Below are 144,179 nucleotides of genomic sequence, written 5' to 3'. Positions count from 1 at the left end.
AAAGTTTTTCTTTTAAAATTAATTTTGCGATTTCAATGTATCCGATATTTTACTTAAAATCTTTAAAACTTTTATCTGGGCACTTTGTGTAACTAGATTATCTAGATAGATAAAAGAAAGATTTTGTCTGTACATTGGTCAGAACTCACTCTTTTAATAATATCTCTGTCTGTCTGTTTGTCTGACCGAATTGAACAAAACTTTGCCAGTCCTTAAATATTTGCCCAAAGTTGAACCTGTGCCATAAATGTAATCAAAATGTTACACAGAGCATGTGGAAGACACCGAAATGACCACAATGCACCAATGGCTTGTCCTAAACCACAATCCTGTGAATTTTAACACACTGGAGTCATTTTTAAGACAAAACGTCTCCTTAAAATCTTCCCTGCTTTTTTGATTTCTCATCTGTTATTTACTTTCCAGACAGAGAGTGTATATGGCTGACAACAGAAGGACTACAACTTGGAGTGAACAAGGCGCAAGATACTCAACCTTAGAATCTTTTTTTCTTTGTATTAATAAGTAAAATATATCACACAATATTTCTTATATCATAAATAATATCACTGATTACATTAACACTGATCAGCTTACAGTATTTTCCACTATAACCTTTAGACTCTTTCTCAAAACCATTTTTCCTGATATTTTTTCCTGACACAGGTACTTATGCTAGTCCTTCACTTTGTCACCTCTGACCTTGCCCTTATTCCCAGAATTAGTTAAGATTTAAGCAAAAAATATAAAAACTGCTTGGTGGTGCATGAAAACTGCTTGAGTGTGATTGTGCTACATTTCCAGTAAATATCTTCATATTCAAGTTACTAAAGATTCACCGAGATGCATTTGGTGTATAAGAATAAGGTAAGCACAAATCAGCATTCCACAGTGACTCTCCAGAGCAGCGATGTAATTAATGTACAGGTACATTTTGTTCCCCAAAGTACAAACAATATAAATGAACCCTCAAAATGATCCTTAAGGTCCAATTATTTACTTAAATATTTTAAAAAACTATGTCCAAAAGATGCACCCTTGGTATTTCTACGCCATTAACAAGCATTTGTACTCTGATGTTAGCTAAGACACCAGACCTAGCAAACTCCTAACATAACTGTCGTATCATTCATACTTTTACTGTTATTGTTAGCAGTATAAATGCCACTTCCCCCAAGCTTCCACGTTTCAAGCCTTATGCTTACATCTCTCCCTGTTTCCCTCCTACAAATATTTTATCACATTATTTTCCCCAGTAATTTCATAAACATCTTCTAGCCTGTGTATTTCTGATTCCTGAACAGATTTTGATGTACTTAAAAAAAAAGGTTTCAAATACAGTGGAACTTGGATTGCTAGTAACTTGGTCTGCGAGAGTTTTGCAAGATAAGCAAAATTTTAAAATAAACTCGTTAAACATGCAATGTAGCCTATTGATATATACGAGTACTGTAGTACATATACGCTTTGCTGCCGAGTGACCACAACTAAGCCAATGATTCTTCTCTCTCTTGCTGTGGGATTGTGGGTAATCATCTCCCATGCTCAGTCTCAGTGCGCGTGCCTCACTCCTATAGTCACCATCCGTGCATTTTTTTTTATTGTGTGTCCAATTGTAGTGACTGTTTTTTAGTAAATAATGGTTGAAACGGCTGTAGCAGTATGGGAGATAAATCTGTTTAGCGGAGTAATTCCATTTGTGTGTGTGTGTGTGTAAGAGAGAGAGAGGGAAAGTCATCCTACACGGTAGCCCCCCTGCTCCTGCTTCTTCCCTCATCTAACACCAGTTCTATTTTAAAGCTAAAGTGCAGGTTAATTTCTTTTATTTTTACTTTATATTTCGTATTTATTATTTTATATGAATATTTTTGGGCTGTGGAACAAATCATCAGGGTTTCCATTATTTCTTTTGGGGAAATTAACTTTTAAATACGAGTGTTTTGATATACAAGCATGCTTTCGGAACTAATTATGCTTACAATCCAAGATTTAACTGCATACCAAAAATTTACAATTTATATTACTATGCCTAAATACACTTGAAGAGAAGTGCATTAGTTTACGAGTTATACCAGAAATAGTTCCAGTGCATTGAACATTTTGCAGTGACACTTGACAATAAATCAATAAATAAATAGATCGACCGACACAAATAAAAATCGCACAAGAATACTTTTTCACTCAACCATCAGCTATACCACTTTATCTTGTATACAGGGTTGCCAGGGGCCTGGAGCCTATCACAGGAAACTTAGGGCACACCCTGTGTGCTAACCACTAAGCCAAATTTTGTTCACGACAATAGCAATAAAATTTATTCATTTTTACACCACAGTCCTGCCTAGTAAAATTTATACTAAGGAGAAAAAGACAATAAAAATACAAAGTACAGAAATAAAATATAATAAGGATTTACAAAAGAAAATATAAAATCCAGAACAGGAAAATGTAAAAGGGTGGTTGCAGTATGATTGTCTTGATGTAAAGTGCAGATATGCTTATGTTTTGCTGTCTGTGTAAACAGATTAAAAGCTGTGCAAACAGAAAAAGAAGCATGCCAAATCCGGCTGATGTAGCTGTGGGTAAATTGTCAACTAAAGTAACGAATGAAAATGAATACAAGAGGCATTCAACATTAAATTTCTTGTGTAAACCATCATTTACAGAAGACTTGACTGTAAGTCTTCACAGTACAGTTAGCCTCTTAGCCGCAGTTTAACATCTAAATGGTGCAAACGTTTTTACAGAAGGCCAGATGTCTCTCAATGACATCCCTGTCTGGGTGGCTCGAAGCCCACAGCAGTCCTCAAACCTCAAATATTGACGGATAACTTGCAGAACATATCTGTTTGTGGGAACTGTACACACAACCATTCACAAATACCACTTTCATATTACAGGAACTCAGTTGGGCGTTATTGCAACATCCCCCATACAATCCTGACTTCTCCAAGCCATTTCCACATGTATGGGCCATTAAAGGAGTTCCTGGGAGGCCAGCATTTTAGACGTGAAGCAGGCAGTCTGATTATAGCAATCAAAATTATAGCAATTAAAGTGCATTAGCGTAGCAGTGGATTATATATATAAAGAAATAAAGTTTTGCCTCTCATAACTGTACTGTTATTTTGCACAATTAAAAAATTCTAGCTGGACTTGAATGGCCCCTGTAAATATTTGAATTTTTTTTCAAGAATGTCGGAGCAGTCGCGACGGCGGCCGACCTCACCGGCGCCATCTTGTTTTTTGTACATCATATTTCTATTTTTATTTTTAGTTCTATTTTTCCTAGCATATTTCTATTTTCAGTTCTATTTTTCCTAGTTTAGTTAAATTTTTCTATTTAATTTTTCTATCGTATTTCTTTTATTCATATTTATTTCTTATTTGCAAACTTTAATTCTCTTTTAGGGTCAATGGCAGTCGTATAAGCATTTCACTACATTTCGTACTGTGTATGACTGTGTATGTGACAAATAAAATTTGAATTTGATTTGCATGTAAGAGGTACTGTATTGTGTAAATATAGTAATAGTAATAAAGTGCATTATTATTACTATTATGTTGAAGAAGAGAAGTGCACTAGTTTACTGTTTATGCATTATGCTAGCATCTCTGTAGAGTATGAACTCTGTGACATGGGTACACAGTACCAAAAACGTTCCAGTAACTTGTAAATATAGCAAACCCCTAATTATGTCAGAAAATCAAATATTATTCGACACACACAACCATACACATCACAATGCGCAATGTCATACAATAAATAAATGAATCCACAAATAGAAATTGCACAAAAATACAATTAACATCAAAGTAGGATTTACAGAAGGAAATTTAAATTCTAGAACCATAGTACAGGAAAATATAAAAGGATGATTGTGTGTAAACAGATTAAAAGCTGTGCAAATAGAAAAAGAAGTATGCTAAATCCAGCTGAAGTAGCTGTGGTTAAATTGTCAACATAAGTAATGAATGAATATTTATCCAGGGGCATTCAAGTGTAACATGGACTTGTAATCAAATTTCCTGTTAATGAAGGGAAGGCTTGATGTCCATAAATGACGGCTGGGGTGGCTCGGAGCCAGAGGTGGGTAGTAATAAGTTACATTTTACTCCGTTACATTTACTTAAGTAACTTTTATAAAAAACGTTATTTCTACGAATAGTTTTACTGCACCATACTTTTTGTTCCTTTTGCTTTAGTAGATTTGCGAAACAGAAACGCTATCCTTACTCTGCTACATTCAGCTACAGTCAACTCATTACTTTTTTAACCATTTATTCTACACATTAAATATTCTTCATTTTTGCCAGAGAAATGCAGCCGGTGAATCTACAGTACCACATGACTGTGTTTCACCAATCAGACATAGCAACAATAAACACATGACTCCATTTGACCAATCAGCCACAATAACAATAATCACATGTAGTCACATGACCACATACAAACTGGATGCATAGTGGGAAAAGAAATCTTCATCAGTAGACAGCGAATGAAAGCATAAAAATGGCAGAGGCATCGATTGAGGAGGAACTCCCCTGACTTCATGTACAGTACAAAGCATGTTTTGCTTACACAAAGTGAACAAGAACTGCTTTATAATGTGGTGTCTTCTCTGTCTGCCAAAACAGACAGACATTTCAGCATATAAAAACTCGACGTCTAACCTGAGGAAACACGTCGTGGCTAATTTAGCTGTTTTATTAATGTTGCAGTGTTAGCATATAATTTCTAAAAAAAAAAGCTAGAGGCTAAAATATACGTTTCTTACATTTGTTCTGCTGGACACAGTTTATGGTAAAGTAAGACCTTTTGTACATGTTCTAATATTATTTTCTATCTACTGAGCCATTTGGAGGGCAACTGAATATACAGTATATGTTACACTGGAAATAGTTTACACTGTTCAAATATAACAGTAGGTATTTGTTTCAAAAGTATTATGTTGTAAAGAAGTGAGATTAGGAAATTAGTTTCTTGTTCCTAAATTTGCTATTTTGTAAGGATATTTATTTTTATTAATTATTTATTTATTTAATTTATTTTATTATTTGGAGATGTCAGAAATTGTACATTATTTTATCATTTTGTCTGGCTGCTTACATAATTGAAAATAATAATAAATCGGACATTATGATGAAAAGGTTACTCAGTACTTGTAGCCTTCTCACCAAATACTTTTTTACTCTTACTTAAGTAATATTTTGGATGACTACTTTTTACTTCTACTTGAGTAATATTATTTTGAAGGATAGCTATTCTTACTTGAGTACAAATTTTGAGTACTCTACCCACCTCTGCTGGGAGCCCACTGCAGTCATTCTCATGAACATTTAGTGAATGGAACGCCTGAACTTTGAAAATCGACAGGTTACTTATGGGCAACTTGTGGAAGAGACGCATCTGTCTGTGGCAACTGTACACACAATCATTCACAAACACCACTTGCACATTCAGGAACTCAGCTGTACAGGAAGTCAGATCATCTCACTGGTGTACTAAGAAAATTTTCTTCCTTGATGAGAACCAAGCACTCGTGAAACGCTGGGAGAAGTGCATTAGTGTAGCAGGGGATTATATAGAGAAATAAATGTAGTTTCCACTCTCTTAATTATATGTTATCCTTTACAAACAAATGTCCATGTTTGACTTTAATGCTTCTTTTTAATATGGGGACTGTAGGAGGTATTGTGTGAATAATAATAATAATAATAATAATAAAGAAGATAATGGAGAATATAAGCATAAAAAATTTAAAAAAAAAAAAAAAAAAAGTATTAACTACTTGATTATAATTATCATAATTCTAGATAGATATCTAGGATACTAATACTTTCATCTTTACATATTAAATGTTATAAACCATCCTCTAAGCATTAACCTCTGTGTACACTTATATATATATATATATATATATATATATATATATATATATATATATATATATATATATATATATATATATATATATAATATAATAAATGTAAAAAAGTGTGTATTTTAAAGTTTCAGGTAAAGTGCGGCACAACCAAAACATATCAAAATCCATCCCAACCAGATCAAGGTTCAAGGTGGAGCTGCCTTTTATTTTATTAATTTTCTTTATTTCAACAGTGTAACTTTTTTTAGTTTTTTTTTTGTTTGTTTTAATTTGTACATGTTCAAGCTCACCATTACGATTTCCTTCTCCATATGACTGCTAATTAGGAATATGTTTTAAACCTAAAGTACACTGATACAATTGAGGTTCAAGTGCTTTTTCAGGAAAAACCCAAAGAGCTTTTGCATCACTCTCTACTTTCAACACTGCACTTATTTCTCCATCTATCCCCGTTCCTCACACCAGTGTGACAGGAACACATCTGTTTAGTTAATGCAGGCTAACAGTAAGCTGAGTGAAAAAAGTCCCAAATCATTTCATCACCCTGAACTGCTCATTGTAGATGTCACGATTACCTGTGTAGGATGTGATGCCGCCGTCATTACAGAAGCTTTTTTGACGGCGAGTTGGAAAAGCTGACTTTCCTATCATTTCGCTTTGATCTACAAACAGTTTGATCTCAGAAAGTTGTGTACTCTTAAGCTCTGCACACGCATGCACAAAGAGTCATTTGATGTGACAGGACGTAGAAAGGCTGTTACATCATGATAAGGAAAGGTGTGCGCACCCACACACATGCACACACACACATATGGCATGCCATCATAACGGCACTGATGTGGCATTGTGTTACCTGCATGGCTTCTCTTTGATGTGAGATTGCTTTCACAGGCTAGAGAGCAGGCAACAAAAACAGGGCACTAGACACCTTTACTACCACATGCGCTCCGACTGTAAGCAGCTTTGTCCATTGTGAGCGGCACACAATCGAACACTTTGTGATGGAACGATTGATACAGAGAAATTTAATCACTTTCTCTGGCTGGAGCTTTTAACTGTATCTGTGGCAGCATTGAGTGCAGTGGGACAGTCGACAATGGAAAGCTCTGTGGGTGAGGGTTTGCGGCTCTAAGGCCCAGACACCAGATACCCGCCTTTTGCAATATAGTTCGCTCCAGGACACGATTTCCTCCTGACAAGACATCAATTTAGCAGAACGGAGGGTAAGTGGTGCAGTCAGGTTGAAATAAAGGCGATATTATTTCATAAACTTTCAATCTGATTGTTCTACATGAGTTATGAAGACACCAGAGACATGGCTACTGCTGCATTCAAACATATCTGATAACTTTTACTATTGTCATTTTTTTCATGCTACTAAATCAAATAAATTTTCTCCTTCTTTCTCGTCCAAAGGTCTAAACCCCAATTTCTGCATTTCAAAGGCCTGTACAGCGTCGCCCAGTACAGCTTGGCTCAACTCCCGTAGCGGACCCCCATTGACTCTGCACCCCTGTTAATGGTAATAAAATCTTTTACATTTCCTTGCATGGCTGTTAAAGTTTACTGCTGCACCCTGCTCTTTCAAAGTCACTGCAGGTCCATTACTGTTGTAAAAAAAGAAAGAGGGAAAAAAACAACAACAACAGCAAAAAAAAAAAAAAAAAAAAAGGCAGGTCTTTCACTCCTGCCTCGCCCCGCTTCTACAGTTACCCCTAATCCCTTACCAAAAGAAAAAAAAATAACACTATTATCATATGGAGCTTAAAGAGTCAACTGGGTTTCACCTTTTCATATTGTGATATCTGATATTCAAGCTTTTAAGAGAAAGAAAAGCAAAGAGTTTATTTATGCTGAATTGCCTTTAGGCTGCATGGTCAGAAGCTCCTTTGACATTTGAGAGCGGTGCCAAGCATTAAACTTTTAGCGCTTCTTTAGGTGTTGTTAGGTGCTCTCCGCTGTTGTCAGAGGGTCCCAGCTTGCCCATTTCCTTCTCTGCATGCTGTTTTCTTTTTCTTTTTTTTTTGCCCGTACTGACATGTCAGGATATGTCTACAGAACCTAGAATAATAAAAAATAATAATAATAATAAAGCCTAATCCAAATGCATAAATTTTAGACAAATCAAAACCAGTCTAGAACCTTCTACTAAAATCTACCCAGCAGCAATTACTTTATTTAAAATGTTTAATGCTTTTTTTTTTTTTTTTTGTAATTTGTACATTTTCTTGTCAGTGAAAATTCTCAGTCATCCAGGTGAGGTTATACAGAAAATGAGTTATGTCAACTGGACGTCTTTCTAGTTCAATAGAAACGTTTCACTATTCATCCGATAGTGAAATGTTTTTACTGAACTAGGAAGATGTCCAGTTGACATACCTCAACTTTCAGGAAATTCCTTTTTAGTTTTAAACTTTTTTTATGTTTTTTTTTTTTTTTTTTAGCCATAATGGCATTTGACTACTTGCTGACAGTGAACACCTGTGGGAATGATGCAGCAACTTTTAAGTTAATACTAACATCAGCATCATTATGCTCATCATTTCATACATTGCTATCCATCTTTTTACAGATTAATTAATCTGCACAACTGTCTTATATGCCATAACTGCACTGCATTCTTAAACTTTAAGTACAACACTTCTTATTAATCTGCTAGTACATGTTTCTGGAAAATGGTGATGAAGACCGAAGCTTATAGTGCCAATAGTGAAATTTGACTATTATTCCATCATGTATTTAGAGATTTCCGACTATTTAAACAATACTTGAGGAAGCATTTATATACAGTACTGTGCATAAGTCTTGAGCCCCCTCATTTCTTCATATTAAAATTAAGTTCAATTAAATTTTATTATGTAGATTAAAGAAATTGGATCAAATGTTTTACTACAACGTGTCTAACGAGACAAATTTTATAACTGTTTATGTAACAACCTCAGCAGCAACCTCATTACCCCTTTTGTCTGTTAAAACCACTAAAAATCACCAGTATACTAATCACTGGCCTGATCATGTGTCATCATCTGCACCTGTTTCTCATTGGTTCATGCCTTCAGTTAGATGTTTTATACGCTAAATGATTCATAGGTGACTGTGTGGCTTAACACACAAGAAACATTCCTCTGAAACTAGGTAGTAGCTACTAACTATAGGTACAGGGACTGGACCGAAGATAAAAGCCAAAAACTTGCCAAAAATGAGAGCCAAAAAAGTCCATCAGGAAGCCTGGAGAATTATTCCTCAAGAAAGTCTAGATCTTTGGAAGCAAAATATGAAGAAATTAGGTGGCTCAAGATTTTAAGTAATATACAGTGCTGTATGTGCATCTATATTTTGGATGTTAACTGTATATTGTGTTCTACTGAAGCTTGGAAAACCAAGTTGAAAACCAAGAAAATACTCCCTTAGTTCAGAATTTCTACTCATGAAGTCAGGAAAGTTCTCAATCCTTAAGCATGTGGCATCATCTCAACATGGCTACTCACAAGTCTCTCACTCACTCACTCGTCGTGAATATCGCTTTATTCACACACACACACACACACACACACACACACACACATTCACACACTACAGGCAATTTGGAAACACCAATTAGCCTAATCAGCATGTCAGTGGATTGTGGAAGGAAACCGGAGTACCCAGAGAGCACCCACCAAGCACGGGGAGAACGTGCAAACTCCATACACACAGATTCAAGGTAGGAACCGAACCCGGACACTGGAGGTGCAAGGTGATGCTAATTCAGCGACTGTGCTGCGTGCTACAACATCAGCAGTAAGTAAAATATCACTTTTCTTAAAAAAGAGTTTATTCTAGTATTCTAATTTATTCCCTTTTTTTTCAGAAAGAGTTTATTCTAGTATTTAGCATAGATTAGTCAATCAGCATGTATACATTAGCTGGTGAGCATACAGTTCACTGATTTGGGAAAGTAAATACATCATAAGTGTATGATCACTGATGCTAGCTAGCAAGCTTGTGGCTAGCAAAACACATTTCTGAAAACGAAATGTCTTATTTTTCTGACTTCCCAGTCTGAGTTAAGTTAAACACAACATTAGTGCACATGTAAGGCATTTGTTAATATTTTTGTGTATCTTGATAATTTCTTGACTTGTTATTTGTAAAAGAAATAAATAAGAATTAAGACCTAAGGACCCAAAGAAAAGTGTTATAGAGATCAGGGAACAGCTGTAGAAGTAGCATCCCAGCTGCATGCTGCAGGTTTGGATCTGAACATTGTGGCGCCTCAGTCTGGTTAGCGCTCCCAGTCAAGGCGCTAATCAGCTTTATTAGACCTACTAAAACCCAATTTGGGGATCAGACATGCCAGCTGCCAGGACTTTATGATGCACAATGCAAGTGTTTATTCCACAGAAATGAAAAGGGTATTAAAATTGAACATTAAAAGTAAATGAATCATTAACCAATGAGGATTCTGTAAATGTGCAAAGAGTTTTATTTAAACTGTTCAGCTACATTCTTTCATGTGAAGCAAAGTATTTATTATGTATGAAAATAGACCATAATAATTAATTAATAAGAAAAAAAATAGTTTAATTTAACTATAAATAAAATGGAGTGTACCATTAAAAGAGGGCTTGCCTAATTAAAAGTGGCATGGTGGTGCCGGGTGGTGCAAACTGGGTTAAGACCATGTGATATTGCAGTGATTAGAGATTAGGTTGGTCGACTTGACCATTTGTAAACACTTTACTTAACATTAGTTCTTCGTACATTATTCTTAGACTTTGCATAAATCTGATCTGATGAATTTATGGATAGTATAGTGCATAGGGATGCTGCTACACTGCTAGAATCCCTAATTACTTCAAGGTGTGTTGTTGCCTGTGATGGACTGGCATCCCATCTGATGTGCATTCTTGCACCTATAATTTTTTGGGATAGACTCCGGATTCACTGACCAGGATAAACTGGATAGAAAATAAATGAATAATTGAATAGGGAGTTTATGTAAGATCTACAGTATTTTAGAAGCACGTATAATGTGACCCTTATTACAAACTAAGATATTAGGTTTCACAGGTTAGTTTTCCGCTATGGCCAACAGAGTGCAGTAAGAGGAATGTTTTTAATTTTACATTTTTAATTTCGGCAAAAATTGTTTGATAAATACAGAATTGAGAGATTTAATCATAAACGTTATATTAAAGCTATAAAACCACTCTGTTGGTGCAGTTATTTTTGGGGGTAGCAGATAAATCCCAGTGTTTATAATGAGACAGAGGTTTCCTCTTTTTTTACTGCATCACAGAATCCTCAATTAATTTCTTTGAAAATAAGATTTGGATTTTTTTCCTGATACACTTTTCATAAACAAACTCACACTCTCCACATGTCAAGAACCAATAAACTTGGTATCACATATAAAGCTTAATAAACAATAAATCTAAACCATTTGCATAACACAAATAACAGCAATGCTGCCATGTTGTCATATGTGTACTTAGCACTCCATGCAAAGTTTTTAGCCATGAGCTGGAAATAGCTACACCTCTCGAAGTTTATGTTGCTTTATCCTGCATGGGCCTGGAGCCATATCCCTGATGGCATGTGGCAAGGTACACTGTGGATGGAGTGCCAATTCATTGCCAGGCACACACATACTGTACACATGCTTATTTACACACTACAGGCAATTCAGGGAACACTAATTAGTTTAACCTGCATGTCTTTGGAAACTGGAGTACCCAGAGGTAAGCCACCAAACATGAGGAGAACACACAAACAGACTCGAGGCAAGAATTGAACCAGGACCAGGGAGGTGCAAGGGCGGCAGTGCTAACCCCTCAACCTCCAAATCCTAAAGTATAAAAACTGCGTGGTATATTAAAATGCAAGTGTGTGACATGCTGTTCGCACATGCCTAAAAATATTCAGAAACACGGCCAGTGTAAATTGACCTAAATAAAGCTATGGAGAGATAACATTGCCTCAGAATGAGACTGTGTGCAAATATTTAAAGCACTGAAATCATAAAATACCAAATATCAAAAGCACATGAAAGCAAGAAACAATCAGCTACACTGACTGAAAATCATGCATATGTTATATTATGCATATAAATATTTCTCAATATATGTTTATTATCTTGTGATTTACTGTATAGTTTGTATTTTAATGTAATTATGCACTATTATACACATGGAATAAAAATAGTTTAGTCCAACTTTGAATGTTCAATGTCTCCGGCAGAGGTTCAAAAGTAATTAACACGTGCACTAACATGACCCAAAGAGGCGTGAAGGCACATATTCCAACTTCAAGCACTGTCTTTACATAAAAGAAAGAAAGAAAGAAAGAAAGAAAGAAAGAAAGAAAGAAAGAAAGAAAGAAAAGTAGAGCCCTCACATGTCATCATGGGTCAACTGTAGGCTTTAGCTTTGTTTTTACTAACAGCCCACGTATGAATCCATTCATCTGTCATCTTATGTCATGAAGGTCCAAAGCAGTTTGATCATAATACCATATAGCACTTAACACATCAGAGATTTGATTGCCTTCTGATCTTTATAACGCAAGTCATCTTTCATGTCATATCAAGATATGAACATACAACCTGATCCCAGAACAGATGCACACAGTGTTCTGTAGTTAAATTTTAATAAAAGGTGTGTTGCTGAAAAGGTTTTTGAAATAAGGCTTAAAAATCACAAAGCTTAACCTAAACGCAGATGAAATTGGATGGAGGTGTCGATGCATATGGTAATGTTTCCACATGTGATACTGTGGTGACTGAATCATATGTGCTTTAAAGTGAAGGTCATTGGTCAAAGTAAGGTTCTAAATTTCAAACTTGGCACTGCTAGATATTTGATTACAGTGCCATGCATCGCACTGCTCATGGAAATTCTTTTCATAATCAAAGTGTTGATGAAAAGAAAAAATCCTCTGGTAAATCTCAAAGCAGCTTTTGTTGATTTAACATGCACACTTTGCACATGCACAGACAACGTGAGAGCAATGTTATACGCCATCAACCATGTCCAATTTGTTGGCCAGGGCAGCGCCGGACTGCAGCTGGGCCTAACGCCGCTCAAACTGCACACGCAGGGAGTCGTGCATCTGGACATGGCCGTTTTAACTGCATCTTTTCTGGGGTGTTACTTTTACACCATCAATCCTAGAAGGACCTATTGCTGCCAGCATGACTTTTTAAAAAACCATTAAGGCCTTCATATAGCGTGACTATAGGTATGTCTCGTTTTAAGTTTGGGTATAAGTTTTTCCCAAATTTTTAATTGCTTTACCAAAATGTTGCTTAGGGGAATAGAAAAAAATAAGTTACAAAATGAACAGAGTGTCAGCTAAAACTCAGTCATGGAGAACAAATATGTTTCTATAAAGCATTGACACCATTAGAACTACGACTTTTCTACTGCTTAGTGGAAAAATATGACGGAATCTATTACGATATATATGTTTTTTATTTTTATGATCTGGAGATTTGTGGCAAAGCTTGGTGGCACCCAGGAAAAAAAGAATGTTTAATTCCTGTGCCAATTTTCACACTTAATCTTCACCAATTTCGAAGTGTGAGGGCTAACACTTGGCAGCAAACTGTCTAATTATTTTAATGACATGTTATTGCATAAAATATTATAGCACACTCATGCTTGGTTTTAATTGCTATACTTAATTGACTATACAGTAACTACTATAACTTATAACATGGTTTTAATTAGCACATCATTATTTATAATTAACAATATTAACTATATATATATACTGCTGTTTTTGAAAAAGAATTAACAATTAAGTACTGGGTATAAGCTTGTTATAAGCCTGTTGAGCTACTGATACCACAGTGAAGTGTTTAGTTTCAAACATAATACTGCAGCCAAATTAACAATTTTTAGTTATAACAGAACTACATACTTTATTTTGTTATAAGCAGGCATAAGGGTGTGGCTAGATCACTGGGTCAGAGCATCACTGAAATAATACAATAGGTCTTCTGTTGGGTTCTCAGTGTGCAGTGGTTATTAATGACCAAATGTGGTCCAAGGAAGGACAACCAGTGAACCAGCAAGATGGACATGGTCACCCATGCTGGACTGTGTCCACCACCAAAAGCACCTACATTGGATGTGTGAGCATCACAACTGGACCATGGGACAATAGAAGAAGGCAGCCTGGTCTAATGAATCATGTCCTCTTTTATATTGGATGGCCAGATGCTGGTGTGTCACTTACTGTACCTGTGGACGAGGTGGAACCACAGTGTGTTCTCCTGCGCCACCTTGGGTTCTGATATTCAAGCGTATGTTACTTAGATGTACAATCTACTGAAATCAAGTATGGCAAATGGTATTAACCTGAGGCCGTAGTCTCCTTTAGCAGTGGAATGCATTCTGCCTCACTGCGAAATGTAATTTACTGGAGATATACTGGACAAACAAATCCAAACCATGAAGTCTCCACCTCGCATGTTAAAGGATCTCCAGACACCACAGCACACCATCAGATAGTTTATGCCTTGATGGGTCAGAGCTGTTTTGGTGGGAAAAAAGGGTGGCTCAATATTAGGAGCTTTTAAAGTTATGTCTGACTGATGTACCGGAAAACAGATTGAAACCTCAAGCCTTTACATCTGAGATCATCCAGCAGTCTTGATCGACTTTCAGGAGCAAAAAGGTACACAATTGCCTGACTCATGCAAACAACATCTTCAGTTGTTTATGTTTCTGATGTGCCACAACCTGTCCTGTCATTCTGTATCACACATGTCAGCCCTGTGAAGGCAGATGAACATAGCATGATTCACCTGGCTATTTCATGACCTTACAAAATGTCATGCCCCAACACAAAACCATTGGTTCAGGTTGTTTAGCAAAGTACAGATTAGATGCTACAGTATGATGTGAAGGAGGTTTGGCTTAAAGTTCAAGGATATGGAAATGATGCAAAATAGAAAAGCATGAACCCTGCAGGCTAAAAGATGTTAAAACTATACAGAGAAACAGCTGGAAAGAAGTTTGAATTTGAAAGAGATGCACTTATGGCTGTTGGGTTTGATTCCCACTCCCCCACCTCCCCCACCCAACCCGGGTCTTTGTGAGTGTGAGTTTACAGTATTTTGCATGTTCTCCCTGTCCTGTGTGGGTTTCCTCTGGGTACTCTGGTTTCCTTCTACAGTCCAAAAACATGAAGGTTAGGCTGATTGGCATTCCTAAATTGCCCATAGTGTGTGTGTGTGTGTGTGTGTGTGTGTGTGTGTGTGTGTGTGTGTGTGTGTGTGTGTGTGTGTGTGTGTGTGCCCCCACCTTGTGCCCTAAGTCTCAGGCCCACCGTGACCCTGTATTGAATTTGAAATTAAACGCTCAAAATATAAGTGAAGTCAAAACTTTCAGCTTTAATTCAAGAGGTTGGACAAAAGTGTGGGATTAAACAAACAAACCAACAGTTTGGAATATTCTTATAAAGAAGGAATTAACTGATAAGCTCAGCAAACAGTAAGAGCCTGGAAGATCTCAGAAGACAACTAAAGTGAATGACTGCAGAATTCTGTCCATGGTGAAAACTGCAGAATTCTGTCCATAGTGGAGGACACTTTTGAGATTGTAGACGTATCATCGTCTGCGGTCATACAGACGCTTCACAACAAGGTGCAAAACATTGGTAACTCTCAAGGACAGAAAAGCCAGATTAGACTTTTCCAGAAAATGTATGAAACCAAAATTACCAGCAGGAGGGGAAGAAAAAAGGAAGGAGGAAGGAAGGAAAAACTTATGATCCAAAGCATACCACATCATCTGTCAAACATGGTGGAGGTAGAGTTATGGCATACCCAATGAAACTTGGTTACTGATGTTATTAATGACCTGACAGCTGATAAAGAAAGCATGATGAATTCTGAAGTGTATGTGGCTGTACTTTAAGCTCAGATTTAGCCAAATGCTGCATAACTGCTAGGACACCACTTCATAAGGCAGATGGATAATGACCAAAAACATACAGTAAAAGAAATGGGATATTCTTCACTTGCCAAGTCTTTCAACTCAATAGAACATAATTTTCACTTACTGAAGACATGAGGCAGAAAGATCCACAAACTAGTGAAGACCTGGCAAAGCACCCCAAGGAAGGAAAATTGTGTCATGTCCATGGGTTCCAGACTTAATTTCAAGGGATTTTCAAAGTATTAAGGCAATCTTCATGTTTGTAATTATGTTAGTCTGTTCCATTATTTATGGGCGCCACAAGGGGGAGGGGGGATGAAAATGGATGTAATTCCTAAATGTTTAATGCCACACTTTTTATCAAACCCCTTGAATTAAAGTAGTAAGTCATAACTTCCCTCATATCTTAATTGTTTCATTTCAAATATAATGTGTTGGTGTACAGAGGCCAAATGCCAAAACACTTATCTTTGTTCCAAAATTTATCAGCTTGGCTGTATGTACTTATTAGGACAACCAAACCATGAAATGATTAAAGTTTATTCCTATACTAGACATGCTTTTTATCTTAACTGTAGGTTAACCACTAATGATTATGATCTATTGCAGTAGATAGGGCTATAAATCTATGCTTAATCTGTACTGTCGAATAAGAAAATAACGGTATGTTCCCTAGAGATAGTGAAGAAGTGTGAGAAAGTTAGCTAAAAAGGCAAAAGAGGAAAGAAGAAAAAAGAAACAGGAGTCTAGAATAAAAGTTCTACAAAAAAAAAGGTTCTGGAAAACAAAAGTAAGGAAATGCCATTACAGGAAAACAATCAGGGTGATGTGATGGATGAAAGCAGAGTTGCTTAAAATGCCCGGCAGGGTAAGATTTACTGCACTGATTTATTTATTTACATTGTTCACAGCGTAGCCTAAAAAAGCACCGAAGCTGGAAATGTAATTTGTAGCCTGCGTATGCCTTTGTTTGCTGTTGTTTAGCAGCATTTAACTTCCCTAATAAAACAGAGTTTTAGAATCAGGTTTTATATTCAATTATTACTTATTTACTATTTATTTTTACTTACTGGCTGAAAATTTTTAATGAACAATTCTACCCCTTATATCAAAATGATTGGTGTCTCTCCCAACCACTTTTAGACTGTCATCAGTCCAGATTTTCAAGCAGCTTCTAGGTAAAAAAAAAAAAAAAGAAACGCTTTTGCGTTATTTGAGAGGAGACTCAAGGCTCCCCGATAACTTGCTGACACGAAAGCGGTGATTTATTGTAACTTCAGAAAATTGAAGGGATTCCTGCCATTGCATCTGAGATGCAATTGTCCAAGACCTGCAATTCTCCACCACCGATGATTCTTCCTCTTAAACCATTCTACACACTGTATATAAAGGTTTCTTTGTTGTTGCCCACATGGCGGTAATAGGTATTCTCAGGAATGTAGTTATTTTCGACAGACCCTGCTTGATTTATTGAGGTCTGCAACTTTTTACTCTTATTCAATGTATGTGCTTGCTGCCTTTCCTCATGTTGATTAATCAGCTTGACTTTACACTGACTTGACAGTTGCCTCAATAATAAATGTGATCTCTAGTATGTGTGTATTTAAATAGTACCTAGAACATGCTACTCCATTCCAGAAAAGTCACACAAACATGAATAAGTGAGGAGGGTGAACGGGTGTTCCGTTTCACAAATTTGTCAAGTGTTTTTAGTTTTCACTACAGTGGCACTTAAACAGAGTCCAGTTGATCTACTGCCTTCTATTAAAGGATACAATAAACATTTGTATTCATTTGCAGCTTTAATTATTATTTTGTTAGCAAATAATTTTAAGTCTTTAAAAATGCAAAAAGAAATTTAGATTTTTTTTTAACATATATTATAAGATACATATAAGACAAATAAAATTATATAATGCAATATAAATTTTGTGATTTTGTCACAATATTATTTTAATTTCATATAGAAAATTCTAGGTTACATGATGTTGTAATAATCATTTTTCAGATGTAGAGAATCTGGATTTATTTTGGTTTGTGATTTTCTGACTGATTAATTGAGTTTCAGTTGAATGATATGTAGTTATTTACAGGATGTCACATTTTTACTAGGGCGTGTGTGGGATTTTGTCTGTAAGGGTTTTGATGGATATTACAGTCCAGTAAAAAGAGTTGGATGATCTTCTGAAAATCAATCAAATCCTACCTGATTTAATTTCATTCCTAAAATGATTTTCCGGAATAATTTAAGACGTTAGAATTACGAAAGGCTTTGTCTTTAGTCCTGCCAAAATGAGTTAATGTTAGAAACATATGAGGGATTTTCAAGTCAAACAGGATGGAATTTCTTGTGAATGAAGGCGATTGACATTTACAGAAGACTTCAAGCACAGTACGGTGATGAGACTCTTAGCCGTAGTAAAACCTTTGAATGGTTTTTAAAGAAGGCCATACTCCCGTGAACGAAAACCCTGGCCGAGGTGGCTTGGACCCCACTACAGTCATTCACGTAAAAAACATCAGTGAATGATACACTTGAACCTTCGAAAATACACACAAGTATTCACGAACACCACTTTCACATTACAGAAACATACCTGTCCTGACCTCGATCCAAGCCATTTCCACATGTTTGGGCCATTAAAGGATTTCCTGGGAGGACTGCATTTTAAACACGAAGCAGGCAGTCTGATCACGGCTGAGAAAACTTTATACCTTCATGTTATTCAAGCGCTAGTGAAACACTGGAATAAGTGCATTCGTGTAGCAGGGGATTATATAGAGAAATATAGGTAGTTCATAAGGGACTCATAGCTGTGTTCTGTTATTGTGCACAAAAGTCCCGGTTTGATTTGAACACCCCTCATATTATTTAAATGCGACCAAATGTACTGTAAAATGTTTTGCGCTGACTGATTTCTTAAACTATGTGACAAATACTTGGGATGTAAGGAGTGCTCAGTAAAACCTTCCTGTTAAACATTGCAATGTGAGTAAGAAAAACATTAGCATCTCTCAAATTGTATCCCACTTGTATGTTGGGAAAAGTGTTTACTTCTATATTTATTTTCTCTTTCCGAACAAGCATACCGTAACTGAAGGGTAAATTCTCCATCATTTTAAGCATAAGCTGAAACTGATCTTTACCGATAATTAGTGTCTGGAGGGTACTGGGCCTGTTCCTAACCGCTGGAGTGTTGAACACATGCTTATCCAAACCAAGCACTTATTCCCAGAACACCCAGAACTTCCATAAACACAGGTTACATAAGAGGGGTAAAGGATTGTCACCTTGGGTTTGTACTGCAGTAAAACTCATCACATCCATCTATCCAGTGAGGCAGGACCCTTAACATCAACACACTGTGAGCTCTCAGTAAAACAGTTCTATTAAAATGAATTACATACCCACCCACATACACTGACACATGCTCACACACTCACGCACACACACGGCCTGTTTATAGTCCCTACACTTAAATGCTGCAGTGTGGTTTCCAGTATCATTAAACATGATCTACTGACTCTGTGCGTGTGTGTGTGTGTGTGTGTGTGTGATTGTGTATGAACTGTAAAACTGTCTTAAGTCAAAGTTGAGGCTCTGCCTGACCAATGGCTGTCCGGTTTAAGAGCTACAAGACAACAGGCAATTAGAGGACTGCTAGCAGCTGTTAAAAGGAAGAGAGGATAAGATGAGCGATGAGAAAACAAGATATCAGAAAGACATGATTTCTTTTTGCCCTGGAATCCAACAGCCCAGCTGGCAATTGAAAAAAACTCTCGGCTCAGAGGAGAGGAAATATAAAGAGAAGCCACTTTGTATTCCATCATGTTTATAAAGCAGATGTTCAGAAATCTCTATCCTTAACATTCTTATCTCTCGCAGCATTCATATCCCACACAAAGCGTCGAGAGGATGAGAGCACCGTTTCTAGCTATCAGCACACTTCCCTTACTCCCTTTAAAGGTTATATGGTGGAAACAATCAGTTACCCTACTGTCAACAATGCGACAGATCCTAACGGCATGCATCCCGATTATGACTTTGCCTTCATGACTTTTTTTAGTGACGCGAACCAGGATGACTGGACTTAAGAAATGAAAAGAGACCACAAACATGCAAACAAACATCTAATGAGAATCGTGTGGCTTCCAAGCAGCACTGCCACCTCCCTTTCCTCTTTACGGGCAGATCGCTCTCAGAGAATGCAAACAACATAGCCAGGAAGAGGTGAGCCAAGGTCAAGAGCGGGTCAGCAGGACTGTGTCAGGCCATGTGTCAGGAATTTATTAAGGCTGTGGAACTTCAGACACAGACGGACACCCCGAAAATACATCAGCAATGGCATCCATCTTTTTAAAAAAAAAAAAAAGAAAAGAAAAACTGGGACCTGGATATCGTCACATCTTTTGGGGAGCGTACACACGAAAGCAGGCATCCATTAGAAGAGCCGAACTTGTTGTGGAACCATGTGCGTTAAGGTGAGAGGTCAAGCGGTGCTGGAGTGGTCAAGAGAAGCGCCAGAGATGTCCTGATAACCTCCAGTGGTATGTGTGCATAGTCTGTGCAAGTGTGTTTGCGTGAGAGAGAGGCCACTGTTTTAGGCCTCGATTCCCCTCAGATACGGCTGCGTGCCCAAGGTCATCATTCTCCGGTTACACACGGTGCACTATCAACCCCCTTAAACCAACACAAACTCCCACACTCCCTCTCAGCCCCATTGTATACTTGGACATGGACTTGAGAATGGCCTTGCCATGGATTGTGACACTGGATGGAAAGAAGACGAAAAAAAAATAATAATAATAAATAGAAGAAAGAAAGCAGTTTGTCTTCTAGCAGCGTAAAACTATCAGCATTTATTTGCTTTTGCGCTTTTGAAAATGTGTGTGACTCAAATCTGAAATATGTTGATCATTCTCTTAATCAAAACCACCCAACTCTCCCAGTGCAACAGAAATGATATGATGCAATATTCCATATTTTAGGGATGAGATATTTCCTTTTTTGAAATCATGAAATGCAACATTAAAAAACCAGGGATGAAAAATACTTGAATAACTGCATGCTGTTACTATGTGTGCAATTTTGAGAGATTTTACTTTTTTGGTTTTACTCAAGAAAATGTCCAAGAGAGAAATATGTTTTTACTTCTAACATTTTCATTTTGAACTTCAAAGTGCTTGTTACAAAACTTAAATGCCATATGATATTTCTTCTTTTTTTATTGTAAGATGTACAGTGGGTTCATATAGGATGAGATGTCTTAGGATGTCAAAGGATGAGAAAACCTTTTTTAATGCTGTACATTGAAAAAATACTTAACAATATCACAGGTAAAGTGACAATAGTTATTAGTCATGGACATTATTTGATGATGTCATCCTTGATTGTATCAATGTTCAGGTTATATTTGAACTAATGATCCTGGTATTGAGATGCTGCCTCTTAAATAGATAAGTGCAAATCTATGCTTTCTAAAAAAGGTACTGTGCAGGTTTGGTAAAATTCCATTGAACGCTCTAGTTTTGACCCTCCAACTTAAAAAAAGAGAAAAAGCTATTCATGTATTACAGGTTCACGGAAGGACTGAAGCATATCCCAGTGAGCTTAGGGCATGAGGCAGGGTACGTCCAGGACAGGGTGCCAATCCAATATGTATACACACACATACACATTCACAAACTTGTTTATTCACACACTATGGGCAATTTGAGGACACCAGTTAGGCTAATCTGCATGTCTTCGGACTGTGGGATAAGCACTGGAGAAAACCCACCAAGCACAGGGCAACCATGCAGACTCCATGTTCAGTACATGGACAGGAATCAAACCCAGACCCAGAAGGTGTAGGGTGACAATGCTAAAATCTATTTCATTAGAAAATAAAATAGTTAGTGCACATCTATGCTTTCTAATAAAGGTCACGTAAAATTTCCATATAAATGGTCTAAGAAGCTTTGCAGAAGGACGAAAAGTGTGATGACAAATGATAATGAACGTCACCGCCTCAAGACCAGGATAGTGATCCCTGTGTAGACAGGCAACACAATGAAACAGAATTCTTCACAGTTTTGGTCAGAGGTCATTTATCGGCTTAGGCATTGGATAAGTGATCAGTAGGGCACAGGTTCAAACCCAAGCACCACTAAGTTGCCCTGTTGGACCCTTAAGTGCTCAGACATATAAAGGGATAAAATGTAAATCCTTCTGGATAAGGACGTATGCCAAACGCCATCAATGTAAATGTTATTTACCATCAAATCTGCAAAGCTATTAGCAAGTTAGGTATTAGAATTTAGCAGGCTAGATGTTTTGTAAATGAGCTTGCTAAATGCGCTAGCTAGTTATGTTGTGTTTTGTTGCTAATGCCTTAGCATACATTTCAACCTGTTTTTTTTTAAAGTAAAAAATTCAGTAACCAGTGAGCTAATTCTTCTTTTTTTTTAACTATCCAAATTTTATTTGTGATTCATTTGCTAAAAAAAACCAGCTAATCAAGCCGAGTCACTTATTATCTAATTTATAAACAAATAAGACATTTTACTTCTGAACCCTTGTACGAGAACATTTCAATGTACATAATCTTTGACTCAGCTAGGTAGAATTGTGCCACTTTAAAAATGAAGTTATATTTTGACAAAATATCTATTCCTTTCCTTAAGTAAAGTTTTTTGGTACTATCACTAGCTTCTTTTGCAATCTTAATGCCAAGACAAATGATTGGCCCCTTCAGTGTCAAACTATGGCCCTAGCTATTATACTTAAATTTGACCCTTAAAGGTGCCTGCCAGCCTGAGGAATGAGGAATGTCAGTGGGCTCTCTAACAAGGTCTTAATACAAACAAAGCTGACAGTTTCTACCGCAAGCCCATTAGTATAACACAGCACAAAGAAATTGTATTGTGCTCAGCTTCAGTGTCATAGCCATGGAAGGGGGAGGGGAAACTGTGTGACATTTTATGCCATTTCATGTGAAAATGGAGCAGTGCCTCTTGTCATCAGGCACATCTGTCTGAGTGAAGGAGAGAGAGAGAGAGAAAGAGAGATGAGTGCAGCATCTGCGGTGTGACTTCAAAGCAGCATGAGGGAGGGAGAAGAGGGTCTGGTTCAACACTCAAGTTCCAAGTTGAGAGATTGCGGGGGAGGACAAAAGGGAACCTGCTGACCTCGGACACAAGTTTCATTCATACACACTCGCGCACACTCTCATATTCGCACGCAGGATGAGCACCAGTCCTTCAACAGCATCCGTCTGGCTTTTGCTACGTTTTATTACTTTTGATTTGCACCAAGCACATTTGTTGTAAATTATTATTTTTCTCTTATTTGCTGTAAACACACCCTTATTTTTAAGGGTAAATGCTTTTCACTAAGCTGGCCCCTCCAGAACCAGCACTCATTCATCTGGTATAATTATTCTTAACAGGCAGAAATCGAGTTTGTCACTGTTGCTGGACATGCATGAACAGAAGGGTTTTTTTTTTTTCCAATAATCTACAATAATGGATCTCAAAGAGGATATCAAAAATATTGGAAAATTTGGTGAAAATGTTTAAAGATTATCTCATGATAAGGATTTTATGGTTCACATTTGTAGTCTCAGTCATCTATTAAATGTCCCAAACTATAGAAAACATATCAAAATGAAAATGTAAAAATTATATTTTTAAATTGAAAAATAATTTATATTGTTTTTTTATGAGTCTTATCTCATTACGCAAATTGTATGTGGCAGTTTTAATTATGGGCCCATTATTAAAATATAAATAATAAATGAATCAATAAACATACATTATTTGCACCATACGGAACATAATAATTCATTCTTTGTTACAACATGACTATATAAGTAACTAAGTAATGTACATAGTTGCACATGATCAATTACATTACTGGCGAACATATTTGTATTAAAATAAAATATTTTTATCCTCTACATAAAAAAAAAAAATTTAATATATCTTTTATAATTTTTGAAATTATGTTTCTGTCACAAGTATGACCAGTGGGATTAAACAGATCCCATTTGAAAATTTGGTTTGCATTCACACAATTAAATATTATAAATCAAACAAGACTACTTATCCAGCTTTTATGATGTAAATATTATGCAAATTTTTCTTTGTCACATTTTCTCTCGCTCTTGTCAACATCCAGACATGAGGCATCTCCACCGTGTCCTATCTGCAAGGAAATGTCAGACATTTTAGCCTCTTGCTGTGCTCCTTTTTCCGAAGCCTACAGGAGTCTCATTTCCTCTGATCGCGCTTTTCCCGTTCTGGCGGTGTCTTCATGGGGGATGAAAAGTAACCAGAGCATCGAGGTTTGGTGCAAAAACAAGCCGCTTTGGCCTTCGTCAGATATCATTTATACTGAACAGGTGGTTGACAGGAAATCGCTTGTTCATCTGGTTCTGTGTGAAGTCTGAATGTCTGGAGAAAACATATAAAGCTGTCCAGACCAAACAAAATATCTCTTTCTCTCTGTTTGACAAACAAAATTCATTGAGAGCAGGATAACACTATAGGAAGAGAGATACTGTGCAGCATACAGTTGAAAATATGTACGTACACATGTACATGGGTCACATTTCCATAAGTCTTTAAGTATGGAAAGGGCAGAATAAAAAAGTGAGTGAATCCCATACAGTCTGGATTTAGTTCACTCATTTTTATAATATCTCCAGATAATTCAGGAGAAGCTGGACTCTTAATGCCGAAGAAGTAAATATTTATCAGTAAAAAGATCTAAGGGAGGTAGATACTGTAGGAATCTTTGTTAGTAGCTGGAGAGTGGCATGGTGCCACAGAGGCATGGATGTAAGGTCATATCATATTCTTTTGACTATGTAAAGCTGCTTTGCGGCAATGAAAATTGCTAAAAGCGCTATACAAATAAAATTGAATTGAATTGAATTGAATATCAATGAGCTGCAAATGATGGTTAAGAACCCCAAGCTCAAACCAGACATGCTGGTCTGCTTACATTATGTTGTGATGGTCAGCTACATCATACAACATTGGGTTGTAATACAGAAGATTGCCCATATTTCCCTGCCTTGCAAAGAACCTTGGTACATGGTGCCATCTATAACTAGCCTTAATAAAAGCATTTGAGTCTGTACAATAATGAAGTGGACACCCTTAGATGATTCATAAATTCAAGAAAGTGGTAACTACTCCCAGAGCTGGTAGCTGAGATCTGGAAGAGGTTTGAACCTCTTTGCCAGTGTGAAATCAATACAGTCAATAGCACCCTAGGACAGGATGAAATGACTCATGACTGATCTTACTATCTATAATGTATATCGTCTTATTTTAAAGCATGTTCTTCCTCCATAGTCACTATGGCACTGTTGGTCTCCCCATACACATCATGACAGCTTCCAAAGGCAGATTGCTGTCAGATCACCTGTGTCTGTGAGTCTGGTCTCTCTAGCTGAACTCCAGGACTGAATGACAATAGTAGCTACGGTTCAGAAGGTCTCAGGTTTAAATCCCACAACCCCCAGTTGTCCCTGTTGGGCTCTTGAGCAAGGCCCTTAACCCTCAACTACTCAGATGTATAATAAGATAAAAATGTAAGTGGCTCTGGTTGAGGGTGTTTACCAAATGCCTAAATGTAAAAGTATTCATCGCACTGGCTGTCTCCAGTACACTGCCCAATTTCTAAGATCTTGACTGCTAGCCAAGTCCATATCCACTATTTCTAAGGAAATATGTTGCACTGTGTACTCTGCAGTGCACCATAAATAAAATCCATCTTAGGCATATTAATGCCTTTCTAAAAGGAGCAACTTGCTGCCATAAAAATACAATACCCATCAGCCCAGTGGGGCTTTTGTTATGGAGTCCTTTAAGGATCCCTCTCATGCACTAATACAGACTACTGGTTGGAAATGGTTTCCATTTCCAATGTTTATAGTGGATGGATTTGGATTTGCATACATCTGTGGCTGGATAAACTTTGGAACTTGTGAATAAGTAATGAAGCTTTCAGTAAATGTGAGCCTATGGAGCCTTCCTTGCTGTGCCTGGTATGTGGTATGCTATTGTATTATTTCGACACAATAGAAGTCTATACAGAGGCTAAAGACTGAAAGATGAACATTATGACCATAGTCTTTAGATTATACTGGTCCATACTGTCATGTACTACTTTGTGAGGAGGATTTCCTCCTCATGCGCGTGGTTTAGAGGTAGAAGTTTGTGCTGCTGCTGCCAACTGGGCATCACCTCATGTCTAAGGACCAATCAAAGTAATTCTGCTCTATTGTTAGTATGAACATTGTAATTTATTCAGTTGTTTTCCATTGCCCTCACAGATTTGGCTGGTTGAAATAGAATAGAAGAGGTAGATTTATAAGAATTCCAGTTAATCACTAATGTATCATCATTCAGACCTGGTAGACGCAGGGAGGTTCTAAGTTTGATTTGTTTAGACTTTGTGGAAAGTCTTGGCATGTATGCACACAAGGTATCAGAGTATTTCTAACCACCCCTGGTAGATATCCAAGGTTCTCACAACAATATGGTTGCATCCAAAAAACATTTTTTAAAATTAATTTTATTAAAATTAATTAGGTTTTAACGTTATTTATTCTAAATATTATTTTTTGCTCATTATCATGAAAGCTGCCAATCAGTGTCAATTTGTTTGTATCCTCATGAGACTGGTTGATCCAAGGTGAGACCACCTATTTCTGTAGCACTTGGGATACAATGACGATGTGATACGCTGCAGGTGTGAAGGACACTGGGGACTAGAGTCTAGAGTTTGAAGGTCCTCCATCCCCTAGACAGTCCACTACAGGTAGGGCAAATGGTGTAGTCCCGCCGCGTAGCCCAGTTATAATGGAAGAGGTGTGAAACACAGTTTGTGGAAGAGAGGTGAGGCAGAGGTTACTAAGATGAGTGTTGATTAGAAGAGGCGGTATTTTTTCAAGTGCCGGTCTCGAAGGTCTGCTCGTCCAGAGCGTGGGATGAGGTAGGACAAAAGGGGGAGTGGCGTAACGGGATGTCCCCGCGCTCTCACCTTTCTCTCTCCTCACCTCCCTCGCTTCTCACGTTCCTCTGCCAGCAGTTTCACAGCTCGCACAAAAGAGACCCACTGCCATTGATCTTAGCCAGTCACAAATGGTGCCAAGTCAACAAAGAGCAACTGAAATATCAGCAGCTGAGAGGAGATGGAGCTGTGAGTGCCTACATGTGGGACGTTTCTTGATAACTTGACAGATACACAGTGGAGGCACATCATGTCTCACCACACCCATATGTCAGATGTCCTTTCAGATGATAAAAAGGAAGGAAGATCTCTTGGCAATCTATTGAGGGTTAGGAGGAACAGAAATATGAGAGCATTAGATAGAAAAAAAGAAGTAAAAAGAAAGATGAACAAGCAACAACAAAGAGATGTATGTAAGCTTCATGGAAGAATGATATATCTGTGTGGAAACTGGAAAAGGTATTGAATAGACAAACAGTTAAAATGTCTATTCCAAAGCTGTGGGTGAAATTAATTTTGTAGGCGTCATCAAGTGTTCTGGTTAACTTTGCTTTAATATTATAGATTAATAGTTAACATTGAATATGCACCAGGTTTACTGATAAGTTCAATCATTATCATTGTCAGAGTTACTGGTGTGCTGAGAATGGACCACAACCCGAAACATGCATTTTGTTAAGGTTCCTTTGCTTTACTTTGGATAAACAGCTTTCTAAAGAATATTTTTGGTATATTTTATGAAAGGGGCATCCTACTGTATATGTTCTATAAACTATCGAAGAAAGTCAAACCTAAATTGCTAGATACATGAATATGTCTGATAACTTCAACCATGGGTTAGACACAATAAAATAAAAAAAGGGTTTAAAAAAACCTCTCAACTTGACATTATACATTTACGCATTTGGCAGACGCTCTTATCCAGAGCGACTTACATTTTTATCTCATTATACATCTGAGCAGTTGAGGGTTAAGGGCCTTGCTCAGGGGCCCAACAGTGGCAACTTGGTGGTTGTGGGATTTGAACCTGGGATCTTCTGAACCATAATCCAATGCCTTAACCACTGAGCTACCCCTGGTCTACATTATATGTAGTCATAATCATGTTGATAATGGTGAATTGAACAATTTTAACAAAGCACACACACACACACAGACAGATCTTTGCTATGCGAAACTATAAGGACTATGAGAAGAATGGGTTAACATAAAAATTATTGGAGAAGAAAGATAAATGTAAAAAGTAGTCATCTCGTTGGTTTATAAGTTTTTTTATTGTCTCTATGCGGGAACCTCACTCACTCACTCACTCACTCACAGATCGTCTATACAACTTTATCCTCTATATAGGGGGGCCTGAAGCCTATCCCAGGAGACTAAGGGCACGAGGCGGAGTACATCCATCACAGGGCACACACACTCACACACTATGGGCACTTTGGGAATGCCAATCAGCCTAATCTGCATGTCTTTGGACTGTGGAAGGTAATAGGAGTACCTGGAGGAAACCCACCAAGCACGGGGAGAACATTCAAACTCCATGCATACTGACCTGAGATGGGAATTGAACCCGGACTCTGGAGGTGCAAGGCAAAAGTGCTGACCACTAGGTCACCATGCCAGTAGGGGGAATCTATTCACACAAAAACATACGTATATATACACTGATTAGTCACAACATTAACACTCTCAGGTAAATTGAAAAAAATAATTACCAATTGTATACCTGTATACTGGTGACAGGATCATGAGCACCCATGGCTCATTTATGCCTGTTGGGGCCAGATAATCCTGTTATCCTACAGATAAGCCAGTCGTTCAAATTGCTGAAAATTGGTAATGCTCACCACAAGAGAAAGGTATCAAAACACTCATCACATGCATCACAGCCTGAGACAATTGGGGCTTAGCAAAGAGTTTAAAGTTATTGATCCAGCCTACAAATTCCTCAGATCTCAATCCGAACAAGCATCCATGGAATATGTCAGACAAACAATTCGGACAAATACATGGAGGCCTCACCTCACAACCCTCAGCACCCAAAGGATCCGCCGCTAACGTCCTTGTCCCCTGCAGAGACAGTATATTTTATTGTATATTTATTATATAAAAAAATATACAATGACAAGGCTTCTATTGCCTATCTTATAATTTTTATTCTGTATGTTAAGCCAGAGTCTGTGTGCAACAACTACAGTAGATAGATGCTAATTTACCCTAAAGATTAAGCCCATCAGTAATGAAACATGAGGTTATGTTGCTTCCTGCTTTCCTGCCCTCACCACATGGTCCAATTCATAAACGCCATATAAACTCAGCTAGTGGGAAAGTAATACACTCAGTAGTTAAATCCCATCTGTCGTGGCAGACAAGCAACTTTAAGGAGGGTAGTATTTTAAAAGTGAGCCTGTTGATGAGCCGTTAAGAGAACACATGCAACTGTAGCAAAGAAACCACCTTTTTTTTTTTGTCAGCATAAAATCACAGCAAAAGCCTAAATTGTGCGTATATGTGTGTTTGTGTTTAACTGAGGCACAGGTCCTGTCCTTTTTTAGGTGGTAGGCATGTCCTAGAGCTAGGGCTGTCCCCTCTCACTATACCTTTATCGCCACACAATGCATTGGGTCAAAGAGCCAGTGCCGCAGCGAGTGCCGCACAAATAAATCAGACATGTAGCTGGGCGGAGGCCATAACCTAGTGGGCAAGGGTTGGGGGTTGGTTTGGGGGGGCAAACATGATAGTGGATAGGTAGGAGTCAAAGGTCATGGCCCTTCATGTCTCGGAACACTTCACAAAGAGGCCCAGAGTGCTGAATGCGTAATGGTCAGGAAGGCTGTGCAGTAATTTATACACCTGTCATTAGTAAGTACACCAGAGCAGGAGGTCAGGCTCCAATTTGTTTAGTCATAGGGGTCTTAAAAACACCACACTCTCTGGAGGACAACAAGGCTCCCTATTTAGAGACGTGCAGATTAGATTTGGGTTTTTCCATGGACCCATTTGTGCTTTCATTATTTTGGAAGGAGAATAAAGCAATGTTGTGCTGGAAAGACTTTGCTCAGTTTTGTACAGCTATGCTGCCCGTAGTGCTAATAAGGGTGGACAGCACACTGTCCTGCGTATACATGTGCAGAAACTCTACTAAACCTCGAAAAAATTACTCTTATCTTACACTTATTGCTCTGTACTCAGATATTCAGATAATCTTGTAACCAGGATCAGTTAAGTCTACTGTATGTTGCAGAAATGTTTTATCGCAATAGCAAATGTGTAGTACATGGGTTGGAAAATAACATTACAAAGTATGAGTTTAAATTTTTTTTTTTTAAATCAAATTACTTTTACTTTAGTTATCTTAATAATAATAATAATAATAATAATAATAATAATAATAATAATAAAGAAGAAATTTTCAACACTAATAGGGTCGAGTTAAAAGACAACAAAGATTATTCAATTTACACATCTGATAAAAATAAAACAGTTTCTTGCTGAAAATTGAGTAACAGTAATGTCTAGACAGGAGAGCCTCACTGGGCCAGTTTATCAAGGATTCTCAGTTTTTTAGTTCTCCAAAAAAGTGGAGATCTGCATTTTAACATCCAAACGGTAAAAAGTAAGCCAGGTGAAACATTATCTTGCTGAATAATCTTGATTAGTTTGATTACAGTTTTGTATTAAACTTAAGATTACTTTAGAATTCTATAGCAAGCTAATGAAATCTTAAGAGTGGGATAAGCTTCCTATTTATTTAACATCACCTTTCTTTCTGAAGCTAGTGTTTACTTCAGTATACCTCGTTTGGTTAATTATTGTTCAAAATTGATTATAAACATTCAAAAATTCAGTCCTTCGGTGAGGAAAAAATTATTATGAAAATCGATGCGTCAAATGTAGACCCATAAAAAATTTGTCTTTCTGTGGTAATTTTGCCATCTTCTAAATCTTTGCCACTGGTACTACCTTAGTTGTTCAATTCTAATCTATGTTGTGTCATCCTTTTTTTCTTCCATAAAAGTTAAATGATTTAAAATATTAATTATTTATTATTTTTGCATTATGTTGCATTACCATGCCATTTATACAAAATACTTCTTCAGGATCATAATATGCTTTAAGTCTCATTACACAATAACTTAAAACCGAACCAACATTAAATGTTTAGCAGAAATGGAGCTTGGAGGCAAACGTAAGCCACAATTCACAAGCTGTTTTCACTGGCAATGACACAAGTGATAAAAAAATTTAATTTAAAAAATGACGCACTGTTACATTTATATCAAAAGCTTTTGCATTGGCTCACACATTTATGTCATAACTCTGTCAGATGTTAGTTTATACTGTAATAGAGTATGCACATTGCATAGCTCTCAACAAGAAGAAGTTTTCTTGAGAGCTAAACATAACAAGCAATTAATTCTATAAGGTACCATAAAGAGTGCCTTAACTGCTGTAAGGTAAGCAGAGAAACGATCATCTGTTTCCATATTGAATTTGATATGTGTTAAGTAAAAACAAAGACCCTTTTGAAACTACGGAGTTCCAGAGATCCTTGATGTCCTTATGGATAGTTACTGCCATGCAAATAACTAATAAAGTGTCAATTCGAATTGTTTTTAAGGGATTTAGGGATGAAAAACTTCATAGTTTACTTTTTTTTATTTCAGTTATTATGTGTGTATAAATTAGATGATGTAACTCAACTTGGCAAAAATATCCAGTATTCACTAAAAGGAGCATAAGATACTAAATCTCCCTTTATTTCAGTGCCTTAATTTGGCAGTTTGGTCTGTCCTGTTCTCTTCCATTCTTTTTTTTATGACTTTTTTATGACTTTGCCGGTTTCACTAATTAAAACAGCAGTCAGTAATTATTTTCATGGCCTCAAAGGAATGGGTTTGATTTAAATTTGGTTTGTGCTGGATCTCCTTCAACCACAAATTTAACACAATCCAAGGATTTTTATTTGGAGCAAATAGTAATGTGTAATTCCACATACATGGGAAAACAGATTTTGGCTCAAACTAACACATTCTCGTTACTTGGACACTCAAGTTCAAAGTCTTTCCAAACATTACTCTGGAAATGAGCCTAAACAAGGCCCTCTAGTGTCCCCTAGTGGTCATTTCCCCAAGTATTTAAGTACTATAAACACACAAGCATGTAGCCTTTCCTTCAAATTTATTTAGTTTTTTGCAATTTTGTTTCTTTTTTATTTTTATTTAAACATACTTTCACCACCATTCTTCATAAGACAATAAGGACTTACAGTTAAATTCTTTGAAATAAAAACACCACTCCTATAAAAGAGACAAAAAAATACAACAAAGAAATAAATAAGAAAATTACATTAAAAAGTCTTTCTTCAAGTCTTCGACTAAAATATGCATGTTTTCTAACAACATCACGTTTCAAATATTTGTCCCTTATAACCCTGAAGGCCAAGGTCTAGTTTTAAAAGCACCTCCACTCCAAAACACTTGTGCATTTCTCGGTCACACGCTAAAGGTCCAATGGTTGTTTGAGCTCTGACTGACCTTGCAGTGTGAGCACTCTGAAGTTGCCATTAAAATAAACCAGGTTTAACGTCCCATGACAATGACCCTTATTTGTTACTTACCGCTCTAGTAAAATGGACCAGAAGGCTTTTTCTTAAGCCTCTTTTGTGAGACCTTTTTTCCCCAAGTGTGTGTTAACAAATGCTAGGGAGGAAACTGGAGTTTTAATGTGAATGTAAAAAAAGAAAGAAAAGGAAAGGCAAAACAATAGGAATTAAAAAGTAACATTTTTAATGTATTATTATTATTATTATTATTATTTTAAAACAATATAATAAAAAGGCGTTTGTCTCCAAGGAATCAGCAAATATTGAATTTATTACATTTAAGTTTACTCATTTAAACAATTTAACCAAAGCCAATTGAATAGAGCAATTGAGATTGCAAAAACAATGAGCTACAGCTGAACACGAAAGTTGAAGTCAGTGAGAAGTTTTACACATAATATTTAGCTTATATAGAAAAACTATGAAAAATTATTAATGCTTTTTTTAGCTACAGTATAAGCACTGCACAAATCTGTCATAAAAGCATATTTATGACACTAGGAAAGCTGAAGGCATTACCTTTGCTATAAAAGCAATAACTGTATATATAAAGATCTGATTACTGATAACAGAGAGATAGTATATTGGTAATAGTACTTTACGTTTTTTCTGTTTTGTCATTAAAAAATTTTTTTTTTATCTCCTGTATCTGTGTGCATGGAGTTTGCATGTTCTCCCTGTGCTTGGTGGGTTTCCTCCGGGTACTCCAGTTTCCTCCCACAGTCCAAAGATATAAAGTTTGGACTAATTGGCGTTCGCAAATTGCCCGTAGTGTGTGAGTGTGTGTATGTGTGTGTGCCCTGTGATGGATTGGCACCCTGTCCAGGGTGTACCCTGCCTCATGCCCTAAGCCTCCTGGGATAGGCTCCAGGTCCCCGTGACCCTGAATGCAGGATAAAGCGGTATAGAAGATGAGTGAGTGAGTGGATCTATAGTACATATACACATTGCAAGATGTTAATTTAAACACTCTAGCTGTAGCATATTGGTTTTAGGTTAGTTTTAACACCATTTCCTCATCGAGTGTAAACCTTAATATGTTATCCCAGTCCTAGTGTCGTGTATATATAGCTTTTTTTTATTCTCAGCTGAACTTGCCAACTTTAGGAATTGGATAACATTTTTATTTATTTGTTCTTAATGTATGTTAGTGTGATGCCCCCTGGAGGACGAATAATGTATTTCAGTTCATTTGAGCAAAAGAAGGAAAACATCACAGTTCAGAACTGTAAAAGTAATGAGTTGTGAGATGCAGCCTGAAATAAAGCTCACTACAATTAACACCCCAGAGTTGATTACGTTCCTGTAAAAGCAAACCCTGATGTGTTTGATTTCTCTACAGCAATTTGCAAATTAAATTAATCATACACTTTGTAAATTAGTATTACAGAAAATGAACATTTGTAAAACAATTTGATTCTTAAATCATTTACCTCATAGCAACTATAAACAGTCATTCTCTCACATGCATCTCTTTGTCCTGTCTTTCTTGTAGTTAGTAATGCAGAAAAATACACCATATTTTATATTACAGATAAACTGTAAAAGTGCAAATAATCTGTTCTTAAAACTTTCCTGTGAAGGAAAATCTACTAACAAATTGTTACAAAACGTACCTTAAAAGAAAACTTCATTTCAATTATTATGAACTTTTCTTTTATTAAACAACACATCTTTTAATCATCTTTTAATCACCTTCAGGGTTTAGTAAGGATGGCTGTGGGACAATAGCACTCTTTAATGACGTCATGGGGGGTTAAAATTTCTCCTGTTGAGGCTTTAAGTAGCCAACAATAACCAGGGCGGAAGCTCTCCTGCTGCCCTTTACTGCACCACATCCATCCAATGCCACCCAAAGTCTTGGATTCATCTTTCTTACCTTCTCAGCACTTCTCACTCATTTCTACTTAGTTCATTGCTTTCGGAAATTCCACAACTCTAAGTGAGCCTGTAAAAACAAAGTTTCTCATCTTATCCGTACCTTGAAGCAATGCTTCCTTCTCCTATAAAGGATTTTCATCTGACAGGACACATAAACTCATCAGGTGGCTTGACGACGATTTACTTTTTCTCTGGTGACTTCTTAATGCAAAAGTTTGCACTCTCTATGTAGAGGAGACTCAAAAACAAACTGGCAGGTAAAAAAGGGTTTTAGACTTAGTCCAAAGCTTAACCATTACTGAGCTTTATGGGTAATTCCATGATTAGTGGTGTCCAGACATTCCATTAATAAATATGAACATACATTAAACGTGATTAATCTTTTAAACACAAGAAATGCGACCTGTCAATAATAAATCTAACTAACACTACAACACCACTTGACCTTAAAATACAATCATTACAATAAAGTAGCATCTTACTTTTGCTTAACAATTTCATGCATGGAGCATCCTTGCGTTACCACATTTTCAATGATATTGTGGTTTTGACAACAGTGTTATTTGAGATTTGAGGAAATTAATTAAGTTATATACATGTAACAATTCTTGTATTGTCACACTAACTTCAAAATTGCACATTGACCTGTGGTAGTGGCTTTTTTGTAAAGTTTGTCAAATTATTATTATTCTACATATTACATTACACTTAACTAATAGCTCTTAAGGCTTAATAAAGTATGTTTTTCAGAGGAAGTTTTTTTTGTTTTGTTTGTTAAGCCACATAGTGATCTATGAATCATTTAAGCAAAAAAACATCTAACTTTGTAACGCCGCGGGTCTCTTCTGAACAGGCAGAGACGCGGCCATTTATACACGCGGTTGCCAGGCAACGCCGCCGCAAGACAATCAGCCTGGATACGCCGCACCTGGCGGCGTGTCTATTTAAGGGTCCTGATACCGCCGCACTTCGTGTGATCATTAGGTAGCACCGGTAAGGTATCAGGGCCAAGACAAAGACAAGGAAAAGACCCAGGTTCTGTCCTCTTAAGACGACGACGAGAGAGAGAGCGCGCGAGACTGCGCGAGCGAGCGGCACGCTGTCCATTACGCGTGCGCTCTCCGGTTAAATATAAAGTATAAAAAAGACACAAACTATCTTAAGTTTTTTTTAGTTTCCAAAGCCCCATCCGTTCTCGTGTTGACGGCGGAGCTCTGTTTATTTAGTCTTTTTAGTTTTCTTTTATTACCTTTTCTATAAAGTTACTAATTAATAATCCCACGCCATCTCCAAACGGAAACGTCTTCCTGTGCGTCTCATAGGCGCTCAACCTCCTGTTTCACTGACCCCCTCTAAAGCACTGCGTTAGGGCTCTTATAAACATTACATCTCGTGGTGCGGCTCTCCATACCGCACCACATAAACTTAAGACATGAAGCAGTGAGAAACAGGTGCAGATGATCAGGCTGGTGATGCTGAGTGTTTGGAACAGATGAGAGGGGAAATGAGGTTGCTGCTGAGGTTGTTACATAAACAACACATTTTTAAATTGTACCTTTAGGCACTTTGTTGCCTGTCACAGTAAAACATTTGTTCCTATTTCTTTAATTAAATCTGGTAATTTAATGTAATAAGAAATGAGGGGTGGTTAAAGACTTTAACACAATACTATATACCAGAGATACAGGTTAATTTGTCTTAATTTTAAGTTTCATGCACAAAGCATAATAGTTATGAGTTAACCTTTTTATATAGTTCAGGGTTTTAAAATCGCAACAAAATATTAAAACAATAGAATTGGACCACTGAAAAATACTTAGAAGATACTTCTTACAGAATTGTAATTGGAAGTGAATTGGGTATTGTGATATCATATCAAGTGGTCATAGGTGATTCCCTTCGGTACTTGTTGCCTAAATTACAGATTTTTTTTTTCATGTGCATAATGTCCCCATGCATTTAGTATGGATGCTGGTATGTGTATTTGCTAAAGTTCTGCTTAAAAAATTAACCAGTATTTATTTTAAATCAAAATACCAATTTCAGAGCAAAATGTGATAAAACAAAATATGAGGCAATGTTTATAATTGTTCATTTGGTAAAATAATTATATAAAGTTTTATATATATATATAATATTTTATTATATATATTATATTTTATTATATATATATATATATATATACAGTATATATGTTTTATTTTTATTTAGTGAAATAGGCTAAATGCAAATGTGTACTCACCCATATGAGACATAAATAATTATTTTTAGTTCTTAAGTCAAACATCTTGAAAATGTTCGACTGAAATGTTCAACAGAAAATGTGCAGAAAATGTGCTGGGCAGACTGTAGACACATCAATCTAATAGATGTTAATGTAGAGGTCTAAGTCTACTAGAAACATATTCACGTGTTAGGAACACATGGCTTGTGTCTGTAGCTCTCACGTAGTTCATGAATGTTTTGATAATTATTTTTTTTATAAATTAAGTAATTACCAAAACAAAAAGGGGTAACATCCATAAGGAATTATCAGAAAAAAAAGAAAAAAAAACACTGTTCAATGAATGAATTAGGGTGAAATCTGTTCAGGTGCTTGGGGGGGCAAAAACAAAGCCAGGCGGTGAGAAACTTGCACCTCTGACTTGGTGTACCATGAACTTGTACACAGCAGTGGCTCCCAGTTATGGGCGTGAGAGATTTTTTTATCTCCTATACTCACAATCGCATCTTTCCATTCACTTGGTTAATCATTTTTGCTATTCGAGAGCATTGAGATGTTAGATATAATACTCAGTCTTAAGATTTGGAAATCCCAAGTGTTTGAATAGAGATCGTGAGTTCAAATCACAGTAATGCCATGACCAACCATGGCCTGGAGTCCCGGTATATAATTGGTCCTTCCTGTGGGAACAATGGCCCCTGTAGGTCAGAGTGACACTTAGGGCAACAGTTTCTCAGCAGTTTTGGACTAACGATCAGAATGTTTTGAGTTTGTAATCCTGTTCCAATGCACCAAGCTAACAATGATAGTGACAATGACTTAAGCCTCTCGTAACTCCACAAAGATGGAGGATCATGGTTGGTACGGTGCTGTGATTTTACCTCAACTTCCTGTTTGAGGAACACCAGTCAAAAGTTTGGACACAAGTTTTCTACTTTTAAGAACAATATTGATTTGTATAAAATAACACATATGGCATTATTAAGTAACAGTCAGCTGTTATTTTCTTAGGGATAAAAGTCAGCTGTTCAGCCGTTCTTGCAAAAACAGTATTGTCAAGTGCATTTGCAAAACCCATCAAGCACCATGACAAAACTGGCTCTCATGAAAACCTTCCCAGGAAAGCATGACCAAAACTTCCTTTGCTGCATTTAGAGTTACCAGCCTCAGAAATCACCAATTAACAAACAGCACCTCAGACTAGAGCATTAGTAGCAGACACATGTCAATATCAACTGTTCAAAAGAGATTATTGCATATTTTGGATGACTTAAGCATTTATATTTACAATGTAAAAAGCAAGAAAAATTAAGAAAAAACATGAAATTAAAAGGTGTGTCCACATTTTTGCCTGGAAGAGTAGAAATTAGTAAAAACTTCTAGTAAAAACATTGAACAAGTTATATTGTAAAGGTACAAATAAAGAAAAATCACACATATTGAAACTCGTTGGACCGAAACTAAGAACTAAGGAATTACTCAATCAAAAAGAAGTTAACTTAAATGATAAATGCTATCAAATGTTGGAACAACAGTATCCAGCCAAAAATCTATGACTGCTGACCCAGTATAACCTCTGCAGGAACATCTGGATATTAGTGACAGCTGTGTTGGGGTTGAATGGGAACTCTGCTAGAAGATATCCAGGATCAAGGTTTTGCCCCGTTTCTGAATCAGTTTTATCAAGGTTCCTGTACTCCAGAGCTAGCAGGTCACAGTGCTCTTCAGATTCATGTTTTCCTGCTTGAACACAGCTGTTTTAGCCAAAGATTAATAGAGCTTCATAATAAGCATTTGAGTCGAATCAGGTGCACTAGAGTTGGAAAACACTCATTTTTGGGAACATTTGAGAAAGCCTGACCTTGATGGGGAAAAAAGATCCAGATGATGGAACACATTGCTGCTTTTTGATTTTGTTTTTAAAATACATTAAAATACAAGAGATAAAATACAATTTGTAATAAATTAGATTTAAAAAATACTTTAAAAAATATTATTACACAAGTAAGCAAACATAAATAAATGAAATAAAATCTCAATGCAAAATGACAAGCTCTGAGAAAGGAACTGCCCACTGACTTCATCACCTTTATTCTAATCTGGATTTGTCCATCCAACCCTTTCAGACGGACAAACTTCACCTGTTCTGCGAATGTGTGAACACTTCTTGTGGATAGAGTTTTATAGCACGGATCACTGCAACCGCTTCCAAGTTCATATGCTTGGACATTAATCTCTCCCCCATCTCGTGTTTTCTTCATGAAGTCATGCCCTGCAGTGCCGTGCTGACACATTACCTCCCTCTGCTTCTCTCTGAGTGGCGACATAATGTATTAACCACATCACGTTGCTCCATTCACTTGAAAAGCAAAACAGAGGTGACTGCGGTCAAAGGAGGGATGTGGTGTTTATCGTGTCTTGAATTCTATCTGATTGAACGCAGAAGTGGAGCAGAAGGTCGTCCTGAGAATACTGCGGATATTGTGGGTCAGGGGTCACACAGCATGTGTGCAGAGGATAAAGTTACTGTAGAAAGAGAGACAGGCAGAGCTTTCTAACCTGAATCGAGTTGGTATGGGCCTGAGTTCAGCTGATGGCAGAGCAGATATGCTACGTGGATGTCTCATCAGTGTCTTGCAGAGTTTATAGTTACTAATTTAAAACACCTGGCTTGATATTTAGATGCTCGAAAAGATATGTACTAAATGTAATGAAAAAATGTATTAATATATTTTTTTCCTTCTTCACTGATAAAAGTAAAAGAATATTGGAATTTATTTGGTTGGCACAATGGTGCAGCAGAATCCTGTTCAATACCAAACATGATTCCCATGTTCCTTGATATTTTTTTTCCCTCTGGTTTTCTCCCAATCTCCCCAAAACACGCTAATAGGTACACTGGCTTTTTCTAAATTGCCCCAGCTGTGGACGAGTATGAGTTTGTGTGAATGGTGCCGTGCAGCACACAGGACTTCATGTATGCTGTATTCTCAATGTTTTTCTCAGTGTTCCCAGGATACGCTCCAGATTAATCACGATCCTGATCAGCAAGAACGTGCATAGACTTTTTAAGGAGTTGTTGATAAAAGTAAAATCACCCAGGTTTAAATCAGGTCTCAGGAGCTAAATAGCAGAAGAAAGAATAGAATCACTCAGTTTTCTTCACATCAGATTTCCCCTGAGGAGAAAATTTCTGTTTGTGCCATGAATTGGTCTTTATAAATGTCTGATGAATGAGTTTTCCGAAATATTATTAAAAAGCAATGAAATAATTAAGGTTTTAGGCGACCTTGAAAACGGAAGCAATACCAAGCTAGCTAACACCAGGCTTAATAATGTTATATACTGTATAGTGTGTGTGTGTGTGTGTGTATGTATATGTATGTGTATATATATATATATATATATATATATATATATATATATATATATATATATATATATATATAACCATGACTGGGTGTCTTTTCTTTCTACCTTGATTGTTTTCATGCACTGGTGAAATGCTGGGATAGGTGCATTAGTGTGGCAGGGTATTACATAGAGGAATAAAGGCCGTTTTACCCTCATAACTGTGTTCTGTTATTCGGAACAATCCAAAGGGATGCATTGAACAGTTTTGACCTTGATATGCCTAATATATATATATATATATATATATATATATATATATATATATATATATATATATATATATATATATATATATATATATATATATATATATAATTTAAAAAAAAAGCGCCTTAATTTCTTTTAAATAAAAAATGCTACTTTTTTTTTCTATTCTAGAAGCCTACTAGGAAAAAAATCAGAAATGAAACACCCAGTCATGGTTACAATATTTTTCTCCTTCCAATCTACTGTTAAACAGGATGTTTCATACACAGCATTCAATAGCAGCTCTAACGTTCAGTTAAGCCGTTATTCATCACACATACATTACTGCACAGTGAAATTCTCTATTATTTACATATCCTAATTTCTTGTAGGTAGGCCAGGGTCAGCTATTTTTACGGCGCCCCTGAAGCAGACAGGGTTAAGGGCCTTGCTTAAGGGCCCAACAATGGCATTCTTTTTTTCCAGGACATTGCAAGACTTCATACTGCCCACCACACCACTTGCGCATTACAGGAACTTGGCTAGCAGTAATTGCTACATCCCCCATACAATCCTGACCTCTCTCCAAGCCATTCCCACATGTTTGGCCATTAAAAGAGTTTTTTTTTTGGAGGCTTCAGACTTGATGTAGACAGTGCTTGTGCAGTGCTTTATCATGGCTCCAGTGCACTGAGAAAACTTTGCACCCTGATCGTGTCCAAGCAATATTGGATTAGGTTCTCCAAAAAGTGAATTAGTGTAGCAGGGGATTATATCCAGAATAAAGGTAGTGTTTACTTTCATGACTGTGTTCTGTTATTCTGCACAATCAAAACTCTTGGTTTGACACGAACTGCCCTTTTAGTTGTTTGAATTATTCTTAATCTCTCACATGTGGTACCGTGTCGGTCACTACACTGTTGTGGGAATTCTAGATAGAGTAAATTGTGTAAAGGTATTAGATACTCTAGGTCATTTAAACATTTTTTTAACATTAGGTTTATGCAAGCCCAATGAAATATTTCTGTTATTCTGCACAATCAAAAAATCTGGTTTGACACGGAAAACATAATTTCTGGCAAAACAATGACCATTGATCGGTCCATTACATTTTTTCTCACATAACACATATCAGTGGCAATCAGTTCCAAGGTTCCCATTTGAGCAAAATATATTATTTTAATATACCAACCTGTGGCATTTTTTTAAGCCACAAATTAGATATTGTGTTATTAGATACAGTGAACAGTTTCAACATTATTTTAGTATTATTTCACAGGGGCCAAATGAAACGGGGCAGCTGTCTGTATTTGTAACACAGGTATTTAGCACATTTAATTAATGTTCTTGGAAAATTAGGCATTTTGATGTTTTAGAGGTGAGCATTAGTGAAACATAGGGAAGGTTTGGGGGTGAGGGATGTTGAGCCATGCTGCAAAGTGGTAACAAGAAGGCACCGCCACTAAGCATATACCAGGATTTAACCAGAAGTCCCTCTCATGAAAGGTAAGACATTCAGAGCTGAGAAGGGGCAACCTAAGGTTGCACAATACAGATTCATGTATTTTAAAATAGCTAGGGTGTAATGAGGGTGTTGATCCAATGATGGGTAGGACTCCAAGGCCACAATGGAGCAACCCAAGGCTGGATGGTACTGACACTGGGCATGTACTGGTGTGTGACAAGAGTGTTGATCCCATGACAGATAAGACTTTAAGGCCAAAGTAGAGCAACCTAAGACAGAACAATGCCACCACTGGTTATTTATTGTGTGTATTCCATGTCAATTGACAACATAGGTATGACTTCAAAGGGGTAGGGGACCTAAGTCAGAATGGCACCATAACTGTGCATGTACCAGTGTGTAACAATACTGATCAGTTGTGACTGTAATGTTGCATTATAATCACACTGATCATGATTTTATGCATCATTAAAATAGTATAAAACCATAAAACCAGGCAGTGATACAGCTGCTCAGGATGCTTTTAATTGTTCCTCTGTAAGATGCGGTGAGAATTGGAGCTGAATAACAGCTATCTTCTTCTTTATTCAGCTGCCATTGATTACTTAGTAACTACAAATGAAAGGTGGTGTACATTCTGAATGTGAGGAATATAAATGTGGGTGCAGAATATATTCTCCAGAAGGAGGTGTGTAAACTCATTGGCATGTCTTCTTCTTCTCCACTAGATGGGGCCATCACAATGCATCTAGAACATCTAGAAGTGTGAATGAACTGCAGCAAAGAACATCATTGCTCTGTGTATGCAGTATTGCAACATATTGTAACACATTGTGAGATGTTATAAATAAGAATTCTCTGAAATGAATAAAAAAAATTAAAAAGCAGAAATTAATGCAGTAATAAATGCATGTGTAACATTTATAGGAAACATAATTGAAAATATGGGGACAAATCCCACACTTAAATGTTAAATGTATGAAGCCAGTCAAGTAACATGATGTTTTTAATGTGATTACAAAAATGTGAAAATGATGAGGCTGTAGTGAGTTTATATTAAAAGAGCACACAATTTTTTTTTTGCAATTTAGCTTTTACACAGTCTCTAAAAAGAAAGTTTACTTTTTGTCTTAATATTTCTTAAATTTGCTTTTATGTTTTTTTAAAAAAATATCCTCTTTTGAAATTTAGCCTTTTAATCAGCCTCAAAATAAAGCAACTAAGCATTTTAATTATGTTTTATTGCATACATTTTAATTATTATTTTTTAAATTAAAAAGCATTATAGGAGACTTGTGATCTGTGTTCCCTAATAATAATAAATGATCTAAATATGATAATGTTTTTACATTTTATACAGTGGTTAAAGTTTTTAGTCAGCCACCAGTTGTGCAAGTTCTCCCATTTAAAAAGATGAGAGGCCTATAATTTTTTACTATCGGTATTCCCCATCTATGAGAGACAAAATAAGAAAAAAAAAATCCAGAAGATCACATTGTAGGATTTTTAAAGAATTTATTTGCAAATTATGGTGAAAAATAAGTATTTGGTCAATAACAAAATTTCATCTCAATACTTTGTTATATACCCTTTATTGGCAATGACAGAGGTCAAACATTTTCTGCAAGTCTTCACAAGGTTTTTAAACACTGTTGCTGGTATTTTGGCCCATTCCTCCATGCACATCTCCTCTAGAGCAGTGATGTGTTGGGGCTGATGCTGGGCAACACGGACTTTCAACTTCCTTCAAAGATTTTCTATGGGGTTTAGATCTGGAGACGGGCTAGGCCACTCCAGGACTTTGCGAAGCCACTCCTTCGTTGCCTGGGCGGTGTGTTTGGGATCATTTTCGTGCTGAATGATCCAGTCATGTTTCATCTTCAATGCCCTGCTGATGGAAAGAGGTTTTCACTCAAAATCTCACTATACATGGCCCCATTCATTCTTTCCTTTACACAGATCAGTCGTCCTGGTCCACCCCCATGCTTCACAGTAGGTATGGGTTTTTTTGGGGGATGTAACTCAGCATTCTTTTTCCTCCAAACACGAACTCCAAAGTTCTATTTTGGTTTCATCAATCCCAATCCTCTTCTGGATCATCCAAATGCTCTAGCAAACTTTAGACGGGCCTGGACATGTACTGGCTTAAGCAGGGGACATGTCTGGCACTGCAGGATTTGAGTCCCTGGTGGCGCTGTGCGTTACTGATGGTAGTCTTTGTTAATTTGGTCCCAGCTCTCTGCAGGTCATTCACTAGTTCCCCTAATGTGGTTCTGGGATTTTTGCTCACAGTTCTTGTGATCATTTTGACCCCATGGGTGAGATCTTGAATGGAGTCCAGATCATGGGAGATTATCAGTGGTCTTGAATGTCTTCCATTTTCTAATAATTGCTCCCACAGTTGATTTTTTTTTTTTTTACACCAAGCTGCTTACCTATTGCAGATTCAGTCTTCTGAGGCTGGTGCGGGTCTACAATTTTGTTTTTGGTGTCCTTTGACAGCTCTTTGATCTTGGCCATAGTGAAGTTTGGAGTGTGACTGATTGAGGTTGTGAACAGGTGTCTTTTATACTGATAACAGATGGCATTACACAGGTAAAGAGTGGAGGACAGAGGAGTTACAGGTCTGTGAGAGCCAGAAATCTTGCTTGTTTGTAGATGATCAAATACTTATTTTCCACCATAATTTGCAAATAAATTTTTTAAAGTGATTTTTTTTCTTATTTTGTCCTACATAGTTCACATGAGGTGTGTGTGTGTGTGTGTGTGTGTGTGTGTGTGTGTGTGTGTGTGTGTGTGTGTATGTATGTATATATATATAGATAGATAGATAGATAGATAGATAGATAGATAGATAGATAGATAGATAGATAGATAGATAGATAGATAGATAGATATATGATGAAAATTACAGGCCTCTCTCATCTTTTTAAGTGGGAGAACTTGCACAATTGGTGGCTGACTTTTTTGCCCCACTGTATGTACATAACAGTGGATATCCTGGTAAACAAACATATGAATGTTTGATGTTTGTTTAACAGGATAGAAAAAGTCTGAGATTTACTGTAGGAGGAAAAAAGCTATGTACAGAAGTTAATAGGAGGTCTGCACACTGTGTAAAGTCCTTTTTTCATTTTAACTAAAAGGTAGATTATATTTACATAACTAGATTTTCCCCCACAAGCACCTGGTGGTTGCCATTAAAAAACTATTTTCACCAACACTCCGGCTTGTACAGTTTCTACATGATTTACTTGACTGTATTACAGATGACATTTCAAGAAAAAAGGTGCTCAAAATTACATGATTCCCTCCCACATTTTATAGATCATAACTTAAATATATTAATTTGTGGCCACATCTTATTAGAAAATAACCACCACGACCTTCAGCAGCTGTTTTAAGCAAAATTGCAGCTGCAGTTGCAGTAACCTATTAATCTACCAGGCTAGAGTAATTGGCTTTCATCCTAAAGGATTTAACAGAAGTTTTGTGTTTGATAGTTTATCAAAATAATATAGACATACATTTTCTTTCTTTACTTTTTAAAAAAACATACCGGTTTTCAGCATACTTCAAGAGAAACATGGAAAAAATACATTTGTTTTATGATGACATCCGTCTCTCTCTACTGGTATATTTCCCTGTGATGAAAAATCCAGCAGCGACCAGATGCCAAAACACATACCAAGCCTGTCAAACTAGTAGACCATCAATATTTTTTTTTGCTGGTAAGTTATTTACTTGATTAAAGTCTGAGATTTTCTGGTTGCCTTATTCTTGGTGTCATTTGTCTTAAAAACAACTGTGTACATTGCTTTGTGTAGCAATTCAGAAACTGTTTCCTTTCTACGAGCATTTAGCACCTGGCAACGATTCCGATGGGATCCCAGTTTAACCAGATCCGTGTGTGTTTTGGCAGCTGGTAGCTGGTCAGAAGGCACTTTTCCATGATATAATGTCATATTCTTATACCATCATCCCTAACGACAACATTCTGTTCCAAATCTATAAAAAATAACTGACAATTAATAATTTCCACTATTTCATTACTTTGGTATGTTTGGCTCGTTTCACAAATGTTTAAATATATGAAAGGATAAATATAGATATTTCTGCTATACTCTATTGTGTTAAGCAGAAGTGAATAAATTCCCTCTTCTTTAAAATATGTTTTTTAAATGTTCTTATGCTTTCGCTCTTTTAGTTGCTTTTTGCCCCCCAGGCCCAATATAGCACCAAAGGAATGATAAGATCAATAAAAGTGTTTGTTTGAATACTGAATAAAGGGTACTAAACTGTGTCATTTTGGTATGTTTTGACTTTTTATTTTAAGTATGAACAGTATATAGGGTACACTATATTCTTAAACTAAGTGTACATTTTAAATGCATATGTAAATTAAGAGTAACAACCCTGTTGACAAGAAAAAGTCTTGAATACTGGAGGCTACATCCCTGTTACATATGAGTTAAAGTGAAAGATAAATAAGTACAACATAAAAATAGTACAATAAATTACATTTTAATGAGATTTGTCGATTTGATATTCTTTTAGGTGGTTTTCAAGTTTTCAGTTATTAATGATGATGATGATGATGATGATAAAAGCTTGTTCCACAAGGGAAGAAAGTAAATCATGTGGTGATGATTTGGATTGTCTCACTTCTAACACACTTCAGAAGTTTAGTTAATGAGGCACGACGCTACACATCTCTAAGACTAGAGTCTTGACTCCCTGAATGGAAGGTCATATATTTCGCTGCAGTTTACTATTTTTCCTCTAGATGGCGCTGGGTGCCATATAGCCATCTGATTGTACAGTACACTACTGCTTTTGAAGACATTTTAAGGGTAAATAAACTATTCCACACGGGCTTTATCAGAAGTAAAGGTACTATGTAACATTTATAAGAGTTATTATTATTATTATTATTATTATTATAAAAACTATGAGTATATATATATATATATATATATATATATATATATATATATATATATATATATATATAGGGATTGAGATTTCAAGAAAATTTCCTTAGCATAGAATTAAGTTTTGATTATTATCAGATTCATAAAAATTAACATTTTAATTAAATTTTATATTAATTATAAAGCGCTTTTCACAATGGACATTGAAAGTAGCTTTACAGAACCAATAGGAAACTAGTATGAAATCCGTGAGAAAATGTGTATAAATCAAAATGGCCATTTTGTCCCTGATGAGCAAGCACAGGGCGATGGTAGCAAAAACTCCCTGAGACAGCAATAGGAGGAAACCTTGAGAGGGACCAGACTTAACAGGGAACTCATCCTCATTTGGGTGATAACGGATAGCAGGAATTGTTTTGCAGTCATACTGTGTGTTAGGCAGCCGGAAGTGCAGTATTTCAGGAGAGGTGTAGCTTAAAGCCCAAGCAGCACAGATATGTAACAACTCAGAATAGGTCAAAGAGAATAAAAAAGACTTCTATAGAAGCCTTGCTGGTGTGTGTTAATAGGGAGGCATCAAACTTTAAACTGTGTATTTATATGTGTATATGTCAGGTAGAACAAAAGTTATCATTACTTTTATAAGGGGTCAAGTTTTCCGCAACCAGAATGTGGGAATGACACTTTTGGTCATGTAAATAATCAATAACAACCATAAAAACATGTGATCAAGTGAGTCTGTGCTATTTCATTGCTTATGTGTTTTTTGCTTAGTCATGTTTGGGAAGTTGGTCAAAATGAACTAATATTCACTTCATCATAATGCCTATTTTGTGCTAAAAAAAGATGTTCCACTCTATCCTGCACAATCCCGAGGCCTGTATATGTTTATTTAAACCAAAACAGTGAAACAAATAATTAATAATTAAATAATAAAGCTAAATGCTCTGAGTTTTAAGGGCTACATTTCCATTTTCATAGCTATTTTAAGGGCTGCACTTTTTTTTTATTTGATGCTCATGTACAAAACTGATTTGTAGTAATTTTAGTCCTGAACTATAAACCTGAATAGAAGCCATTTAACAAATAGACACACAGTTTTTTTTGTTTTTTTTTTACTTTTGTATTACACACAGGTTTTTCTGATTTTGGTATAAATGGTCGAACTACTCAGAATGGAACATGTGCATGATTTATATTTTGGCTTTAATATTAATGATTATAAAGGATAGTGTTTTTGCTTTGTTAATATTTGAGCAGTTTTGTTTGTATTTTCCATTCTGGTCATTACTTTTCTTGTGATTAAATACTGTACAAAACACAGATCAGCCATTAACACTTTAGCACAACTGACAGATGAAGTGATTAGCAGTTATTATCTTTTTTACAATAGCACAAACCCGGACAAAATGGAAGGATTAGGTCAGCAAGGGCATCTGGAGTAAAACTTGAAGTTGCTGCCCATGCTCACCACAAAAAGCACCCACAATGAGCACATGAGCATCAGACCTAACACAGTGGAAGAAGGTGGCCTTTTATGAAGAATTGGGTTTTCTTTTATATCATGTGGAGGACTGAGTTTGTGTGCATCGGGTACTTGAGGAAGAAATGGCACCAGGATGCACTATGGGAAAAAGGCAAGCTGGCAGACGCAGTGTGATGCTCTGGACAGTGTTCTTCTGGGAAATCTTGGGTCTTGGAATTTATGTGGGTGTTACTTCTGCATGTACTACCTACCTAAAATTATTGCAAACCAAGTACAACCCTTCATGGAAATGGTATTGCAGTGGCCTTTTTCATCTGGATAATGTTCTCTTCCACACTGAAAAAAAGTCAATACAGTGCTAGTGTATACAGTAAATGAATTCACAGAGTGTTTATTCGTGTCAAGCTGTTCTCAAACAAACACTGTAAGGGTTAATTCTAATGTTCATATAGAAGCAGTATAATGATTCTCTGAACCACTCAATAAATACTGTATGAGATTAGTTCAGTTGTTCTTATATAAAGACTAAGTTAAACACAATACACAGTAAGGGGTAAAACAACTGTTCTTACAGTATATAGAAATTCTGTCAAGGATTATCCAGCTCTTCCTACATAAACAGTTTATCCAGCTATTCTTATGTAAACACTGTAAAGGTTAATCCAGCTGTTCTTATGTAAACACTGTAATAATTAATCATGCTGTTCTTATATAAACAGAGTATAGCTTAATCCATGTGTTGAATCGAAACACTTTAGAGTCAGTAAATTGGTTGTTATATAAATCTGTTTGGATTAACCCAGCTGTTCATCATAAATAAACATATCGATGGTTCATTTGATCGAGCTGTTTTTATAGAACCATTATATAGGATAATATTATAATTATTTTAAAGGTGATTGTAGTTGCTCCCATAGAAACAGGTGTAAAGTTTATCACAACTCTTTTTATATAGGTACAGCACATCGAGATGATATTCTTCTTTTCCTATATAAACTCTTTAGGGTTAATCTAGTGCAGGTTATTTTTCTCTTCTCTTACAAATACGTACCAAAAGGGTTAAGCCAGCTGTTCTGTAAAAACACTGTGAAGTTTTATTTAGCTGTTCTTTTACACGTAAACTCTTTAAGGTTTAATCCAGCTGTTCTATAGAGACACTATTAGGTCGAGTTCTTATCTAAAACCGAAAGTGTACTTCAGCTCTTCTTGTACAAATTTTGTACAATATTTTAATCTAAACATTGGCGCATTCCTGTGTTACTCTTTATTTACAGGTCATTGAACTGCTTCATGAAGACACTCTGCAGGGATCTGTCCATGTATAAACACTAAAGGGTTAACCAGACATATTAATGAAAGGGTTCATTCCTCCTGAGTGTGTATTTTGATAGTGATGTAAGTGATGAATGTCTGCGCTTTAACACCCTGCTAAATATTGCAAAAGTTAATTTAAGATAATTGGACAATGTAAGTGATAATCTTTATTTTTTTAATAATCACCTTTTGCAAAATTTAAGACTTTAAGCAAATGCTTATTTTAATTTTATTTTTTTGTTTTGGATTTTTTATGCAAACTAAGGTAAATAATCTACATAAACTATGGATTGTATAAATCTGTCTGGCAGGCAATAAATAAATATTTTTATAAACTATATTCAGAAGTACTGAGTTGTACTCTTATGCACTTTTATGCAACCCAGTCCCTGGTGATGCATTAAGGCTGTTTCCGTCTGGATATAAATGAAGAGTGCACGTGGGATTTTTTGCTGTGTTTATACTTTTCTACGCAACGCACAACTCCCAAACTCTCTCTCTCTTTCTGTGTGTGTGTGTGTGTGTGTGTATTCGCGCGCGCTACACTAGCCCGGCCCATCTGGAACAGCAAATGGTTAAACTCACCGAAAAAGAGAGGGAGAGGGAGCTGAACAGAGATCAGCCCAGAGAGATCAACACACGCACTCTCTCTCTCTCTCTCAGACACACACACACACATACACACGCGCGCGCGCGCACACACACGCTCCGTCCCAAATCTCCGTGCGTTTCATCTCCTTTCTGCTCCGTGAGAGCGATGGTTGGTTTGCTGGCGAAAACGCTGCGCTGCGCGAAAACTAAAGTTCTCGTAGTGATCTGACGTGACGCGGAGACGCGCGAACTCACACTTGCGTGAAGCGCGCTGAATGATCGCGCCGAGTTCGGGCTAAAGTTTTGGCGAAGTTTGCGCTGCGCTGCGCTCGGATGGCGTTTCAGGTCTCGGCGCGAAGGACAAGTTTCTGTTACTTTCTGTAGCAAAAAAAAAGTTTGGCGTGAAGAAGAGAGAAGACTCAGCTTTGGACACGTGAACCAGGAAAACGTTTCCACGTACACAAAAGGTAAGATCGGATATTATTAACGGTATATAGGCCTAAGTACATGGGGGTGAAAAAGTTGCATTCGCTCACTTACTCATGCGCTCACGCAGAACTCCACATCAAACTTTAAAACTGTACAGATATACATAAAGCAAATCAAATAAAATAGCAGTGCATGTATAAATAGTGACAATATGCATTTATGTTTCTATGCAAGTTTTTATTGCTTTGATCACACATTAAAACCCTGATATGTTTGCACGCGTGTTTACATTGTTGCAATCTATCTTGATAGAAAAAAACAAACAAACAAACAAACAAACTTGCCTTAAAAGTACATTGCATGCTTCATGCTACAATAAAGATAAAGTAAGTGAGATCGGAGCTGCCCTTAAACTCTTGTCTGCGCTTTCAACCGGCTCACGCTGGAATTTCAAAAATCTTTTTGTCTGCAACTTGATCCATATGGGACAAAAATCTGATCGGAAAGGTGGAGAGGCGCCAGGGCCACTAGAGCTCTGCTTAAAAAAATATCCATGCCATAAGGAAAGATTGTGAAATAAAGTTTAGGCTTTTAGAGTGCATAAGGTTTGACTGCTCACTCCTTTTGAACATTTTCATTGCATTATTTATTTATTTTCATTTATTTTCTATTTGGTTTCTTCATGCATTTTAATTTACTGTGTTACATGAAAAAAAAAATTAAATTATAGTTTGAAAGGTCCACGTCACTAAGGTCAAGCTTTGCATGTTGAACACACACGCACAGTGTGATTAAGTCTATCATGAGCTCAAGGGTTTTTGAAAAGCTCGTGGTGTTAGTTGAAAGGCCCAGTGTTTGCTCTCCAAACTGCAACAGCTCTTCACTGTCGCTATATGATGATAGTCTTGAAATGGATAGCAGCAATTTCATATGTTGTTTGTTATGGAATTTTAAGTGGCTTTAGTGTGATCATTTTTTATACATAGGGGTGAGATGAAGTAGAAGAATTGAGAGAATGAAAGGGCCTGTGTGCTTAGAAGTTTAGCTGACAAGGAGGCAGAACAAGGCAAAAAAAAGCAGGATAAAACTCTAATTGGCCCATTTAAATCCTGGAGGAAGAGGCTAAAAAACAGTTGGTGGGAGTGGGATTTTTTTTCATCTGAGGACCCGGTCACAGGCATTAGCATAAGAAAAAGAAGGGAAAAAAAGTTTTAGTGCATTTGCTATTGTCCTCTATGAAGAGTCCCAGCAGTCAGGCTGAAGAGGTTTTGAAAGGATGTGAAAGAGCGCCGGGACCCCATTCAGCTCATACAATCCGCCCGAGCGCGCGCTTACCGGCCGCGGCGGACCGCCTGATAACCACGCCCCCTTTTAACGCACTCCCGCGAGCCCTCCGGCGCCATTTTCACGCATTCCCGCACGGACATGCGGTGCACGGTCGATGCAACGTTACTGACCAAAATGGATGTTTGAACTGGTGGACATTTTGCAATAAACTTGTTTCCATTAATACATAAATAAATGAAATAATAATAATAATAATAATGATGATGATAATGATAATACTACTAATAACAATTATTATTTGTTAGTATTAAGTTATTCAGAATCTTTAAAAACCTTTTTATAATTCATAAACCTACTTAGTCAAAACAAATATAATTTGAAGGTGTGGACATACTAAGACACTTTTTTGTGTCTTTTTTTCTTGTCTTTCAGTCTTTTTGCATGAGGGAAACAAGGTCACTGTGGTACGCACGCATTTATGATTTTCAGGACCTACAATACAGGCTTTTGATCATCTGCTTATATTACCATTATCTACTCCATAACTCCCTTTTCACATGTTCCTGCTGTGACAAAAAATTAACTATTTTGTTAGTCACATTTAAAGGAACATATTGAAAAACAAATGTTTCTTATCAAAACAAAAATAAACTTTAATTCAACAAGTTTATAATTGGTAGACTGAATTATGTAGGAAGAAGGTGATCAATATATGTAGTATTCACGTAAACCAGTTGCATTGTGAACTCTCAGGAGGATGTTTGTACAGACTGGAGCTACAGAATTATATTGATGAGTGATAGAGTAGCGAGTTTACACTCACACATAGCTAGACTGGCTATGCAAAAATGTTTTGCTGTAATCATAGATTTATTGCCTACACTTTCCAATGATTTTCAACTTGATTACCATGACCTGTTTGGTTAGATTGCTTTTTCGTTATTTTATGTTTAAACCAGATTTTAGAAGCCATAGGCCCAGTATGGTGCAAAAACGGCCACCTTGGCAACTCTAAATAAGGGGCTCGTGGTGCCATTTGGTTATAAAGCAACTGGTGTTCAAAATATTTAATTACCTCAGAGTTTTTGAATCTGTGTGACCCATAAGAATATTAAAGCTATGGCTATTTGTGTTAAATTTTGCTCTATTTGGACCAGCGAGGGTAAAAGGGCAAAACATCTTGCCCTACACGGTTGTGCTTCATCAAATGGCCCCCCTTTTTTGATGAACTAAACAGTGTGTAAAGAGAACTAAGCCTTGTACTTCCTCCTAAATAAATGACAAAATAAAAAGACAACCACAAATGAGATGTGCAAATAGGCACAGAGGTAAGGGCTTTTTTTCCTCCTTTTTTGCTACTGCTGTTTTTTTCTTTTCCCTTTTTGAAATTACATTTCTAATAGGCTCAGTAAATAAAACCTCCTATATTATTTTCCCAAACAAACATTTGGTTTGAAACCTGAAGAACTTTTTAATCCTAACCATTTCTGAGCCGACATCCTGGCTCCTCTCAGACTCGTCGCCTTCTTTCCAGTCTAAGTAGTAACTCCACATTTCTTATGAGTGATTGAGCTTGGAGCCCAGGTCAGCGGGGGACCATCTCTTTCTTTTTTTTTTCCTTTCTTTTTCCCCCCAAGACTACCGAGCACAATGGGCTTTCTCATTGGAGTATATGAAGTCACTTCTTCTTGGCTATATGGAAGAATCCGAGGGGAGTTGACCCCTGGAGAAGTCACTTCATTGTGGTGTCTCAATGGAGTCAGTGACCCCTGAAAATCTATGTTATGTTATACCGGGCTGATTTTGGATAAATGGGTTCAGAAACTTCTCAGGTTCTATTGTTTCTGTTGCCATATTGGGTTCATTATCTACTTCGGGTGAAGCATAGAGGAACAAGATTAGATTGATCACTGACTGATTTTGGGAAAATTGCATTATTATAATTCCACTAATAAGAAAAGGTTTTGTTTGTTTGTTAGGGTTTTATTACCAGGCAGTATTATCTCCCATGCTAAGTATTATGTCAGACTCTCCAAAGGGCAAACACATGTAATTGCCTCCATAAACCTAGGCCAGCGGAACACTAATATTTTTGTTTCTTGTCTGCTCTGAGAAATCTCTTCACCAGTCAGGGGTGATTTGTCCTCGGGCAATTTTTGTGGCCAGCATCTCTCTCTCTCTCTCTCTCTCTCTCTGTCACGCTCTCTCTCTCTCTCTCTTTCTCTCTCTCTCTCTCTCTCTGAATCCTGGCTTGCGTAGACTTGCTCTGATGAAGAGCACAGTAAACCATTCCCCTCTCCAGCAGCCCGAGCTCCCGACCACATGGGAATGCTCATCAAAGAGACGTAGATAAACTCCATATGGGACGCGGGATAACATGGAAGACGAGGGCGCCACAAGGCGCGCATGTGTCAAGGTGAATTTTTGCATGAAGGAATGCGACCATTCAGGAGATATTCCATGTTCTGCTTAGACAAGAAATGACACGTATGCACTTATAAGAGACAACTATTAACAAAAATAACATTGTCATCACAAATTAGGATGGAATGCTGCATGTCTGTGAAAGGTTACATTCAGAGGCAATTTTTAACAAGAAAAAAAAGGCAGTAATGTTACAAAGTATGAATGCAAGTATTTTATATGAACTGAGCAGAGTTACTCACTGTACAGTGCATTTTAAAGAGAATTTCTCATTTTCTGCTTTTTACTTTTTCGATTCTTTAGAATAAAGTTAAATCCATTATTATTAATAATATTTAGAATTTATAATTCTTTCTTTAGGTGGTCTTGGAGGAATAATATCATCATGTTGTATACTGTATGCATTAGGTTAGAATGATTCCTCAAAGTCTGGTTTGAAAAATATACATTTGACCAACACTTAGTTATATAAATATTTATTTTAGCGTATGATTACCAGCTCAGAATATAATCTGTGGTATTGTAGTAGCGTGACTGTCTTAGAAAATATTTTTTTTGTTTTCATAAATGTGTGTGATGTTAAAATATATTTCATATTGGTCAGTAATTTACATTAATATGCTTACTACTTAATAATTTACCAATTATCTGGTAAAGAAATAATACAATTTAATATACAGAAAAAAAAACCCTGACAAAAAAAGAAACATAACCAAAAGCACTACTTTTTAAAAGTTAAACCTTTTTACACTTAAGTTTTTTTTTGCAAATATGATAGGTATAATGATGTATAAAATTAAATAAACTGTAAGATAACATATAACTGACATGATCGCTTTTCACACCTTTTTCTTTGCTTAATAGCTAAGACTTGTGGCTAGTGTTATTATCACATGACCTTTCTTTTCCTGCTATTATAGATTTGTTACAGGATCAGGTCGAATTCTTTCTTTTGTTTTCTATAGAATCTGATCTACCTTTGCTGGTACTGGTCCAAGTGTTTGAGTTTCACTTCCTATTTCTAGACATCCTTGTTCTGCAGCCCAGATTTGGGAGTGTAATAAACTTAGAATTAGTAAGATTAAAATGATCAGTCAGTCCCTGATCAACCGTGGCATGAGAAGTCCTCATCAAGCAGAAACAATCAAGCATCAAGCACCATCTAATTACGGCGAATGTCTCATGAAAGGACATCACACACCATGAGATGCCTTGAAATCAAAGGTCTGCATGCCACCAGGGGCACGAGAATCTCGCCTCGCTACAAAATGTGACGTGGTATCCATAGCGCCTCTTGGCGGCCTTTGATTCACGACTTAATTAATTCCTGGAGGGATGGTGCAACCAAATGATGCTCTTCTGTCTCCTAAAGAACTTTTGACAGCAGCACACTGTGGGTCTGACAAAGTATCATCATCACTTTCACTTAGAACTCTGCACATTTAAGGAAAACACTTCATAGAAATACAAAGATCGTTAGCATTTGAGCGTGCATAACATTTTCGGAAAACACGGCACTGCAGAATTTGCATGTTTACATTATATGGCGGTTTGGTTGTTGCAACTGAAGAGAAATCTTCATTGTGGTGGCGCAACCCTGGATGACTTATTGTCTGAGTAACAGAGCTATGGTGCAGCCCTACACAGGGCATGGTCTTCATTAGACTCATAAGGAAGAGAGATGAAAATGAAAGAAAGCGAAAGGCAGCCAAGCCGCAGACTCCTTAAACAGCCTGACGGGAAGACGAGGCTTACATGAGATGCCCCGAATAAAAATCTCCATGTGTTAGCTGTTAGCAATCAAACACGCTTGTACAATCAGTTTTTGGGGTCAGGGCCCAGCTGAGGGAGATCTCGGTCTGCACTATCTCACTCAGAGATAGCGAAGGCTCTCAGGCAGCTGCGCTTGCGTCCTTCATCTTATCCAACACTTGGAAATTTTGGGCTGTAATAGAGTAGTCTATACAAGTCTCTCTCTCGAGCCTTTATTTTATGCCGTCTGGCCGTGTGGTTTTTAACTCAATTCAGCTGGGTACCCATGATACAGTTATGCATGCTATGTTTAAGGTAAGGTCAAGACTGAAGCAGGTGGCTGGATAAATCATACTGACATTTTGCTCCAATATTTTTTTTTTGTCCCGCGAGTGTACAGGGAGGATTTTAACATCAGGATATAGAAAGATCGAAACATAATTTTTTTCATAAACAACTTGGTTTTGTGGTGCACGAGTGAAACAATTGTTTGTGCAAAGCTGTGCCTTGGAAATTCTGAGCCTTCTGAGCGAGATCATGGTGGAAACCCAGTATACAGAGCTGTGGTCTCGTAAATCTCATAAAATGGTGAGGAAAGAAGGCAGAAAGAAACACATTCTTATTAGGTTATGAGACTTTATAAGTTTATTATAGCTCGTTTTCTAGACTACTAATTGTACAATCATACTACTTGTCCAATAGTTTTGTCTCATTTAAACTGCCATCATGATGTCTGCACAACGGACTATCTCAAGTTGTTGGCTAACTTTTAAAACTGCAGTCCAGTGTGTGGCGAGGCATTTGACTGGCCTCAGAAGAGGACATTTACAGCACTGCCAGGGTGTTAAACTACAAGTGTCTCTTAACAACACCATTTGGCTGCTGGATCAAAGGTAGCAGTGTAAAAAAAAATTAAGAAAACATTGCAGAGGCCCAACAGTTGAAGCACTGGGAAGTTTCCCCAGGGGTTCACTCTGAAGGCCATAGCCTGAGGCAAGAGCAACGTGCATGTTTTTGGAAAAGCGTCTCGGCTGTGTAACCCTGTGAAATGGCTCCGCTTGGCACATTGAAGCGGTAATAATTCTAGAGGTTGATTCGGAAAGACAGGACAGATCCTCCCATCAGAGACACTTCTCAAGAAGTTCAGCCAGGGTTGTAATCCTAACATCTGTTTGACATTGACCAAACCCACAGAGATCACCCACAGGATATTGCACTAACCAGCAGGGGGTGTGATCCGAGCCATAGGACCCCTCTCTCACCTCAACCGCCCCCCTGTCTCTATTATCCACAGGTTCACATGCCTCCCCCTTGCTGCATTCTCTCACAGGAGGAAGCCACAAACACCCCCAGGCTTCCCACTGACTCCAGTGAGCCACACAACAGCCTCAGCTGCCTCGGAGTTAACTGCAGTGGGCTTGTGCGAATGTAAATCTTTATATTACACTACAAAGAAGTTGTCCAGGTCACACAATGGAGTTATATAAGACCGGCCCTACATTGAAATAGCATTGATGTAGGATTCCATGCTAGTTCAGTGTGAGGTTTTTTTTTTAAAAAAGGGGTTTCCTGAGAGAATTTGGTCACATCAGACATCTTAAAAGTCTCAAAGAACACCCTTAAAGGTCTTCCTCCTTTTATAAAAAAAATGAAGATAAAACAGACGTTTTCGCACACCCCACGCGATAGTCTTTCATCTTGGACTTGTGGACATCACATCATTTATCTAGCATTTTCAGATTTATCCACTTGACCAGTGTTCGTGCATGCTGAGATTTAATAATATTTGCTGGGATTTAATAATATTTTATCTAACATTCGGATCTCAAACTGGTGTCTGGGAAGCATGACCAGGTTGTTTGGGATTTTTTCCCCCATTCTGTTACAGAGGTGGAAATCATAACCAACAATGATCCAAATTGTATTTGTTATTATTAAGTTATTATCCAGCCCCTAATAGGTTTAGTCCAATATGTAATAATTTATAGTGGGCCTTTAAATAATATTGACTTAATGTGTTCTGTTGAAATAGAACGAACAAAAAATATGTATATATAAAAATATAGTACAGATTTCCATAATAATGTCCCTGAAATAAAGCTTTGCTGAGGAGCTCAGTGGAATGTGTTTTACAATTAAAGAGCTACAAAAAGTTTAGGAATCCCTGGAGCATCGTCTACCTGCTTCGGAAAAATCTGAAAATATAGTGGTACTTTTGATATTTGACCCCTGAGCCTGGAGTCGTGTGTTTTTCTTTCTATCCTGCATATGTAGCTATCATTAACCCCACTATGTGCCATAAGAGAGCACTTTGCCTCACCGGTGGTGTATCTGAACGATCGCACCAGACGAGAGCACGAGAGAGAGAAATAGCTCAATGAATTCTCCGGGATTTCACTGCGTGACCTTTCAGTGTTCTGTCAGAGCCATTTGTTTGGCCGACAGCTCGGGCTGTAATTACTCAGCTTGATGGGTTGTTGGTTGCTGTAAGTAATCCTGCACGATGAGCCAAACGGCTTTCCAGAAAGCTCAGCGCACCTGGAATATGAAGACATTCATTTTATCAGACGTAAAGAATGCGTCTTTCTCTTTCTTTCTCTCCCAAGTCTGTCTCGGATGGCTTGAATTTGTCAAATCGGGGCCCCTGCGTGCTCTATTGCAGAAATAGATGCTAATTTTGAACTGTGTAGCAAAAGGCTATTTTCACTGCACATTAAACATACGTGACACGTTTGGAATGTGTTGGATGACCATGACTAGTTGGTTGTAAAATATGCAGGCAAATGTGCAGCTTACTTTGCTTTTGTTAGGGTTTTTCTCACGTTTGCTAAGCTGTAAAGAAGACCTTTGGGTTCACCGTGTTTATTTTTAATGCTAGATTTTATTCCAGTACACAGAAGATAGCATAATTGTTGTGTAGCAGCGGTCGTCACCTGGCAGACGGCCGTCCGAAAAAAGTATTTCAGCGAATTAAGTACTTGGAAAAATGTTGAACCAGAGCAGATAAACATATGAAAAAATAACTCACAGGCTTACCGAACCTGGACAGTCGAGCAGATTGGAAAAACATTGCTTGGCCTTTTTACAGATTTCAACTCCTCAGTTTCAGTGAGCTTGTGCCCAGAGTAGTCTCAGCGTCCAGTTCTTGGCTGACAAGAGTCAAACCTGACGCGGTATTAGACTGTTATACCACATTTTCCTAAAGGTTTCACGTGTTTTGCTTCGGCATTGGTTATAAAAAGTGGTTACTTGTATTATTGTAGGTTTCTTGTTAAATCAAACTAGTTTGTTATTCAAATGTTAATCAAGAACCTGAGATAACACAGGTCAACACTTTATACGGCGCTCATTGAAGTACTTATATTTTATAACACTCTCTTTTCTAAAAGTTTTTATTTTTGTGATCATTTTTTTTTAATGTTGCAAATCCAGGTTAGTGAACTTAGCATATATGGTTCACCAACCATCTAATGTAATAATTTTTCCCAAAAGTGTACATATAGAGTGAAAGGCACATTAAATTAAATGCAGCAAGCTTATTTTCTACAAATGTGTATTTAATTTATTTTTAAGGTACTGGATACTGAATCCTAAATTGTGGTCCTTCATGTGATTCAGTGTTAAAATCCTGCTGGTGCATTCGGGTTTTGGCAAATTTGCAAATGTACCGGGAATGTGAATGACGCTGCAGAAATGTCAGGCTCACCAGATGCTCCCTTTTATTTATTTTTTGCTCAGAGAAACAACCAAAAACAACAATGATAATATGTATCTGTGCTAATTCTTTGCCTGTGTGAACCATTTCAAGTTTTTGCTGAGTCATGTTTTTATATTGGTTAAAATGGAAGAAAATTTGTTTCGTTATACACTATATATAATTCTTTTTTAAACACAATAATGCACAAAGTTCCTAAAATAAGAAAAATGATTTTAATGTAACGTGCATGTAAAGTCCAATTTATGACTACAGTATTTAACAATCTTTGCTAATCCACATTCAGTGCCTGTTGAATGAATCAAGATCAACTTAAGTGCTACATCCAGGCTCTATACGGGCTGCAAAGCAACGGCATTTCATCCTGTCATTAACTTCATCAACGAGTTTGAAAAAGAATGCAAAAAAGCACAAGTATTTAAATGACATCATTTTAAACAGCCCATAGAGAGGCATCAGTTTAATTCTAAGAACAGCCCAGGGATCTAACCGTGCTTTATGTCTAGCAGCTGGGTTTTGTTTGAAATAATGAAATTGTCACACAGGAAATGGACTGGACTACATATTGGCCCTCTCTCTCTCTCTCTCTCTCTCTCTCTCTCTCTCTCTCTTTCTCTCACTTTCTCGATAACACAACAGCTGTTCACCTGTGAATGAAACACAGTCACTTAATAGAGCATGTGTCAGCTGTCCATCCTAATATCACAATAATCCGTCGCTATCCCATGGTGAAGAGCATTTTGATTTATAAGTGACACGCAAATTCTTGGATTTTTTTTCCCCCCTGAAGGACTTGTGTTGGTCTATGCAGTGCAGCATCTCTCAGAAAGTCAAAGTCAAAAAAAAAAAAAAGAGGAAGAGAGAGTTAAGATCTTCAAACAAGCTCTTTGAAAATGTGTTTGCATTCCTTTTCAGTGTTCTTTGCGAGGATTTTGGAGGGAGGGCGCCTGAACAGAAGCTGTGGGCTTGGTGAGAGAGAACGAGGTGCTAAAACAAACATGTCATTGATTTCGACACAATGAGGGCCTTGAATGGGAGAGTTAAGTTCAGAAGTTGTTGTTCTCCTCAATTACCTTTCGCTAAAGCCTCCTATTGTTAGTTATCATGCCCTGCTGAATGGCCGTGTGTGTGTGTACCTAAAGGAGGCCATCGTTGACAAAGCAAGGTTGGGGTTAACCGCTCTGTATGCGGCCCTTGTGTACGCTAACTCAAGGAGCTCGGTTAGTGCAGGAGGAATAATTCCCTCTCGTTTTGTTTAATCCTTCGCTTTTGAGGATTTCGCATGCATGTACTATTTCAACGCTTGGCATAATGACGTTATGATTGAAGTGATCGAGCGTAATCCCTATCATTCTGGGGGGGAAAGAAGGTGCCCGCTTTACACACATTCACACCCTGGCTGTAATGTCTTGTTCACACTTGATGTGGAGTGACACTTCTGTCATTTAGAAAGTCTTAAGGCTTTTGAGTGCACACAAGTCTCTTTGCCACAAGACGAATGTATGTAATTAAGAAAGAAAGAGAGAGAGAGAGAGAACAGTCTTTAGGCTGCTCCTGGGCCTTTGCTCCTAATGAGTCCTCTGATGCGACAAGTATAACATCGCTGGAGCACATCCGTATGGTCTGTAAAGCAGAATAGTTCTCCCACACCTGTTAAATCTCTTCAAAGACAGCAGGCCATCGCTGTTGCCCCAAAGAGCACACAGGCCTGTCCGTCAGACCCTTTCGCGCCTCTTTTCATGTATTCAAGAGCTAGGATTGGAATAGAAATAGCTCCATGATTGAGAAGCCTCAGGCTGTGTTACGGCTGAATGGCCTGCGTGTGAATAGAGGTTATAGATTGTGCCTTGAATCCGTACATTCTTCACTCATTGTGTGCATTATTTAAATCGGTGTCTTTGAGCATTTTAGAAGGCAATCAAGTGAAAACATTCACCCAATATTTTTTGTTTCTCGTGTTTTAAGGACATATTATTATGGCTCTAGATTTTATTTTACTTCGTGGCACAGTGATGCAGCTCCAGGGTCTATGGTTTGAAGGCTCAAGTTACCGTCTTAGAGGAGGTTTTTGCAAAGAAAAGGTCATAGGGCATCTGGTTGAGCCTATAAAAGCGCATTGGGACCGGAATTTTTTGGGACGTAAAAAATGCAGAAGATTTTTACAGTCATTTATATATAAAGCTGGATGGACAAACAAAGTCCGTAATCATTAACACACATAGGCAGATTTAATTTATTCATCCGTAGAAAGTGCGTTGTCAGTGGGGTGCTGGTTTAATCATGCTTTTAAGTAAGTTTATGTTGTATTTTGTAAAATACACAAAAATAATTAGTGCGCAAGCAGGATTTAGAGAGCAGTCCTCTAGAACTAATTTTTTCCATCGTTTTCTAGTGATAGTGGTAAAGAAAGAGCATTATAAAAGTGTTCACCATTAAACTGCATTGAGACTGGGATCCCATCCAGGATGTATACCCGCTTTGTGCCCAGTGTTCCGAGGAAAAGCTCTGGATCAACCATGATCCTGACCACTATAAGTGAGATGAATGATTTTTCTTTAATCTCTGTGACTGCTATCCTTCAAATCCAATGTTCCAATTTACTCGCTCATATGTACCCTTTCTCATTCACGCCTCTCTTGCTTGTGCTTACTTCTGCATGTGTTTTGTGTAAGTAAGTAATACTCCCATCTTTTCTTGCCGTAGCATCTTTCACGTCGGGTCGTGGCAAATCTCTCAACTGAACTGTGATGAACTCTGTCTTAGGGAGACGTAGGAGGTTTTGATCAGGGATTAGCCCTTCTTTGTCCTGCCTCCTGCCTCTTCTTCCTCCCTCGCTCTTCCTCTCCAGCTCTTGGCAGCTGACCATTGACAGAAAAGAGCGGGGGAAAAAAAACGTGCTTGTTGTTACCTGTTTGCTCTCATGGCCATCTGTCTGTTTGGTCTTTGACACCTGTACTATCCCGTCATGTCACACAGGTGGCCCAGAATGGCTCCATGGGGTCCTGATCTGTGTGGGGGATTGTGCGATAATGAGTTAGCGAGGCAGCAGAATGCTTTGTCAGTTTCTCGGTCCTCGGATTAGGCACAGAGTTACGTGATAGACTGTTAAATGTCTTATATTCTAGCATCCAGATTTAACACAGCAGTCATGGCGTACATGTAATTTACTGTATATTCCTGCTGTTCATTTGCTATAATGCAGCTGTCAATCAGACAACATAGCTGGAGAGTGTGGTCATCATACTGCTCTGCCAATGTTAGGAAGATCCCAGGCCAAAAACCCCAAAAGATTGATTTTATGGGACGATTGTTATTCTGATGCATGATAAATGATCAAAGTGATGACCGGGTCTCATAAACAGATCGAGGATTTGTTGCACGTTTCTTTTCTATGACGGGACCTGGCAGCAGAACATTAGGCAGCTGTTATAGTCTTGGAGGAAACAATCTCAGTTTTGCTTTTTGAATCCCATCAGAGTCACAGACACCAGTGAAAGGATTGTGATATAAGTTACAGGATTTTTTTTTTCAATCTTTTTTTCTTTCTGTATAATATTAAATTCACAATATGTTACTGTATATGTACACATTAAGAAAAAAATAGTTTTACTGCATCGTTTAAACCAGATTGTTTTGTCCTATTCTGCATTATAGTGTATAGGGTTACATTTTTGACTCTACACTATTTTAAAAATGAGAAATCTTTGTCAACTTGACAAAAAATATAACAGTTTTTTGAATGCAAGAACCATATTTAGAATGATTTTATAACCAACAAACAGCAAAATACAGTACATGTTACATGTTATGAAAAGAAATACAATAATACAATTAAATCGCATCATCTAAATTTCATATTGGATGATAAAGAAATTAAATATCAGTAAATAAAATGGATACATTTAAAGAAAAAAAAGAAGAAACAACTAGAATTTCAAGAATTTACATTTAAATATTCAGTTGATAATTTATACAAATATTGATGATTAGTTGCTAAAAATATTTTAATTATTTTTAAAAAGTTTAATCAAAGCTATTTAATTAAATTGATATACTAATTATGAGGGTCTATATGTATAATTAAATACAAATTAAAAAACAAAAACTTTTTTATATAAAATGACATACAGTATAAACACAAGTGTACAGCTCAATGTGCTCATCTCTGGATTAATAGAAATGCAGGTTAACCAATTACATAATGATATCTTTATTATATATTTATTGATTATGTTTAATTACCTGAATAATCTAAGAATCATGATGACCACCGAAACACTACGAAAACTGTGCAGCTCGGGACCATCTTGGCCGGGCAAAAACCGAAACAGATGCCATCGAAGTGCGCAAGTGTGGCACCTCCCTTAATCGGCTTACCTTGAGTGAAAAAAGCGAGAGATAAGAGATGGATGAGTGAGTAAACGAATAAAGCCGTCATAGAGGCTGACCGCCAGGACATGGTATTGAGTCGTACAGCAGAAAGATGTAATCCTTGTGCACCATTTGGTTGCGGTGACCAGGATGACATGAGTTTGAGATTTACAACATTGTCGCTGTCACACTGACATGGCATGGTTTTAAAAATAAAATTACTATTATTATTTATTTTTTAGGTGATGATGAAGATATCTCCAAAAACTACTAATTAACCTATAATAATAATAATAATACTTTCCTTAACTGACATTAACACTTTAGTTAATGTGAATATATCATGATCTTCTGCAAGAATATACTAAAGATCTTTGGGATTGATTTTATATAATGAGAAAAAAAAATATGTTATGCAAAGTTCATGCATTTACCCTTTACCTAAGTTTAAACATATGTATTATAAAAGTCTTAAAAAATGTTAATTAACACATGCGTTATATAAATTACATTAACATTACTTGTGGTGTATTAAAATTAATTTCTCAAAGTTAATGTTAACTACTACTAATATATATATATATATATATATATATATATATATATATATATATATATATATATATATATATATATACTGTATTATATTATATTAACATATTAAATATAGAAAAAAATACATGTTTATAAGGGAACATTCATATAAAATGTTGCATAATAATAATAGAAGAGAAATAACAGAAGAGAGCATTTCAGTGCAAACAAATGTAGTAAATAAAGCACACGTAGATGAATACATAACATGCAACACACACACACAGACACACAAAAACGCACACAGCAAACCCCGAGGTGTTAGGTTTAAATAAATAATAAGTGTGAAGTCTGTTCGCCGTGAGTGGGTCTAAGGCTTGTATATGGCAAAATGAAAAGCTTTACAAAGATCACCTGAGGAAAAGTTGCTCAGAATGCCCTCTGTTGGAAAAGAAAGGCATTGTCCACACGCTGTCTCACTAGCTCTTCCTTGATGCATCCTGACTCGCCTCTGCTTTTTCTTCTCTAACAGAATCAGCCACAATGGAGACCAGCGCCTCCACAGCTGCTGAGAAAAAAGAGTGCAAAACAGCTGGACTGGACGCCAACGGCTTCAGCGAACTGCCCAAGAAGCCCTCGCCCACCCTTCTAAGCAGAGGTACACTACCACCCCGTCTCTTCCGCCTCTTTTTCCACATGAGTCTCCTTGATTATTTGAATTATTCTTCTGTAAACTCTTCTTGTGATCTCTTCCCCTCTGCTCTCTTCTTTTTCTTTTCATTATGATGATGTTTTATGTGATGAACAACGATATTATGGTTAAATGGGTTGTGTCTAATTTTTTAACAGAGTATTTTACAACTGCACTAACATAATTGCAGTACTGTATTTCTGTTAATTATAAACAAATTATTATCTGTGAAAGTCACTGTTAGGCCACAAGTAAATCTCAGGCAGTCTCTGATAGGAATCCTAAGATAACTTGGGTATACAGTTATGTGTGTGATACAGTTTAAGCAAAACGTGAAACAGTATTAACATTTTCCAGCTTGATTTGATTGGTTTCCAGCTGTTGTATTTTTTTTCCAAATTAACAAACATTACATTCAGAGAGCAGAGTGGCACAGCAGGTCAATTGCCAGCTCATAGCCTCAGGATCCCTAGTTTGATCCTGAGGAAATGATTGTGACCTTAGTGGCTTGGGCCATGGCATGGTTGCTTGTGCCAAATGGGGTGGTTTGAGTATTTCAAAAACTCTCTCTCAGGCTCTAGAGTTTAGCAATAATGGTTTCAAATACAACCCAAAAACATCGAGCAGAAAAGCCTAGAGGATGAGATCGGCCAGGCTGATTCATGCTGACTGGAACTAAAATAAACACCCGTTACAACCGCGGTGCGCAGAAGAGCACCTCAGCAAGCAGAACATGCCAAACTTTAAGGTGGACAGGTACCAACAGCAAAATACCACATTAGATTCCTATCTCCTTTTCCAATCTTTACCTGAGCAAACAGGAATGAATGCGCAATTCAACATAAATCCAACATCCTTTGCTAATTCTCTGTATATTATACTGTTCTCTTTAAATGGGTTTCAACTAGCGAAAGAGACTAGTAGGATTCTGGACATGTGACATACGGTGGTAGCTGGGTATATGAATTAAATCCGTCCTGGAGGCAGTTCTTAAGTGCTTATTTTGTGAAACACATTTTCCAATAGAAAATAATGTAATTGCAGATAATCTGTTCCAGACATCCCAGAAACCAATGATTTCCAACACTATAATCATATTTTTAGATTAAAAATTTAGAAAAGACATGTAAATGAAGTAAAATATCGAATAAATTGATATTTAATGTCACTTAACCTTAATTTATGATTCATCTTGGCACGGGCTGCTTTAAAAAACTAAAAGTGGCTCCGTTTTCTTCTTGCTGCCGTCCCTCCTTCTTGCACAAAATGCTCCAATCGAACCCCACAAAAAATACATAAACTGGATTCACTTGGCTTTGACATGTTTTTAACGGCTCCTGGACATGCGGCATGCAGTTTGACTTGATTCGGTCACTCATATGTCGAAAATGCTTCGTATGTCGAGGCAAATGTCTTGCAAAAGTTCAGTTCTTGATTCAGTATGCCACTGAACCACATGCTAGAAGGCTGAGAGAGTGTAAGCAGCAAGACCACCGTTTAACAGACAGATGGTATGAGAAGCAGGACACATTTTGTTTCGAGGTTTAATGAAAGTTACATGAGAGGGAGAGAGAGAGAGTGGGGAACCTAGGAGAGCGTGGAAAAGAGTGGGAAAGGGGAGCATGTCAGCAGGAAAGTGATAAAAGCGACAGATAATGAGCTTGAAAAGCCTTGTTCCTACCTCCAGAGTATAAATGTTATAAATTAGTCAAAACGGAAACCCGAGCAGTGGACGACACGGTCCTTGTGAGATTGACAAAGATGCCAGTTGAGGGTTACCTTTGAAATGGAAATAGTGCTTGGGAAAGTCTGGTGCTTTTACACATTCATGAAGGAGTTTGGTGGCATGCCATAGTAAAGGGAGGAAAATTCGATGAATAATTTTTTAAGAAATCAAATGAGACGGACCACACAGTGTCAACACGGGAGTTCAGTGGTTTTACTTCGATTAAAACCGTTACTGAAGAGCATAGCGAGTGATCACCTGCATAGTGGATTAGCGCTAGTTAAAATCCCCCATTAGGTCCGTTATAAGTTGGTAAGATTTGTAAAATAGAGAAGTCGGGTTATAATTAACACATAGTGTGGTAAATGTCAGAATTTGCCGAAGGCGAGCGGTAATTACAGCTTCTGATGTGTTTTCAGGCTGAAAGAGAGAGAGAATTCCTTCTCTGTGGCACAGGACGTATAAGATAGAAAGACAACATGTCAGGGGGAAAAAATAGTGAAGGAAAGTGATGAAAGCGGCTAATAATAAGGCTGAAAGGCCTTGTTCTTACCTCCAGAGTGTAAACGTTATAAATTAGTCAGAATGGCAGTGGACGCAGACATCCCGAGGCTGACAACGATTCAGATTGAGACGTTTGAAATGGAAATACCGTTTGCTATTTTGTGGCGTTGTTACAAATTAATGAGGCAATTTACTGGCATGCCGTTATTAAGGAAGGACCAGTTAACACATCTGCACAAGCTGCTGCTTAATTCTTCATTCTGTCCAGATTACTTAGATGGTGTTGACTGATTTTCCAGCAGCTTGGAGAGTAGTGTCAGCTACAAGTCACAATGAAAAGAACAGATAAATGTTGATATAGTGAAGTCCCCAGTAAGGACAGGTTGATTTAACATTTATAATAAGAGTCTTTAGTTTTAGCATTTTGTCGGAGTTGACAAGTTTTTGACAACTACAGAACCCAGGGATTTGTGCGTTCTTTGATAATTTCACTAACGTGAGCAACCGCATTGTTCTGTCTTATTAACTTTAAGAGGAAGAGAGAAATAGAGGCTGGTGAGTGAATGACTGTTTATAACCGTTACAATGCAAGTAATCACTTGTCTTAGCGATGATCCGCAACATTACTGTATATGTTATACCATAAGAGGATAAAAAGTACAGAATGTCTATCTGTAATTAATTAAAATGTCAATATTAGAAAACTGGTGAATGAATAAAACATCGCAGGATGTGCAGTTCTTGGAAAATACAAGGGCGTTCAAGTCAAACTGGGATTTTTATTTGTGCAGACCAATAGAACACAGTTAAGAGAATAAAACATTATTTTCTTTATATAATCCCCTCCTATATACCATCAAGGCTAAGGTTTTCTCACAATCAGGCCGTCATTCTTGACCATTTAAAAACGTTTGCATTGTTCAGATGTTTCACTGCAGCTAAGAATTTCATCACCGTACCCTGTTTCAAGTCTTTTGCTAATGTCAGTCGGCTTTAAACCTTCATTCATGATTAATTTCATCACAGCTCCCTATTCTGAGCTTGCACTAAAACATCATTTAGCTTAGCACGTGATTGGTGTGGCCTGACACGTTAGCGCCACCATGCTGTATTAGCACACACAAGTCCCAGTTTAACTCGAACGCCAGATGTACCTTACAGTGACTCCACTTCGCTTCACCGATGCTTTGTCGTGTTTTATTCCTTACTCATGGGATTGTCCTTCTCTATACTTGATGTAGGCAACTATGCATTATGCATTTTTTATACAGCAATATTTGCTTAGCCACTTATCGCGGTTTCCAAATTATCACAAGATTGTTTTTTCATGCTTACCTGAATGTGTTCTGCTATGTAAATATTTACCAATCTTACAGGACAACGGTAAACTAGCTCGCTATCTAGGGAACATCCCCTCAGCGAGAAGGCACAGCTTGTGATAATATGTTCAAATTATCCGTAATGTCACGCAGTACCGTATATCGAATAACCGATTAACAGTACATTGCTTATGTTACAATATCCTTATTGTAAGCTGTGTAAAAAAATCACTAACAATTACAAAATGCATTCTTACTTTAAAAAAAAAAAGGAAAGGAAAAGCTGTTTTTTTTTTTTTTTCCAGATGTGCATTAAGCAGTAAACCCTCTTCACAATGAGAGTCTTGTTAAAAAGCACTGTCTTTCCAATCTGAGCTAAAGGTAATTAAAATGACATCTGATCATTCCCGGGGCTGAAATCATAATATAAATATGATCTGGCCTGCTTATTAAGTCTGAGCGATGCAGCTGAATGAAGCCGATTCAGACCCAGATGCTGAGGTCATGTGTGTGAATGGTTTCAGTGAAGTGGGGATTCTGCTGTGAACTTAGCTCCGTTGTGGCTAATCCCTTCTTGGAGGGGTGCAGTGTGGGTTTAACCCTCATTCTTGGGTCGTTATTTAGCAACAGATTTCACATTGACACGGCTTCTGTTACATTTTACAGTGATCTTATTACATAAGTGCAGTTAGAGTCATCTCAGTAAACACCGATATGAAAAAAAATAGTCATTCGACCCCTTGGTGCATTTTTCTCCAGACTGATGTTGTGCATTTGGCCAGGACTGAATGCAGAAATCAGACACGAGTACAGACAAAAAAATAAAAGAAACTGGGTGAAGAATGCCCGAGCGAGAGACGGCGTGATACCTGCATGATATGTCACAGACTTTCGCAATTATATTTCTGTTTTGTTCCCAGTCTAATTAAATTTGTGCAATGTGACACAGAATTAAAACTTATCTATAACAAAAGTATCAACCTTACTCTGATTCGGATTGGGCAAGTAGGCTTATGGGTGAGAAAGCTGACGGGCAAAGCAGCTGGAGGGAACGTGACAACATCCAAAAATCACCTACACTGGCTTGGAAAACAAAGATTCTGCCTGTGTCATGTATTTATCTTGAGTAAGCACTTTATCCCGGTCAGGGTGGTTCCAGAGCCTATCCCGGAACACTGGGTGTGAGACAGTGGACACACCCGGAATGAAACGCCAATCCACTGCAAGCACCATGCACACACATGTTTATGCCTATAGAGGCATTTTTTATAGAGTGCTGAATCCACCTAGTGTAACATGATGGGGGTGATGTGTGTGTTATATCGTGCTCTCCACGTCCATAATCAAAACACATGTTGAGACAGGATCTTTGGGAAGAACCGTGTCCCGGTACAGTTCCACAAGCTTGTTACTCGGTCGAACACCTTACTGGGAAACCTTACTCTGGTTGTTCCGGCACAGGCTGTTCAACTGTATTCCCACTGTGTTGCAAGCCTTTTCCATGATTCTTCAGTACTCATTAGTTTCAGTATTTTAAGTATGTTTTCTTAAAAGCTGGATGCATTAGGACTTGAGTCCTGCACTTTTCGACAGCTGTGCTGAAGGCAGGGGTAAGAGGACAGATGTGTGCACGCTGATTTGGCATGAAGCGCGACACTATCCAACAGGCACGGTTAGGTTTCCAGCTGAATGACAGAGAAAGGGAAACAGGACTCGAGGCTGAATGAGAGAGTCAGTGTTTTCGCTTTGCATAGATTGATAGCTTGAAAACTGCAGCGGGCAAAGTTTAATTCCTTGGTCTCGTTTCATTTCAGAAAAAGTTAAAAGTTGCTGCACTTTTGAATTACGCTTAAGCACTAGCTAGGACGGCCCAAGCGCTGCCCCTGTTCTCTCTGACCCCTCCTGGCCTGCTTTTCTGGAAGGAAGAGTCGCTGTGCTGCAATCTAACTAGATACAGAGCCCGTGGGTCAGCCAATAGAGCTGCAGTCCGTAGCTTTCTAGCGCTAAAGAGCCTCAGCTGTGTGCCAGCACGCCACGACAGGCCAATTACTTATCACAGTAATCCGTATTATTATTCCGGCTCGCAGACGCTGATAAGTGAATATGCAGGGGCTCCGAGACGAGGTCCTTGAACCCAGAGTCGAGGCGGCTGCTTTTAATATATAGCCCTGTTACGCCGCTTTATTGTCAGCGTGTGGTTTACAGCGGGCCGCAGGCTTCTCGTCACCTAAGTCATGCCCACCTCAGAGCACGGCCCAGCTCTCTCTATTAAACCCCCTCTCTGGTTTACACCTCCTGTCCGGCGTTATTTATTCCCAACAATTTCCTCTCTATCAGAGAACACGCTAATGCTGACTTTTAATATGTTATTTACACATAAAGAAAAAACTATTTGCACCGCTTGACGCATGCCGAGTGAGGGGAAAATAAATGGGCCTCCCTCTGCCCTCCGCTCCGTTATATCTGAGTTTAACAATCTGGATTGCTAATAGAACCATTTATCACAGGACCAGCCATTTGTTTTATGTTATAAGGCCAGGTCTTGGTTTCCATGTTAGCCGTCCATGGAAATGCGCGCCTGTATAATGAAGCGAGCGCGAGTCACTTTGTGTAAAAGTGAAAGCAAAAAGACAAGGCCCGGGTTTTACTGGATGCCGGGTGGAATTCCGGATGCAAGAAGGGAGGCTGGGTGATTTTTAATGTGGAGGTTATGAGAGAGGCAGCTATAAAGCGTCACGTCCTGTGTGGGTTTATAAGAGCTCGGTCTGGCCTGGTTCAGTTAAGAGCTGCAATGAACAGGACTCAATCTCCCTCAGCAATGCGCCGTCAATTGCTCTTTATTAATGAAGCTAAACGAGTGGGACAAACTGTTTTGACAGCGAGCATCTGTCTGTGGAGGAAAACAAATGCGGATGTCCTCTGGTCATAACAATGAGCTCAACGCTAAAGCTAAGGGTTTCGGGTGGATTTGGAAGTGCAGAAAATATGCAGGCGCACTGAACTAAGTGTGGGTTTGACTTGACGTCTCACTGTTTGAGTATATTTTCATGATGATGCTGATGATGTACATGGCTGGCACAGGGTGACCTCTGACCTTTAATTTCCCTTTTTATTGCTCTCAGACGTTTAATCCAGAACCATATTTAACTCTTCGTAATTATAAAATATCGATAATAAAAAAACCATTTAATTCGTTTAAACCCAACGTGATCATTATAGACACAACATAGTGCTGTTGACTTCTCAATTATGTTTGGTCTGAATGTCTTGATTGTATAATTTTCCATAACATCAGTCCTGACAGCTATTCCAGGAAGATAAATCACATCTATAGTAACAGATCACACATGGTACTATATAATCTACAGCTAATAATAAAATAATAAAAAATGCATTATTATTTAACTTAAAAAAATATATATTTTTTTATTATGAAGTATTTGTAAAGGGGATGATTGTATGGCATTTGTTCATGGAGTCTTTAGTATCGGTGCTTTGTACACTTTGGACAGGGTGCCAATTCATCGCAGGGCACACACACACACACACACACACACACACACACACACACACACACACACTCATTTACACACTATGGGCAAATTGGGAACGCCAATTAGCCTAACCTACCTGCATATCTTTGGACTGTGGGAGGAAACCGGAGTACCTATACTATAATATATATAATGAGAAAATTACATACTTACATAAATTCTACTTTAAAAAAAAAAAAATATATATATATATATATATATTGTATACCATACAGAAAATATTCAACTTTTAAAAACCCAGGAAGTTTTTGTCCCCAATTCCCCCCCCACCCCCCCCACCCCGTGTGCTTCAGGCCTAAAGGTTTGCTGTATAGAGTGTGCTTTGGCTGGTAATGACTTGATTAACTGGGTTTGGTGCCTCACGACATACATCATAGCCAAAGTGTGTGCGTCGCGCAGGAGCGAGATTGATGGACCGTGCTGAAGCTCTGTTTCTGTTAAGTCGGCTCACGGCGTGCTCCCAGCCCAAGCTTCGGGCGCTCCGGACACACCACAGGAGAATATCTCGGCGCAGTGTAAATTAGGCTGAAGAAATTGAATGTTTGATGTTATATTTTGCCGTATTAGCAAGGTAATTGACTTGACGTGTCAGACAGGAAGATTAGAGGTTGAGAGGAGAAGGCTGTGTGAGAAAGATAATTATTTAGGCGAGTCCTTATCCAAAAGATCAGTCACATAACACTGTGCATTATTCAAACCTTTCTGAGATTCTTGTAGTGAAGAGAACGAGAGGTAAAAGATAGCGAAAGGGAGAGAGAGGAAGGGAGCTGGATGGATGGTTGAGGGCCTGGTTGTGTAAATAGTGCTTTAAGAGAGGCTGGTTAGCGATAAGGACAATTTCCTTTATCAACTGGATGAAGTCTCAGTGGCGACAGTGAATAATTGACGGAGGTGAGTACCGGGCTGCCTGGGGAACTGCCCTAGGGTCATCGCCTCGACAGAGAAAAATGTGGCCAAAAAAGCTCCTCGTCCACCTCCTACTGCAAAAGCAGGGCCACTAATCTTCCTGAGAAGGGAATTTCTGCCTTTTTTTCCCCCTCCCTTCTTTCTTGCTCTAAATGAGGCTCCTCATAGAAAATCTCTCTTTCTCTCTCTCTCTTTTTCTTTCACACACACACACACACACACACACACACACACACCTTTTATGGAAAAATCCATATACATTTTCCATGTTTTATTAGAATTTTTTCACGTTTATTTGTGTAATGTGATCAGCCATGACAAACGTGAAGTAACTTAAGTTGAAGTAACGCATACAAAGTAATAAACACAGGTGACATGATGTAAATTATATGTAATAATTTAAACCAAGTAAAATAAATAAATCAAAACCAGTGTTAGGTAAAAGAATAACACCAGTTTAAATAAATTATGCTTTAGAACATCCCATGTGAAAATACAATAATTTCATAGGGAAAAATGACATGTGAAAACAATTGACTCATGAATCACAGGGATAAATGGATCCCGTGCAAAAATGTGCCAAAAGAAGTCGATCATGTAATAATCATGTAAACATAAATTTATTTGGTGGGGAAAATCTCCTACAAAAAAAAAATCAAACACATAATTCATCACAAAATAACATGTAATATTAAATGATTAAATGAATAATGAATCTTGTACAAAAGGCACACATAAAAGATAAGTGAATAAGGAATAGGTAATCAATTAATCATAAATCAATTTTCAAATAAATTACATATGAAAATAAATGAATCCTGAATCACATTTAACAAATGCATCAAGTGAAAAAAAAAATCACGTCAGTGTAAATTAATCATGCATCATGTGAGATAAATTACTAAACTGACTCACGTTAAGAACTTACATGTGAAAAATAAGAATCCAGGGATTTCTGGGTAATTTTGGCCTCTTTTTTTATATTTTCTTGAAATAAAATTTATGCTAGATTTGTAAAAACCGGATTAAGTATTAAACATGTCATATTGGATAATATTTAAACAACATGAGATTTTAATAAATTTAGTGATAATTTTGGCCAATATGGAAAATATAAACCCCAGCCCCAGCATCACATTTTTAACAGTATAAACACGACTATTGTATTAAAACGGATTATTATACAAAAATATCACAACACTTGACAAAAAACAGCTTCTCTGTTATTGCATACAAAAATCCCCCCAAATCAATAAACAAATATAATAAAGAGCATAGACAAATACTTTTAGCATTTTTTAGATCTGTTTATTTATTTGTTTGTTTATTTAGCTTAATAATATGGATGCTGGGTGCTTAATGCTGGATTTCAGAGTCAGCCATGGTGCAGCACCCTTGGAGCAGATAGGATTTAGGCTTTTGCTCAAGGGCTCAACAGTGACAGCTTGGATATGCTAGGGCTTGAACCCCCAACCTTCTGAATACTAACCCAGAGCCATAACCTTTTGAGGCACTACTGTCCCAGTAACAATATAAAATTAGGGTAAATGGTTGAAATATCTAAACTTCTGCTGTATAAGTAGGCAAAGTTGTACATGTGGCCAAAACAATACTCTTTCTAGGGAAAAACACTATCAATCAATATAAAACAATAACATAAACATATATATATATATATATATATATATATATATATATATATATATATAGTTGCGAGCAATGATGATTGGGCCCAAGCACCTGTGCCATCGCCACCCGAGCGCCAATGACAATGGTGCACATGGAATTAAAGGGGACATAGCCATACAATTATGCCATAATTTTAGGATAGGGGGGAATTTTAAGTTAAGAACCTCAAAAAGCGTCAGATGCTGGGAAAAAAAAAATCTTTAGAAAAATGAGCCATAAACAGAAGCCTTAGTAACTTGATGATGTAAGATTATCTTACATTGAATGCTTTGGTTACTAAAAATCTCTGAAAATCATGTTTTTTTCTTTAATTTTTTTATTATGACTAAGATTTTGATTGTGCAATCACAATTACAATTATCTAAACGGATACACAATTCAGCGTCATGGTAACTTGATGACTCAGATTCTGCTGGCTGAAATTACCCTGACTTACAATAAAAAAAATTAAAAAAAAGACTTAAAGTGCTTGAAAACCATGTGTAAATTTCATCATGTGGTTATTCGCGTGTAGCTAATTTGTAAGTGTCAGTGTCCCTCAGCCTTTGATTTCTAACCGCTCTGCTGATTTGTGTCACGGTAAAAGTGTCAGCTGCACTGTTGGCCACTCCACCGTCGCTGGTTAAAACCTTTTCCTAAATGGATCGGTAAAACCGCAGATGTTCTGTCTGGAATCTTCACTTACAGCTCATGCAGTCACCCTTCTTGAGGACATTTTTTTTTTTTTTTTTTTTTATAAAAGGAAATGACTAATAGCGGCCATGTCCGGTTGGTTTCGCACTGCTCTATATGAAACTTTATCCCAGACTGTATCCTAGGGTCTGCATGAGTCATATGGCCCACCATATGCTGTGTAAATACAGGCTGCTACACAGACTTGTAAAAGGCTGGGCAATTATTTTCATTTTCCCCTCACATGGGAACACTCTGTGCACTCGTAGTAATGGCTGTGCGACTTGCATACATCTAAAGGAACTCTTTGTAAACATTCGGCTTGATGGGTTTAGAAGAAGAAGCCTTCTTTTCTTTAATCGTAACTTCGTCTCAGGCCTGACGAAAGCCAGAGATTAGATATACAATGCTAAGTGAAAGCAGGACGCCTGCTCATTTTCCGGGCTATTTATAGCTGGCCACGTTGATTGCTGGATAAAATTCGGCTGGAGATACGCAACGTCTCTCTCTCTCTCTCTCTCTCTCTCTCTCTCTCTTTTTGTCTTTGCATTGGGGGTATGGAGCAGCTTTTTCCGAGTGTGTGAATGCAGTCATTTAAAAGAAGTCCGAAAACGAATGGCCTAGATACCATTAAAAACTCAAGACATTAATCACATGTTTTTGTGTGTGTGTGTGTGTGTGCGCTTTATACATTGTGTTAGATATTTTCAAAGACAGTATAGAAAGTATATTTTAAAACCAGACTGAGCATGGAACAAATTACACAACTCCAGTTGGAAAAAAAAAGTATTAGTTACAGTTACAGTAAATCGAATTAAATTTGATCTCTCTATTAGTGTGAACGTTTTAATGACATCAAGTCGACCCGAAAATAACTATTTTCAACCCTAAAACTTGATCAAGGATTCAAAAAAGTGACTTTTTCTTATTATAATGACTGCGTAATCTGATTCCTGTAAAAAAAATAAAAAATAAATAAAAAACCTCAATAATTTGGTGTATGGCGTAATCTAAATCAGACCTACAAAGAGACAGCTTTGCTACACAACAGCTGTGCTAGCATGCGAGGCTCTGTAATTAAATATAATCTGATATTACGTGTTGCAATGGAACACTTGATTCAGGCATCAAAGGCCTTCAGTTAATATAATAATAAGCTCTGGACGATGTCTGGAGACGTAAATCTCCCCCTCTAAAGCAGAACTTGGCCCAAAAACAACACATTCCTTCTGATTTACAAGTGTTGGGGAGAAGCTCCAGCGATAGATGAAATGCTCCGGGGCATCAACGCAAACTTCCTAATTCTCTCCCGCTCTTTTTCTTCCTCCCGCCCTGGCTTTTCTTTCTGCCTCCCTCCTTCCAGTAACAGCACATTGCTCTCAGCATGGGTCTATTTATCCCTGACTGGCCTGCGTTCCCAACTGCAAATTACCCCAGTGTGCAGATACCTGTGTGTGTCTGTTTGTGTGCGAGTATGTGTGTGAGTGTGTAGGAGAGAGAGAGACAGAGATTTGAAAGGCTTTTTCAGTGCACACACCCCTCCTTTAAGCACAGGCGTGGAGAGATTCTCAGGCCTCCTTTCCTCTATGTGAGGATCAGGATCATAAGAAATTCTGCTGTGTCTACAGTCTACAGATCTCAGCGTGTCTCAACAGGAGAGCTTTTCTTTGGTTCTCAGGTTGTAGGGGTATTCAAATCTGAGAAATTTTTTTTCTTCTAGTTTTATTTTTATTTAAGCGGTGTAGAGGAGGTGATTCATCAGTTCACGTTCTTGATATTTGTACATAGGGGGTACCGGTGAATCGTTAGGTGTCACTTAATAGAGAATTGATTTGTGTCACTAAACGGAAAACTGATTGATTCGTGTCACGATCAAATGAATTGATTAGCGTCACTGACAGATTCGTGTCACTAATAGGGATGGGGATCACCAGGGGCCGCCCAGTACAATATTATCATGAGCACGTTTCTATTTGTGTTGCGATTCTGTAAATATCACGATTCTGTATAAAAAATTTTTTTTTAGATTTCATTACAATTATAAACAAATAGGGATGTAACGGTAGTATTGTAAAAACCGTCGTATCGCAATAACACATTTTTCCGATACTACCGTGGTCGCATGACTCGATAAAACGATTCATTCTCAATAGGTCTTCTGAGAAAAGTTTGCTCAGGCGAATGAAGCGAGGTAGCAGGAACTACAATTCCCATCAGCCCAGGCGTGGCCTTCATCCTTTGCGAACCTGTTGTCGCTACAGATCCAGTACTGCGCACATCCGATTTAAAACCCGCGTACTCTGTAATGATTAATTACTCTTTCCATCTCTTTTCCTTCGCCGCTACTAGCAGCACCCGCCATTTCCGCATCACTGGATCTGTAAGTGAGGGTAGGAGGGGGAACTTGGGGCACAGTCATATAGTTTAAGCAATTTGGAAACGGCAAATAAACCAACAGTGCAACAATGTCGTTGAATAGTGAGAAGTAACCAGAGAACCCAGAGGCATCCAAACTCCACACACAGACCTCTAAGCTGTCGTACAGCCTTCTTACAACATGAACACCAGAATTTAAATGTTTCTCCAGCTACAGTAAAATATATGAACTAATTTTGTTTGCTTTTCTATCCTCCTGATTGTCAACATTAAGACACGATATAACCCAGGAATGGGAATCACCAAGGATCGCCCAATACGACACTATCACGATACCTAGGTGCCAATTTGATCATGCCTGTATCATGATTTTTATAATTATCCTGATCTTTTAAAAAGTTTATTTTGTTTACACTTTTAATCAAACTCAGAATGCAGCACAGGATGCCGTGGTGCCTGCCAACGTGTGAATAGTTTAGAGCACGCCACCTGTAGGATTCTAGAAGAATGGCAACATTTCACCGCCTTGAAGGCAAGCATATGTACATTTAAAAAAATCAATTTATAAATCAGTTTCAAGGTCAATGTGCAGATACATGAATTGCCATTTAAAATAATCACGATAAATCACAGAATCAATTTTTTTCTCCCATCTCTAATATAACCTTGAATTACAGTACTTAACACTGGATTAAATATGATGTAATGCGTGCATTTCCTGTGTTAGTGTTCCCTTGCATAATATGTTGCCTTTTTGTCCAGAATGTGAAGTCATGAGCAAATATGCTGCAAATTTCTCACTTTGTTCCACCCCAAACCCAGTGAACAATATCGGTTGTCCTGCTTGCTCTCATGCTGTCCACTTGAAAAGGAATAGAGTCCACGTTTCTGTTGGCAAGCCTGTGCAGCTGATTTTGTTTAGCTCATGCTTTGGTGATGCTCTGTCTGACACCACAGCCAAAGAGCATGTGGATTAAGCAAATAATAACAAACAGATCCATGAATGGATAAGGCGGGTGTAGGAGGAGAGAAGGAGCACTGTGTGTGTGTGTGTGTGCGTGTGCGTGCGTGTATGGATGGATGTGTGAAAGTTGGTGTGTGTTACCCTGGCACAGTACCGAGTCTACAGGCCAAGCCTAAACAATGTCTCTTTGAGGCCACAGACACATCTGTCTATGATGTGGTTGGAAAACTCAGCATGTGCTGCGTTTCTCTGTCTCTAAACACAGAGTCATCAAAGCAGAAGAACAAGAATAAGATCTGAGTGATTTAGCTAAAGTAGTAATCTTATAGTATAAAATTTTTGTAATGCAGTAAGGCTGGTGATTCACACAGGATATGCAATCCCTGTATATGTCACAGAGACAGGACTGTCACGATCATTACATGGAAATAAAAAAACATGCTCCATGCCTAAGCTACTATATGCACCTCGTGTTAATACAAGCTGATTGTATCAGCTTTTATATATATATATATATATATATATATATATATATATATATTTTTTTTTTTTTTTTTTTTTTTTTTTAAATTAAATAGAGATGCTTGGCTCAGTGGTTAGCATTGTCGCCTTGCACCTCCAGGGTCAGGGTTTGATTCCCAGCTTAGGTGTGTGCATGGAGTATATATGTTCTTCCACGTGCTTGGTGGGTTTCTTCTGGTGTCCTTTCTCCATCCAAAGCCATGCAGATTAGGGTAATTGGTGTTCCCAAATTGCCCATATCGTGTAAATTTTAGTGTGTGTATGTGTCTGCCTTGTGATGGATTGGTGTCCAGGGTGTAAACCGCTCAGTGCCCTAGGTCTCCTTGAATAGGTTCCAGAACCCCCAGCACCCTGTATACAGGATGAAGCGGTATGTGTCGCAAATGGCTCTGGCTTTATTGGGATTTAAGCTCATGATCACCTGTCTGTGTTAAATTAGTGCAATAGTTTGGTTTTTGGTCTGGGATGATAGAAGTGATTGGGCCCAATGTGTCTTTATACTAAAGGAAAAGTTCATGTCTTAGATGTTTTCCCACAAGAAATAATGAACATTTATGTATGCATAAAGTATGCATATCGGATATCTGTCTTTTCATAGAACGTAAAATGTGAAATAATTATATACATTTGAAAATCCCATAATAAACTGGGACAGGAGTAAAATCCCAGAGATACCCTGGTGATAATTACACTTTTTTCACACCCTGGCTATATTGATCTTAGGATGAAAAAATCATACTATATATTGCAAGTATGCAATCAAGTATTATACTGCCATAGTCAAAATATTAACATAGTAGGTTTTACATGACAGGTAGTTAACATGCTTTTAAGCATGTTTTACAGCGCTGCAAAATCCCTCCCAGCTTTTGAGCTTATCATGATTTACCATTGTGCTCCAGTGCAGGCTATAACACTGTCATCTTTGGCTGTGTGAACCCAACACTTACCTAGCAATCCACGCTGTGCAATGCCTCATTGCTCCAGACTAGCTTAAAAAATGGACCATACAGTACACCACTGCCATGCTAGATCTGGCTTTGTGTTTTGGGTGTACTCCCTTCTGTGTGGCCTTGAGGCCATTTTTAGGATCCTACATTATAGTTTCTCCTTGAGGAAACCCAAAAAGGGTGGCGCATGATCCAGGACTGTAACCATACTAGAGCGAAGCAGCATATTTCCTGTTTTGCCTGGGCAGAGCCAGGGCCTTGACAGGTTTGTGGTTTCTGCATGTCAGTGCCTTAAAAGCCCTAAATAATTGTGGCTTTGGCAAAGCAAGTGGCCCTAATGAACTGAACAGCACCTTCAGATCTAGGATAAGAAATTAAGCCTCTTGTTATGCCAATTAAAACCCTTTAAACATGGTCAGATCCAAGGAACAAAGACTATGCCAGAAAAGGGCTTATGGCTTTTGGCTGATTTTTAGTAAGCGGGCAGTTTCTCGATTCTTGCTTTAACTTTGTTTGGACTTCAGTTGTAAAAAACATTGAAAAAAAATGTTTGCTTATAAGAATTTATAAAGCAATTTACATGATTAAAAAAAAATGAAATGGCAATGTACAGTTAGGACATTTATTATAAATCAAGAGGGAGCAGAAAACATTGTCTACTTTTTAATTCATCCATTTACTCCTAATTTGGTTTCCTTCCATTAGCTAACTCTCGCAATCACGTCATAGCTACCAACCACATAGGCTTAAGGCTAAAACACACTTTCTTTGAGACATGTGAAATCAGCCACGTCTATCTTTTTGAACTGCTGCTCATGCTCTGAGGAGGACACTCTTAAGGGAAAGCGCTATCCACCCTCTTCCACATACACAAGCTCACAGATGTCTATGACTGGTTAGTGTGTCGCTCTGATTTACCAGATAGAGATTACTGCAATACCACTTTTGCACGGTTGAACTCCTTGCCACAGGCGCCTGTGACATGTTCAGGATTTTAGCTGGCTATCTCAGAGTGATAAGATAACCGCTTTTCTTTTGCCCCACTCTGGGGCGTGACGATGCTTTTGCTTGATGTCAGTTAAGTAAAATTACGCCTGTCTTCCATTACAGCACCGTCTGAGTTTAACACTCCTATGCACAACATTTCATTTTTGGTTTTTCAGCACCCTTTCATAGTGTATCTTGTAATTGAGTCGGGCTGAAGATTAGTTTACTTGAGCTCAACCCAGATTTGTCAGTAGGAGAAGAAAATCACAGACACTTACGAAGCAGAAGTACTTTGCTTACTATTTACTGTTATTAGTGCATACTTACCTACAGTAATGTTTTTTTTTCTTTCCTTTTTTTACATTTTTTTTTTTTAAACTAAGACTTACACACGAGAACTCTTCTTTATTCTATTCCACTTAGGCAGAGTAGCATTTCCTGCATTGAGTAAATGGTAGCCCTTGCAATGGATGAGAGTTAAATAAAGAACCTGACAATTATATGCTGCTGTTTCTTTTCTCTGGATCTTAGAGGAAAAATACTTCTCCCCAGGGCTGTCGTTTAACGTTCACTCACACCACAGCCCAGCTGAAGCAACACTGTCGGTCGCATGAGACGGGTGTGAGAGGGATGCTTGGCACAGTACCAGCCCACCGCACCAATGCCCACGCGCTACCCACAGATACCCGACACTCAGCTCAGGGCCACAGTTCATATACGCCATGACGTTTTAGTGGGGAAATAAACCCTCCTCCGTAGGTCAACAGGCAGTGTGGGGTTTGTTTTGGAAATGCTGGTTTGTTTTGACTGGGTCAAGTTTGCATACGTCTGAGTGTTATATTCTGAGTCAGGTCTTCATGTCCGCTAAAGAGCTCTGCTTTTTGCAGAAAGTTCCATTTTGATATATGGTCCTGCTTGAAAGCTAAAACCCCAAAAGAAAAAAGGGGCCTCTGTTATATGATGCTTTTGCAACAGAGACCTGCTCAGTAGAATTTTGAGGCAACATGCCACGCAACAAACAGTGACCAGATTCCTTTAGAGGTTTGCTTGATGTGCTTCATATGGTAAATTATCTTGGTGGAGTGTCTCCCATGTCAACACTTAGTAACTCGATAGTATGAGGGGCGTTCCAGTCAAACCGTGTGTGCTTAATAGCCGAGTTATAAGAGTAGAAACTCCCTTTATTTCTCTATATAATTTAATGCACTTATCCCAGTGTTTCAATTGTGCTTGAAAACCATCAAAGTAGAAAAGTGTCTCAGTAAGCCTGAGCCATGATCGGACTGAAACTCTGGCCTCCCAGGAACTCCTTTAATGTCCCAAACATGTAGAAATGGTTTGGAGCGAAGTCAGAACTATGCCGGGATTGTGGCAATGACTTCCAGCTTAAATTCCTGTAATGTGTAAGTGGTGTTGGTGAATGAACTATTGAATATTGAAAAAATCAATAAATTGCAATTCCTAGCAAATTGCTGTCATATAAGAACAATGCAATATATTGGGATGTTTTTGTGTGTAAAATAATGGGAAAAGGGTATTACAATATGAATTCACAGGAGTTTTAAATGCATCAGTAATGTCCCAGCACTCTAACAGACATTTTAATAGTAAATAGTCAAAATGTTGTAATATTTAAATATTTTTATTATATCGTTGTATTTGCTTGAGCTGCATCAGATATTCGGGTTTTCTAATTCATAAATGCTGTATACTATCTAAAGAGTACTACACACAACCACATGCACCTCGCACAAGCAATAGTACTTTTGTACAATAGGCTATTTAACTAATGAAGCATGTTAAACACAATTCCGAAACATGATGGATTATAATAGATTTTAATCATATAAAATTAGTTTTTTACCTCCACATGATAAAGCTTGTCCGGCTAGTTTCCAGTGAAGCTTACTTATAGTCGAATAATAAAACCAATGATCAAGGTATGTTTTTTTTTTAAAGTCACCCACACGAAGCTGTTCCAGAAGTTCTGACCTCATGAGCATTGCGTGATTAGTCCTACCACAGATCTTTGAAGGTGTTAAATAAAAGTGAGAGGAGTAAAAAGCCTGGCGCCACATGCCGTGGGCTGGTGTGTTTAGATCTGGGACGAGACCCCAGGTCCTTCGAAATCCATTTTATCCTCCTCCTTAAAGTTCTCCATCTTGATGACATGTGATTTTAGCCATCCTACCCACCAGGCTCCCCGGCGAATCAGGGCACCGCTGTGAAGAAAATGCAAAACCTGTGTAGCAATTTATCTTCATACATTTATCTAAAAGCCGGGAAGGAAGGTAGTTATTACTGGGATATTTGATATTATGCTAATTTAGGGCCTTCCTTTGCGATTGTGTGGACATTTGTTATTTCCGAAAGCTGTGCTTCATGAAGAGGCGAGCGAGCCTGAGGGTTTTCTGCGCTCTTTGGAGATTTCTAAAGCCCCTCCAGGTTCTTCCTTTCTTATTTATTAGTGTTTCTTGACAACAAGATTACATATGAAATTTTACAGAAAAAAAAAATTGATTAGCGTAGTGGAACCCCGGTTTGTAAGTAACCTTAAATTAAAAGTTTGTTTTAATGGCATGGGTGATTTACTTTATTAACACAATAACAGAAGTTACAGACAGGTCTTAGTTTAAAATGGACAGCTGTTCCATTGTGAGTAAAGCCCTTTATTTCTACAAGAGTCTAACCGGGACTTTTTCATACACACATTTCAAACTAGTTCGCTTTAGCTGCAGGCAAACTTGTTGAAGGTTATTATTCTTTCGCAACTACAGAAACACTAATGAACACTGGACCATGAGCAAGACAGTAGTAAGAGCTAGTAGTAAACTTTTTAGGAGTGCATATGATCAGATAGTAAAAAAAGAAATAGGGAAAATAATGTCAGAACGAAACGTGTTCTTTGGAATTGCAAAAACATTATTCCCCTTGTCTTTTCCAGTACCATCTAACTGGCAACGAAAAGCTTTAATGCATGATATATATATATATAAACAAGAAACCGTTGTGCAGTTTATCTCAATAACGTTACTTGGACTTCTATAGCACTATAAGCCCTCTGAAGTGGACGGAGAATTGCTGAATGAATTGCTTCGAGTAATTCTTTACCCTCTTGGCCGACAAAAAAAGCGCGCTTTGTGAATGAAGCTCTTTGTGTCAGAGCATGATGGCTACCGCTCCCCCCCTCCGACCTGCAGCAGGCTGCCGTCGAGAGGCTTGCAGATGCAAAGGAAGTCAGAATACCCAGTGGCACTCGAGTGAGGTGCCAGGACTTCCTGCGGCACGAGTCTTCAAAAGTGAAGAGGGTGATGTCACTTCAAGACAGAGAGAGAGTTTGACCTGGAAAAGTCATCAGATTTTTCCCCAGCTCAAAATACTGCACTGGGATAAACCTTGTACTTTAGATAGGATTTATTTATATATGGTTAGAAGTGAAATGTCCCTATATAATATTGTGCTATAGGTATATTTAAGTATATTTTATATTGGTGTAACATGATATTAACTTTTTAGATTTGTGCATCCTGACATCTGAAGTACCTCTTTTTAAAGTATGCAAAGAGAACTTGCAGATCCTTAACGAGTGTCTAAGTGACGCAAATTGCAATGACGTGATGAAATATTACATAGCCGTTAATAAACCATGTTCTGTCGAAGCGTAGGTTGGCGTGCAGCCTTCGCAGGTCTGAAATTGTTGAGAACATGAAATGATGTTGCAGAATTACAACTCCTATCCTAACATAATAAATTGGGTTTTGAATGTATGAGGCACAATCGTGTTTGGACTAAACCTTCATAAATCCTAGTACGAGCCCATAAGTAAACACCTACCTTTCGCTTAGAGCGTAGGACAGTTACACAGAGCGCAATGATCCCATCTACCAGGAATCTAATTCCTCTTTTTAAATTGAGAGCAAAACTCTATCACCGATGACACCCCAGCTTGTTTCGTTATTGGATGCATTATAAACTCTCCGCCAACTCAAAGAGTAACAGGAGGCCCCCAAGCTCACCTCCTTCCAGCCCCACTCCACAGTTCCCATTAGGGGGCTGAAAAGGGGGGAGGGTTCTTTCCTAGGCCTTTGTAGTCAAGCCTTGTGGAGCCTCTTGTTTGTGCTCTGATTTCACAATCAAGGCCTCAAAGCTCTTCCATCATTTCTTCAACCCCCCACAATCACTCCAGTGAGAAATCCAACCCTGGACTCAGGCTAACATAACCTTAAAGAGACAGAAACCAATACAAGTCTGGTTATATGTATTTATTTCTATATTGTCATTTTTCTTTTATTCATACATACTGTATATGCATACTTAATTCCAGCTCTTCTTTTATCTGTCCAGCAATCTGCCAAACTATTGGCTATCCATACTCAAATACATATCCTTATATTCATCCATCTATCCACTCAGCTCTTCATCCATCCATATAGATCAATCAGTTCACCAACTAACCAACCCACCAAACATACAGTATATGTTTTTTTTTAGGCGTTTGTAGTTAATACATACTCCACCCACCCATCCATCCATACAGTCAGCCAGCCAGATATTACTTCAACCATCCACCCAACCATCATCCTACAAGCAATTAACCAACTAACAAACCCAAAATCAGTTTATTCAAACAACCAAACAATCTGTTCTTTAACTATCCAACAAACCCTCCATCCATCCATCCATCCATCCATCTATCTACTTAGTTCATCAGTACTCAGTTCTTCTCCCATTGATAAATCTCTTTGGCCAAACAGCCCTAAAACCAACCATTCTTCTATAGATGTGCTGGCAGTTGCAATGCTGTCTTGATTTAAAAGTAATCTATTTTTCCAAAGTGCTCCAGAAAAAAGTAACCAGACTTTTTGTCTCCTTACCTGGAGCTAGGATCTCTTAGCAATTTGCATTCCTCTACCACTGTAAAAGATTATAATCTGATTTGATTATACATTCGTTCCACTGGTCCATCTGTAGGCTAGTATGCACAGCCATTCGACTTAATGCAGTGCAGAACTGAGACTAAGGCTAAGGCTTGAGGGACAGCGGATGCAAGTATAAAAGCTAATTATGCCTCTAACCAGCCCATGCTGCTGAAACAGGGTCAGTACGCCTGTAGTCTCAACCCACTCATTAACCCATACTTTCTGCCTTAAAGCAATTGCAACTGTCACCAGGCCTGTTAATTATTCAATTAAGGCGTTTCAATTAACACATCTGCCTGTGCTGGTCGTTCATGCTGCTTGTTTGAACAGGCCAATTAAATCGCAAGGTACGTTTTATAAGATTCCTGGCAGGTTAAGTCTCGGGAGAAATTAGGGTCTAATTATCTATTAACACGTATTGATTTTCACATCTTAGAAAAAGAGTTGAAATCTAATTTGAGATTAATTTGTAGCTTCGCATTACCCTGATTTGTGTAAAGACACATGTCTATTAAAACCTTTTAACTTAACTCTAATAAGGGCGTCAACAATAATATATTTTACAGTTTGTGTGTCTCATGCTGGAACGCTTGGAGTTAAATGGGCAAGGTCAGGAAGTCTGCCCAGGAACTGACATCAGACCAGTCTTCATCTGTAGCAAAAATCAATATAACCCCACAGACAAGGTGAAATCCAGGTGGCGCCCATATGGAAGTGTGCATGTAATGCTAAAATAAGGCCCATGGCCTTTGGTTCCTTGGTCTGTTTTTAGCGAGGTGCTAAAGAGAATTCAAAGGCATGTGAGCAAAAATTGGATACAGGTGTTAATCTAGATGTTCATTACTCAAACACTTTGTTTTAAATCATGATGAAAAATAAACCACTATTCACTTATTAAAAGAGCGAGGGGAAAGAAGGCAGTCAGATTCATCAGGCTTTAGTGATTGAATTTAGTAATGTCAATAAAACTGGCAGGTACGATCGATCTGATTTTAGAAAAGTGTTTGAGGAAACACCAGTAAAACTTTTTTTTTTTTTAAAGAGCCATCATATCTACATAAAACAGTACAACACAGAAGAAATATGAAAAAATACTGTAAAGTTAAATAGGTCAGCTATGTAAAAAAAAGAAAAATGGCAGGTTTAGCAACAAGATTTAAGCAAAACCACTTAAAATATGTAGATTAAATATGATTAAATAAGAACAATATACAAAAATGACTGAAAGAACCAGCAGAATTTATCAATTTTGATATTGATACCCATCGATACTCGACATACACACTCCAAAATAATAAAAACAAATCCAAATCTAATATCTCTTGCCAGGTCCAGATATTCTTGTCGCTGTTGTTGTTTGACTGTAATAAGATTGTCAGTAAGGTCGTCACGCATATGTTATTTATGCCCAGGATACAGCAAGCACATTAGGACTTGGACAGAATAAAAAGAAGCGGTGGAAAAAACGCTGAAAAAATGAGGTACAGAATACCAGTTGTAAGTTGTAAGTACTTCTCACACGAGACGTTTCATGACAAGGCCTCGAGCATACCATCCATGAAGGGGCCTCTCGATTCCCCTTCACCCCCCTCTGGGAAGACAGAGAGAGCCAAGTGTGCAGGAGGAGGCTGCGCCCTACAGCTGTTTCTCATTCTGCGTTTACGAGCGTGTCCCTGGCCGAGGAAAGGCCGCAGCTCGCAGAGGCAGCACGAGGTCGAGGCAGCTGGAAAAGCAAAAAGTCTCAGCCACGTGCTCAACGCGCTGCCTAACGCATCCCTTATCGCACTGTTTTGGTACAAAAGTTAAGCAGACTGTTGTTGTTGTTAGTAAAAAAAAAGAATCCAGGGTTAGTTTGCACCATGCGAAGAAGAAGCGAATGGTTAAGGAGAAGGACGGGCAGTAAACCGTTTTAGGAAGAGCAGTTTATAAACACTGGGGGGAAACCACCAGAACTCTGCTTAGGCTCACCGCCTGCTAAGAGTTGAAACACTTCAGCAAACACCTCAAGAGTTTAAGCAAACAAAGGAGCTGGGCCAGGGCAAGCTGTCTCAGCTCAGCTTCCCTGTGCCATCAGAAAGCATTATTTTCTTGATTGGAATAAATAGAGCTAACACATGTGTCTGGAGGGGTAAAAACAGGACTGTCCATTGAGGAGAACTTGTACTGAACTTGGTGGCATGGTGACGCAGTTTAACGGGCTCCAGTTTAGACCTAATCTTGAGTTTCTGCCTTTGGGCTGTTGTTGTATTTCCTGTTTTGGGGTTTCTTTTGGAGTCTCCGTTTTCCAAAATGATGGACCGTCTTTAGGTGTGAATGTGTGTGACTGTTGCGCTGACATGCCATTCACAGTGTATTCCTCCCTCAGCCAAAGTGCTCCCGGGACAGGCACCCGATCCACAAAGACTCTGACTGGGATAAAGAGCTTACTGAAGAGTTATTCAATACATTAGATCTTTGTTTGGATGCTTCTGGATGAGAACATTCCCAAAACTTGGCTTACTTTTTAACAAGCAACACTGTTTAAGCAAGGTTGAAGGACATTATGTTTTTGGATTGGATGGTCATTTCTGCAACGTTGCACCATAAACTTTTTAAAACATCTCGTATACTTAAGAGAACATTCTGATTGTGTGCTCTGTTGACCGGAGCGTGCTTGATGAGGACTTATCAGTGTGATGTGACACAAACCTGTATCAGCTCTGGACAGCATCCTACTCATGTTCCGCCGAGCTCGGTCGAGCTTGGTCAATTATTTCAGCATTATCTCAGGGTTGTTGCTCTGACAGTAAACCCCACCCTACTGTTGATTATTTTCCTACGACAGTCATGTTTTATTCCGTATATACAGTATATAATACCTTCTGAAAACTGACGGCTTTAATGTATTATTTTCAGCAGGAACGCACTTCTCCCCCTCCTTCTGCTCTTTCTAAATGATGTGGGTCCTTGCTCAATTTACAGCTGTGCCTGAGGAATAATTCCAGCGCCTCTGGGCCGGCAGTAATCCCCATCGCCCCCCTAGCAAGGGTTCCGCGGGGCTAATATCAATGTAAGCAAGGGAACACAGTGACAGCGCCCAAAGAACAAACCAATTTAATGTATTGTTTCTTAATTATCGCTCTCATTCATTCACCCACCACACCTCTCCCGTATCTCTCTCTCCCACTCTCTCTCTCACGTGGCAGTCCCTTTATCAAACGCGCCAGTCTTAAAGATAATAAACTTTTGCTTAAAGGTAATTACTTAATCTGGACAAACCTGTGTGTTAAGCAGAGCTATTAAGAGCAGCGGCGATAAATCAGCAGGTAGAGGGGGCTGCGTGATTACAGCACGGTGTAATCAGTCTTTCGAACCCTTGCCGTCTTAAGTACCTAAATTACACAAACAGCATGCTAACAACATGCTGTGGACAGAGGAGGCCTGGCGTTCTCTCGCTCGCTTTGCTTTCTTATCCAAAGCCCTATGATGCATGGACCTTATTAGCATTTTTACCCAGATGCAGCTGAAGGATGCTGATAAGTGTCGCCTCGCTCTGACCTTCTGCCCCTGCAGCTGCGAAGTCCTAGGCTGGACTTCCTGCGTTTACAGCTCGGACACATGTTCGGCTGTAACTCTTTCCTCCTGCGGACTTCACGGTCACTTCTAGATGAGCACTTTTATCAGAAGTCTCGCATGCAGCACCGTGATTCAAAACCCGCAGAAGTAATGGGGACGGCACATCCTGTTAGAAATGCTTAAAGAGAGAAAGAGATCTGAAAAAGAAAAAAAAGGCAGCTGTTTAATGAACTGCATGCTGAGACTCCGAAACTGCCAGAGGCCCCGAGTTACCTTGGCATGTCCCAGAATTCTTTGCGACATGGGGCTTGGTGGTGTGTAATGCTTGGCATGATGATGTGTAGTTAAGCCTCTGGCCAGCTTGTTCCAGAGGAATTTCCTGTCTAATTTCCCCTCCTGCTTGTCTGGATAAAGACAGAAAGCCTTTTAATTATGCTGCCAAGGACTGGCCTTCTCAGAGGATCATTACGCTTATTGAGCACTTCCTATAAGGTGGAACCATTTTAGCTTTGTAGATCCCAGGATTAGGGCTACACAAAGGCAAGACGTGTCTGTTTGTGTGCCTTAAACGTTCATGTTTCGAGCAGAATAAACATTTTAACCTGTAAGAGCGTTGTTAATGCTTAGGATGCCACACTCTATGAGGATGTAGGAATTTTTTTATCTAGTCTGGTTAAGCAAGTTTAATGAGATTAGGTTCCTTGAGGAGCTGAGATTGAATGAGACTAGGGATGCGACTGTATGAACAGACAAGGTGTTATACAAATACAATTCATATAGGGAATAAGCACCTTAACAAAAAAAGTTTACTTTGATGTAAGATCAATAGGATAAAGAATGCCCATGTTTAGTTACATGAATGTGCAGCGTTCATTCGTTCATTCATCCTTAGTAGCTGCCTGGTCAAGGTCGCAGAGATTCAAATTAAGCTATTACTTAGTTTAAATTTTGGGAAACCCACAAAACTTGTTTAAAAATTTCATGTGCGGGTATAAAAAAATGAATAACCATGTGATAAGAAAAAACACCTGCCCTATGCTCATCTCTTGCTAAAAGAAGTTATAAACTTGAGTCGTGTAGCTGAGGTAGGGGAACTCTCCGTCGATTCACAGATCATGCTGAAAGCACTGGCATTTCTTCCTCAGGGGTGGCTGGAGGTGGTTTTGTAGTCGGGATAGCTCAGTGGTTAAAGCATTGGACTATGGTTTGGAAGGTCGCAGGTTTAAACCACACAATCACCAAAGATGCTACTGTTGGGCCCTTGAGCAAGGCCCTTAACCCCTTACCTGCTCTGAGATATAATGTGATAAAAATGAGGACTTTGGATAAGGGTATCGGCCAAATGCTGTAAATGTTTCCAGTGTCTTGCTAGGCATCATGGTACGGTTCATATTAAAAACAGCTTCCATTTCGGGGGCATCCACTTTAAGTTTAAATCCGAATTCATCAGATATCTGGAGCACTAAACAGATATAGATAGCGGCACTCCACAGACCTCTATTGGCTTCCGTCACTATATATGCAACAGAGCTTCAGCTTAAATCCTTCCTCGAGCTCCATGAGTGTGAACGAAAAGCCTCCAGCTCCAGCACTGACTGTGAGAAAGTGACTCCATTCCCCCCAGATGTTAAAACAAATGTTATCACCCAAAGACTAATAGATGTGAGGGCCTGAGCATGCCCCCCTCAGGGAACGCGGCTCACCGAAGCAGGTAAACGGCGCTCTTGAACTCTCCAGAGCGCTCGCCTTTTGTTCTCACGGAACAATGAAGCTGTCCACGTGATCGAATAACCCAACCTGGTGGATCCACAAACACGCACGGAGCACCGCGGCGTTCTAGAGGCCCGAGCCTCCTCCTCCGAGAGGGTGGCGGCGGATCCGAGCCGAACGACTCCTAAGAGGCCCAGACAAAGAGGCTGACATGAAAAATGTGACTTCTGGAAATAACACTGCTAATGCGGATAATTGAGGCAGCTCTCTGATGAATGGTGGTTGTGTGGAGAAATGTGGAGTCTTAATGACACAGATTGGGGAGAGTTTTAATGCTCGTTAATACTACTTTTTAAGCTTGGGCCACAGAATAATATGAGTCGGGTGTGTTTACATTGTCCGAAATAATTGACTAGATTTTTGGCCTTGTGTTCTTTTTTAAAGGCGCTTTGTTTGTTCTTTTTAATAGTTTGTTTTGTTTAATCAGACGAGTGCTGTTGCTTCTCAGTTCTCTGGTGGTAAAACTGGAAAAAATGGCCTCGCTAATGAAGGCATCATGTAAATTTTTTTATTTTTTTATTTTTTAGGCATGATCTTAGTTCTAGCTCAGTTTTCATCAGCCGTTTTTGCTGTTCACTCCAGAAAAGTCTAATGAATTTTACAAATACAGTAAGTCACATAATTTACATAGTATACAAATGTACACGTTTTTTTGACACTTTAAATTTCTCTTTCAGACTTTTTTAACATAACGCATGTGTTTTAATTTTTTTCCCGTATTTTACAATATGTTGTAATGACATATTTACATATTTTACTTAAATAACAACATTGGAAAATACACAATGTGTACAGTACACTACAGCTGATGTTTCTGAAAAAAACGTCTTCTGTTCCTGTAGTAAAATTTTAAATCCTTTAAAAAAAAAAGGATTTAAAAAAGCGTTTTGGCACGCTATGCCACGCTATGGCTATAACAAATCTTAATGACTTGAGTTGTGTTGTGTTGAACTTTTGTGTTTCGCTGACCTAGTTCTTTCTTATTTTGTCTCGACTCTTCCGTGGGCCATCTCTCTCTAACCCCCACCCCTACACACCTTTTCACCCAACCAATAACTCACTCCCGGCATTAGTTAAGGAGCATTAACCGGGCCCGGGAGCTGAATGAAGCTGTTTTGCTTGCATCCACTCCACAGCACAGCGCACTCACACGCAGCACTATTATAGTGCTTACTTGAAAAATAGCCCCCCCTGCTCTTTTTCATGGGACAGAGAGGCTGGTGAAAGCTCCAAGGCCTGTGTTTAATCACATGACCTCCATTGTGCGGTGTAGCATTGCTTCTGCTCGGAGGTTTGTGAAGTGGCTGTGGTTTTAATAGGAAGCTTTTCAGCTCACAGTTCAGATCTGAACGGTGCCGTATGAAGCTCTGTAGTCTCGTCTTTTTTTTAACAGCTGCACACTGTTATTGTTGCGGTATGCATGTTTCTGAATGTCAGGTGTGTTTTATGGTGTTTTGCATCAATTAAACCTGACCCGGGGCATTTTCCATGACAAACAAAAGCTTTAAAGATGGTAGGATGACTATACACCAACTTTGCAGCTTCGGGGCCCAAACAAAAACCAAGTATTAAATATAAAAATGAAGGCATGTTGAATATTTCTGGATAACCAATTATAGGCTGCAAAGGTTGGATTTCCTCCCAGCCGTTAAAAGAAGCGTGCACTCTTGTGTTTATTCGTAAAGTTATCTCAACAATTCAAACCTCACTTTGCAAAGACCAAGGCACTGTAGTAAATAAAAGCCCAGCAGGCTTTACAACGGTTTTTTGATACAAACCAGAGGTAAATATGACAAGAATCCAAGCGCCAAGAAATTAAAAAAGAAGGGTGCATCTCATCTTTCGGTCTGATCTTGTCAATCATGCCATCATGGACCAGGCAAGAGAAGAAGGATGGCGAGTGCTTACTCAGACCACTGTTGAGTGTTTGGCCCCCGGAGGCCCTCAGAGGTTCCTCGGATATAGGTAATGATCTCCGACCCTTGACCTCTCCCAAACTCCCACTCTTTCTAAAGAATTTTAATACAATCCAGAAACCATCAGAGGCGAGCCTCATATCTTTCTTTCTCATCTCCTGTCTTTTAATCCCCCCACGTCAGCATGTCAGCCTTTTACAATTAGTCCCGAATGCTAAAAGCCTAAGAAACCTGATCTGTGTTGCTGGTGCCAAGTGAGTGGAACAGTGGTGTTAATGTTTTCATAGAACAAAGTGTAGGGGGGGAAAAAAAAGAGAAAGAAAGAGGACTTACAGGAACACTGACGCTAATTAGAAACAAAACTCTGTAAAAGACTTTAAGACTCCAAAAAAACCACACTGTTATGGCACTAAAAACAAACTCGGTCCTGCAAAAGATCAACTGCGGTGTCTCGTTATCACAACAGCTAATGAAGGCCCGCTCGGATTTAATGGGCCATCCCGAGCCAGGAGAGTATTTATTACAGGAAAGCGTTGATTTTGATCCCTTTTCATTCCAAATAAAAATTCCCCACAAAAGGAGCCATAATGAAGAAAATGCCGAGCTCATATAAACGAGGCTGACTGTAAACGGAGCGTCATGCACAACGGCATCGCATCGCCTAGTAAAAAGTTGCTAAGCAGGGCACAAACTCCTTATTAATGAGGCTGTATTTGATTTCAAAGGCATCAGAGGGTTTCTTCTTCTTCTTCTTTTTCTTCTTCTTTTTCTACCGCTGCATCGTTCCACAATTCTCACATCTAAATTTTTTTTTTTTTTTTTTTTGAAAAGAGGGTTTTGTCCATGTTTTGGGGCCATTAAGATGTAGGGCTGGGTATTTGTGCATGAATGTGTGTATGTGCCTGCACCATTACAACAGGCAAGAGCAAAGCTTCTCCCCCTGCTGTCAACTCCGGTTTGTGTCGAGGCTGCGCTTTTCCTTGATAGCGTCCATCACTCCCGCTAGTTCAAAGAGCGTCTGGCTGCAGGTCTTTGTCGAAAGCCCAGTTGGATATCTTTTATGTCTAAGATGTAGGATTTCTTAGGATGACTTTGATTATTTATTTATTCCACTTCTCTTGTGTGATAGTGCCAATATTTTACACGAAACTGCTCAGCCTGCTCTGAGACTCTACTTTACTGTAGAGTGGTCGGCTTTGAAAGTTTTTTTTTTTTTTTTTTTTTTTTTTTTTTTTTGAAGTTTCTTAAAAAAAATTTTTTTTATTTCTCTCCCTCGATACTTTTCTCACCCCTTCGTTCTGTTTCTCTGTATTGTCTGCAGGGCCTCATCATATATTCCCGACTTTTCACACGCCGATCCCCATCGACATACGTCACCACGAAGGAAGATACCACTATGAACCTCATGGCCTCCACCCCTTGCATGGGTAAGTGATGATGTCATCACGGTCTCTCTAAACAAGCAGCTAATTCACATCTGAATCCATAACCCGTAAAAAAAAACATATGCGCTCTTCTGCAAAATCATGACAGGACAAATATTCAACAGATATGACATAATTTCAGATACAAAACTATATATTTTTTTCTCCTTAAAATCACTCATATTTTTTTTTTCTCACACAAATGAAACCAAAGTAATTTTCCAATCACAAGCCAATAGAATATCAAAGGCAGATGAGTTACTTGACCACTGGCACACATAAACATCTCTAACATTTCCTTTTCTATCCACACTGCATGTGGAGATTCTCAGTTGTTGGCCAACTCCTGCCTAAAGAGAAACATACTGGTTGACATACTTTTCCCATTAACATGATTTTTTTTTTTCTTTTCTTTGAGTTCTTCTGACTTCTTTCTAGATCATGACAGCATGATGTTTTCCTTCCCAGTGTAACCAAATCCTCATGGCCAAAAACGTAGCCCTGGACTTCCACAGCAATGTAGGGTAACCTGGAGACCTCAGTCGCTCCACACGTCCCTTATGGATTTTCAACTGGGACCTTCGTGTTGTGTAAACTGAAGTGGGCCAAACAAGTTTAGAAGTTACACTTTGTTGTCAGTACTGTACGCTCAACGCAAACTACTTTATTTTCCCCAGCCAGAAACGGGGTCTGCCTCCGAGGCAGGTTTATCTTAAGAAAGGGGCCGAATAAATCAATACAATTCTGGATGTTGTGTTCTTACATTGAAATTCACAGATTTTGATGGTGATACATATGGTGTGCCTCGTGGCAGCGAGCCTATTCATCATACACAGTGGCGAGTACAGGGTGGGGGGATGGACGTGTCGTACTACTCGGCTACCTTGATTAATGTGATGTGATCTTGACAGTGGACCCCTAATTCATCAAGGCTTTGATCTAGCTGTCTTTCCCTCTGCCTGTGCCAAATTCATCTAATTACAGGGACGTTGCGCAGCAAATTAAGCACGGTGTCGCCTGTGGCAAGCCAAGCCACTTTGTTACAGTCTCGGCGCACCGTGTCAGAGGTCCCTGCTCTAATCGTCTAACATGACATCTCCATACAGTGCGCTTCATCACTGTTTGCATATACCGTAATGAGGCCGCTGGTTATTTTGTCAGAGCTGTCACCCAAACCGCACCGGGAAACTTCCCTTACTCTTTTTTTCCCTCCTGCAAGAGAAACGTTTGCTGCCTCTCCGAGTGGCTGGAATGACAGAGGATGGGGTGATTCATCTCAGTAGTGGAGCAGTGGAGCACTGTGGGAATTCTCAAGACTGAGAGGGCCAGGGGCTATGGAGCGCGCCACCCACTTGTCTCATGGGCTGATGCACACGCGTTGACACACACTTCCCGTGCTCTCCGCCGCTCGGTGTGAGAACGCAGCCAAAGGACCAGACACTGCAGAACTGAAGACAAGGCTTTGAACTGAGGAGAGAAATGTAGCGTGATGTCTGATGGAGCTTTTGCTATTTTAGGCCTCCGGAGAACTGGTCCAAAGTTCACTCAAGCACCTCACATTAAAAATCATATGCCAATGAACTATGGATTTCTGAATTCATACCTCATATACTTTGATGTATAATATTTCTGCGAGAGTGAAAATGTATTCAATTAGTCTCGCATGTACTGTAGGAGTGATGGATCTAAACAACCAAACATCCTTAAATTATTTATAGATCATATCTGTAGTTCCAAGAGTGCCGTAATTTTAATCTGGGTTTTATAAGGGGTGACAGATCTTTCTTTTCTTTTTTTCTTTTTTTTTTTTTCAAAAGGCCAAGGTTCAACATGGAGCTTTTATGGAGTCTGTTAGGAAGGAATATGTCAGAGATCCTTTTATGGAGCTGGACCAATTTTTTTTTCTCCCAAAAAGGGAATCGTTTGGCTTCACATTACCAGCATGGAGTGACGCAAATGTAATTTTTTACCCTAATGTGACACAGATCAGATCTTTTTTTTTCTTCTTTTTTTGGGGGGGTGGGGGTGGGGACCCTGTCTGACTCATGATGTTTTTCAGATTGGATATAGATGGCTTTTGTATGTGGGCCTAGATCGGACACATTTCTGACTTGGATAAGAGTGGGCGGATCAGAATTCGTTGGACTTTTTGCCTCTGTGCATGCTGAGGGATTTCATAGCCGTGCTAGCAACAGCTGCTAAAACAGCTAAAGAAAGGTGTCCAGCTTTCTTCCTTCTTCTGGAACTCAATAAATACAGCCAATCAACTGCTCGCCATCCTCCAGGGCAAAATCCCAAACATATTTTTTGCTAAACCCGCATCCATTAGGTGGTGACATCCATGAGTGGTTGCACAAATATGATATATTTTAAACCAAATGATGCAAGCGAAGACGTATCGATGTACGCTTGTGTGCCATTTCATAGGACAGACGCATCAAAAGTCACTTAGAAATCCGATCTGGCCAAAAGAATCGGAATCAAACACTGTGACACTACAACGTTATTTTGACTGCCAGCATGTAAAATAGTAAGGGGTCCTTTTCATGCATAACGCATGGCTACAGTAAATATACTTGTGCTACAACTAAAGCCATAAGGATAAGATATTTATTGCCGTGACTGAAGTTTTATTCCCACAACTTGTGGGAAATATTTTATTAGAATGGGACGGAGCAAAATTAATTGAATTAGAGCATGGATATACCATTAACCCACAACGCCTTAAGGGAATTCTCAATAGACTTTTCTGTCTGTTCCCACCAAATAATTAACTGGGAGGTCAAGTTTTAAGTATGGAGTTCCCACAACATTTTTAAGTCTGGCGCAAGATACGTTTGATAACTTTTAGAGATTTGGGGAAAAAAGAGTAGGTCAGTGGTTAAGGTGTTGGACTACAGTTCCAAGGTTCAGTAACCCTTGAGCGAGACCCTTAGTGCTCATATGTATAAAGAGATGAAAATTCAAAGTCACTACAGAAAAGGGCATCTGCAAAATGAGGCGCAATTTATGTATGGCCACGCTGACTATAAAATCATTTATTTGTTCCTTCTTCTGCTATACCGTATATACCTGTGCATGGGTCACAGGGGCCTGGACCTAATCCCAGGAGATTTAGGGCACGAGGGTGGGGTACAACCTGGACAGGGTGCAAATCCATCACATCACACACACACGTAATACGGACAATTTGGAAACACCAGTTAAATTAATCTGCATGTCTTTGGACTGTGGAAAGAAACCGGAATACCCGGAGGAAACCCACCAAGCAAGGGGAAACATGGAAACTCCACACATGCTGATGTGCATGGAGTTTGATAGGTGGGGTGGGAATACTCCAAAATCATTCTTTTAAATTTATTTTTTAATGTATGTCTGTTTCCGTTTGAGGTGGTAAAATGTTGCAGTTCCTCTATAATCCTGCATGCGCTCTGAACTATTCTACCTGTATAATAAATACAAATAAAAATATTATTGGTAAATAAAAAAAGTATTGGTCAAGGATAGGAGAAAATCTCAGAATGTTATGTTGTTCTACTGTGGAAATGTTAAAATCGTTTGATTTCAAAGTGTGACGCAGCTCTGTTACATACTTCAACTTCTAAGTGCATAGGGTCGTGCAATTTCGCAAACAAACATGCATTTAACCCGGATCTGAATATGGACCGCTGTGTTGTTTAAAGGGCTGCACATGTGTGTGGGTGGATTGTGAGTGTACTGTTGGAGTGTGATTTATCTAAATCAGAGTGTTTGCCCCTTGTTACAGCCAAGCCTGCGTTACCCTATGATTTATCTCTGAAGAAAAACACACACACACACACACACACACAAACATGCACACAAATAGAAAGTTTAGCAGTAAGCATGTAAAAAAAATATCATTCACATGTAGGTAGACGCTTTTGCTTCAGACATCCATGCCAGCGTAGTGAGAAACACAGTGTGATGATGACACTCAGCAGTGCCAGGCGCCCACATGATGTAGCCACAGATGATCCTGACCCCTGTTGCGTTTGTGAATGGGTATTAAGGCTGAGGCTCAGGCCTCCATTAGCCTGAGAGGCCAGACAATGGGCTCAGATGGGCACCTGACTTACTGGCAAATGCCAAAACAGGTGCACTGTCCATCTGCCGGGCGTGAATGCTACACCAGCACGGGCACCTGAAACAATGTCTTCATCGCAGGAGTCTGGCACAGCAGCCTGTCCTCAACAATAGCGTAGCATCAAAAGCTCGGGAATATATAAAAAAAAAAACCTCCATAGTGTTTGTGTTATTACACGGGAAGTGTTATGACACAGACTGATTGCTGACTATCAAAACCAAAGCTGTTAGTCTGTGGGGTAATTGCAGTGTGCTGCTGTTATTACTCTCAGTGGGAAATATCAGACATTCCAAAAACACGGCAATTAAATCACACATCTCAAAGCCACAGACAAAAAAAATAATAAAAAATCCCACATCAACTGAAATGGTTACTGAGTTGTGAAAATGTTAGCAGACAGAGAAAAAAAAAGAAATGCAATATTTTATTACAGAAGATTTCAGTGTGCATTGGTGGACAGGACATCACATATATTTTTTAAAACACACGAAATTAAATTGCTTGAATCATTAAATTGCTTGAATCAACTATTATTTTAAATATTTAGTTAAACTTAAAATTGTTAAACGGTCTAACTTTGACAAATTTCTTCACGTGTTGTTGATTGTTTAAATGTCACAGCTCATACAAAATAGCGATACATTTTTCCTTGTATCCACACGCCATTCCAGAAGAATCAATACTCTTGCAAAACATGAGTATTAGCAGAAAATGCAAGCATACATAACGTACCATAAATAGTAACAGTAGAAGAACATAGCAACACTTGCTTTTTCTGCAAATACTCGTGCTTTACAAAAATAGCGCTTCTTCTTCTTTTGAGTTTAGGAGTGGCTGGTGCAATACCACCACCTACTGGACTGGAGTGTAGAGCACAAGGTTAAAATATATATTTTTTTATCACTTTGTATAAGCTATGACATTTTAACGAACAACAACACAAATTGCACAAAATTATTATATTTATTTAAAATGTAATAGTTTTAATACTTCAAAACCTGTAAGAAATTTAGCTATTAAATTCGATCAAATCAAAAATTGTACTGCCCTAATATCATCTCAAACTGGGAGTTTACCTGTGATTCGCATACCTAGTGTTTTTTATGTCTTAATAGACAATATCCCATGTTTCCTCTGGATACTTCAGTTTCCTCAGACAGTCGAAAGATGATATACAGGATATTTTGCATTTCCAAATTGCCTGTAATGTGTGTGTGTGTGTATGTGTGTTTGCGCGCGCCCTGCGATGGATAGGCACACAATCCAGAGTGCCACACCGCCTCGTGCCCTAAGTCTCCAGGGATAGGCTTTAGGGCCCCTGTGATCCTGTAGAATTGCCTTATAAATAGAGTGAGAATTGCCTTCTTGTTGTTTGAGAAACCCATTGTTGTTGACATTTTTATAGTCATGTTCAAGTTCAAGTAGGCTTTATTGTCATTACAACCATATACAGTTAGTACACAGTGAAACGAAACAACGTTCCTCCAGGACCAAGGTGCTACATGCAACATAGATTTACAACATCAATTAAGAGAAACACTAAACTAGCTAACCAAGAGGCCTAGTTAGCTGGCTAGCAGAGACAGGACAGAAAGACCTAACATAAATTACAACAAAAACTAACTAGCTAAGTTATACTTAGCTAGTTAGCATGTATACTTTTATAGCTTGTGTTGATCATCAAGGAACATCAAGGTTTCCTTAAATACTTTTATATAGATGGTCTACTTTCCCAGATGGAGAAAATCACTATTAGGGAGGTGTACATAGAACTTTTCCAAAGCATCAAGCCTTCAACATTTGGAGGTTGATGGACGGCACGTTCTATTGTTAGCCAAATAGCATGTTTTATCGTCTGAGCTGCATGAAAGGGTGCAAAATCTTATTGGGTTTCTAGTTATTTATTTTAACTGATCCTTTTTGTAGGGGGACACCTGACCAATCAATTGGCAATCTCCATTCCAGTCCATCCCAAAAGTGCTAAAGCTTTTAGCACAGTGACATTGTCATGTCCAAACAGGTTTGGGCCACTTGGTTCCAGTTCAAGTTACCTTAATGCTACACCATTAAAAAGGACTTTTTAGACAATTACTTGTGTTCAGCTTTGTGGCAACAGTTTGGGAATGGCCCACACATGTATGGGGTTAGTTGTCAACAAACATTTGGCCATATTGTGGGAACTTTGAACTACTGATGTTCTGTGTTTTCTTGCTGCTTTGTTGTAATGTCCAGCTTCGATGGCCTGGGACTTGAATCCTTTCTTTTAATAGGAAAATGAAAACCATCCACGTTGGGTTGAAAACTGTCATGATTATTGCTAGTGTTTCATCCTGCAAAACCTAACAACTCTTTTTTTCAAGAAATTTATGTTGCCAACCGAAATCTTACAAATATTTATTTATAAAGGCTTTGCCAGGGCGGGGCGCATTTTGTTTATTCGTTGACATCATATGGACTAATTCAAAACACTCTTTAGGAAATGCTTTTTGCACAACACTCTCTCTGTCATTTTCCAACATTAAAATTCAAGTGATCATGTTGTTAAAACAGGGTGGAACATATCCCAGCTACTAATGACTTACTGGCTGCGGACCAATTTAATAAAGTTCAATGATGTCAAGCTAGTGAAAAAAAAAAAAAAAGTGAACAGACGGGATCAGTTCATCGATACAAGATGTCTGCTATGTCAGACAGTTCATAAATCGAGATGCATTCCAGGCGAGGAGCTGAATGTCATCATTCTATGACATCCCTGAGATTCCTGAGAAAGAGAGACGGTTTTGCTTTGGAATCGCTGCTTTTTTTCCCCCCTCTCGTGTCTCCTGGACTGTCACATGAGATGAAACGTCAGGAGACGGGGAAGTTTGACAGAGTGCTGGGTGCCGGACTAGAACCCGGCAAGTTTGCTTAAGGCAGATAAGATCATCCTGAAGCCAGATCTGTTAGATTACATCCATACGGACGACGTTAGATTAATGTTGTTGAGGAGTTGGGAGGCTCTGCCTGGCTGTGTGAGTTTAGCTGTCTGGCATGCAACACTGGAGTCTTTTCACAGGGGCCTAAGTGTATGCGCAACCCAGAAGGCTTCAGGAAAAAAAAAAAAAGTCCATGGAGTGGAAAGTGAATGGGTTCAGGTCTTATGAAAGTGCAGAAAGTGAGGACAATGAGAGATGCTTTTTTTGGTATGAGCGGACTTCAGAAGAAGAAATACTAACTAAATATCATAACTTTTCAACTTGGAGAATCTTGGTATAAAACAGGGCTCTTTTGTGCAGATAATCTTAAAGACTTGTTGGTTTAGCTATAATAAACATTGGCTAGAAGACAGAAAAATTGGAGTAGAGTACATGCAAAAGATCCACAACCAGCCGTTTCATCCTTCAATCTGAAGGGGGTCTCAAGAAAGGGCTCTTTTTCTATGATTCTAGCCAATTGCTGTGTTCTGACCCTGTGGGGACCAGGCATTCTGTGCAACTTTCAGCCCTGTGCTCTGAAAAGCTAATAAAACAGCCCAGGAGACATGTGGGCCTAAACCGAACAGTTTCTTTCAATCCAAATGAATATCCTACTGCTTCTTTGTGTGGTCTGGGAAGCATCAAAAAGACTACTGGGGTTGAAAATCAGCCACGGCTAAAGAAAGAAAGAGGTGAAGTGTGGGGGGGGGGGGGGGGGGGGAGTGACTGCAATCCCTGGCTGCCTTAACTACAGTGCAATCATTTCCTTCTCAGAGTGGGGGAGAGACCGAGAGACAAGGAGAACTGTGATGCTTTGTCTAATGAAGTTTGGCATCTGAAAAAACGCTGTTGCTTTTTTGAGCTGAAGGCAAGATATCAGAATTGCATGTTCTTCGGACAAACCTTTTTTAATCTAGACATCTCCGTTAAAAGACATTATGTCAAACCAAATGTAATTGGACCAGGGGATTTTTTACAATCAGGGCTGATAAGGACAAACTGTAACCAGATCTGTAGGTAACTTTTTCATCCTAAATAGTTTCTGTCTGGTTCCCATTCATATTGTCTTTCTATGTATGAAAATGTACTTTCTTCCAATTCTAATTATCTTCTACTTTTACAGTGACATAAAGGCATTTCTGAAATCACCCAAAATCCAAATCAAACCAAAAGTACCCATGTATACCCAAGTGCAAAAAGGAGACACTTGGAAAGGTTCAGACTTGACTTTACAAATAAATAACAAGCTCCTAAACAGCACTATCCATCAGACCAGCGTTAATTAACATTCTATAATAAGACCCCAGATCTGCTCTTAGTTTCACACAAACCCCCACTGTGGTCTTGCATGTTGAGCCTCAATCTAAACCCAGATCTCAACACAAGACTAGCAGACATGACCTCATGTTATTTAATAAAGCAGAGACACAGCAGATCAGACTACATGGGACAAGTCAGCCTTCATTCAGAGTGAAACTTGGGTCTTACTGCTGGATTTATGTAGTGGAGATTGCCCCAAGCTAAAGAACCAAACATGATCCATCATATGCCTCAGTCTGTGCCTGAACCTTGCTTTGGAGAATTTTGCCAGAGCGTTGAGAAGTTCTTATTTTTGAAGCCTCTTTTGACACAAAGCTCAAAGTAAAACCATGTGTTTTTGGCCTTAAATGTTTGCAGATGATGGTTAAAAATGTTTCAGGTCTTATTAGATGTTATGGTGCTTATTGACCTGCAATCTCCTCTTTTGTTTCTCCAGAGCTCCAGCTTTAGGGAGTCCGGTTCTCTCTGATATATCCCTGATCCGGCTCTCCCCAGGTGGCCCGGCCGAGTCTCCCTTCAGTCCTCCTCACCCTTACGTCTCACCTCATGTGGAGCACTACCTGCGCTCGGTCCACGGCAGCCCAACACTTTCCATGATCTCAGCGGCCCGTGGGCTTAGCCCTGCAGATGGTGAGAACACAAACACAAAAACACACACTGTAACTCGGTTTCAGACTGAGATCTGTGGCATCAGATAAGACTCACTACATTTAAAAGGGACCTATTATGCAAAATCCACTTTAGATTTTTTTTTTTCCAGTTGGTTCTCTGGTGTGCATAGAGAGCAACAAAAAAAAAGGATGAGGAAAAAACATTCCCTGATTTTACATTTATGCTTTTAAGAGCTTTTTGTTCTTGTTTTACATTTTTGTAAAAAATTTAATGTTTAAATAACTCCATCTTGTTGGTCTGCTGTTCTCTCGATCTGTTCTCTTCGCTCATTTACATAGACACTGAAATGGCACATTCAGAGAAGGAGTGAAATAAAGGGTGTTTGAGATTTGAAAAATTGCATAACTCAAGAGTATTTCATCTGCAGCATTAACGCACACACACTAGTCATGTTAGACTGTTAAAGAAATAGTAAAAGACTTTACCTTTAAAATTTATAAAACCTTGTATTATGGTATGCTGATTAAGTGAAGTGAAGTCTTTTCTATATACTTTTTACTTGTATTTATGTGGTTTAATACGATTGTGATCAATTCAGTTTAATTCAGTTCAGAAGTAATGTTGTTTAATTCAGTTCAATTCTGCTGTCTCATAGTTAGTTCATTTCAGGTCGTTTCTGTAGCGAAGCTAGTTTTAGTTCAGTTCGGTTTCGGTTCTTAGAGTGATGTGGTTTCATTTTCGTTTTTTAGCTCAGTTCCTTTCTAGTGTAGCAAGTTTCAGATTAGTTGTAGTGTAAACATTTCAGTTCAGTTTCAATTTCGATTCAAGTTTCATATAAGTCCACGTTAAATGTCATTGTCTTGTTTAATCCATTTATCATTAAAACAGTTTTTTGTCTATTCTGGGTATGTACAATATGCTACTGAAATATAGTATGCATATGTTATAAACTACGTGTAGAACTTTGCGCTTTCCTGACCTAGAGATTCTAGTTTGGAATGCATGTTGAATGTTGCTGAAAACAAGTACAAAGCATGCAGGCAGTTAAGCTTGTTTTCTCACTGACACGTCTCTCTTCTGCGCTGAATTATAACAACAGGTGAACAGGCCAAATAGCAAATAAATCACCTTTTACAGTCTGTCGACAGTAATGGGTCCGTGCTTTAAAACTTAAATAAGAAGCACACAAGAGATTCTGACAGCAATAAAGCTGGAAAGCAGCAGTGAGATAGTGGAGGGTGTTTTAACTTTTAGATAGGGGAGTATGGCCTTGAGTGTGAGATTTGATGGTACGAGCTTTATGTGGCGACGCAACTGACCTTATTCAAAGTTGAACAAGCTTAGATATCCTGAAAGGTTTATATTTAAACTTTTATTTTAAGCACATATTTAGAACTCCAGTGGATTCTCCAAATATAAAGGGTTTAGTGTTTTGTTCTGAATATATGCTTTTCGCCCATTATTCATTATTTTTACTGTATCGAGCAGACAAGTAGAACATTCAGCAGCTCAATTCCGAACATCCTACTAATCCTCCCCAATACTAACATCCACAAGTGTTTAAATAAATGTGGTTTTAGCTGCAGTGGGGTTCCTCATTTCTTTCCTTTCACCACGATACTACACACAGACGGAGCAGTGTGAGACACTGCGGTTCAAACGCACTTAGACCTAATTGTGAGAAATCAGTAGTAACTATTTTCAGTGAGGCACCCAATATGTTCACACACGTATACACACATACAGTATACACGAATATGTGCACATTCTTACACACACACACATGCATGTCTCCAAGGGCACAGCAGGGGCTCCATAATGCCAATACGTTTTAAATGTATGCAAATGTGAACCATATGGCAAGCTGTGCTCATGGTCTGTACGGCCAAGTGAGTGTGTAAAGCAGATTCGGCCCTCACACTCTTATTGGCCCTGACAGTTTTAACAGAGCTTTACCGAGTGCAGATGTTAACAGTGCATTGCTGGTGTAGCTCTGAAGCCGGGAGACTTTGCTCTCTTTCTCTCTCTCTCTCTTTCTCTCTCTCTGTATTGCTTTCTCTGGATGGCTGTGTGTAAACTTGGCCTTTATGTTTACCTTTTTATTTATTCATTTGGCAAATGCTTTTATCTAATGAGACTAGTGAAGCAAAATCACATCCAAGCCTCGACCTGTTAAAGGAACAAACTCATGGGTGTGAGACTGTAAGCCACCGACAGACCAAAACCAAGTGCAAAGTAGCAGGAAAACACAGAGCATTCCTTGAGCTAGAAGCTAATAAAGATGGTAGGTGATGTCAAAAAACTGCAATGAAATAAATGCAATGAAATAATAATAATAAAATAAAAAAAAACTAACAAATCTTCCCTTTCTTTGGAAACGATGAATTGCCGAGTGAAGAAAAAAAAGTGAATTAACCATCTCTGTTCCAGCTGGAGGGCGGCGTATTTCTGAGCTGGAAAAATGTCAAAAGAAGCCAGATAAGAAGGAACAAGTGAAATTCATTGCCCCCATTCAGGGATAGGCTCGAAGCTCCCTCCCCTACACAGGATAGACAGTATAGATAATGAACGAATGATTTATTACAAGTCCAAATGCCTTCACTTATTCTTTCATAGACACATTTGTTTACACTGTGTATGTCCGAACAGTCTGTCTCATCTCTTATCCATTTCTCTCATACCTTCTACAGTCGCCCACGAGCACCTGAAGGAGCGTGGGCTATTCGGTCTTCCACCTCCCCCTCCTGGAGCCAACTCAGCTGATTACTACCACCTGATGGCAAGTCACAGGAGTCCATATGGAGATCTGATTGCAGCTGGATCCACTACTGCTGCTGCTGCTGCTGCCGCTGCCGCCGCCGCTGTTCACCTCCCGGACTACATCAACCCGATGGACAGTGAGTTTCAGCCCATGAGGGAGAAAGTATATACTGTATGTGTGCAGGGTTTAAATATGAATTAGGTGTGAATCATTTAAAAGGATGATCCATGATCCAAAGGGATGATAGGTTTTAGCGCTAGGGGTTAAATTATGAATTTAGAAGAGGATGCTAGAATAATTGACTATCCATTCAACTAGGGAAACAATTGTATTCATTCCCATTTTTACAACCGTGGTAGGACATTTACTCATTCCTTATCCAGAGCGACTTACAGTTTTATCTCATTATACATCTGACCAGTTGAGGGTTAAGGGGCCTTGCTCAAGGGCCCAACAGGGACAACTTGGTGGTTGTGGGATTTGAACCTGGGACCTTCAAACCATAGTCCAATGCCTTAACCACTGAGCTACCTACAGACTATTAGGGAACGCCAATTAGCCTAATCTGCATGTTTTTGGACTGTGGGAGGAAACCCACCAAGCACAGGGAGAACATGCAAGTTCCATGCAAACACACCCCGAGGTGGGAATCTAACCCACACCCTGGAGGTGCAAGGCGACAGTGCTAACCACTAAGCCAACATGCCACCAGATAATTGGCTAATATATGGTTATTCCTAATTTTATGCATGTTGTTGTGCCAATCACATTTCAATATGTAAATACAGGCCATGCAAGACTGTTTTATTAGGAGATGGGAATGAACCAAATGTGTAGTGTAGTGAGGATGATTGCTATTTGTACATAAATTCATTTAGTTTATATTTTCAGCGAGTTTAAACACATGGCCACTTCTTTAGATATAGTATTATCTTGTTCAGTTCAATGGGACAGGGGTCAAATGGAAAGGTATTAAACCTAATCTTGACTTTTGGCATCATTTCCTACAGTACATCTTAATAGATCACCATAATTAAATTTTCTCTTGAAAAAACATTGGGTCGATAAGAAATTGGATAAACCCTCAGACAGGCTTGCTGGGAGATCTAAACCAAAAAAGACACACATCCTTTAAAATTAAAAAAAAAAAAATCTTCCCTTCAAAAGTGACTTAAGGTGACTCCTACGTGTGCAGTATTTTCCCACTGTCACTGCCAGTGCTCTCTGTAAACACACATGCTGCTGTGACATTTATAAGAGTGTTTCCCTCTGAGGAAAGTGTGTGTGTTTAACATAATGAATGCCTGCTTTCATCTCTCACTTCCTAAGTCACCTTAAAAGGGGACCAGCGTCTCGAGCACAGGCCGATTCCTTCAGAAAGGTTCTCAGAGCCGGAGCATGCCACAGCCGTCACGTCATCCATCAACGGCTGTTTAATGAAAGTAGCCATCAGGAACCGTTGCATGACCTGAAATGGAGATGCTAACCAGGTAGTGGAGTTTGGAGATGGCTGTGCTTTTCTCAGCTGACACGGGCACCTAGAGGCCTGGGAAGTGTGAAAAACCCCAGAAGAGTGGTCCACGGTTCGTCATTTTGAAAGCTGTTTGCCAACCTTCCAAAACAATGGAGAAGACCTGGGAGCAAAAAATGTTCATTGAAAATAAATATGCAATAAAACATAATAGCTCAGTAACCGAGTGCAGTGCTGAGCAAATATTTGTTCCGCCTTTACCGTAGGCCAAACAGTCGGCTCACAAAAATAAACAGGGACTCGGCTTCCTCTTGCTTCACCCCTCGTAGGGTCTCAAGCTTGCGCTCGTTTGCTGCTCCGCTTCGCTCTGCATCTCCCCCTTTACCCTTAGTCATGTGAAATGATGCATGACCCCAAACAAAACCCTGACCTGTTCAACCAATGGCTTAATGGCTCATTATACTGACTTTGCCTTGATGTCCTGGTTATTCTTCTGAGCCTGAATAACTTGCCCCTGATTAGCCTAAGTTTAGCCTGAATGGTACCTATTCAGCAATGGACCCATTATTACACTGGGTGGAAAATGAGACTTGCTTTCTCTTAGAACACCTAAAAGCAGTCGGCATTTTGTCTGTTATAAAGAAGCCCAGTGCGATCGAGGATGGTTTTCAGGCATGGCTGAGTTAAAAGAATAAGCACTTCTTTTTTCAGTTTTTCCATGTTGAAGTAGTGGACATAGCAAACATTGCGCTCAAAGATGCAGAATGTAGTGTGGGTATGACTATGCCCTTGCGATAGAGGTATGACAGAGTCTTGCGAAATGACGAGCACTATGACATTGACTTATGCTTTGGTACGTTTTAAAATATTCATGGATATTTTGGTATATTTTGGTATATGTTGATATATCTTGGATATATCTTTATCTTTTTGATAAGTTCAATTTTAAAGTACATTTTGGTATATACAATTCAATTTTATTTGTATAGCGTTTTTAACAATTGTCACAAAGCAGCTTTACAGAAAGAAAAAACTAATACATTCGAATGATCCTATCAGTTTGTCCCTAATGAGAGTGATGAGGAAAAACTCACTAAGAGGACAAACAGGAAGAGGCATTGAGGGGAACCAGACTCAACAGGGAACCCATCCTCATTTGGGTGATATCGGATATTATGGCCATAAATCATCCGCTGCTATATCTGTGTGCTATAAGGTTAAAAGTTCAGTTATATAACAGGAAAGGTGTTTAAGTTGATATGAAGACCACTTTGCTGATGGAGACTCGGATACAAAACTGTTTGTGGTGATACATTTTGATATGTTTTGATAAACTGTACAATATTTAGATATAATTAGGAACATTTTATGTATGGTTTAGCACCTTTTGGAAAATTGTGGTGTGTTTTGGTACATTTTTACATGTGCATACATTTTGTTATATTTGTGTACATTATGGTTAGTTTTGGTACATTCTGGAATATTTGTGTATTTTGGCACATTTTAGTACATTGTGGAGAATTTTGGTATGTTTTGGTCCATAATTGTATTTTTTCTTTTGGTATGTTTTGTTAGAGACTGGAATCTTTCAATAATATTTTTCACGAATATGTTTTGATACATTTTGATACATTTTGATACATTTTGATACATTGGGGTAAATTTCAGGGTTTTTTTTGGTACTTATTAAACCTTTTAATTTTTTTTTTTACATAATTTTATACTTTTTCGTAGGCCTTGGAACATTTCGGTATAATTTGTTAGATTGTTTTAGATTTTGATTCATTTTGGAATGTTTTGGTGCTCTGGTGTCCTCCTCCATGTTGCAGTTTCTGGAGGGTTTTTGGGTAACTTTTCTGGCTCTATTCCTCTATCGTTTTTTTAATAGGGATTTCACAGGGATTTGGGTATGTGAGGGTTCCCGCAGGTTTTTAGCAGTCTCTGTTGACATAAATCACGAAGGTTGCAGGAAGAGGGGGTATCAGGAGGCATGGAGCAAGCGACGCCCAGCTCTCCATTTGGCCATTTATCAAGGGAAGTGGCACATTAATAAACACATCTCCCCTGAGGTGAGGGCGTAACAGAGACAAATATGAGTGCCAAGGCTGAGCGTCTCGCGTCCCACACACTCCCCCCCCTGCCCCATTAACGCCATGCAAATACCAGAACAGGCTCACCGTAAAGGCCTCATGCCTAAGCAGTGTGGTTAGCTGTGAAATCTTTACATACACACATCTGTATATGTGTACTCTAGAGCCATCCTTTCAAAAGAAAATGAAATCGCACCTATGCATGAATATCTGATATGCATGGAACCTGGTGGCGTCTTGATAATTTGGGATTCGGCTTTTAAAAGTTATGGGAGCTAAACCTCTGGTAGGGGCCCAAGTGCCAAAACGAATGCTTTTATAATTACAGAGGACCATTAGCTCATGCTAAAAGTAATGACCTTCACAGCTACAAAGCTGGAGGATTACTTATTAGCTGTGAGCTCAGTAGGGAATTTGCACACACATACACATGCGCACACAGACACAGACACATACACATGCGCACACAGACACACACACACACACACACACACACACACACACACACACAGAGGAATGGTTTGTGTAAGCTTGCTTGTGTTGGCACCAGATGTGATGGAATCATTATGGACGTCCGGTTGCCAGAGCTTCTGGTTACAACCCCTAATCACACACACATACTCACACATGTGTTTGCCAACACCGGCACTAATGCCTCACACCTGTTGGGTAAAAACACAGAATTTTTCACTTTGGAACACCAAACTCAATGACCAAAACCGTTATCCTGTACCCTAGACAAAACTATATATTTTCTTTAGCTCTCCAAACAAGACCCAATGTTTCATTATGTCGATTATATATTCTATTGCAGCATTAATGATGAGAATTTCAGATAAATATAAAGCGACGATATGTCTGTTAGTGTCATTAGAGTTGAGGTGAAACTGTCTAATGATTTAGTCACCGTCTAGGCTGGGAAACCAGCACATTATTTCCCTGGCTTGAAAAAAAAACTATTATTTTAGCAGAGCTGATCAACGTTAAAAGCAACTGGCTTTAGTTTAATGACCCAAAATTATTACACACACACATTTTGATCCGCACCACAATCCATAATACTCACTCATCATCTATACCTCTTTATTCTGTATATAGGGAGCCTGGAGTCTATCCCAGGAGACTTAGGGCACGAGGCAGGGGACACTCTGGACAGGGTGCCAATCCATCGCAGGGCACACACACGTACACACACTCTCATTCACACACTACGGGAAATTTGGGAATGTCAATTAGCCTAATCTGCAAGTTTCTGGACTGGGGACGGAGTACCCAAAGGAAACCCACCAAGCACGGCGAGAACATACAAACAAGACACACACACACGAACAGACCCCGAGGCAGGAATCGAACCTGGAACCTGGAGGTGCGAGGCACGATGCCGTCTACCCATAAGACATAGCATGTATTATAACACACTGGGGTTCATGTCTCACAGGCATTTATTTTTTTTCTAATTGCATTTACATTTACAGTATTTGGCAGACGTCCTTTTACAGAGAAGTCAATTTAAAAGAGAGCAGTGTTAGCTCGGTGGTTTAGAGTTTGGCTTGCTGACCATGGGTTTTAAATCCCAGCACCACCTGGCTGCGACTGTTGGGCCCCTAAACAACACCCTTAACCATGAATTGCTTAGATATTTAATGAGTTAAAAGGAAGTCACTTTGAATAAGAGCATGTGCCAAATGCCATAAGTGTAAATGTGCAGAGTGACTGAAGTAAATACTCAAATATTGCAGGTCATGGACTAAGAATATAAGACTAAGAATATAAACTGCTGTTAGTGACAGAGAAAGTTACAACATTCCAGTACAGTACAAGTAGACCGTTATGCCTTTTCACTTAAACGAACTTTACAATGGCCCAAATGTTCAAAACCCATTAAAGGACCCATATTTTGCCTCAATTTTAACACAACCTGTTTAGAGTATGTGGTAATGCTTCAGCTTAAACACTTTTTCAGATAATGCATTTTTTTAAACCTTAAAACCATTTATTTCACTTCTCCTTCAAATGCGCAATTTCAGTGTCTATGTAAATGAGCTACTATATAGCCACGCCCCCTCTGGGAACAGCAGCGCTGCGCTACATGTCGGGGGAGGGGCTCTTACTTATATGAAGTCACAATATCCAAAAAATCCAAATGGCTAGTTTAAGCTCTTTTTTCTCACCCTTTTTGTGAGACACACAGACACACACACACACACACACACACACACACACACGCACACGCACTGGAGACACATCACAATGTTAATAAAAAGTGAATTTTGCATTATAGGTGACCTTTAAGCAAAAACACAGCATCAAAAAACGTGAAAAAAAAAAAAAAATACGAACACAACAGAAAGTCAGAAATTACGAGCATATAACACAACAACAAAACCACAAACAGAAACGCAAATGTATTGACGTATTGACACATTAATTAAAACAGGAACCAGCATTGCAGAAGCAAATGCACCTCAGACTTTAGCTCAACACTGCATGTGAAAGTTTTCTTAGCAGACACACGCTTACGCCAAAACAACAAACAAATTTACGAACCATTTTACCCCTCGGGGCAACGTTATTAGAGCGGTGCACACGAAATTGGACAAAATAACCTGATGGCAGACTGAAGGACTTGAAGTCTAACGTTCCCAGAACGTTAACGTTCGAAAAACGTTCTGCAAACATAAAATTGTTGGCTGCGATACAGACGATAAAGACATTTTCCATGAATTTTTCTAAGTGCACACACACAACCACACACACACACACACACACACAAACAAGTACACACCTGCTCTAGTTTTTCCTGCTTATTCCCTTTTATAATTCTGAGGACTCTTGTAAATTGCCTTCATTATCCAAACCGATAGACGCCTGAAACAGTTGATAGTTATCTTAATAATTACACTAAATTATAGGCAATGATTAATCATGCGTGGTCAGATCAGAACCAGGTCATTGTGAGTTCAAGATGAAGCTGATAAAGACACTTGATTGCAGTGTTTCACTTCTTTTTTTTTTTTTTTGGGAACATAAAATGGAACATATAAGAACAGCATTCCTTTATGGTTCGCCGCGATCCCCGACTCGCGAGTTTTCTTGGCGACTGTTCTCTTTCCAAAGTGATCTGTGCTTGTTGAGTCTCTCAGTGTCGGCCTCCAGCTACAGTATTAGCAAAGACACAATCTCTGGCACTTATTGATAGGGCTGTGCTATATTCCAGGGAGGCTGTGTGTCGGGGAGAGAGTGCGCAAGCATCGATCACGCTGTCTCACCTGGCACGCACGCTCCTCACACGCTACCCGAAATAGCACGGAGGTGGGCAGTGTGGGGAAATGATACAATGCAATCCGCCACTGCGGCGAGTTCAAAGATTTCTCCGTAGCTAGAGAGACAGAGTGAATAATAGAGAATAATATTTCAAGATCAGTCAATCAGAGACTCCCATGGTAAGGGACGGCACACTTTGGGAAGAACGGCTGCTCTCAGCTTGATTCAGGAGTCAGAGGGATGTGAGAATTAAGGAAAATAGGTTAGTGGGAATAAAGTGGATAAAGTGATGAGGGTTGTTGGTCATGGGAGGGAAACGTGGGCGAAATTCGCTTAGCCACGAGTGTCTGATGAGGCGAGGAATTCCACAGAGGCGAGGCAGAACCAAGTGTAAATCGGAGCAGTGTTTCTGTGGCCCAAATGGTTTTGCTTGTTGTTTTTCTATAATGTGCTCAGTAACACTATGCCCTAAAAAGTGATACTTGGTTTAAAAAATAACCAATAATAATTTTCCTACATCCTGGACGATCTCTGCCCTAATGTGAACATCCAATCTCAATCAGACTGCCGTTGAACCTTTCGGACAAGCTTTCTAAAAAAAAAAAAAAAAAACACACGTCTTGACTTTTTAATTAAAATCTTTTCTGACCATTAAGAACTGCATTGAACAGATCTCCATTCTGTGTGTTTGTGTTTGTTTTACAGTGTCACGCTTCCCCAGTCCACGCCTGACACCCAGGGTGAGCCGGAAGAGAGCACTGTCTATCTCTCCGCTCTCAGATGCCAGTATCGACCTACAGACCATGATCCGTACTTCTCCTAACTCTCTAGTGGCCTACATCAACAACTCGCGCTCCAGCTCGGCGGCTAGCAGCTCATACGGCCATCTCTCAGTCGGGGGCATCAGGTAAGCACACGGCCTCATAAATCTCATCCTACGGTCTCATGCAAATTTAACCTAATAAGTCCAATTCAGGACAAATTCATCCACAAAAAGTCTCTTTTCTTTACTCGGTAAAGAACTACAGTTCCTGTAGTTATTTAATATGGTGAAGGTTGCAGATGTGACAGTGGTGATGGTTGCAGAACAACAAAATGGGTGTCTTTTTATATGAGGTCACATTAGGGGAAAAAATGAATTGGCTTGTTTAAGCCCTGGCCAATGCAAATATTGGAAAAGGACTAAAAGTAGATAATGTGTTTTTTCTTATATATAGTTTTCTTGTTAACATACATCTTAGAGACTCATCTAAATTGAAAAATATATATATATTTTGCTTAAGAAGAGTAAACCATAATGGGGTGTGCTGTCATAGGAAAATAATCGTTAAAAATTGTAAGACACACATTGACATTGGTTTGCTTGAACTTTGCTTGGTACGCATCAAGCAAGCGAACCGAGACCTCTTGAAAAGGTTTGTCTGGGTCCGCTTCTAAATGCACACTGTCTGGATAAAGACTTTTAGTTGCAAAAGAAAAAAATATTAGGCACACTAGTGATCATTTTATTCGTCATCTGGAGCCATAAGAACTGGCTACGACTAAATCTGGAAAATATCCAGAGGGAAAATTTATAAAAAATAAAAAAAAAGGGAGTTTTCAGCTGGTAATGATACCCGCGTGTATAATCCATATAACACCTGTTGTGTGTTTTAGTCCGATTTAAAAATGCCAGTGTAAATGCTGAGTGAACCAGGACTTTATACTAGAGAACCAAAACTAATGTATCATTTCACACCCCTCGATAACTTTCTCATAAACCCACAACCACATGTTTTATTCCTTGCATATCAGATTGTATTGATACTGATTGTACTGTTTGATTCACCCACAAATGCCACATTTAACCAGTAAGCAAGTGTTAAGTTTATTGTATTTAATCATGTTTTCTTTTCATTTTTTTAATTCACTGCATTTTATTCCGTGTTTGATTTTCCCTGGAATCTGGACTTTGCTTTCCTTCATATTATTTCTGCCGTCTGTGTCTGACGCTCGGTGTGTGCACATCTGCAGTGATTTATTGCTGATTATTCCCTTCGTGGCAGTAACATGAAATATAGCGTTTGTGTATCGCGATGCAGAGATGTGTGACCTGTGTGTTTTGTGTCTTTTTGTGTTAATCTCTCTCCTTCAGCCCTTCTTTTCCTTTCCATCACTCCATCAACCCGGTGGCGTATCAACAGCTGCTGTCCCAGCAGAGAGGCCTGAGCCCTTTCGGACACACGCCTCCCCTCATCCAGCCTTCTCACACCTTCTCGGCCCGACAACACACACTCGCCGGCTCGGGACTGAGTGCTAGCACACATAATGAAGCTGAGACTAAGGTACTGCGAATGTGCACATCAACACAATATGCCAAGACTAACCTGATTTATACACACACGCGCAAACACACACACACACACACACACCACTTTCTCTTGCTCACTCAAGAATTTGCTGTGGCAATAACATGTGCTCAATAACACTTTTAATAAAACAGCAAAAACATGTTAATAATATTGAACACACACACACACACACACACACACACTACTTTATCTCCTATACACAACCCCAGCGGACTTTAACACTCCAAGCTTTTTGTTCCTAGTGGTTTCTTCGGTCAAAGGTGTGCTCATAACATAACTTAAATCTGACCCTGAGAAGTTTTACAACAGAGGTCACAGAGGGAACAAGTAACATCTGTAACATCTGTAAGAGCATGTTTAGAGTGTGTACTTTAAATTCCCCCCCTATTCCCAGACCTCTGTAGTGGCTTTCATGTCGTTTGTTCCAAAACACTTATCATATCTGTGGGCTAAAATCCCCCTGCATGACTGAGTGAAAGTCTCTAATTCCTGTATACACCAACTCCCTCAGGCTGGAATACACACACACACACACACACACACACACACACACACACACACACAGACACACACACACACACACACACACTTTCGGAAGCAGACCTTTGTGTAAAGCCCAATTTTCTTAGTAATGTTACTGAAGTCACACACACACACACACACACACACCTGGTATGTTCAGGTATTATATGATGTTTTAACGCAGATTCTCACTTCCGTGGAAATCTACCATCTAACATGCATAACGTGTGGGTGTGTGTGTGTGTGTGGGTGGGGTGGGGTGGGGTGGGGGGGAAGTGGGGGTAGCGGGGGAGGGTATCAAACTAACCATCTCACTGCAGAGTGCGGTGTCCTTTTATAGTTATAAGAAAGATCAATCTTTTCCTGTGAAAATAAAAATAGGCCTAACGGGCAAGTCCCAGTTTGACAATATGGGCCACTTACTTACTCATCACACTAGATATACTGTAGATATGTAAAGTAAATGAATAAATAAAATAGTTCCACCTGCTGGCTGATACAGTGCTTACAGATCAATTTTCAGCTGTTTTTGATGATGTGTCACTTATTGAAATTAATTGGCTTTAGGTTCTTGTTTCAGCCAATTTGAAGTGTCAAAAGAGTCGGAACAGTTCAGTGTGTGTGTGTGTGTGTGTGTGTGTGATCCTTCACTCGGATAGAATGAAATAGGCTAATAACTATTTAAGTTTGAATATATAAGTCACAAAGTCTTTAATTTTATAAAACTTATCCTGGTAAATAATGAATTGTTTAATGTGGCAGTTTCATGAAAACGTAATTTGACGACTGAAAAAGGCTTAACCATATTCTGACCCTCATGACAAAGTCCAGACACTATAAATGTGCAAATTAAAAAGTCCTCTCGTTTTATTCCCCTGGTACAGGATTGCTGTTTGGCCTGGATTTGCATACTGGATCCTAATTGGCTGTTATATTTTATGACACAGTAAAAACTTGCCCTTTCCTGGAAGAATACTGCAGACCCTGACAATTTTCACCTCATTTATGACAATTGAGTTAACATGCAGTAATATACAGTTCTCTCCATCTCTCCCCAGCAGAACGCGAGCAGTGACTCGGCAGTCAGCAGCACTGTAAACCCGCTGCACACCAAAAGGTCAAAGGTTAAGACGGAGTTGGACAGCTCACGGCCTCTCTCACCCTGCTCACCGGTAAAAAAAAAAAAAAAAACTTTCCTTTTGGTTTTCTCTTACTGAGGATAATGATGGCTTGGGAAAACTGTTTACATGGAGATATACTGTAGCAAAGACCGGCACAACAAAGTCCAAGACCAAGACTAACTGAAATTGAGGCATTGCTTTAGTCTTTAGTCCAAATAAAAAAAAGATAAAATCTTTTTCCAATCCAAGTTTTTTTCTCCTTGGTTGTTTGGCTTCGTTCATGCATTGCACCAATGATTAGACTGTTTCCTATAAATAATTAGGAACAAGAGGAATAATTAGAGGGTGGCGTAGTGGTTAGCACTGCCGCCTTGCACCACCAGGGTTCAGGTTCGTTTCCCAGCTCAGGTCTGTGTGCATGGAGTTTGCATGTTCGTTCCGTGCACAAATTTTATTTTTGGAAAATCCTGGTGAACAACAAGACCATGTTTAGTTTAGTGAGACCAGCCAACGTACAAATGCAAACAATTTGAGGCAATACAGACCAGTGTATCCAAAAACACACCTGAATTTGAAAACTTTATTAACACATAACTCATCACTAGAGTTCTGAAATCGATTTACGCAGACTAACTTTTTACCACCGTGTCTGAAAAACTTGCTCCTTACCTGATGTGATTTCTGCCAGTTGATAGATGGGTACGGTGAGAACGTAATTAAAACTCTTTCCGCATCATTGGACAAAATAAATGTAGTTGGTTAGTTTATTTGTTTGTTTGTTTGTTTGTATTTAGGAAGACAAATGTATTTAGAGAAAGCTGTTTTTCATTTCTTTTTCTTGGCTGTAATAATGCAGTAAAAAAAAACTGTGATGTTCAGCTTCAGCAAAACTAAATACATATTAAGAAAAACTATTGCATTACATTATACCTACTGTAGATTTTTTTTTTTCCTACCATATTGTCGAATTTGTACTGTACTTTTTTCCATGGTTGATTTATTCGGTACGACTCTTCTTCGCATCTCCTATGTGTCCTGTTATCCAGGAAAAAATATATTGCGTGAGTATGTGTGTGTTTTTTTCTCACATGGTGATCAGCGAGAGGCCAGGGGACCCCAGGGAGTCTAGGTGCTCCCCTCGGCGTGAGAAAAACTCCTCCTGATAAGAGCTTTATGTCCGTTTGTTTTCTTGCTCTCTCCGTCCTGAGCTCCTGTGTAAACTGTGCCAGAGCACTTCATTTTAATGAAATATTGGCCAGCCGTTATTGTCATGTGAGCCTGTTTTCTGTTTCTCTCTCTCTCTCTCTCTCTCTCGACTCATCTTTTGACAAATTTGTGGCTGCTCTCGGCAGTGGAGGCAGGTTGGGGCTTGATGCATGGGGACCGAGGCGCCTGTAGTCGTCCTGGGGCCCGCAGAATTGATGAAGATAGCTCACGGGGCAGAGATAAACATGCTGCAGTCAGCATGTGTGTGTGTGTGTGTGTGTTATATTTGAGACCATATATACAGCTGCCGGGCCCACAGTTTGGGTTGCAGCGAACACACACATATTCCCACACATTCACTTTCCTGTTTGTTCTCTTCTTCTCATTACAAAGCCGCTGATTGTTAAATAAACGAGACTAAATGCAAGTGAAAAGTACCCTTTTTTCAATCCTTTCTAATTTAGTCAACGTGTAGGCGTCCGCCCCGGCCTGTATAAACAAACCGAAACGTCTGAAGTGTAGTGTGCTCTGTAGTGTGCATGTGTGTCTGAACGCCTGCGTTCCTTTCAGGATCCTTCACCACCGGTGGACCCGAAAGAGGACGTGGACAGAGACGAGGGAAAGCAGGAGCCGGAGGTGGCGTACGAGACGAACTGCCACTGGGAAGGCTGCAGCAAGGAGTACGACAGCCAAGAGCAGCTGGTCCATGTGAGTGTGTTAAGACCTGCTATGTTGTAGGTTTCAGCTCAGCAAACTAGTAAAGTGGCAGAAAGAGAAAGAAAGACACCGTATACACACATACATTATTTGAACGATTATGAGAAATGCAAGTAAATTGTGAATATATGAATATATAATATTAAGTATAGTGTGATTTATAATTTATAATATAGCAATAAATTAACTTATACATTACTGGGCAAAAGTCTTGAGCTATCTCTCATTTCTTTATAATTGTCTTTTAAAGTCCCAGAGTATACTGTTAGTATCTCATATATATCATATATACATATATATATATATATATATATATATATATATATATATATATATATACTTACATCATATATATATTTATACGTTTTAGTTTTATGAAATAGAATTATTTTGTATTACAAAGTAACTCAAATAAAATGATTCATTATCTTCCGAATCTCTGCTGAATGTGTGAGAAAACACACTAGCAGAATACTGTACATTTCAGAACTTCACTGCCGGTTGATTTATATTTATCATCTTAAGTTCATCTTTAAGTCTAAATGCTTCTGGCAGGATGAGTGACACAAGCTCATTTTGACCTCTGACCTTTTCACAGAGGACTTTTTCCCCACCTCTGACCTGTACAATCCCAGAGGAAATCCATAATGCCAGATGCTCGGTGCGGCCGCGGTTGCATTGTGTGATTTGAGTTGCTGCTGCACGCGATCTTAAACACAGACACTTTCGACAAATATTTCCCTTTATTTGATTTCTTAAATCACATATAAAATTATCAAACTTATTTTACTTATTTTGCATAATTCAAAGTGGCAGAGTTGCTTAGTGGTTAGCACCGTCGCCTAACATCGCGCAGGGTAGAGGTTCAATTCTAAAGTAGTGTAGTGTGAATGAGTGTGTGAGTGTGTGTGCCCTGCAATGGATTGGCATCATGTCCAGGGTGTACCCGCCTCGTGCCCCAAGTCTCCTGGGGTAGACTCCACCCTGCGACCCTGTATTTCTAGAAAGAAGTTAAACTATGATTTTAAGCTAAAAAAACAGCGAGGCCAGTCTAGTCTTAAAATTCATAGATAGACTGAACCATATTGGACCTGTTTTGGAAAAGTGAAATTATTGGCCTGTATCAAGCGAACATATTAAGCAGATAATTGTTAAACAGAGGCAAAAATATATGAAATTTATATGAAATTTGTGAAGCTAAGTCAGAAGAATGCTGACGTAATCATATATTTGTACCAGGATATAAGTCCAACTAAAACTAGCGATGATGTGCTGCTGGGCTGAGCTGCTCTGTCCCATAATGCACTGGTGCAACAGGGGGCAAGGCCACATTCCCCAGCATTCCAGGCAGGCAGTGAAGCAGAAACAGAGTGCTAGTGGACGGGGGAGATTAGACTGTGAGACACACACATGCAGAGACAGAGAGAGAGAGAGAGAGAGGGGTTAGAGAGAGAGAGATACACACTGGACTTCCCATTGTCTCTGCTCAATTCCAGCGCTTCGGCTGGATCTTTACCAGATTACACACTCCTGATCGTTTGTTTATACAAGCGATACCCTCTCTAATAACTGCTTATTATGGTCTTACAGAGAAACAAAGACTTCACTGTGTGTGTGTGTGTGTGTGTCTGTGTGTGTGTGTGCACGTGTGTGTAGCCCCAGCCTTGTTATCAGATGCCTGACATTAGCGTAACTCAGTGGGCAAGCTGAGCGGATGATGGAGTGTGCACAGATGTGGACTATAATAATGGTCATGTGGAGGAGTAGTGTGTGTATTTCTGTGTGTTTGCGTGCTGGAGTGTGTGTGTGAGAGAGACAGAGAGAGAGAGAGGGGAAATATGTGTATCTGTGTGCAAGCAGTGGGAATGGAAAAAAAACAAGAGTGCCTCAGTGTGTGTGTGTGTGTGTGTGTGTGTGTGTGTGTGTTTGACAGACGAAGGGTCCATGTGTAGGGGATAAAGAATTACCCCTGGCTGCTGTAGTGTGCAAGTGTGGAGGTGTTCAAGACTCAGTGCTGGCAGCTGTGTGTGTGTGTGTGTGTGTGTGTGTGTGTGTGTGTGTGTGTGTGTGTGTGTGTGTGTGTGTGTGTGTGCGTGCATGCACGGTTGTCTGTGCTCACACACACACACATGCGTTGTGTGATCATTAGCAACAGTTTTTCAGCCATACTTACCTAACAGTACCCAGTTTCTTTACCCGAGTGAAAGTGCAGTTACTCATCTGAATAAATTCTCTGCTGAAAGATAAAATGTGATTTGAAGAAAGATCTACAAAAACACATTAGACTCGTATTGTACGCTGCTTTTACTGCCTCATTCAGCGAGAAAGTTAAGACTAACTCGCAACAGATTTATTAATTTTTATTATTTATACATAGTGGCAGATAGATGACTGTATATCCATAATAAATTTTTATTATGGTATGTACTTTAGTGATAAACCATATTGAACGGCATGGAGGCATAGTGGTTAGCACTGTTGCTTTGCACCTCCAGGGTCCGGGTTCGATTCCTGACTCGGTGTCTGTGTGGATGGAGTTTGCATGTCCTCCCTGTGCTTGCTGGGTTTTCTCCAGCGACCCTGGTTTCCTCCTATAGTCCAGAGACATGCAGATTTAGACAATTGGCGTTCCCAAATTGCCCGAAGTGTGTGAATGTGCAGGTGAATGTTGACCGTAGGTCCTACCACAGTTGTAAAAATGGGAATAAATACAATGGTCACCACTGGCCTCGACGGTCCCTAGTTGGAGTACAAAGGGTCCAAGATGGACGGATGGATATACCATATTATTACGGTACTTTAGACATTACCATAATAGCATAGACTTTATAGCATACCAGGGTAGGTACTGTGGCACTTCAGTGGGTAGCATATCAGTATGGTACATGGTACTATGGTACGTACCACCATGCATTTCCATGGTACAATGGTTGTACTATGGCTTGTGCGCTATCAAAGTTCAGCAAGTACCTAATATGTTATGTTTGTACATACTGTACTATATTATGTGTTAGTACGTACTATTGCTATGGTACGATACAGGCAGTACTATATTAGATACCTGCTGATCTGAATTGGTATCATATGTGGTCTATAGTATCATACTACAGTATAGGGTAGAAGTACTGTATGTACCATACTATAGTACAGGTCCTGTTGTACCAGAGTACATACCATGGTAGAACCCTGTACAATAGTGTGGTAGGTGTATTATATCAGGAAAGAAGTACCAAATCAGATGGAGCACATGTTAACTTCGGTTCGTTCTGCTAGCTAGTGACCTAACTAGCGTATAGGAATTCTTTAACAAATTTAGAAAAGAAAAAGGTTAGACTTGTCTAACCTAAGGCATTTTTCCCTAAATAAAGCTCATCTTAGATTTATAGGCGGTTTAAGGAAAACCTTAATTATTACTTTCATGAATCCAGGAGGATTTGCTCGTCAAAACAAAGTGTACTATAATACACTTGCACCCAAAACCTCGTCACATTCTCTCGTTCGTGGCTGTCAGCGTAAAAAAAAAAAAGAAGCACACACTTGATGGATGTTTTTGCTCTTAATTTGGCAGATAAGCAAATGTGTTCCTAAGGAGCTGCAATTGCATTCGTCTCTCAAGCTCTCATTTGCACACCATATCCGCGGCGGTCCCCAGACGCTGACGCCGTTAGCGTCGTCTTTTAACGTGACATGTAAAAACAGCGAGGCCAATTAAAGATTAAACACAACACTGACATTACAAAGGAAGGCCAACCCCCGAGACGCCCGAAGAGACCCAGTGAAGGAAAATGTCTTCGTTCGGTTAGCTGTGTGGTTAGCTAGGCTGTAGGCTGCAAATTAAATCTCTATGTGTTGCTCTGTGTGTGTGTGCAGCACATCAATAACGAGCACATCCATGGAGAGAAGAAGGAGTTTGTGTGTCGTTGGGAGGAGTGCTCCAGAGAGCAGAAGCCCTTCAAGGCCCAGTACATGCTGGTGGTGCACATGCGCAGACACACTGGGGAGAAGCCACACAAGTGCACTGTGAGTGAAAGTATCTGGCCACACACACACACACACACACGCACAAGCACACGCACACGCTCAAGCACACAACATGGAGATCTGGTTCTCTGATGTTTTGTATCCTCAAGACATGCAACACTCACACTACACACACGAATATGTCCACACACATACATCATACACTCACCGAAGTATAAGATAATACACTTCTCCTTTCTCCTTTAAGCGTTTTTCAAAATAATACTGTCAGAGGAATATGATTGTGGTTATTGATTTTGGATTGTGTGCTATGTGTGTGTGTGTGTGTGTGTGTGTTTTGCAGTTTGAAGGCTGCTCGAAGGCATATTCACGTTTGGAGAACCTGAAAACACACCTTCGCTCACACACTGGGGAGAAACCATACGTGTGTGAACACGAAGGCTGCAACAAGGCCTTTTCCAATGCCTCCGACCGGGCCAAGCATCAGAACCGCACACATTCCAATGAGGTACACATTTGAGTATGCATGCACCCAAACTGTGGAAGGAGGCAGATCTTGTACACACACACACCTTAGAAACTCGGATATCACTTTTTAGCTGGTGTAGTTTCTGAAACAGTCTTCTTTAACATTGGCGCAGGTTTCCACAAATGTACACCCTGAACTCTCAGGCTAATGGTACGTTATTGCAGCGGGTAGTGTTGCTGTACTGCCTGATGGCTCCAGGACTCACATGTTCAGGATCCTAATCTCACCCAAATGTCTATCCCGATTATGAATGTTGCTTGGTGGATCTTCCCATAAATTCCCCTTAGATGTAAAACTGTATATGGTGCTCTGAAATAGATTAACATCGCATCCAGAGTGAATTCTCATCTCATATGTAGTGTTCCTGAGAGCCACCATTGCCCTGACCAGGATAAAGCCCTTATAGGAAGTAGATGCTCAAACATACTTTTGTTATCTTTAGTTCCTTTCAGTTGGCATCGAGGTCTGTTCCTGCTTACAGACAAGTAGTATATTGTTGCTGGAACTGAACCAATGCTGCCCACTATTGTGCCGCGTGGATGTGTTGCCAGCACCTTATAGAGGGGAAAGCGCTAGTAGCGAACAGCAAGGAACATTAAGTGTGTGTTGTTTCATACTTCTGCTACTCATCAAGCTTTAGCAAATCCTTTTCCCAGTGCCAGTAATAAACAACCAACTGGCTAACTCTATGTAAATATACCATTTGCATCATACAGTTCCAAATTAAGGCCAGAATTAGATTTGTTCACGTACTCCCTCATCATGCTTAGTGCTTGCTGCTCTATGCCCAACCATGTCCCGTTAACGAGCTCTGCATGCAAGTGTATGTGCAAATAATGAGGTGTGGAACTAATGAGCATGACAGCCCACAATGCATTAGTAAGAATCCCTCGCATCCCCTGCAGAGAGACCACCTGCAGATCGCAAATTCAAAATGAAACCCTGTGCCATTTCAGCCCTCAGCATATCCATCATGACCTGAAGAGTGAGAAAACAAGATAGAGGGAGGACCAGAGATGCGTTTATTACAACTTTGTCAGCAACAGTCAGGAATCAGGGACACTTAGCTTTGGCTAAGTCAACATGGCGGTGCCTTACACAAATCATTTTTTTTCTGAGTATTCAAGCAGCTAATTTAAGTGAAGGTAATCTTTAAACTAATGAGTCACATGCTTCATTGCACTAGATATACCTTAATCACCAACAATCTCAGCTATTGTATTCCCAGCTTTATTCTTCTTTTGAACTTTTCTCGGCAAATGTAATTAGAGATTGGAGAGTACTGTATATGACAGGATAAGATAAGTCCTCAATTTTAGACTTTCCTTACATTTTTGCAAATATAATAGTAAACTGCAAGCAGATAAAATCTAATGCTGTGTGTGGGGAGCTAAAGAAATATCAGCTTGAGGATGTATTGGGTCTTTTGAGTCTGTTCCTCTTTAAATGCAGCACTGGGGTTAGGGACTGGTACTGTCATGCCCAGGGACCCAACAGGGGGGTGGCCTACGAGCAGTAGGGCTCGATCATCCAACTCTTCGAGCAGTAATCCAGAGCCCCACTGCCTGGGCCTGAGCCACCACTGCCCATTTATGTGCATTATTAAAAACACTATATAAATAAAATTTAACTGAATTAAACGTACATGCACTATAAATCTGATCTGATTAACCACTCAAACCAACTTATTTGAGCTATTACATCATTACCTAGTTTTGATAGGAATAAAAACAAATCTTGATTAAAATGCTGCTTGTTGCATTTTGGCTTTGTTGGTTGGATGCTGAGCTCTATCTTTCTTTCCAGAAACCGTATGTTTGTAAGATCCCGGGTTGCACCAAGCGCTACACGGACCCAAGCTCTCTCCGCAAACATGTCAAAACAGTGCACGGACCAGAGGCACACGTCACCAAGAAACAACGTGGTGACCTGGTGCCCCGACCTCAGCCCCCACCACGAGAGAACGGAGAGAATGAAGGTGGAACCAAACAATCTGGCCGGGGAGGCCAAGACAAGTTTGAGGCCAACAGCACCACTAGAGGCGTAGACGACTACCTGCAGGTCAAGTCGATAAAAACAGAGAACTCTGTGGTACGTTTCCTTCTATTCTACTCCAATAAGATAAATAGATCACTTTTTATCCTAGAGTGAAATTTACATGATACTTCCTTAAACAGATGTCAATACATCACCATCCCTTTTAGACTTTTAGTCTGCTCTAACTAATTGGGTAATTTAGTATGAAGAATTCTGCACTAAAAGTATTCTTGTCTATTATCCAGACTGAAACATACTAACAAAAGCATGTCCACTGCTATAGACTAACCAATCAATTTCTTTCTAATCTGCCATCTCTCTCTTTCTGCTTATGAAATGCACTCTTTTTCCTCTTTCTGCTTTTTCACTTTTCCTATGGACAGGCATTACTGAGGTGAGCTCTAACTTTTGATCCCTTTTCATACTTAGATGATAATGCATGTCCAAAACAAAATTCTGTAAAAAAAACAATAAATATATATATATATATATATATATATATATATATATATATATATATATATGCTTATAACTTTACTAACTGTTCATTCTTTTTGATGGATTGGAAATTTGGTTGATTTTTTTTTTTTTTATGTTAATAATCATGTATTTTAAGTAAAATAAAAAAAAAATGCTCTTATTGGAAGAAATAAAAGGGATAGTAATGGGAATGGAGTATTGGGCCCATAAATATTTATATCATAATCAAATGACGGCAACAATTAACACTGTGACAGTAGATTTTTTTTTGGTCCTAAACATGTTCAATATTTAGCCCTTAACTATACGTAGTCACATTTAAAAAGAATAAAGTGTAATATTTAAATATTTTAATTTTATTTGATCTATTTTAAATGCATTTTTTTACCTACCAAACATACAGTAGATTGCTAATAAAAATAAACCATATTGCAATTATTACTCAAACATGTTTATGCAATAGAAGCATATTATTTTTTATGTATCGTTTATTGAAAGAAGTGGCACCCATTTTGTGCAGTATTCCTTTGTAGGTTTAAACCACAACATATCTTTGATTTCCCAAGAACCCTCATGGCCCCCATATCTTCCCCCCTCTTCACAGAGATCTAACTCACAAGGGGATAAAAGCATAGACAGGGTAAATATTCAAACAGTTATGCTGCTTCTGCATGAGAAACAAATAGCGCCAGTGATCACACTGTGATCAAGAATGACTTGGCAGTTCCCAAAGGTTCAGAATACATCTACGTCATTCAGAGTGTGTGGTGAGATGACACAGATGTGGAGAGGCAACGTACTTTATTTATGTTGGGAGTGGTTGCCTTTGTGAATATGGTCCAGGCTGTATGCATAATGCACAAGGACACTGCCAAAAGAAAATTGTAATTTGTCAGACACTTAACCTCAGCTTTTTAAAACAATCACATTGGGGAGCAAAAGTGGTAGACGGTAACATGAGGAATGTGGAAGGTTTTGGCATTCTCACATAGGACACACAGTTCATTCTCACATATGACATATAAAACAGTCAGGATTAAAAGAGAAATAAAAATATTCCACGCTTACCCGAATTCACTAATCTAATTTAATTAGAAATTTGTAAAAATTTGAATAGACAAGAAAACCGTCTGCCTAAACCTGAGTAAACCGGTTACTGAAGATTATATAGTCATGTGTAAAAGGTTGTATGCCGCTCTATGTGTTTTTGAATAAAAACATCATAAAAATTATCAGATCATAGTTGGTCTCAGTATTAGGCAAATACAACCTTAGATGAACATCAACATAAAACCTTTATCACAGCGCCATTATTCATTTAACAAAAATGAAGCCAAAAAGAAAAAACATCCCCCCTTTACTGCTTTCACAGGATTTAAGAGGCTAAGTTGCAGCCAGGTGCTGCTAATCATCACCCCTTGATTAACTGATCATCAGCAGGTGTGCAGACCTCTATAAAAGCAAAAAAAAATTGCTGGTCTGTAGGATTCAAGTGTGTGTTAAAACAATGACAAGAGGGAAAGACAAGCAATGGTCTTGGAGAAGCAATTGTTGTGGCACATCATGTGGAAAAAGTTATGAAATCAATTACAAACTATTTAAAGTTCAAAATTCTACAGTGAGAATTATTATTCAATGGAAAGCATTAAAGACATTTGCCAATTGTCCCAGGATTAGACTTCACAGCACATTTATGCCAGACGTGCAATGCTAAGAGCTACTTCTCAGGCATTATAGGCCTCACTAAGCATGTTACAAGTCCATGGTTTGAAATTTGAATAAACTACAAGAATTCTAAACGGTATCTTATTTCAGCAGAAACACCTCATACCTACTGTCAAACACGGCGATGGAGAGTTGATGCTTTGGGCTTGCTTTACAGCCACACGACCTGGGCACCTTATAGTCATTGAGTCAACCATAAACTCCTCTGTATATCAGAGTATTCTACAGACAAATGTGAGGCCATCTGTCCGACAGCTAAAGTTGAGTCGAAAACCCGGATCATGCGACAGGACAATGATCCGAAGGACATAATTTAATCTACATCAGAACGACTGAAGAATAAAAGAATCAAAATTTTGGAATGTTCTAGTCAAAGGTCACACCTCAGCCCAATTGAAATGCTGTGGATGGACCTTAAGAGAATTGTGCATAAGCGAATGGCCGAAAATCTAAATGGACTGAGGCAATGTTGGACAAAGCAATGTCCCAACATTCCTCCACAAAGATGTGAGAAAATGATAAAGTCATACATTAAACCATTACTTCAAGTTATTGCTGTTTAAGATGGATCTACAAACCACTGAATCATAGGGGGAGAGGGGCAACTAACTTTTATTTATGACTATAAATTAATTAATGAGATTGTGTTAAATCAAAAGACAATGAAATGACACTTATCTACTTGTGCTACTCTCATCTTTCTCTCTTAGATGTATCAGTCCAGCCCTGGTGGTCAGTCATCATGTAGCAGCCAGCCGTCACCGCTTGGCAGTGCCACCCACCATGACGGTGGAATAGAGTTGTCGGGTCCTGGCGGGGGCAGCATGGGAGATCTGAGCATGCTGGATGATGTGCCCCTGGTGGACTCAACAGTCTCCTCGGGCACACTGGGCCTTCACCTGCACAGGAGCGCCAGCCCTGCTCGCAGGCTAAATCACCTGAAGCAAGAGAAGCTGAAGACAATGAGGGAGTCGTGCTCCTGGGCAAATGCAGTTCCACAAGCTCTTGACACCAAGCTACCACCAATTCCTAACAATGGTAAGACTGCAAAATTTTTGCACTTAGCAGGAGTTTACTTCAAATATCATTGTTATTAAAGCATTTTTCTATCTGTTTCCTTTTGTCACAGGTTCCATACTGGAGAGCTCTGGACGTGCCGGGAATGTTCCTGTACCCATCACCGGCCTTCGTCTGAGTGACATTTGCCCTGGTGAGACGACAGTTTTGTGCCAGCCAGTGGAACGTCGAGACAGCCTGGCGAGCACAGTGAGTTCAGCTTATACGCTGAGCCGCCGCTCCTCTGGAATCTCTCCCTGCTATTCCAGCCGCCGCTCCAGCCAGGCCTCGCAGGCTGGCGCCCGCCTGAACAATGTCAGCTCGGCTGACTCATATGACCCCATCTCTACAGACCTGTCACGCCGCTCTAGTGAGGCCAGCCAGTGTGGAGGCCTGGCGGGATTGCTTAGCCTCACCCCTGCCCAGCACTACCGACTCAAAGCCAAATATGCCGCAGCAACAGGAGGTGCTCCACCCACTCCTTTGCCTAACATGGATCGCATGAGCTTGAGGACACGAATAGCTCTGCTGGGAGATCCACATGAAACGACTATGCACCCACTTGGCCTCCCCACAGTGCCCAGGAGATGCAGTGACACAGGGTATCCCACTACTAGCATGATGCCCCATGAGGTACCAGGCAATATACCACGGCGGGCCAGTGATCCAGTTAGACGGGTGGCCATTGATCAGCCTCGTTTCCAGCAGGGGCAGCGTTACAACAGCATGGGCAATGTAAACCATAATCCACTTCAACATTTTGCCTCTACTAGTCGCCACTTGTCAGTGCAGAGCTATGTCCGCTCTGATGGTAATCTACATCGCTTTCAGTACCCTCCCCGGCCTCCCAGCATCTCTGAAAATTCTGCAATGGAGACAAGTGACATGGATGGTCCAGTCAATGGTGTTGTTGATGACTTGATGTTGGCTGAGGATATGGTTCAGTACCTCAATTCTAATGGAGATTCTTCACAACACAATGGGTCGGTGTACCGCCATCAGCAAGCACAGGGCTTCCAGGGGAATGGTGCCCCTCCATCTCAACCATGTTACTACCAGAGGCGCATGGCTGTGGTAGATGGCACTGCAAACAGCATGACGCAGCAGATATCAGCTTCTTGCCAGACTAGTCCAGCGCAACATTTGTCTCCCAGTGCCAACAAGAGCCACATGCCTGTGCAGTGGAATGAGGTCAGCTCAGGGACAGTGGAGGTATCTGTAAGCCAAATCAAGCAACAGCAACCTTTGGATTGGGGAAATATAACTGATCTCCAGCAAAAACAGAACATTGGCTCTATCCAGAACCTTAAATCCAACCACCTAGTTAGACCCATGAGTCAGAACCTTGCTCATGCCGCTCAACAGAGTTCTATGCAGCGGAATGAGGTTATGGCCCAACGGATGAACTGTAGCCAAACTCTTAGGCAGCAAGGCCACAAGAACCACCAGGATGAGCATATTCACAATCAGCATAGCTACCACCAAGGAAATGACATAAACAGAAGCACGAGCCAGCATGCCTCTTGCAGTAATATTACAGGAGGCAATGTAGGTTTGACAAGCCCATCTAAGAAAACAATGCAGCCAATGCACATGCAGCATAACAGGGTAAGAACTAAGCCAGTGGTCAGTCAAAGCCATGTAAACTTTGAGAATAATCAAGGAAATTATTCCCATATGAGCAGTGATCAGCATAACTATGATACTCTTTCCCAGAATCCTATCCTGAACGGAAACCATGCTCTACTGCAGCCAAGGCCGCCCACAGAACCCAAACACTCTGCCAGGCAGCACTCAGGGCCAAATGCAACAACAGCACAGCAACCTGGTTATCCACAATCCCACTTTAGCCCAGGATATGACACCTCCGAAGCTAGCCCCAAAAAGCCTGCCAGTGTGGGTGACACAGGCACCAGTGCCATGTTCTACACAGGACAGATCCACATGTTTGACTCCAGCAGTCTGAATATGCATGGGACCACAGAAGCAGTGGACTGCGGTACAGAAAACATAGCAGTGGCTGCTGTCAGCTCCCCAGGAACCAATCAAGTCTCAAGCACGGTGGACTCTTCCAGTGGAGTAGAGCAGACCCAGATTGACTTTGATGCCATACTGGATGATGGGGACCACTCCAGTCTTTTGTCAGGAACGATTAGTCCAAGCATCCTGCGAAGCCTGTCTCAAAACTCCTCCCGCCTCACTACACCCCGGAACTCTGTGACATTGCCTCCAGTACCTGCAGGAATCGGCAACATGGCTATTGGAGATATGACCTCCATGTTGACTGCGCTAGCAGAAGAGAGTAAGTTTCTTAACATGATGTCTTAAAAGGTCCAAAAGGAAGTAGAACTAGTGACTGGTTGGTGACCTGTTGGCTTATCTGAATAAAGAATTAAGACTGTCTTAGCATTTGTTTTTTTTATACATGTCTGTATTATCTGTATTATCCTGTATAGCATTAGAAAAAATACTTAGTAGTTTCCCCTTTGCTAAAAACAAAGCCATATTTTGCCTTAGACCAATATATGTACTGTATATAAATACAGAAAATTTGATACACTTCAGTCCAGTATTTTTATATTCTCTTTTATGGCGGTGAATTGAGAGTAGCAACAAGTGCCTTGCTATGCAAATGCATATGCAGGAAAAAAATAATAAAAAAAACATCTTGCAGAATTACATTTGATTGTCTTGAACATACAAAGAAAGTTTGTACATTATGTAAATCACAAAGGTTTGACTTCATCTATGTGTCCATGAGACAAAAAATAAACTGAATGGTAGTAAAAAAATATATAATAATAGTGTAAAATGCAAAACACTTTTTACCTGTGCGACAAGGTCTTTCTTCAAATGGCAAAGAATAATGCTCCATAGAACTGAAATTATGCTATATTTTTAAAACAGTAAAGTTTTTGTGTGTGTGTGTCTGTTTGTTTTTGAGTATCATTGGCCAAGTCTTTATTCTCATTTCAAATAACAACACTGACATAACATACAGCACCCAAAGGAAGAAGAAACCTCTTACTCAGTCTTATGTTGTATTTAGATTTATTCAACCATATCATGCAAACCAGTCTGTTTGGACTTTGGACTCTGACCCTGATGTGGCATTTAAATGTTTCTCCTTTTTTTGTATGTGAACTTGTGTATGGAGATGGATCTGTAGATATCTTTTTGTACATTTTTATGAAATACAGTATTGTTTTTTTCTACTCTGGTGTTGTTTGAAGAGTTTTTGTTTTTGTTTCTGGGTGAAAGTTCTGTAATAACCCTAATGCCTGCTTTATGTCTGCATGTCTGCTTTATCTCAGTGAAGCTGGACGACAGTTCTCCAGTTGACTAGTTTGCATCTACACGAGCCTTTTTATAGTAAAAGTGTATATATGAAGTATATAGAGTAGAAGTATATACATTTCTAGTCCAAATTTGGACCTTTTAACAATAAACTATTATGGGAATTTAAATAATAATCAAGATATAAAATAACACATATAGAATTGTGATGGGAATGGGAAGTTTTAAATGAAAACCAAGTTAGGTTTTACTTTAACAGTATTTCTGATAAAGAATTGCTAGCTTCAGTGTGGCCCTTCACCCAATAAACCAATGTGGCAGAGGTTCTCCTATGTACTTGAATGTATACAGTGAAATACAAGAAAGTTTGATATTTTGTTTGTCCAGAATAATAGAACACAGTTGTGCGAGTAAAACTACCTTTATTTTTCTATTAATCATCTGCTACACTAACACATTTACCCCAGTGTTTCATTAATGCTTGGATACCATCACTGTGCATAAAGTCAATCTGTCAGTTGGTTTTACACCTTCATTCACGAGAAGTCCCAGTTTGAGTTAAACACCCCTCGTACATTTACAGCATTTGGTAGACGCCCTTATCCAGAGTGACTTACATTTTTTCTCATTATACATCTGAGCAGTTAAGGTTCCTTGCTCAAGGGCTCAAAAAGGGCAACTTGGTCATTGTGGGGTTTGAACCTGGTACCTTCCGAACTGTAGTCAGTACAGTGGAACCTTGGATTACGAGCATAATTCTTTCTGGAAGCGGGCTCGTATTTCAAAACACTTGTAAACCATAAGTTTCCCATAAGAAATAATAAAAACTTTAATTATTCGTTCCACAGCCCCCAAAAATAAATACATAAAAATAATTAATACAAACTGACAGATAAGTGTTTCCGTTTGTGCGCGCAGGTGCTGTGTGTGTGAAGCTAAAGTAAGGAGCCCCTTCCTTCTCCCCCTTCTAGTATTACACAGTTACCCTTCCTCCACTCTTTTCGCACACACAACGGAAACACTGTTTTATCGGAAAAAATAAACAAAAAATCTCTCCAATGACACTTGATTGAGCGACACACTAACAAAATCACTGCTGTAAAGTAAAAATAAAACAAATTAACCTGCACTTTAATCATGACAGAGCAGTGTTTCTGTGAAGAGCAGAGAGAAAGACTGTGTCGTTCATGAACGATTCGTTCTTTTTGAACAAATCATTAACGTGACTCAGAAAAACCTTAGTAGGTTATGTACAGGAAACAGAATTGAGCGATTCTTTCTCAATGACTCTTCTACTCTGTGTCGTTCGTTCTTTTGTCACGAGCAGGCTGATACGGAGAGAGAAAATGGTTCTTTAACCTCTCTATAAGACTTGCTTTTGCTTTACACACATGCATACAAACACAAAATAAAAGGTTTTACACACACACGTGGTCACAGTGTTATAGTAATCGGATGTTGGTTATACCAGTAAGAGACGCGCACTAAGGGGAGGCGATTACCCACAATTCCGCAGCACAAGAGAGAGAACCGTTGGCTCAGTTGTGATCACGTGACGTTCAGCGTCAAAACAAAAAGTGCATGCGTGATACATGATACTAGGTACTCGTAAACCAAGACTTGTTCGTTTTCCAAGTCGAAATTTATTATATAAAATCTTTGCTTATATTGCGGAACACTCGCAAACTGCGTTACTCGCAATCACTCGCAAGAGGTTTCACTGTACCAATTAAAAGTTTGGATGCACCTTGTAGTACAAAATAGCTAAGCAAAATAATAAAATATATAAAATAGTAAAATTAAATAATGAAAAACAACAGTTCATCAGAACTTTTAGACACGACAGTCAATCCAACTGGAAAATTATAAAAGCTTACCAAACGCTATTATGAAACTTATTCTCATGAGGACCTCTCAGGAAAGGAAGACCAAGACAACTAAGATTTTCTGCTACAAAAAAGTTCATTTAGAATTACTCAGATTAAAGTGTACATGAATCCTTTACAGAGCTCAAATAGGAAACACATCTCAACATCATCTGTTCAGCAATTATATAGTTCTACAAATTAAGAAAAGTCACTAAATTAGAAGGAGTGTTTACACTTTTGACTGGTAAAGTAAACCTGACAGTGTTTTATTTCGCTTTTTCTCAACTGTGTTACCATTTATAGCCACTTGCATATTTGCATCCCCCTTTCAATCATTTTTTAAGCCGCTGGTACCATCTCAGAGTTACACTCTCATTGCATTTTTCACACACACATAAATGAATACAAAGAGAGAGAGAGAGAGAGAGGGATGGAAAGCAGGCAATTGCATGCTGAGCAGCATGCTAAAGTTAGCCTCCATGTTTTCCAAAATGAGCAGTGGCAGACAGGCCCAAGAGAGGCGGCTGCTGAAAGCACATTAAACACACACTTGAAGGAGGAAGAGGTCCAGGGATGAGGCGTTTGGAGTGAGCTGCAGGAACAAATGGCTTTATTCTGACAGAGAATTCAGCCGAGGCCTCGTTTGATCTGGGGTTGATGATAGCTGAAATTTCTTATTCTCTCTGAGAAACAGTGGATAGGAAAAATAGCCTGAGGATGAAATAAAAAAAAAAAAAAGAAACGAGGAAAAAAATCTTAACAAGTCCTCATCTCAGAGATTAGACTGAAAGCGGAGTTGATAAGAAATGTCCAGCATTTTGATAAGAGAGGTGCCGAAGAAGAGTGAACACATTCACCTTTACCACCTGACCTACTTGTCATGAGATCATGAGACGCTTTTGTGGAGTAAGGGTCTTTTTAATTAATAAATGATAGTTTATGATGATTAGGTTAAAATTTACTGGTTAGTTCATCTATATGCCTAGGGATGCTAGGAGGGAGGGAGGACAGGAGGCATAGGCAAATCACTGACACGTGAAGTGAATAACACTGATTATCTCATTACATTGACATCTGTCAAGGAGTGGGATATATTAGGCAGCAAGTGAGCAGTCAGTTCTTAAGGTTTATGTGTTGGAAGCAGAAAAGAGGGAAAGCATAAGGATCAAAGCAACTTGACAAGGGCAAAATTGGGATGGCTAGACGGCTGGCTCAAGGCATCTCTAAAACAGAGTGTTCCCAGGATGCAATGGTTAGTACCTACCAAAAGTGGTCCAAGGAATAACAACTGACAATCAAGTGACAGGATCATATTCATCCCAGGTTTATAGATGTGCATGAGGGGTGAAGGCTAACTTCTATGTTCTGGTCACACAGAAAAGCGTCCGTAGTACAGATTGCTTAAAAAGTTAATGCTTGCTACGATAGAAAGGTTTCAACACACGGTGCACTGCAACTTGCTGTGTACTGTATGAAGATGCTTAGTGACAACCAGGTCAAAATACCCATGCCTACACATGTCCTCCAGCAAAAGTGTCTTTTACATCATGTGGCAAGTGCATGTTTGTAACTTAACTGGGGAAGAGGTAGAGCCATGATGCAGTTTGGGGAAAAGGCAAGGTACAGTAGTGAAGGAAGTGTGATGGTTTGTAAATTGTTCTAGTGGAAAACCCTAAGTCCTGGAATTCACGTAGATGCTACTTTGCCATGTAACACCTACCTTAAGATTGCTACAAACCAAGTACCTACCTTCATGGCAACATTATTCCCATAATGGCAGTGGCCTCTTTCAGTAGAATGATGTGCCCTGACACACTTCAACAATTATTCAGGAATTGGTGTAGGGATTGTCTTTAAGGTGTTGACTTGATCTTCACATTCCCCAATCACACCTGATCAAGCTTCCATGGGATGTGCTGGACACCTCACAACTTTGAACTTCAAGGATCTGCTGCTAGGATCTTGGTGTCAGAAACTACAGCACCACTTCAGAGGACTTGTGGAGTCCATGCCTCAGTGGGTTAAAAGGAGACCTACACAATATATAGGTGCAATTATGATAATGTTTTTCTTCTGTTAGCTAGACAGCAAATTTTACATTTGTTGTTATACTGTAAAAAAAGCAACAAAAAAAAGTAAATACAGTATATACAACTTATCTTCCTTAATACTGCTACTTTGTTTTCTATTTTGTAAATTTTGCTTGCTTTGGTACGGTACACTGCCTTGTTAACTCGACATCAATTGCTCTCAGCACTGGGTTGAAATGACTGTTTCCCAGATAAATAGGCATAAATATATGTTTGATACGGTATATTGGTACCTGTACAGTATAATATGCTTTACACTTTAAGCTGAGAACCACCGCGTCCTTGTGCAAAACTAAAGAAGCTAACCTTGATGCCAAATAACTTTTGACTGACTGAATAAATTTATGGAAAGGAAAATACTATAAAGGAAAAAACTATATTTTTTCCTTTGTACTACTGAAGTGTGAAGCAATTTCTGTGAAATTGTGAGATACACCACAGATCTTTTCAGCATGATGCAATGTAAAGTCTCTACAAGAAATAATTCTTAAATAATTAACCAATATGTAGGACATGATTTTTCAGTGACGTATCTTTTAAAGGTTAAAAGGCATACCAGATCATACTACTATTACGCATAATAAACATACTATTACATGATACTTAAATATATATATATATATATATATTGTGAATTTTCAAAATTTTACCTTTCCATGTGTTCTTCACATGATGCAACACCTCATTCTCGAAGCAGTTAAAAACCAAACTCGGAAGTAACTTTATATGGGACATGAGGGCTCTGTGTTTAGCGAGTGAGTGAAAGGGCTCGGCTGTACAGACCTGAGAGAGGTACAGACAGATAGAGACAGATGGAGGAGGCGATAGAGAAAAAGAGAGACTTGTGGGAGTTGATAATAGTGTGTGTTGAGAGCGGGGGGCTCGGGAGAGCGCTGGGCTAACGATGCTATAATGTAGTGCTGCTGTCCACATGAACAGCGCTGTGACTGATTGGGTGAGCAATGAGAGTAGGCCATGGAGCCACACACACATGCCTCCCAATCCATCAGTTAAGCATGTGGGGAGCCCCTCCCGGCATACAGCCAGCCTACAGACGGCTAATTAACACACACTAGACTGAGACAGGTTCACCCTCTGTTTGCACACACTTACATTCCATAGAAATGTTAGCACTCCATGCTGATGTGTAACTTTTATGTAACAGGGGTATCAATCAACTCTAAATAAACCCAGTCCCAAAGGGGAAAGCTTATTATTCTTTCACTTTTTGTATTCTTTTTTTACCTTTTACTTTTTTCTTCTTATTTAATTGATAGTTCCCGTATAAATGAATCAATCAGTCACAACATTGCAACAGCATTATGCCCAATATTGTTTAAGTTTTCCTTTTGCCACCTGGGCAGCTCCATTCTATCGGGACATGACTACACAAACCCTCTGGGGGTTTACTGCAGCGTCTGACAGTAGGACATTGGAAATGGATCCTTTGGGTGCGGTGGGTTGTTGGGTGGTGTTTGTCCGATGCATCCTAGGGTGTTCAGTCAGACTGGGATCTAGGAAGTTTGAAAGCTGGGCAGCATTAACTTTTTTCAGCAACTTGTGATGCATTGGATTTTCAGGTATGGGTGAGCCTTGGGTGCCCATGACCCTGTCACCTGTCAATGGTACATAAATGCTAATAAACTTTTAAATCCATAAAATGTTATTTGATTAGCCATAACACCTACTGCCTTATACTGTATTGGTCCCTCTTGTACCACCAAAACAGCACTGACCCATCAAGGAATAGACTTCACAAGACCTTTGAAAGTGTGCTGTGATATCTGGTACAAAGACATTAGCAGCACAATGTAGGACCTGGATCAGAATAGTTTATCCAGCACATTCTACTGTTACTTGATCTGAGGGTCTGAGATCTGAAGAATCTGCTGGCCAGATAAATGAACACCTTAAACTCATGTTCCTCAAAGTACTGTATTTCTGAACTATTATTACAGTGTGGAATGACACAATATTAGACAAAAAAATATATACTGTTGCAAAGAAAGGGTGTACTTGTTCTGCAATGACATTAAGGTGGGTGTTACATTTTCAACCATATGAATGCCAGGACCCAAGGCTTTACATTAAAATATTGTCCAGAACCTCATTTGCCTTCTTCAAATAGTGGAGTTGGAATTGAACCAGATGGGCTAGGAAATTAAACCAGATGGGCTAGCCTTTGCCCCCCACTCACATCTTGGGCACCAATGTCCAGTTCACCAGTTATCTTTCCTTGGACCACTTTTGGTATACCACTGCACACTGGAAACACCAATAAGACCTGTCATTTTGGGCATGCTTTGTCTTTGTTGTCTAGCCACCACAATTTGGCCTGCTCAAAAAAAGGCACAGACAATTAAACTTGAGCCAAAAGCTCAGATTTAAAACAATTCTAGCATTCTCTCAAGTCTTTCTTTGTACGCCCAACAACCAGATAACAAGGTAATCAGGGTTTTAATGTGTACAGATTTGTAAAGTATTAATTTGACCTACCCCATATATAATGTTGCAATATATTTAATATTATAAAGTTCGGTATGCATACAGTAATTTAAACCTCAGCCACTGCCGGTGCCAAACCCGGATAAAATGAAAGGGTTGCGTCAGGAAAAGCATCCGGTATAAAACCTGTGCCAAGCTTATATGTGCGGACCGGAGGGTCCGCTATGGCGACCCCTTGCCTGGAGCAGCCAAAGGACCGACAACAACATGCATACAGTAATTTGGCTATGCATTCAATACAGGTACATACAGGTATAAAATATACAGTTCTTCTATAAGTATATATTGTAATATAGTGTTGGCACAGTATACAAAATGTATATTCGAGGGAGGTTCCAATCAAACTGGAACTTTTGGAACTATGCCAATGTGCTATCCCAGCGTTTCACTAGTACTTTGATACCATCAAGGTAAAAAGTTTTCTCAGGAACCGGAGCCATGATCGGACTGCTTCATGTCATTGCTGAAACACTGGCCTCCCAGGAACTTCTTCGGTGAAAATCATTTAAAAACTGCATTTTCTATTGACTTGATGTTATTTTTTATAAATTTGTTTGTACATATGAACGACTTAAGTGTGACATGTGCATAAAAAGAAAAAAATCTGGTTACTTTTTCATACTTTTTCACAGGGCTGTGTAATATTATATGTCAGCAATGTGTAGTGTACAGTATATTTCTGTGGCGTTATGCCCCGAGAGGACAGAGCTGCCCAGATGTTTTGTTAGGGCTGATTGGTGTCTATGTATAGAGATTGGATATGTGTGTATGTATTATACTGTAGATTGCAATATAAAAATGATCAATAAAGTTGAGTATAACTTCACTTCACTTCAAGAATAACTATCAATAAAGTGAAGAAAAGTAGGAGATGGGCATGCTGTTTATGATGTCAAGCTGAAGACCAATACCACAACAATGAAAATTATCGCTGATCACCAGTCAGACAACAACAATTACAATTAAATGACAATTACAACGAAGAATTCCCAACTTAGTTCACTCCACTGAGTTCATTCCCGAATTTTTCTTGAATCCAGACGACTCTGCAGAACCCTGTAGCTGAGGCCATCCCCTGTGAGCAAGCCTGGCTGATATATTAGCATGGTTGCCTCGTTTGAAATACTCTGGATGAAAGAGTGATGCCTCTGAAAGAAGCCCGGGGCTGTGCACTCCAGCTACAGACGAAACCAAAGCACAGTAGTCCCAGTGTGTCTTCATCAGGCCAGAGTTGATCTGTCAGCATGAAAGAAAGAGATCCAGGCTGAAAAGTGTTTAATTACCTAAGAGTGAAATAGGGGCTTTAATCTCAGGCCATGACTGTTACAAGGAGCCCACCTCTGTCTGACCGCACTGAGGCAGTCCCAGCAGAAGCACTTAAGGGGTGAAGCTGAAAGATTTTGTCTTGTGGGTACGTGGTTTCCAAAAAAGAATCTGGTATAAATAAAAAATGAGAACAGCAAGAATGTTTTCAGCACAAGTTTGGCGAGATAGATACGCAGTTAATTTACACCTTGAGTGTATTTGGGAAATTATGGCTCCATTTTAAATTAAACGTATTTTGCCTTCTTTAAGTTATTCATCTCCAAGTATCAGCTTAATCATGATCAGGGTCACGGTGGAGCTAAAGCGTTTCCCAGGAGCTCTAGACTTAATGCAGGAATACAACCTAGACAGGATAGCAGTGCATTGCAGGGCATCTCAAACACACATACTGTACACACTCATTCACACCTAAGGGCATTTAAATTAGCTATTCCATCTACCAGAATGTTTGGGCGGTGGGAGGAAAAAAAAGGGACATTCAAAAGTCAGTACTATACCCAGAGCTCAGGATCGGACCCTGGACCCTGGAGCTGTATAGCAACAGCACTGTGCTGTACTCCTGTGCTGCCATGCCAGGCCCTAGTTTCTGGTTCAAAATATTCCAATGAAGTTAATAAACCGGGGGTACATATAGAAGTTTATGTTGTGGGACAATGTCCAGATACACCAGCTGATATAAAAAGTGCATGAATGTCCATCTTTTCTGATTAAACTGGCTTATAATAATATTGTAATTTCTTTTTTCAAACTTATCCTAGGTTGCATTAACAAGGGCTCTAAACTCTTTTTTTCCCCAAATTTCTTATTCCAATATTTTCAACTTTACCTACTCTACATATTCAAAATGACCTATTACAAATTTTTGAAGTTTTTAAGGATGCCTGTGTCAAATCCTTGGCGTCTCATGCCGAGACCATATCACTAACCAAGAAGACCATCGATGAAAATTTATGCACCCACTGTCTGAAATCATGACCAAGCGACGCCTCCGATTCACGGGTCATATCCAACACCTACCACTAAAACCAGCTTCCAAGGACAGCCATGAACTGGATTCTACATCGGGGGGAAGAGAAAGTCAGGGTCTCCCAAAGATCACACGGAAAAAGACCTTCATTGAAGACCTAATGTCCATGGCGTGGGAGGATCTAAGTGAGTCTAAGTATAAACTTTGAAATCTGGCAAAGATTTATTTTTTTCACATTATTTAATCATTTCACTGAGTAAACTTACCCCATTTGTTAAATTTGCCCTTACAGTATCAGTATTCATTTAACGCTTTTAAACTTGTCAGTGCTATGTTTTAAAGAGATGATAGAACCAGATTGTAGAACTAAAATTAGGAAAGAATTGCTTTAAGGGAAGAACTGCAGTAAAAGAAATGAGGAAGAACTCACAGAGAACAAGGAAACATGGAAGGATTTAAACTCAAACAACACTATTACTGATATAAAATTGCACAGTAAACGTAAATAACCACAAACACAATTGCAGGCTGATTTATCCACTGACAAATCTGTGGCAGGTGGAGTTACAGTATATGTAGGGTTTCGCAAAATCGCACAAAGGTCACATTGATATAACCGAAATAATTTGGATGGAAATAATTTGCAATTTGTGCTTTTGAACCCCCTTGTGTCAAAGAAAACATGTATAACATATTTGAACAGCTTGTACTACTTCTTGCTTCTTTTGAAAAACTTGTTTTTCTCAAACCTGCCAAAATGAAATTATCTCATTTTGTAGTCAAACTGGTTACATGTTTAAATTCATGTTTAATAAATTTCTTTATAAACCAGTAGATCTTACCCTGGAATGGCTATTTGCTGTTGTTATTGTTCGTTTACTTTATTTTTACTCTAATAACAAGGATTTTTATTTCAACCCTGCTAAACATTCTCTGTTTTCTTTGACAGAAAGCAACGGCACTGAATCTCCATCTTTTAAACAGCGAAATAGGGAGGAGACAAAATTAATGGAAGGAGCGAAGTTTCCAGAGTGTTCCAAGTGTTAGTTATCTCAGAATCACATGATGATTAGGTAATCTACCATTTTTGTTAGGGGAATAAATATTTTTGAGTGTTAGACCATAACAGCATGTTGCAGTGTTAAAATTGGAGAGTTCCTACACAAAGCATGTAAAGGTTGGGAGTTCCGAGCTGTCTGCTGTCTAGGTTCTTTATTAGCAGTTCTGTTAAAGTAACCTGGGCTGAAAAAACACAAATCTCACTCAAAACCAATGAATTACACTATATGGTTAAAAGTTTGTAGATCACACCCTTGTGAGCCTGTTGAACCTCCCATTCCGAATTTTGTTAGAATAACCTCCATTGTTCTGAGGTGGCTGTTCATAGAAGAGTGGAGGTCCATATTTTGAAGCATGGCTGTGGGGATTCGCCCATACATCCATTAGTGTGAATGAACCGGAACACTGATTGCACCCCAGCCCAACGCGAGGGGGCCTCGGGTGCAATCAGTGTTCCGGTTCATCCCAAAGTTGTTCAACAGGGTTGAGGTCAGCATACTGTGAAAGCCAGTCAATTCTTTCACTCCAATCTTGGTCACAGTGTCGTCATGGACCTCGTGTTTTGCATATGGGGATTGTCATGCTAGAGCAGGTTTGGGCTCAACCCTTTAGTTCTCGTAAAGGGAAATCTTAATGGTCCAGCATACAAAGACATTCTAAACACTTGTGTGCTTTCAGCTTTATGGTAACAGTGTATTCCATAAAAGGCTTTTTTTGTTTTTATGGTTTTTTTTTTTTTTTTTTTTTTACATAACTAAGGCTCAGGATTGTGTAGTACAGAGTGACGTATATATATATATATATATATATATATATATATATAATTAATTAATAATAATAATAATAATAATAATAATGTGCTTATTTTGAGAGTTCTATATTTTGATGCGATGTCATTCCCATATTCCAGTAGTAGTAAAATTTACATGTTATAAAAGTAATGATAACTTTCAATCCCCCTATTAACACAGTGGCAAGGCTTCTACATATATATTCGTCACTTGTCACTGACCTATGCTGTGTTGCGGCACACATCTGTGCCGGTTGAGTTTTAAGGGTTTTAAAGTAGGTACATGTATTGGTAGACAGCCAGTTTTTCAGAATATTTTAGCCATGTAGTGTGTGTTTCTGTTTCAGAAAAAAACCCTATACAGCATAAATTCACAAAATACAATATATGTCACTTGAACAAACAGCAATGTTTGGCATAAACTCTGGAGGTTTCTTCAGAGGTGTCCTTCTTGCATGCCACATGAGCAAACCAGAGAAGAGCTGAAACACAATCCCTTCCCAGACATGTGCGGACATGTCAACATTATTAACCCAAAAAGACTGGGACACGACATTCTCCTACACGCTGTCTCTCTGGTTACTGTCTGTTATTGCATGAGAGCATTTTAAAAGCTTCTTTTCCTAAATGTTTCTTCTGACTAAGCCTTTCAGACTCTCCTAAGCCATTTAATGGGATGTTTAAACGTAAGCCAGCGGCAAAAAAAAAAAGGTGGTGCAGCGTGATCTCTAAGTGTGGAGAAGGAAGAGCTTGAATACGTTTTGTGTGGTGGACTCTAAAGGGAGTCAAGAGCCCCCTGGGAGTGATTTATAAGACGTATTAATATCAAATATGTCTGTCCCACTGACTTCTGCCCCCTTCGTTATAATAATACCACTGCACAGCCAATCCAAGGGAGGAGTTGGTCCTTTTGTGAACGTCAGGGGTCACGAGTGTACTTCTGGTGAATATTAATACATCTCACTGAATAATTCTACAATGCCAAGAGATCAGAGAGGGTGAATGGGACCCTGCGGCAGGGTTACAAAGGCCCCTGGATAACCCACTTCAAGATCGAGAAATTTACCTGCAATACAATGTGAGGGGATAGAGAG

General features: G+C 38.9%; 1 protein-coding gene across 2 annotated transcripts; it reads left to right on the top strand.

Moving 5' to 3' along the window:
- The first annotated feature begins 49,974 nt into the window (after positions 1-49,974).
- Positions 49,975-132,398, top strand: gli2b (GLI family zinc finger 2b). Of its 2 annotated transcripts, none has more exons than XM_053512765.1 (14): positions 49,975-50,392; positions 64,970-65,095; positions 94,779-94,884; positions 103,697-103,890; positions 106,563-106,769; positions 114,164-114,365; positions 115,593-115,782; positions 117,393-117,503; positions 119,229-119,366; positions 123,246-123,395; positions 123,700-123,864; positions 125,692-125,976; positions 128,838-129,165; positions 129,257-132,398. In XM_053512765.1, the coding sequence occupies exons 2-14, from the start codon at positions 64,981-64,983 to the stop codon at positions 131,509-131,511; spliced, it is 4,446 nt and encodes a 1,481-aa protein (XP_053368740.1). In that variant the 5' UTR covers positions 49,975-50,392; positions 64,970-64,980; the 3' UTR covers positions 131,512-132,398. The 2 variants fall into 2 exon arrangements, with proteins under 2 accessions (XP_053368740.1, XP_053368739.1); XM_053512764.1 differs by having other exon boundaries at positions 117,390-117,503.
- The last annotated feature ends 11,781 nt before the right edge of the window (positions 132,399-144,179 follow it).

The sequence above is a fragment of the Clarias gariepinus genome, chromosome 15 (genome assembly GCF_024256425.1).
Source record: "Clarias gariepinus isolate MV-2021 ecotype Netherlands chromosome 15, CGAR_prim_01v2, whole genome shotgun sequence".
NCBI lineage: Eukaryota > Metazoa > Chordata > Actinopteri > Siluriformes > Clariidae > Clarias > Clarias gariepinus.
The sequence above is the reverse complement of the archived record's forward strand: the minus strand, read 5'-3'. Positions and strand labels throughout refer to the sequence as shown.

Coding starts and splice junctions, on each gene's coding strand:
- gli2b (XM_053512764.1), top strand. CDS start 64,981: ATGGAGACCAGCGCCTCCACAGCTGCTGAGAAAAAAGAGTGCAAAACA. Junction 115,783..117,389: donor ATAATGAAGCTGAGACTAAG/GTACTGCGAATG, acceptor ATCTCTCCCCAG/CAGAACGCGAGCAGTGACTC. Junction 117,504..119,228: donor CTCTCTCACCCTGCTCACCG/GTAAAAAAAAAA, acceptor CGTTCCTTTCAG/GATCCTTCACCACCGGTGGA.